Source organism: Gymnogyps californianus, chromosome Z (assembly GCF_018139145.2).
Source record: "Gymnogyps californianus isolate 813 chromosome Z, ASM1813914v2, whole genome shotgun sequence".
Taxonomy (NCBI): domain Eukaryota; kingdom Metazoa; phylum Chordata; class Aves; order Accipitriformes; family Cathartidae; genus Gymnogyps; species Gymnogyps californianus.
This window is the reverse complement of record NC_059500.1, coordinates 53925212-54069390: the sequence shown is the minus strand read 5'-3', so window position 1 is coordinate 54069390 and position 144179 is coordinate 53925212. Positions and strand designations below refer to the sequence as shown.

Sequence of the window (144179 nt, the reverse complement as noted above, 5' to 3'; positions counted from 1 at the left end):
CAGTCCCCAGCTATGTTGGTGGCCTCTGCTGTGAACTTGTTCCTGTTTGTCAGTGTTTTTTCTGTATTGGGGGATGGGATAGGGCCTGGACACAAAATTTTAAATTCAAATAAGATCTGAGTATTGGCAAAGTTCTAAAAAAAAAAGCCAGGACAGTAGGCGGTCAGAGACTTTTCAACAACCAAACTGGGAACATTTTCCTCTCCCAGTTTGTGTATAAAAATAACCATAAGATGATGAGATACATTGGTTTTAAGCCCTTGAAGGACATTGGGACCAGAAACAATCTGTTCAGTTCATACAATTATAGTGCTTCCCTTCTTTAATGAACTGCGCAGTTTCAAATGTAAATTGTGTTTTGATACATTTATTGGTTATGTAGCATTTCCTTAGAAGTGTTGTATTTAATAATGTCAAGTGTAGATTTTTTCTTTTGTTTTGTATATGTTTTCGTTACATTTCAATTTTCTAAATGTAGCATGCCAGAAATACGTTAAAAATTACTGTCTTGAAAACCATAGCCAGCATGCTTGTTAGCATAATGTAATTAATTAACACTCAAAGTCTAGATAGAACACATTAAGTTCTGTCACTTTTTACATAAAAATGCAACATAATGTGTCTTGTTTAATTTAAAAAAATTTAGTACAAAGAACTGTTGACAGCTTCAGTGATTAAATGTGTGGAACAACAGCTTAAAAAATAAATGTGCAAAACAAGTGATTTATATTAAATGTTCTATTCAATGTCAATCATAACTTAAAGAAGCTATTTTAAATTAATTTGAATAAATCAATGTCTTGCCCTCAGATTGCTGAGTACTTAATTATACATAGTTGATAGGCATGTGATACATGTATTTATTTCTGGTTTGGGGGTTTTTTTTCTTAATTCCCTTTGGTTCTGCAAGATTCATGGCCTGTTAAACCAACTGCAACTTTTGGAGTATTATGGCCTTTTGTTTTTGTCAAGTCATTAAACTTCAACCAGTTGAAACCAATGCATTCTGTTTTGCTGGAATGTCTTCTAGAGCTAGTTACAAGGGGATGCTGGTGCAATTTGGTTCTTCTGTCAAGCTGGATTCTTGAGTATGAGTTCATAAGTCAAGTTAGTTTTAATATTTGCCTTTCTTAACAGTTGCTCTGTAACGTCTTTGCTTACTAATAAAGTTAGTTGTGGAATGTAAGTTTCTCTGTTGAGGAACATAAATGTATGATGAATCAGTATGCCCTTTTTGCATCATTTAATGCTATCTAAATTTGATTAATAAGAGCTTGTATTATTGATATTATTTATTCCTAAAATTCTTTTATTTCTTAATGAGATTTACTCTTGTACTTGAGAAGCTGTATTACGTGTGTAGTGTTAGAACACTTGCCTTCTGTTTCCACTTCTTGGTTTTTTATATTGCTTTTTAAATTTCATGTTGCTGCATCGATTACCAAATTAAGATGAGTTATAATATTAGGCTGTTTTCTTGATTATTTAAGATTAGTTCAAAAGGGGAAAGAAGAAATTTTAAGAAATCCCAAATTGTTAAGCAAAAAATCTTTGCCTTAATTGTTTTCCTCTATTTGAGAAATATATCTGTTTGGAGGCAGTAAGCATGCATGTATTACCTCTATGGTGTTGAAACTATCTTTGCTTATTTCTGGTTCAAAAGCAAATATAAATTGTCATCTAATAGTTAATTTGTTATAATCCATTACAATGAATTTAGAATACTTACCTATTGTTTGGTGCAGTATCTTTCTCATCTATGCATAATTTCCAGTTACTCACTGAGCCTTTAGAGAAAGAAACAAAGTAAACAAAACTGATGGACATCCTTTTGCTGTCAGGTAAATAAGACACGAAATCATCCTCCTTGATAACACATTGAGGAGAAGAAAGAGAGACTAAGGGAACAAGAACAATATAAAAGCCTCCCTGGCAAAAACATACAAGATGCAGCAACAGAGTTAAATGGACTTGTAGACTCATTTGGTAAGCTTGCACAGCAGATGGTAGAAAAAATAAAAGTTTTTTAAAGTTGTAAAAGTGGGCTTTCTAATATGAATGATACTGCACTACACGCAGGATAACTATTTTGAACCTACAAATAAAAAAAAGACAGTCAAAGACACTGTGGTGTTAATATATCACTGTGGTGATAATACATCCTTACTGCTTCTGAATGGCTATGTTTCCTGTGCTGTAAGAAAAGGAATTTTCTTCTTTTCCCACAACAGTAAAAATATTGTTGCCTGCCTTCCTTGCAGTAGTGAAGCAGGAGGTGAGTTTACAAGCAGAAGCAGGAAATCAATAGGATTCTGGAAATAAAAAGGCTTAAAGTAAGGAGGGAGCAAGTATGTAAACAGCTTTCTCTCTTCGTCCCTCCAGATGCCTCTCTGTTCTTTACTTTCTTACCATCTCTTTACTCTTCTTTTTCAGAACTTTTCTGTCGTTTTCAGTCACATCTCTCCTATCGTGGCTTTGTTGCTTTCTTACATCCTTCCTCTAGTCCCATTAGTAAGAGCCATTAGCTGTGCTGCTGTTCTCAAAGTCAAGGAGGTTTTAAGATCACTTTCATCTTGACAGGAGTCAAGGTCTGACCTACTTGGAACCAAACTTCAGAGCCCAGATCCAGCCAAGTATTTTGTCTTTCAGTTTACATTGGTGAAACAACCTTTTGTCTTTCTGGATCCATTGTTGTCCTCAAATTTGCTAGAGCAAACTCCCCAGTCAAGCTTTGAGCGCCTCTGGATGGGAAAATGGGAAGAAAATAAAATAACCAAAAAGCACATTACATAAAAGAAATATTAAGATCAGAAACAATATGCCAAACATAGTTATATTTGCACACTGGGCTAAACTGTATTAAAATTGTCTGGGAGGTTGGAAAATTGATTTTCAATTGGAGGAAAACTGTTGCTGGTTTTGAAGAGGAAATTGGTTTTGATTTGTTAGTGGAAGGAACAAACTGCTTGTGAAAAACAGATTGTGAGAAGACTCGGTTCTGTTAGCCTCAGTGGGCAAGGGTGTGGTATTGTGATTAGAATTTATTTTGAAGTGTGGGGAATGAGAAGAAACTATTTGTCTGGAAGGAAAAGAGACTGGCAGGTGGCTGGGCAGTAGACTGGACGAGAACTGATGTTTAGTCTGAAATACAGGGATAATGGGAGGAAGTAAAAATATTATGAATGAGGGAAAAAAACAGATGACAGAGATGGGTAAAAAGGTGCAGGAAAGTGTGGGTAGATGAGTGGTTCTGTACTGGAAATGCAGACAGTGTAAGTCCTTGTATGTGTCTTTTTAACCTTAACTATTAATGTACGTGTTTAATTATTCCAGCAGTTATAGCTGTTGGAAAGTACTGTATAATTTTAAATTTCAGTGAGGCTGATGTGTTGGGAACGGAGAAGTCCTTTCTTGTGATAAGACTTTGGAAATGTTCTTTTGTAACCTCAGTATAGACAATTGATCTAGAAAAAGATTGATGCTGGTAGGCTTTTGGGGCTGCAATTCATGCTGTGTTTGAGTGTCTTGCTCACTTTTGATTCACCATGGTTGAGGGCCAGACACTCTGGCTATATATGAGCATTACAGAATTCATAATTTGAACTAAAATTATGTCTAAAATAAACTAGAATTTATTTCCCCAGCAAATGCTGCATCTAACACACATGCATGCACACATTCCTTCCTTACTTTTCACCAATAGCTTTTTAGTGTCTTAATGGTGGAGGGAGCAGAAATGTTTTTCAGATTGTGGTCCTTTCCTTATTTAGACCATGTGGTGGAATAAAGTAGCAGTTTAACAAACCTTTTTGTTTTATCACATCTCTGTTTTACTGTCACAGATGCTGTACAGGATTAGCTTTGCAATCGTAATTTGTGATCTCTCCTTTCCTGTTTGTTCCTACATACTTTTATTTCCTTTTCTTTTATCTGTGTAATGGGTGAGGTCCTTTTGAAGGCATAATTAAAATATCAGATCACAGTACTAATGATAAGTAGTGAATTGCTATATAAGACTAGAACCGTTTAAGTTACTGAAACAATTTTATACTCAAATACATAATTGTACATGCAATGTTTACAATAAAATGTTACATAATTCTGATGTTTTTTATGAGGGCGAATCTTTAGTAGAGTATCATTGCATGCATAAATACACATTTATCACTCTCTAGTTAAAATTATAGCATACCTCTTATGGAACATGGGAGTTAATCTAGGTCATGATTAGAAAATTTCACATGCTTTCAAAATGCGATTAGAGCATTGCAAATGTATTATTACTAATACTGCTGTTTCTGCTAGTTTCAAAACATTTGAAAAGTATTCTCGGTGTTTAGCAAGTAGATCATCAAAATGCTACTGTTGGACTAGTTCACACAAAGTCTGGCTTTAGCAAATCTCATTATGTGATTACAGCCATACTTAAAGTGTTAAATGGTGTGTACAAGTAATGAAAGAAATGGCACGTCAGCTGTGGATTACACAGACTGTATGTGGGAGTGTCAGTTTGTTAATTTGTCTATCTTCTTGTTTTTGCCCTTGTGACCTGGCTGAGTAAAGAACATCATGTTTACTGTCAGGACTACTATGATAATTAGAGTATTTATTTGCAACAAATGCATGATATCTAGACTCAATAACAGTAACACATCATTTAACATTGACAATTGTGTGTTTCTTTCACACAAAAAAACCCTTACACGATTTTTAGCTCACTAATAGTGCTGGAACTAATGAAAGTAACACTGTAATCTAAACTTGATCATGGTTTGGTAGAAATGATTTGCAGCGCAGGAGCAAGAAAAATTGGCAACACTACCCTTAAAGGTAGCATAAAAATGAATTTTCTAGAACCTTTTTCTAGATATATGTTCTATGTATATTTCTAGGGTTTATATAAATTTCTAAGGTAACTTGTTTCCCCATTAGAAGTCAGTCTCTGAGGGCAGCCTGTTTGCAGATAATCCTGTCTTGTAAAGTTCAGTGGTCACGTAAATAGCCTGATCAATAATTTATACTTTTAATGGATTATTTCTAATTACTGACTTGACAGCTGTTACACAAGAAGACATTGCAGATTATCAACTCCAAAAACAACTTGTATGCTCTTGAGTGATAAGGAAACGGAATACTAGGGAGAGCTGGCTTTTTTGTCTTCTACAGAAAGGAAAAAAAACCCAAACTTCTTGAAGGGGCAGAATGAGTTCCTTTCAGGAGTTCTGCTGCTAGGAAGGGAAGGAGGAAATGGGAAATGGAGAATGCCCAAAATAAACAAAGGAAAAGGAATTTAAAGTGGGGAACTTTTACAAAATACAAAATAGAGCAGGCGTATGGATTAAAGTGGAAAGAACAGAAGAGGGTGTGGGGTTTCTTTTCCCCCCCTCTTTTTTCCCTCCTTTTTTTCCTTTTGTCTTTTTGATGGCGGGGAAGGGATTATGATGTCTAAAAGAGAAGGGAAGAACATAAAACCAGAGGAAAAAGTTGAAGGGGATTTAGCTGCCAGCATAGTTATAGTACTGGTGGACTCGAGGCTCAGCTTGAGAAGTATTTTGAGGCTTTGGAGGCCCAGTATAGGCAATATATTTGCGGTAAAGGGAGAAATATTTAGTCACTTGTCTGAGTCATGCTACCACATTGGAAAAGCTCGTGAAGTGAAGGGCCGGTAAAGGGAGTCCTCAGCAGCTGAGCAAAGGCAATACAGAAAGGACTGATTTGAGAGGAACTGCAGCTCTAGGAGCTGAACTATGTATGGGGCAGCTTTGGATTTGTAAAAGGAAAAAGATGTAATGACATTTCAGCTGTTGGAGCTGTAGTGGAAAATACACTTGTTTCAATGAGCATGTTGTCCATTCACCAGGATGTGGGCACTGGCATGTGAAGCCTTTGACTGTCTGGCTGTCCCTCCCATATTAGTGATGTGACAGAAGTTTCCCATCCAATATGTCAGTTACTCACAAACACATAAAAGCAGAGTGTAAATGAGAACAGCAGCATCAAATGTTTACTATTTTTGTTTGCTTATAGAGTGGAATTGCTAATAAAGTGAGGTAGACAGTGTTAAGGGGAAGAGGTTTGGCAAGGCTGGGATGAGAAGGTATGTGGAAGCTTAGTGTCACTGTTATCAACACTTCCTACAAACAAACCTGATAAACAAGAGGAACGAGGTCTTCAAGCAGAAAGCACCGAGAAGAGAGAGGGATAAATAAAGAGAAAGGGTTAAAAGTTTTGAGATGTCGGGGCCTAGCAGACAGGTAAGGCCTTGCTACTGCAGCTGTTCCTGAAGAGCTCCACAAGATGGGGTTTTGAGTGCTGCAAGGATCCTCTGTTGATTAGAGTCAAAGGACAACTGAATTAGCTGGAGTTGAGTAACATAGATGGAGAAGGCTAGTAGGTTTGTATTCGTCACTGTGTTATTTCTGGTGCTGGTGCTGCAGTGATAAGGGGGGCATTAAGCTGACAAAATTCTTGCACCTAGATATACAATATTATTATAGTAGTTGAAGGAATTCAAGGAAATACTGTTTTAGACATCCACGTAGATGGCTTTCATCAAAGCACTGATTCTGTTACGTGATTGTGTTCAGTATAAAATAAAGTCCACAAAATCTTAACAACAAAAGAACAATCATAACTACAGATATGATTACAACTCTGAAGCAGACAAATTTCAAGTGCCTTTAAAGAGGATCTGCAGCTGGATCATATTTTTTTGTTCCTGTATATTTAAAAATAACCAAACACCTCTATTCAAAAGATTCAGTATTATCACTAGAAACCTAGCTTCTGATATTTGCCTAATTTAAAGTACCCAGCTCTTTTGGGACTCAAATTGAAAAATACATTAGATTAATATGCAAAAAGCAAGTCAACAATCAAACATGTTAGACTCTTTAATCTGACTGAGTTGCAGCTTGTTTAATTTGATATCTGATTTTTTTGCTGTCAGGATTCAAATATTGTTTCACTGCTTGGACTTTCAGTCAAAGCCTTATGAAATCAACAAAATTAATTTGAATGCTTCTCCATTTTCATTTTGAGCTATGTGGACATGATAAACAAAAATATTTGTATAATATCTGACTCAGCTAGTAGCTGAATAAAACTAAGCAAGTTTTATGTAGCAAGAGTTTATTTTTTAATTAAGGTTGATTTCCGAGTTATTGCTGAGGTATTTGAGAGGTTCTTCTAGATAGAAGAGAAGATACAGCCTTTTGGAGGGAACCGCCAGTACATTTAGCACCCACTGGACTTCTTACTTTGAGAACATTTCTGTGTAGCAGGTCCTGTTTATAATTAAAGCTGTGAAGTTCTTGGTATAAGTTTAAGAAGCTTCCATGTCCCAGATCTTTCTTGCAATGTAAGCTAAGTGTTGAGAAGAGGTATGAGAAAACTCCCATACCAATTTCCACTTGACTTGAACCTTTTAAAGGTAACAGAGGGCTAGGGGATAGGAGGGCAGAGAGTGGACAGCACAAAGCAGGTTATAGTCCTTGCCTGTGTTTTTTGGCAGACCAGATTGCAGAGATAGACAAATACTTTATTGTAGTTGCAAAGGGACGAAAATCCTTTAATCTCCAAACATTTTGCAATTAGGAACATCTCTTCCTCACTAAAATGGTTCTTCTCTGAAATTATTTCATTTTATTGTCAAATTGAGAGTACTTACTTGCTGGCTGATGTAACCATCCCACGACCTGTCCTGGTGAAAAGAGTGTTTTTGAATCCTCTTCTACCTTTACGTAGAATCCAGAAAGGTACTGTGCATTTTCAGGAATCAGTCTGTGTCTCTATGTTAACTTTTTTTCCATCTACAGATTGAATTTGCTGGTCATTGATGCTATGTGGAGTAAAATACTGGTTTCTCTCATGTAGTCTAGCAAAGTGTATTGTAGAGTACTATGAAACATCCTTCAAGTTTGAGGAAAGGGATTGTGTTATTGTAAAGTTTGGTCTGGACTGCTTGGAAAAAAAAAATTAAATCATCTTAGCCCAAAGAAAGTTTAAAACTGAACCAGCCACTTTGTGTTTGTTTTTGCATAGCGAAGTTCCTACGTAACAGTAGAATTTTGGGTTACTGTTCCTTCTTTCTCATGCAGGTCTTGCAATTGTTTCACAGACTTTTGCAAGTCAGAAGCTGCTCCAGCAAGTTCAGTGATTGTGTCAAATATGTACAACTTCAACGGTGACAACAAATGCTTATAAATGACAGTTTTATTCTTTGATTTAGTCTTGAATTTTTGCATTTATTAAGCATTTTAATATTTGTAATTTATTGTCTAGATAGTCTTCAAACTAGAGTAATCTTAAATAAGTGTCACTCCTGCAGCAACTGTAGAACTGTATTCCTGTTTTGGATTTCAGCTAGGTGGTATGTAAAGGTAAAATTGTCTCCACCTTTGATGACTAAGTCCCTTGATTTATATATATACATTTTTATATATGAAGTATATAAGTAAAATTGAATGTGCATGATGTTATATGTGTGTACATATAAAGAAGACATAATCTGATCCATATGTATGGTTGGTGCTTGTAAGATACGTTTACTGCTGAATTATATTGCAAATTTGTATTGAATTCATTCTCAATATGCCAGTAGTGACTGTAACTACTACTTTTCAGGGCATACTCGGTTGTTTCCTACGTGTAGCCTGCATTTTTCTTGGGTATCTAACTTTACGTTTGTATCATTAAAAGGTATTTCTTTTGAAAGAACGTTTTATTTGAAAGGGCAGTCATTTTGTCTGTGCTGTTTCAGTTCAGAGCTTCTTAATACTAAATCGACCTTGGCATGCTGGAATGAGTTCAGTGAAGGACCATTGATGGTGAATTAGGGGTGGAGTGCGTGATATACGAGAGGTTGAGAGAACTGTGTGTTTCCATTTGGAGAAGTCTGAGGAGACATCTGTTTGTCTTCAGCTACCTGATAGGAGGCTATAAAGAATATGGAGCTGGACTTTTTTTTTTGAAGGTACATGGTGTTTGGATGAGAGACAACAGGCGCAAGTGAAAACATGGGAAATTTTTGTTAGGTGTTAAGGAACGTTTTTTTCTGCAGGAGGGCAGTCCAACACTGGAACAAGCTGTTCAGAGGGTTTGTGAAATATCCATCTTTGAAGATGATAAAAACTTCACTAGACAGGCTTTGAGCCTGGTGTAATTTGACCCTGCTTTGAGCAGAGGTATTGGACCAAATGACCACCATAGGTCCCTTCCAACTATATTAGTTTATGATTTCTTATTATTAATTATAATTTATATCAGCCTTTGTCATTTTCACATGTAATAGTTGTGACTTTTGGTTTTGTTGCTATATGAAAACAGTGTATTGTCTCACACCAAAGAAAATCTTTGCTTGAATTGCACCTGTGTATGAATAATCATGACCCTAGGGTAAACAACCCTGCTTGGTTTTGATTGCCTGCTGATAATTACTTTGAGACTCTAACGAGTATGTAGAACAACCTCTCTAAAGTGTGTTTTTCACTTGTTTCTTGAAGTGGAACATAGTGGGATACTAAGTTGAAATCCTTGCAAAAGCCTGGTGAACCTGTACAGATATTTTTGGTTAATTGAAGTGTCTTACTGTGAAAAAAGTATGCTCATGGCCTTTTTCCTGTATGAAATCTTTTATTTTCAGATTTTCGTTGAGTCTCTTTCTAAGAGAGTGTAAGTTTTCAGCTATGAACCAGCTTTTTCTTAACTCTGCTGGTTTTCCCCATAGATTTAGAGAAACTTTGATTTTCAGTCATGCATTCATTGAGGATGCATTTCCATGTCAGGGTATGTCAGTGTTAGACTGGGGCATGTTCCCACACATTTCTCTGCACCTGTGCTAGCAATCCTGTGTCTATGGAGTCAGAAAATGCAGAGAACTGATCCTGCTGAAAACTTTAAAATAGTCCTAACTGAAATTGGCTTACTGAAAGTTGTCACAATACAAATACAAGTGCTGACATAAGGGAGCAAGTAGGAATACCAGGTGAAAGTGAGAGTGGACTTCAGCATTCTAGATTTTCACAGGTTTAAATTAGTGTGAAACCGCTCTCCTCCAAGGAGAAATTAGGCTGCATTAACCTTCGTATTTATGACTTTTTTTTTTAATAAATTTGGTACTAGATTTAGTTAATAGTTGAATAACGAGAGTAATCTTAAGTTTTGGTGATGATAAAATAGTAGTGTGGCTGTTTTCATAGGCATTAAAAATTAGATGAGCTGGTTGTTCAACTCAAAATGTAGCTGTCTCTTGCAGGTAAATTTCCAAGTAAATGCACTTGGTTCACTGGATTTTTATTTCTGTGGCATATTTATACAATAGGTATCTCTCAGAGGAATCTATAGCTTTATTAAACCCTTTAAACTGGGAGAAAAAGCAGCCTAGTACGGCTCTTGCTGCCATTTGTAATTTTGTTTGTGTTGGTCTGTGATTAATGTCAGCTGTTGTCTGCTGCTGTTCTAGATAGTTCTGTAATTTGAGATGGAAATCTTGGTATCCAAAGCCAACATACACAATTCTCTTAGTGTGTCTCTCTCTTAAAATCCTCATATTTAAGTATACTGGCTTCTATTTATTTAAAAGTTTCTCTGCTTTTCCATGGGGTTTAAATGGATCTGTTTATGTACTGAAAAGCTAGCATGTGGAAGAGTTAATCAGGAACGCATCCTGAAAGATAAAGAATATAAGGTAAGGTTCCTTTGGACTTCATAAATTACACATTGATCACCCATGCGTTCAAAAGATTTCGTTTGAAGTTGCAGTAATGGTAACACTCACCTTCCATGCTCCCATGGCTTTGCCAACAGCTCACTTATTTCAGTACTGTAAATTGTCTTGATGATTTCAAGAACGCCACTTTTATATAAGAGCTTCTTCAGTGAAGAACTCCAGCTCTTCAGAACTGTCTGCATTCTTCTCAGATGTTAGCAAGATGCCTAGCATTTGTATATGAGAATTGAATGAATGTGTTTGTGTGGGTTCAGTTTTCTTGTGGTCTGTCAATTTGTGTATGTACCACATATGCATACCTGATATCCTTATCTTACATTATTAATTAAATGCTGCCCCTACTGCTGTTCCAGATAGTTTATGCTGTGTTGACTAGTGCCCGATTTGAGATGCAGGCTTTCCAGTTCATGCGGCGCTCTCTGCTGGTCAACCTGTATAATCAGATATGCCTTAATAAAAGCACAACCAGGATTTTTCCTTCAGTATATGCCTGTCTTTTCCTACTTAAGGGTCAGGAGGCGTCACTGGAGATCAGTTGCCTTCCTCTTCAAGTCCTTTCAAGATCTCTGAATACTTAAGTTGTATAATTCTGCCTCACCCCATGTTGTGTTCCAGTGTGAGTCATTGCCCTTGCCAAATGGAGTTGCAGTCCTGCCTAATCTTACTGCCATGTTCTGTGTGTTCCCTTGAGAGGGAAATGGCCTGCTTGCTTTCTTTTCCTTTCTTGCCCTGTTTACCCAGTTATTTTAGTATGGAGTTGTTATTTTATAATGGCTTGTCTGTTCTGTGTGATGCAAGGACTGCTCATGGTAGATATTTTCTTCATGCCCAAAAATATCTGTCAGATGTGCTGCTTTGAGTTTGATTTCATTAGCTGGAAGTTGACTTATTGAGTGGCTCATAATGATTCTGTGTCTTCTAAGTTAGCTAAGCTACTATGATTCTCTTTCCCTTTTGGGTCACAGAAAAAGCAGATTGCCCAGTCAGTAGGATGGGAGGAAAAAATGGAGAAAGGAAACATTAGAAGAGAAAGAGGAAATTATATGGAAATTAGGAATGATGTGGGATCTTAAGGTTAATCATTGGAGGGGGCGGGAGGGGAAGAAAAGTATCTCTGACTTAATGCTGGAACTCAAATATCTTCCGGTCTGATGATTTTCACGTTTGAAGGCCAGAGGGATTTTCAGAACTGTCAGACGTGCCTAACGCCCATCAAAATCAATTAATCTTTTGAGTGATTTTTATATTGTAAGTCAGCTTAGTGCATTCTTGTAAACCTCTGAAAACATGGTAGAAGTTGGCCACAACATTAAGCAGCCCAGATCCGTGCCATACAATTGACAAGATAGATGAATATCCATCTGGAATATTAGTCTAGCAGATAACATTGCCTGTCTGCATATTCCTACAACGCATGTTACTGAGATATTTTTGTTCCCACCAACCTACCCCAGTGATGATTTCAATACAAAGTCATCTTTATCCTGAGTCTAATACTAGTTTCGGGTGAGAAATGAACACTGAATTAATCTGATAGTGGTGACAGAGGCCTGGAGTCTGGCAGGTGTAAAAAACCTGTAATACTCACTATGTTTTTCTCTGTTAGTATAATACCACATGTGATTTCTAAGAATCTGTTCTGTTTTATATGTCATCATTATTAGAAAGAGAGAGAATCAAAATCAGTTCAGTTCTATCCCACGTACTTCATTGTGTATGTTTTGTATATTTTAGTTACTTTTATTTGAGTTGTAAGCTTAATTCGCCAAATGCTGTAATTCTTCTGTATCAGGAAAATGGATGAAAAAGTTGAATCTAGTTTGCAAATTAGAAGTATCCCAATAGGAGTGTGTTAGCTCTGATTTTTCCCTGTCTTCATTCTTTGTAAGCAGGAAAACAGGTACATTTTGGAAACTTAGTAGTGCTCAGATTTGTATTACTCGTCTCAAAAGGCCAATAATCATCATCTGCCTTAGAAATTAAACTGAATGTTTCACGCAGTTGAAACTTTCTTGTTTCAACTGCATGAAAGAAAAAAAAAAAGAAGAAAAGAGCATGGTTGGTAGGAAACTGAAATATTGTCAAGGTGCTGTAGAAGTAAATGATGTGGCAATTCATATGTGTTTGGAACAAAAATAAGTGTTACTCATCTTAAATGTTCACATACAAATGTCCAGTTTATCTTGGTGTTAGCATTTATCACTTAGCAGGAAAGCATCTTTGTAAAGTCAAATAATTAAGAGAATGGATCATTTTCTATGTGATTCATCCACCAATTTGTTGTGACACACAAACCTAAGACTTAAATATACTTACCTAGGAGAAAACAGTAACTCTCAAGTTACTGCTCTCAAGCAGTTGTATCTGTCCTACAAGACTTCCCTGAGCCTATTAGGTAGCTTTAATTGTGCAGTATTTTCTTTATAATGTATTTTCCTAGGTAGAATCAATGTTTGTCCAACTTCTCAGAAGCTCTAAACTTGGCTGAGGACTCTGCTGCATAGGCGATATACAAATGCAGAACAGAAAAATTGGCCTGAACTCTACACACAAGGCAGTATACAGCAAATACAGCCGGATGAGGAGGAAGGGCATGGGGCCAATAATGGTCAAGTTGGCAGGCAGCACTTCAACATCTTTTTAGTTTTTTTCTTCTACTTTTTGGGGGGGGTAAGTGTCAGAATCTTAGGATGGAAACTGAATGCAAGTGCATCACTGGTATGATGGATGTTTTATGGAGAGCGCCTCTTGGCAAGAGAAGCAGTATCGAAGAGGTTTATTTCAAACAATAATTGGGACAGGGAGACTGGGGTTTTGCATCGGTCTCGTGGGGAATGAATGGGAAACAGAAAATGCCTGTGAAGATGAAAGGAGAACAAGAGGAAAGAATGAGCAAGGTCAGAAAAGGGAATGGAGTTAGTGGAAATACAGAGATCAAAGGATGGGATCATGTCAATTTGTGACATCACCAAGTAGAGGAAAAGTAGTGGAAGGAAAAAAACAGCAAGAAGGGTACAGAGGTAAGACCATTTAGCAGTTTGTTCACCCTGGGAAGAAATTGGGACAGGAAGAAGCAGAGGCAGGAGAATGGAGTCTGAAGTGCAAGTTAAGCAGCATGGAGTTCAGTTATGCTGGAGAGAACATCCCTTTCCTAGTAAAATCACGATGTTAGAGAAGAATCATATGTAATGTAAGTTCAGCTGATCAGTTGCAAGGTGGTCCTCAGCTGGTCCTGAGCTTGAGTGGAAACAGAAGCTGAAGTGATGTGAGAGAAAGACAGAGTGAGAGCAGATGTGAGGATGGGCAGAATGGAGGGGGCAGAAATAAAGGGGTAAGCGGAGAGATTCAATAATCATGTGAGTAGACCGAGAAAAGAACAGAAAGGAAATCAAATGAGAAGTGGTCAGTGCTGATGGAGAGAAGTTGTGGAATGGGTGGCAGGTAGAATTGTGGGGTTGAATGCACAGGAACGCAACAAAAGCTAGCCAAGGGTCAGAACTTGAATTTTTCTAGGCTGTGAGGAGAGCTAGAGAGACCTGTTTGTTTAGGGATGAGGATGTTATGGTAAGGAATTGAAATGAGTGGAAGCTGAGTAGGAGGAAGGATGTGTATTGTGATAGGTGCTAAGAGTAGGGCATAGGGCATTGTACAGAAGTGTAAGAATCTCTTCTCTCTACAGTAATGAGCCCAACATAATGTTAATTTGGTTTGTTTGTATTCATAGTTAGAGATGATTGTATTAACAATTTTGCATAAACATTGGAATTGGGAACGTTTAGACACTCACTGTAGTGATGGTGTGATTAGGCAATACAAATTAATTTAATCTGTCATCTGACAATGTGAAAATGCATTAACTTCTTTGACTTCGTTTCAAAAATACAATGAAGGTTTTTTCTTCTTTTAAAAGATTTTATATTTTATAACCAGATGATGTATAATAGTGCCAGTCAGTCACTTTTCACTCAGAACTGACTTAGGAAAATGAAATGTGGTGGTGGCTTTCTTCCCTTGTGCACTATGCCAACTCTTTTTTACTTACCAGTTGCCAATATCTTTCTTCTGCCAAGCAGTTAAAGCTCTTTCCTTGTTACACGTTACTGGTCTTAATCAGTGCTCAAAACACTGCAGTAGGCTTTCGGCAGTGACATGGGAATGACGCTGCTGGGAAAAGGATTAAAGATACAAGGTAATGTGGTGGTAGAGTAAAAGATATGGGGAAAGAATAATGAGAGAAACCCTCAAATAAAATGCCTTTGTTGTAGAAAGTCTGACTGTTGTAAAATTGGGAAAGAAGGAAAGGAGTAGAATGTGTGAAGGCAATCCCTGCAAATGATTAAATACCATTCTGTCTTAATCACAGGTAAGAGATTTTCTGAAGATACAGGAATACGAGGAAGTCTTGAATGTGATATTAACAAGGACTGCAATAGTTGTACTGTAGAGAGCCTGATCAACAAACAAGCACTTGTTCTACCTCTTTTCAGGTGGTGTTTGTAAAGAACACAAAGATGATTTTGTGTTCATCCTGGCTTAAGATGTTTGTGAATCTTAGATCACTGTGAAACTACACTGGGAAAGTACTGTTGTAGGCTTGTCCTGTTCCTAAGCTCTTTCTTGGGCACTCATTCTTGGCCACTGTTAGAAGAAGAGCTAGATGTGCCTTTGGTCTGATCCTGTATGCCTGTTCTGAAGCAAGTGAATAAGCAAATGGCTTGGAAAAAACCATACTGGAAGAGAATTAACTCTCAAAATCATGTTCTCCTATTGCAGTTTAGGTGCAGAATAAATACAAGTAAACAGAATTGTTCCATGGGCACTTAAAAAGCAAAACTCATCTGAAGTCACACAATGTGCTAAACATTGAGGCTGGGTGAGGAAAGACTTCTACCTTTTGGTCTTATGGGTGACTCCAAAACATGCTCGCTTGGATCCCTGCCAGTAAGCAAAAAGCATGTTTAGAGCAAAACGCTCAGAGAAGCAAAAGATGACTAAGTATATAGAGTAAACTTTGTGTGCATTAAGTCAAAATCACTCCAAAACTGCTCTAAACGTATATTCATAAAGAAATAAAAGAGCCTTAGTTGCTGTAGCTAAATTCTCTAGAGAGGTTTCAAAATGGGTTGGATTTACAGGTGTCAGAGTGGTTGTTATATAGCAGTTTGAGGAAAAGGAGGAATGAATGCTTCATATAGCTGAAAGAAATGGAAGTGATAGGCTAATGAAGAACTGTTTCATAACTAGTGAGTGTTAAGAATTGAGCCTTTCTTTCATTGTTCATTAGTTACCACAGAGTGTAGGTGTTCCAGAAATATTCATTGATATTCCTTCATTGTAGGAGTAAAAGTAGCACCTCAGACTACGAGGATCAAGAGACATTAAAGACCAGAGAATGGGGCTCATTTGGAAGGAAGCAAATATTTAGGACTTCAGCTTTTGAATTGAGAAAGATACCTGTTCTGAGTCTTCAATGAAAAAGAATGAAAGAAACGCAGTTAGGCAGTGGCTGTAGTGCAAAATGCATGCAACAAGATAGCTTTTTGATGTGTCTGTCCAAAAAAATATGGCCTGTGTTTGTTGTCTTTGTTGGTAAGTTCGTATACTTGAAAATTACATGGCCATAAGCACTAATTAATTTTTCTCATACTGTCTATGCTAGTAGAGAATATCAGTCTATTAGAGGTTTTGTCAAAAGCTGTTATATTGTCTGGTATGTCTACAGTGGCCGCTGGGCTTCAGGCAACCACTGTGAGCAACATCCGAAGAAGTATTAAGTAGTAATAATCAGGAACTTGCTAGGCATCACTCTGCCAGTTTCTTTTCCTGTACAGTAGACAGTTGAGTCTGGGCAGTAGTCATTAAGAAATTCACATCACGTACTGATGATGGAAGGGAAATTAAATTTTTCAAGCTCATCACATTGGTAGTCTAGGGAAACTGTTAATCATCAGAAAATCATTTGTGATGAACTGTCTCCTGCTGTGATACCTACTGATCGTAAAACTGATACTTTACTGATTGTAAAAACTACATACTATTAATTAAAAAAACCCACACTAGTCTTGCAATTTAGGCAAGTGCTTAAAGTAAAAAAGCAGTTATCTTTAATTTGAATTCTTTCCAAAGGCTGAAAAAAAGAACTACTTGAAAGGCAGGTCGCTGTCTCTAATTTTCCATAAATCCATCATATATATTATGATAATGGTATGTAAAGCAGCTGAGCGAAGGAGATGTACCACAAGTGCATTTAATTAACTTTGACAGCCGCTTCAGTGAATAGATAAAACATACACCATCCATTATGGGATGGTTTGCTGCATGTTGGATGTCATACAGCCCCCCTCAAACCTAAATGAACAGGGCGGCTGAGCAATCAGTCTGTAGAAGGACCAATGTTAACTTAGCATCAGCAGGTGAGGATCAGCTAATTGTGTTGCCCTTGCTTTTAGTGCTTCTGAACATCCAGATTTCTTTCTTCTCAGTCTGTGCTTGGACCTCTTCAACTTCTGTATGGTTGCTAAAGCCTTCAGACTCGTATTACAAAAACAAGGTGTGTTGGGGGGGAAGGAAGCCTTGTGGCAAGAAACCAGGAAATGACAAGCTGCTTCAAAAGCTGTCTAGGAGCTGGTTGTCCATCAAGACCACCAGTGAGTAGAGCACTGAAACTTACAGTACTGACTGCATGTCTGTTTGGCTAGAGAAGAAATTGGTGACATCAGTGTATTTTATACACCTTTTCAAAGATTTATGTACAATCACTGGAATAGTTGGCACACCTTGCTGAAGCCTGTTCGTATTTAGGCTGGGTGTTTTAAAAGCTCTGTGGAAACCTACATAATTTCTTGTGTCCAGGAAGAAGTAAAACTGATTTATCTGAGCAGGTGTTTGCATAGACTGCCCAAGAAAAATCTGAACAGCTGTGAAGTCCACACATGTGAGCTGGTCGACTGTGCAGAACCATTTCTTCAGTTCTATTCTGTATGCACTTGGGAGACAGCCAGATGCTTATAATCATTTGTAGTTTGGCTCATTGTATGTTCCAGGTGATAAGAAAATAACACAGTTACTTCCCTATCTCTCCTTTCTGCTTGAGAGTGGCAGATCACAGAGTACCTGGCTGGAACCACAGGGATTAGAGCTGCTTTGTTCTTCTGGAGAAGCATGTTGCTACAAGTATTAACTGTTCTGGTTTCTTTCAGTAAGAGTAGCTGGCTCTGCAACACGTAACATTTGTCAATAGTTGGGACTCTAAACATTCTTTATTCTGTCATTGGGAACATGCGTAGCATGTCCTCTTGTGCCATGCTGGCTCAAGTTTATTGAGGAATAACAGTCACTTTTACTGGTATTTTTACACACTGCACAAACAATAAGAAGGTTCAAAAGATGATTTGGACATCTCTGTTAACTTGGTCTTGCTCAGGTACTCTGAAAGACTCCTTAAGCCTTGTCTTTTTTTTTTTTTTTCCCCTCCCATGAATCACCCCGATGGTCTTTTTTTCTCCATAAAAATATTTTCTCCCACTTCTTCTCATTTTCTGTCTGTTTAAAATATGATTTTATAGGTTTCATTTATTCTGCCTTCATAAGAAAAAAGGTTTGCAAATGTCAGCAACAGCAGGGTGGCACTTGTAATTTTAATACTTAAAGGCATTAGCTACACTTGTAATACTCAAAGGCATTAGCTGCCTTTGAGACGTCTCCCATTTACCCCCCATGTTTAAAGAGGAAGAAATGACTGAAATACTTGACTTAAGAGATCCGAATTGCCACCCCCCAAGGCTTGGCAATGTGATCAAATCCTCCTCCATGAACTTTTTCCAGCACTCTAAGGGAATAAGTAAATGTTGTTTGGAGAGTGATGGAAGAACCAAGGAAATATTTGATAAGGATTAAAATAATAATTTCCCCTTCCCTCCAAAAAGGGTGTGTGGGGGAGATACATGGACCCACCCAACCACCTGTGGTATATTTTTAACAGAAGCTATTCCTGCTTCTTATTTCTGTTTAGATGTAGCTATGATTTGGACACCATGAGAATGGAAAATTAATGAGTATGTTACCCTGTGGTATGGGATGTGATCCTTACCGTCTGATTTGGTAGCCTGGGGATGCTGGGCAAACTCACAGAACCTAAGGGAACTGGGAAAGGAGAGTCCTTGGTGGGGGGGTCACACAAAAAAACCTTGGTGGGTTTACTTGGGTGAGTTTGGGACCTGATTAGGAGAGACTGTATCTGCCAGAATGGGAGGGGAATGAAAGAGTCCTAGATACTCTTTCTTACAAGACAAATATCTACCCTTTTCCTAGTTTTCTTGATTTCTGTCCCACATATGACTCAGTGTGCTGTCTCCATCTTCCACTTGAACTGAGGCTCCTGCTTTTACTTCACTCCTTTCCCATCATGGAGTATCTCATCCCTCTGGTGCTTGTCACTGCCTCCCAGCAAATAATCGCTGTGAGAAGGTATTTTCTTCTCAGGAGTAGTTTAAACTTCTTCCCAAGTTTTCATTTGTATTCAATTATGTTTCCAAAGGTTAAAACAAAACAGAATGCTTTGGCAGAAGTTGATTGTGGCAGGATGCCTTAATTTCCTTCCTCTTTTCGGATTTTTCTAGGAATCAAGTGGAGTCCAGACTTTTGGTCATGTTCAGTAGTTACTATGTATTTTTCGGTATGTACTGAGATCAAGCAGGTTCCAGCCTGCTAGTTTTTTTCATTTGCCTGTGCACAATCATCCGTTTCACCTTGCATGTATTAAGGTTATGTCTGCCTAGCAATCCACTAACTTTTAATTAGTTTTAAACAATTTTAATTAGTTTTTAATTAGTTTTAGACAAGGTGGAGTAAATGCTAAGTGACTGAGGTTATTTCAGTTAAAATTCGAACCTGGTTCTGTACCCAGTTGTGGGTGTGAGGTGAGAGAGAAAAGGAGAATTTCTCTCTATTAGAGAAGCTTGGTGAGGAGGAGGAATGGGGATGGGGAAAGAGGAAAAGCAGCTGTCTTTTGAGATGTTTGGGCTCAGACTTGGCGTACTAATCTGTGCCTTTGACCTAATAATGCATTCCAAACTTGAGGACTATTCAGGCAACATCAGGTTTTAGAGTAAGGGATTTGCAAATCTTTGTAGAAGATATCATGATCTGCTGTAACTGTCAGTTTCTGATATCTGTCATCCTGTCCTCTTTTCTCTCTTGATTCTTTCATTCTTTTGCCCAAGGATTTGCTTGTTTTTCCTGTTGCCCACTCTTTTTCTTCTTTCTGGCAGAGACTGTGCACAACACGTAAAATGGGCTGAAGTCTTCAGGTGTGACTCAGCTGCTGTGCATACATTGCTTAACAGGACATAGTCTGACAGAGGAATAATTTGACTTTAGGAAGTGTCCACATCAGATAAGATGGAATCCTTCCGTTACACTGTCTTGCTGTCAACAAAAGCATGTGGCTGGTAAAAGGAAGTGCAAAGGAACACTCTGTTATGCTCTACCACTTCTTGCATTATTTTGTTTTTTGGGGGTCTCTAACATCCTTTATCAATTATGAGAGTCATCAAACTACCTTAACTTCTTTTCTCAAAAAGAAACTGCTGTACCACTTCTTGCAATTCTGAGTGTGTCTGTCTGAAGTGACTGGCAGGATCTGTCCCAGCTTATACTATCCTTACATGTGGTCATGGTGACATGCTGCTTATGCCAGTAGGCTGATGAGATCAAGAGTTAAATGGTGATATTGTCTGTGAACAGTTTTTTCAGGGGAGTGGAAGGGGAAGCATCTGCTAAATGAGATAAATTTCACTTCTTTTAGAACCCATCAGTCCTGAATGGGGATGGAAGAATAAAAAGAGCCCATTTGTGTGAACTTGTTTTATTTACTGCTTGCAATAATGCAGAGGCATTAAGTCTACATAGTAATGGCATTTAGACTGGATCAGTACCACAGAGCCACTAAGAATCCTGTTTCTGTTGAAGGCATGAGGGATATCTTGGTCACCTATGAGGTACTGAACAGTACACCCACAGGCTTTGATAGAGGTGTTCACCGTAGTGTCACATGTGTCACCTAATTCTCTTTCTACTGAATTCTGAAGATTAATTGAGAATGGAAATCTTAAACAGTTTGCAGAATCATCGTGTTGTGTTACTTTGAGATGTGTTAAATATATTGCACCTATGTCTTTCCCTCTTAATGCTTTTTTTTTTCCCCTTGGTATGGTTTGTTTTTTTTCTTACACGTGCCCTTTGTATTGAACTCTGTGTGTTCAGGAGAGTTTCTTTTTCTTTCCCCTACCTGAGGTTTCCTCTATATACTAAAACTGAAAAATGAAACTGAGACACTGTGTGTGGGGAGAGTTCTGGTAAGGGTCGAATTCTAAAATGGATTTCCTTTTGCAGTGTTTAAGCAGTTTGGAGATTTCAACAGCACTTCCTTTATGGTGTTACTTAATTTTTCAACTATTTACATTCCTTGAAAGGAATTATGAGGTAGTTTGTTGTTTACAATGAAATTTGTTCTATTAATTATTTTGTGAAACAAAGAATTGTGTTTATATCTGATCTACCAGTGGCTCACAGCATGAGCTTAGGCAAATAGTTTAGACCCTTGTACTTGTGTTAGGTCTGGAAAATAAGAAAGGTGGCAATGTTTTATGTGAAGCACCCTAGTACTGAAGTGCAATGCAAACTGAAAATATGAAAGTTACGGAGTTGTGCAAATAGGTAAAGATTGCCTAGAACAGTGGAAGTAATCTGATGGCAGTGAGGCTAAGTTTGTCACTGACAGAAGCATAGTCTGTCTTCTACAGCAAAGTTGCATTGTGGGGTTTTGTTTTTAAATAGATTTGATACCAAAGAATGCTATCAGTGATTTAAAAAATTATGGCTTTGGTCTGGCTTCTCCCATTATTTGGGTGGGGTTTTTTACATTTTCTTTTTGTCTGTGTGCCAGTCAGCGGGATGTAATTGCACTGTGACCTTATTTGCTTTAAAAAAATGAAACTCAATTCAGTTATTTGATGAAGTGGCGGACAAATATCGTGATGTTTAGTTTGGATCCAGGTGTGGGTGGACTGTTTCTTGCATGTACTAGTGGTCAAAGTCCTTACTATGTACCAATTAAGAAAAAAAAAAATCTATTTAAAAGATCGTTTAGTGGTAGGTGAGCAGATGTGGCAAATGCTTAAGGGCAGGAGGGACTAGAGGGATATCCATTTATAGATACTGGAATGCCTGGTCAGAAGTGGTCCATTCAGACATTTTTAATTCCTGCTTAGGATTTTTAATTGGATTTAGTTTGCTAATTGGAATATACATTTAAAAAATCCAATAACTAATAGTATTTATAGTAATGTGTAGTTTGTTAGGGTATGTCTTCAGGAGCTCAAAGAATGCTTAAAGAGAAGAGAGACCATGGTTGGTTTTAAACTTCTAGTTGATTTCAGTGGGTCTCACCAATTTGTCTTATACCTGAAAATGTATGCGCAAAAGCCTCATAGAGTGACTAGTTCAGCTGGAGATGTGTCTTATTCAGTGTAGTTTGCAAGTTACAAAAAAACTTGGCTGTAATACACTGTATTTCACTTGTATTCTAGACTTAGCTCCAGCTTATCTAATTAAAAGTAATTGTATTCAATGAAATAAAACGTGTCAAAGAGTCTGCAGTATCTTTAACAGGCCTTTTTGGGGGGCTAGCTGAGTTTTTCGTTGCATTACCGTCATAGTTTGGTTTTGTCATCTCTTCATTAGCCATGTGTTAAGTAGTGTGGAATATTTAATCTTTTTCTGTTTTGCCTTGGAAAGTAGTTCTTGACGTCCATGGAAGTCTACTCTTTTGCAGCAGCTTGTTCCAAACCCTGGCAGAGAGATCTGAAATTCTTAGTTTGGCAGACCTGAGGGGAAGCTGCAGATAGGTATGTATAATATGCTGAAAAGTTCTGTAGAAAACTGAAGTGGTTTGTGAGTGAGAGATTGATCTAGGAAAAAGCCCATCTTGTTCTGTTATTTAGAGAATAGAGTATCCTAAATTTTGAACAGATCACCTTAGGTAGACTTGAATTTTCCATCCAAAAGTGGGTGGGAAAATACCACCTTTAGGCAAGATTGAAACAGTGTAATTTCTGACTTGGAGTGCAGTCTAGCAGGAAGAACTGATGTGTCTTGGTTCACATTACTGAGTGGGTACACCTGCAGAACTTTCTTTAGAGTAGTGGGAACTCATCCAAGACTGAAATGTAGATGAGAGCCCTAGACTTGAGGGCTCAGAGGCAAAGCTTGTGTTGGAATTCAGCTTATGTACTAAGAGACTTGAGTGTGTTAAGTTTTTTCTAGTTTTCTGTCATCAGACTTTTAAGAATAGTTGAATAATTGTTCAGTGGGAATTTTGTAATGTAACTTTTCTATAAACAACTTATCAGTTTGAAAATACTGTCATGCTATAAATGTTTCATCTCTATTTTATAATACCTTCTCATAAAGGAACTGATAATAGCACAATCTATAGCAGCACATTTTGAAATCCAGAAAAGAACACTGTATCATCTTACCTGATCTTCTGTATATCATAGACCAGTTACATTTTGGCTTTCCTCTTCCACCAAGTTCAGTAACACGCGTTTATCTAAAGCCTATTCTGCAACAGTGCATCTACTCTTGATGTTTTTAAATCAAGAAATACAGGATCTACTTCTTTCTTGACTGTTTGTTCCAATAGTTTGATATTCTTGTTTCTGAGAGAGAGAAAAAATGTTGTATTTCGAATAGGTATTTGTTCTACAGCCATTGTATCCCCTATTTAAATCATTATTTCCTTTTCCATTATGTTTTTTTCTTGAATCCATGTCAGATAGTCTCCTGGAGCTTTTTGATCTCTTGGGGCACAATTCTCACGCTCTTGCTTTCTGCAATTTCCTTATGCTTTTTCAGGATATAATACCAAGAATCATGAAAAAAGTTTTGTGTGATTCTTATTTCAGAACTTGGGGAAATATGCAATATGAATATAGGGAGCCCTTTGTAAGTGTATCTTAATTGGAAATATTTTCTTTTTAAAAGTAAAGTGTACAATTGAATTGCATAATCATACTCCAAACAGAGTTTTGTAAGTACTGGACACATAGGATGATAATTTGACCCTTCTCTGGCAGCGGGGGAGGTGGGCGGCGGGGAAGCACCAGTCTCTTTTTTCTTTTTTCTTTTTCCCCCCATGTGCAAGAGAACACAGAATATTTGAAATGTTACACTGTGAAGATATGGTTGTCTTAACTAAACTTTTCTTTTTCCCTGTTGTTTTCATTAGAGTTTTGCAGAATCTCCGCTAATGGTACATTTTATGATGAACTTTTGTTTACTTTCAGAGCCCTGGGTTTTTTGGCTTCAATTTTTTTCTGACAATCTGTCTTTATAGAGATAACGTGATCTTGGCAAAGCATGTAGTGCTGTATCTTTGCAAAAGCTGGCTGGTATTTCAGATAGGGAACAAGTGGAGAGCTCTCAGGCCATTGATGATTAAGGAAGCATTAAGTAAACTATCAAGCAAGTACATTTTCCTGAATTATAAAGATAAAATGTCAACATTGCTATCGTAAATTTTTCAACAATATGAAGCATTAAAATAGGGTTTAAAAAAAGAATGTATTCCTTTTTTAAAAATACTTCAAGCCTTCTATCAAAGAATAACAGAAACTGCAATATTTATATATATATGGTAGTTGAACTCTAAGTCATTATTTGATAGGCTTGTGAATGCATTTTATATAGTTTTGGTTTTTAGAGTATTGGTATTTTAATTAAACTTTCATTTACAGAAATCACTTGATTTCAAATATTTCTGTGGCACTGTCTCACAAGATTGTTGCTTGGATGTCTCAGAGGGTCTTTTTCGTGTTTTGTATCACATTATATGACCAGGCTCGGATTCTGTAAGGATTTATAAATGTGATTTAGTTCATGCACAATGCCCATTTGTAGCCTTGTTGAATCTGTATAGGATCTAAGTTGGGGGGCAAGGAGAAAGTGTTGTGGGTTTTGGGGGGATGTGTGTTTGGTTTTTGTTGTTGGGTTTTTGGTTTGTTTTGGGTTTTTTTGAGGCAGGTTTTTTAATAGCTGGTTTAGAGCTTCAGGCTCTAATCTTGCCTAGGTTTTTAGCAGCTCCTGCAATACCAAAGAAAACTTAAATAAAAATGCAAGACATCTTACACAGATTGCATTGTATGGAATTACATTTTCTACAAACAAAGGTAATTCGAAGTTAAGCACTTCTAAATAATATTAGTGTTCCAGGTTTCTGTAACTGATGTGTCATTGTAAAGAGCTAGCTTTGTTTCCTCTACAAAACTTTAAGCACTTTTCCAAGGGGGGGGGGCACGGAGGCGGGGGGACAACACCAAAATCACCTAGAAACCCCCACATCTTGAGGAGGGAATTCATACATGAAATTTGCATCAGGTCTGGCCTACTGATATATGATTTCTAAACTGAAGGTGAAAAAGCAGGGTAGGCTGAAGATGAAGAGAGTCTTTCTGGAGAGTCCAAAGGAGACACTGGCATCTGTTACTCTTTGCTGTTCGGTAGAGATTGCTGATTCACTCTGACTTAAATGTTATCCTGTTTACATGCTGACAGTTATTTCTGCAAAGCGCTAATTTGTTGAAGCGCATGTTTTCGGATTCTCTTCAGATAATGTAAAAGCTGGGATAGAAGTAAGGGGATCCGTTCATCCAGATGTTTTCACATTTTTGATGACTGTCTCAGATTTACTAGTCTTTCCCTCCCCCACATTTTTCACTGAAAAATGTTACAGGAAACAAGGTCATGCATGTTTTATCATGCAGCAAATTATGCAATGTTCTTGTCCAAGACCACTTTACCCTTTGCTTTTGTCAGGTGGTGAAAACTGGGAAAGGAAAGAAACCAAAGAACCCACAAAAGTAGGAGCAGCAGGGGGGGACATCTTACAATATTGTGAAGAACGGAGTGGATCTCTCTTTGTTTTCTCTTTTTGTAGGCAGAAAAGGTGGCTGGGGCTGTGATTGTATTATCCATGGTACTTTACCCTGTATGTTGAAGTGTAACAGTGTACCTTTAATCTCTAAAGGTAGAGATTTAGAAGTTTGACAGAGAAGAGTAGTCTCAGTCATGATATTCTGGTTGTTGAAACTGGAGATGCCTTTTCATCTAGAACAATATAGCAAAGAGGCATAGCAATACTGTTCTGTGCAATTATTTCTCACTATACATAAGGTGACTGCAAATTTCCTTAATCCATCTTTGAGGTTTGAGTAACAGTTTTTTCTTAAGCTGTTCTGATACTTGGCCAGTAATCAGGATCTTTCTATACTTCATTCATTTTTCCCCTGTTTTTTTGATGCTACTAAATTCAAGCTGTGTTGGAAGAGAATAAGCCACAAAGTAAAACTAAGTGGCTTAACCCGTGGAGAGGAAAGAAGGTTTTTAAACGTTGTTTTGACACTTTTTGTCTTTACTTTGGCTCTTCCTCCTCCTGTGTACCTCCTGCTTGCCTACACGAGACTAGTGGTGTCGCTGCCCTTCCCCCCCCCCCCATAATCTGCTGCTCCTGGTTCACAGGAAGAGAATTCTAGCTCTTCAGCCCTGGTGAGTTTCTGCACACAGTGTAAACACATATGACAGTTACTGTAGAGGCAGTAGTTTTACTAACCTCTGAGGAGGGAAGTTTCCAGACTGGGGAAGTGAGATAAGACAGCAAGAAAACGGAGATGACAGAATTCAGAAGGAAAGTCCAAAAGGGTTTAACTTGTTAAAATCCAAGTCTTGGGAAAAGCTTCCTGAACAACCGCAAGCCGGGCAATTTATCCTAGTAGCCAATGGTAACTGGAAAGAGTTATGACTGGTTTTCCTCATAGAAATGTTTGCTGTGAGAAACCTTTATCTTCTGTGAAGGAAGAGAACCTTTTATTTTCTACCAGGATGTAACTCCGCTTGATGAAACTGTTGTGTTGTTATTTGTCTAGAAGATACCTTTTTTATAGACTCGGAGCTCCAGAGCACTCCCGTAGTCGGAGAGGATAAAGAACTTTGTCGAAGGTCTGGTGCCCTTCAGAAGTACCAAACTACGGCAAGTGGTGGGTCTTGCCTGTTCTCTTTCTTCCACAGTTAAGCTCTTGAGGGCAGACATTTACCTGAGAAATCCCTGCCTGCCACAGGAAAAAGGACAGGTCTTTGGAGGCTGAGAGGAGAGTAACAGTGTTGAAACCTTTTCCATTGTGATATGGCTGGTGTCTATGATACGGCTGGTGTCTGCTGTGCCACTGTTCAGCACTCTCAGACTGCAACATGAAATGTGTATGACTTCCGATAGCTTAGTGTAGCCTGCTTGGTTCTTGACAGCATCTGCTAAACTGGCATCTGTTTTGCAACTGTTGATGCTATTCTTTGGCCGTGCAGTACTGTAGCGACAGCTGTTGGTTTGTGTTTTGACAAATCCCTCTTCAATTATGACACTGGAATTGCATTTGGAAAAGGATAGCTTGCTTTCTTCAGAAGTGTCTTCCAGCATCACCTCCCCTCTATCTCAATCTTGCAATGTTTAAGAAAGCCAAGCAATTTGACAGACTACTTTGCTGCTGTTGCTGTTGTACTTTTTGCTTTTGTTTGCACTTTCAGTATTTGTTTTAACTTGTGAGCATAGCTGTAACTGTCATATGTATGCTCTAGAGGTCTTTGAAGAGTTTTTCCCCTAGATGGTGTTTTCAACAAAAATGCCTTTTAATAGAAGAATACTTTTTTCTGTTTCAGTGGTGAGTTGGAATATTTTTTCTACTTTGAAATGTTTTGGGGTTTTTTTTTAACCTGTTTTTATTGTCTCCTAATTTCTTGGTAATGTACTGCTAGTTGTTTTTACATAGAAGCCAGTGCTTTGATTCAATGTAGGACAGTGGTTCTCCATTTTTTTGTAACCAAAAGCCACCAGGCAGAATGAGACTAGTAGTGAGCAATCCTCCGAAACACTTTTTACTTTGATTTAGTTTGCTCCGTGCACACAGGAGCGTTGGCAGTTCCTTTTTGATGTCTTTTTGAAAGAAATCAAAGAATCAATTAAGGAAGACCTATGCTGTACTAATTAACCCTTATTTCATGGTCTGAGCTATTAAACAGAATTCATTTTTCAGTACAGTTCACAAAAAGTCTAGTATGATGTGGCATACTTGTGAAAATATCACTTAGTCCTAATTTTGCTGTTGTAGTCTTTTACTGCATCACTTTAGAAGAACTTGAGATATGTGTAATGGGAAATTAGTGACATTTTTCACATACTTCATGCAAAAGGTCTTTCTGACCTATTGTGGTTACTTTCGTATGTCCTCTGTGCATATAAAGTTGTGCAGATAGTGGTGGCTCTGAATGGACTAAGGATCCTCAGATGCCACTGTCTCAAGAGATAATCTTTGCCAAAACAATTGGGCAACCATTTGAATTGCTTGGAAATTTTCTGATGAAATAGTCTTTTGCTGAAATTTATCAGCATGGTGAAATTGAAATGTTTTGCAGATACAGACCGACTTTTGCCAAAGTTCTGATGGAACCTAAGCAGAGCTGTTGCTTGTGGGCAGGTCTTTGATTTGATTGCTTTTCTGGTAACTCACCTACTTGGCAGGTTACTGTGATGCTGAGGCTTCTAGGATGTATTGTTTATTCTGCTTTTCCGACAGCACCCCCAGGTAGCTTTCTTGCTGGGATAAACTAGAGCAAGGGCTTCATTCTGTTGTGAAGAACTTAAAAATCACGTTTGGGGTTTTTTTTTATTATTATTCCTAATCAGAGTGAAACGATTAAAATCCTCATACTAACAGGATCTGCAAGCAGATCAAGCCAGGATCGTTACTCTTTCCTTGTGCGAAAGTTCATGGACTCTTGCTGAATTGCTGATACAGGCAGTGGTTTGCCAAGTGAAAACTGTAAGCAAATGTTATCTTTGCTTCTCCACTTTTTTTAGCATATGTTTTGTCATTGATATGTTAGTCTGTCATCTTCCTTCTGTATCTGCTTGCTACCATGTGCATTCAAATTTTGATATATTAAAAATCCTTGTGTGATGTTAATATACAGCTGATAAAACAGGAAAATTCCTTTGGAGTCACTTAACTTTTTGCAGTTTCTTGTATGAGCAGTTGTTTTTTTGTGTCAGTGGCTTTACCTCGTGGCAGGGCAACTTTTAGATCCCCCAATAAGCAGAGCATGTTAGAAAAAGACCATGAAATGTGAAGACATACTCTTTCTCTACATCTTTAAAACGTTTTAAGACAATATTTTATATTTTTGTGAAAGCTATTTTTAAAGTCAGAACAAATATTACCTGGGAAAAGACAACAGAGGTTTTTTTTAATGCGGAAGATGATGCCTTTAAAGCACAGATTAACTTTATGTGTAAACTTGGCATCTGTTGTCTAAGCAATGGAAAAAATTTCCATATTTTCCAGATTGCTTAGTATTTTTAAAGGTATTGTTGAGTACTTTGATAAAGTTAGTCAGAAGAATGTTTTCTCATGAATATGTGATGGAAAGATGTGAATCTGTTGCTGTGAATTTTTTGTGAAATGCTAGCTGATGTAGTGTGTTCTGACTGAATAAAGACTTCAGAATCTCTTGTTGGTTCATTAAGGAGCAGTGGCATTTCTGCACATGCTGATGTTCTAAAAATACAATATTTTATTGCCTGTCAAAGTAGCATATGCATTTGATTCCTTGAACTTAGTATATTTTTGTGTTTAAAAAAACCCCACCAAAACAAACCTGCCTATGCACAGCCACTCAGACCAGATATGCAAGGAATACTGCATGTTGTATGCAGAACATGAATACTATTGTTATCTTTTTAAGATTTTAAAGTTTTCATAGCATAACAGGCCATGCTGGGTGCATGTTTTGGGAAAGTTTAGTTGTGCTCCATCTGTCTGTATATTCAAACTGAACTGTGAAGACTATAAGTAAGTATTAAGTATATATATTAAGTGTAAACCAAACAAACTAACCAAAACAATTACAAGTGGGAAACTGACTTTTCTTCTTAGTCTAATCTTGGGTTTAGAGGTAAAAAATTTGTTTTGGTGGTCTTGTAACAAGACACATAATACTCTTTAGAACTTACTGATGTTCTCCCATTACTGCTGACTAATGTAAGACCTGTTAGCACTTTTTGTGAGACTTTTCTAGTCTGCTACCTACAATCTTAACCACCTACCTACCATTACTTGGAAAGGATTTTGTGGTTGATGTTTACAATGTTCATTCAAATTCCTTGAAAGAAGGATGTGTGTATAAGCAGGTGGAAAGCGTGCGTATTTTTGTGATCTTCGGTTTACACAAGATGTCCTAGTCTACTGGCAATAAATATGTTGAGTTCTTGGGAGACAACCTGTGTCTTCAAGGCCTTACTTGTCAACAGAAAATGCGATTTTGATCTTTGTCCTCTCGTTAGTAAATTGAGTATTCAAGGCACTCAGTGAAACAGGCACAATAAACACTAACTGTATTTATAGGAATTCTGAAGGCTTGCTGAGAAGTGACTGTTTCAGGTTGTAGAACCTCCTCTGCATAACAAATTCTGTATTGTGTTCTTTGCAGATAATGGCAACTTGAAGATGATGGACTAATTTATTTTGACTGAGTTTCATTAGACTCTAAGTTCATTTTGGAATTGGGCATTTAAGTCCTTGCAGCTGCCAGAAATGTAAGCTGGTGTAGACTTGAACAAATTGGAGGGAAAGAGGAAATGGGGGAGCTAGGTCACCGGCAATATGGTGCACTGTCAGATTGGTACAGCCAGGAATGTAGGTGTAACATTCTATGCCACTCTGCTGCTAAAAGAACAAGTTGTGTCAGATGAGACTTAGTCAGCCTGAAAGTAGGTAAACTGAATAGTTTTATAAAGTCTTGATGCAGAGCCTATAAATAGGTATGTCTGTAAATGTGTGCAGAAGAAAAAGTGGTTGACTCAAAAAAAAAAAAAAAAAAAAAAAAAAAAAAAAAAGGAGAGAGAGAGAGAGAAATATGTTACTATAAGCACCATGAGCCTGTTCAGCTTGGAGTTTTTCATCTCCAGATTTCCTTGCTTTTTGTCCAGACCTATGAGCTGCTCTTTAATAAGCAAGCGATCATTTTTCTGTTTGTCATGTGAAGAAGGATAGACTTGGTATTAGGCTGCTTTATCCAGTTTTTGCCTTTGAAATGCAAGATGCAATGTCACTGAGCTTATTCAGAATGTTGCAACGCTTATTCCAGTGGGCTCTGCCAGGCAGAGAGAAGTGGCTCGAGTTCTTAGCTTAACCCGGTTCGTCCCATCAGTTCAGCAGCAGCTGTCTCATATAGCTAATGATGTTACGCAATTGATCTGGAGTTTATGGAAAAACTATGTAATTAACTACAGTCAGCTCAATCTTCATGCAGTTTTGCTCAAAGTCAAGAGCGTGATTGGGAATGATGAATGCAAGGCAGTTCTGAGCACGGAACAGTACTTTTAAAATAGAAAATAATTTAGAATACCCAGCAATGCCCCTCGATCTGAAACCTGCATGAGCAGGTGATGGTTCTGTGCTTCGTTTGAAGCTGGTGCTCTCAGATCAGTGTGCATGGAATGTGTGCTCAGTAGGTCAGTGATAGACTGCTCTGCCCCAAACAGCCCCCCCGTCCTCCTCCAGCACTTTAATACAAGTCTGGAAAACTTGCATTGACTGTACTGGACTTTGGATCAGATCTTAATTGGCTGGCTAGACAGCATTTGAAGAAGAATCCCTGGATGTGCATGCAAAATACACAGCTATCCAAACAAGGCAAAACTGCTTATCTCTAAAGCCAGTATTGCAAGGGGAGAAACGCTAATCGTTGCCATAACAGTCTGACTTCTGTGGGAAGAGAAGCTGAATTTACTGCTCATTGAGACACATTGCTTTTTCTTGGGGTATTGATGATAGACTCAGTAGACACAGCACATGGTGCTGAGGAAATTGTGTTGATTTCCTTCTCTCCTGTCCAGGGAGATTTCTGTCTGACGTCTGATTTTCTGTCTGAGTCATCAAATACAAAACTTGCAGAGTTCTCCCATTCTGAATTCTTCCCCCTTTGAACTTCCATTGTAGTTTTTTTTCCCTCTACTCAGTTTTAAAATTCATTTTTGCTTCTCTGTCAGGCCCTTTCCTATGTTGGGAGGGTCACAACAGGGAATTTCTAATTTTTTCACTGGTGCAGGAAGCTGCTGTTGTGCTTAAGTTCTTTCAAATGGTGTTTCTTGCAACCACAGAAGTGTTGTGCAAAGAGAGCAATGGTGGGTGTGCCCTAGTCCTTCCTGCTACAAGACACTTGGTGTTAACTTCCACATGAATTGAAATGAGTGGCTGTTGTCAGATAGAATTAATTGTTATGGCTAAAGGGAGTGTTACTACATGAAGTGAACATACCATATCTCTTTTTGTAATTACTTTTCCTTTTTCATTTCTTTTCTTCGTGTATTGCCATCAACAGTTTTCTTAAACTGATGCTGTATTCACAGAAAAGAAAAACATAGTGAGTGCAAAAAAAAAAATTGGTAATCGTATTTCAAGTCAGGTGTCTGTTTCACACACCAATTTCTTCCTAGAACTGAGGAGCAGTCTCAGTAGCAAAACTGTGTTTTTAAAAATGGGTTTTTTTTTAAACTTAGTATTTAAAAAAACCCCTAAATTTAAAAAGTTCTTGGCAAAGAAGACAGGAGTTTGGGCACATGAGATAGGAGTGGATCATTCTATCTGTACCTAAACACAGATTTGACTTCTTAAATAATGATGCATTATGTATTGTTCACAGCCATTAACTTTGTTTTAATATTAAGTGTTTTTATTGCAGGTACATTATGTTCCACCACCGCTTGTGTGCCTGCTTTGTCTGACCTCCTGTGGATGCCAGCAGCAAGTTGGGTGACTTGTGACGTGCTTATTTAAAGGGCTTCATCACTCTCATGTTTCATACAGAGATTTCTCAAGTGATAAAAGGTAATTAACAGTCAGGGATTTATCTGTAGTGAAAGAAAGCTCTGATTTTTGAACCTCCAAAGTTGTGTGTTTGAAGTGGTATGGCTTAAGATCTTAGCCCTGGAGGTTTCCCTAGAAACCTCAAAAAAAAAAAAAAGACATAAACTGAAGGTGGGAAAGGATTGTTTTCAAGAAGGGAATTTAGATTTCGCAAAACTGGTAGAGCCCATAGCTCAAATTGTCCATAAGAAGAAAAAAATGTTGTTCTGAATGGGGCTGTGAATGCTGCATATTATTAAATCATGAGGATTTTTATGTCCTTCATATTTTAATGAAATTTCTTGCATAAGTGGTGGTTTTCAATCTCATTAACTAATTTCTTCCTGGTTGACTTAAAAAGAACCATATGAATTAGTGCATCCCAGTGTAACTGGTAAAATTAATTTGCAGTTAGGTGCATTGGAGGTAGAGGCAGCAACAGAGAATTGCATGTAAACATGTTGCATTGTAGATGCTGGTGATTGTGGTTAGAGCATATATATGAGGAATGATTAATCTCATCCTTTAGCAGCTGTGACTTGGAATATTATCCAGATTAGGAACATTAAAATAATTCTATTGGATCAAATCCTCTGTTCATCAGTACCAGAACCGGATCTTTTATAGTTAATAGCTTTGATCTCCAAATCAAGATGTTTATATTCCATCCAGATTTTGTTACACATTCTTGTTACGTGGATAAATGGACAGGCCATTTTTCACTTTCCCTGAGTCTTGGTTATGTCAGACATCCACTTTCAGATGTGTGTGGACCTGGTACATAGCTCCTTTTTGGCAAACAAATACCTCTGTGGTACTGTGAGTAACTTTCCTACAAAAGTCCCATTCTGGGTATATTAAATCCTTTTATACAGCTGTGGGCATTCTTTACATGAACATTTACATTCTTTACACAAACACAGAAATTCTTTTGAATTACAGTATGATAACAAATCTCTTCTGTATACCCTAGAAAATGATACTCGAATATGTTTTGCAGTTAGATTAATGTCTCCCAGTATATTTAGTCTCAAATGGCTCAACTTTTACAATGGTCAGAGTAATAGGTCGTATTTTAAATATTCTGGATGAACAGCAACTAAATTTTTTTGCCATGTTTAATGTTTCTGTTGCGCTGATGCAGTGGTTTCTCGATGGAGCAAAGAAGGGGAAACCAAGTGTGTCCAATTGGAGATTTGTCTGTTAAGCAATACAGGTGAAAGCAATTTTGTTCATGATGAGCTCTTTCACACCACTGGTGAGTGGTGACCATGTATTTCAATTATGGCACATGTGAAACTCCATCATAGAACTGGTTTACTTGGATTTATAGGACAAAGGCCAAGACAATGTGTTTTCTGTTTTTCAGTGAAGAAACTGATTTAGGGATATTTCTTGCTTTCACCTGTCTGTTTCATCAGCACTTCAACATAAGAGACAAACTTGAAACTTGAAAATTATTTGAATTGAAGTGGTGACACAATTATACAAATAGTATCTCTGGAGATTTTTCACATTGTGTCATGGAACCTTTGAAATTAGTGAAACAAAGAGAGTGGAGTAAAGTATTCTGTTACAGTATTTACTTTGCATTTTTTACTGCACTTTATTGGTATTTCACATTCTTGGGTATGATTAAGCAAGGTTCCCTTCTTGGTTTGTGGAGTTTTTTATGTAGAAACGAGGGAATTATGAGGGGGTTTTGAAATGGCAAATATGTTTGTAAATACACAAACTTTATGAAGGAGCACTAGGCACAAGCATGTCTGTTCAGTTCACTTCTGAAATTGGCCAGGTTTTCAGTTAGTTCTATAAACAAAATTGCCATTCAGTGTTGGACAGACATAATAGCAAGTGACTGAGATGAAAGGATCTGTCAGTTCAGGTGAAGGTTTGTATTCAACACAGGGTTAATATTAGAGTATTTTAGAAAAACTACTGCGGTAATTAAAGAAGGCTTCCTCTGGAGATTAAAGCTGTGAATGTTTTGTATAAGCAAGTGGTAAAGCACGAACTTTACATCTTACATATTGTTGACAGAGGTAGTGAGAACTCTTTTAAATATGATGTTTCTAGTGATGTGGTGGTTATTTTCTTCTAAGAAACATGAATTCCTTGATGGGTTAAGAGAAATGCATTTTTTTTCTGTACTTGAACACTTGTTACCTGTGTGCTGCCTTTGCAGCTGAGAGCACAAATCTTCTCATTTAAAGGTGGTTGGCTCTGTGAATAAGGCATAGGGAATCCATATGCCCCCTAGATCAGGGCCCAAGGAATGTAGTGAGTGATACTTGCACCTAGAAATTCAGATTTGTATGTCTGTGATACACTAGCTCTGTGTGTTGCTTAGTTTGGGAAATAAAATTATGCCCTTTTCTCTTGGTGATGGTGTCTTTTTTTTCTTTTTTTTTTCTTTTCCCCAGAATTACCATCATGATAGCATAGTTTTATCCTCCTGTATGTGTAATTGAATATTTTTGTATGTCACATGGCTCATGAAGTTAATGTTTTCCTCCTTTAATGTGTTTAGCCTTTTTTTCTGCTGATTTAACTGTTGTGATCCACTTCTGTAGCACAAGTCATCTTTAGCCCACTTAAATGTGTAGTCATACACTCATCCTTTCCTCAGTAATTGTAGTTAGGAGCAGAAAATTTAAAAAAATCATGTTCGAAACAGCTCTTTTATGATAAGGCAACATAGTTCAATATAAACAAAAGCTGTTGAAAATTGCACTTTAAGAATGTAACACACATCTGCCTGTGCAAAACAATAAACATATTTTTAAGTTAAACAGTAACATTTTCATGTTCAATATCTTTATTAACTGTTCAGTGTCTTCATCAATGACATACAGTGGGATTGAGTGCACCCTCAGCAAGTTTGGGGATGACACCAAGCTGAGTAGTGCAGCTCATGGGCTTGAGCGAAGGGATGCTATCCAGAGGGACCTTGACAGGCTTGAGAAGTGGGCCCATGTGAACCTCATGAAGTTCAACAAGGCCAAGTGCAAGGTCTGCACCTGGGTTGGGGCAATCCCCAGTATCAATATAGACTGGGAGATGAATGGATTGAGAGCAGCCCTGCAGAGCAGGACCTGGGGATATGGGCAGACAAAAAATGAGACCTGAGCTGGCAATGTGTGCTTGCAGCCCAGAAAGCCAATTGTATCATATAAAAAGAAGCATGGGCAGCAGGTCTAGGGAGGTAATTCTCCTCCTCTGCTCTGCTCTTGTGAGACCCCTCTTGGAGTCCTGCGTCCAGCTCTGGGGTCCCCAGCACAAGGAAGACGTGGACCGGTTAGAACAAGTCCAGAGGAGGGCCACAAAAATGATCAGAGGGCTGGAACAGCTCTCCTATGAAGAAAGGCTGAGAGAGTTGAATTTGTTCAGCCTGGAGAAAAGAAGGCCCTGGGGAGACCTCATTGTGGCCCAAACCATTCCGTGATTCTAAAAAATCAAATCTTTATAACTGATGTCTTGTTTAGACCTATTCTGCATTTTCAGAATATGAAATGTGGAATTCCAGGTGGTAGTTACTTGGAATCAGTTTTAATAAAAGCAAGCCTTATAGACTGTGGTCAAAGCTTTTATCATAAGCATGGATTATACTGATTAAAATTATGATGGAGTCACAGAAGAGCAAAAACATTCTTCAACTGACTTTTGGAATATGCTGTCAATCTTGGGGTTTGTGGGGGTTTTTTTAACTTTTTTTTTTTTTTTTGCAGTATCAAATGTACCTGTGGTTACATGTTGAGTTATTAGTCTCTTCTTTTCTTTGATTACAGTTATCAGAGAGGATTTTTAGCTTGAGTTCTTTATGAATAGACTGAAATGATTAATCTGAAAGGAGGTGGTCTTGGAAGTCCTGGCATTCGTAGATACAAAACAAGTCTAGTTACTTAGAGTCTCACCTCAGTTAGCACATTTTCTTTTAAGTGTCTGCTTAAGACTAAAACTCAGCTGAAAGGTGCTATTCCTACCCTTCTCTTCAACAGTGCCAGTTTGTGACCTAGCTGGTTGTTTTGTCTTGTAAATTCTCAGTGCAATCTTTGCTTTTAAACTGGGAATATAATGAGTTGCACAGATGTCATTAGAGGGATTATTTTGGCTTTCGGGTTTAACTAGCATGTTTCAAATGGACAGGTGAGCACACACTGTCTAAAATCCGGTGAGAGGTAATAAATCCTCTAGTTGGACTCGCAATTAATATCTTTGTTTTTCCTGTCATAGTGTCTGTTATTTTTCAGATTAGGGCTATGTAGTAAATCAAGAAGACACTCAACTTTTAGTAAACCTTCTAAGCCATTCTCTTGTCCTGAGCTGTTAATGTTTTTCCTGTGTCAGAACAGTACTGTCATTAAACAGGAGTATTACAAGCAAAATCAAATACAGTTAGTCAAGAAGTACTCCTTACATTTCTTTTAGGCAAATGCTCTGAACAGAACCAAAACGAACAATGGCCTGTCTTACAATGACAAATATGGAAGGTACAGCAACTTCTACTGTCCACCAGAATGGTGACATCCATGGCAATACCAGTGCACCGAAGCAGACAGAACCATTGCTTCAAGTATACCTTTATCATTCACCTGGGAAGACAGGAGGAGATTACCTTCAATTTCCAGCTGGAGATTATGTTGCAGAAGAGATTTGTGCTGTTGCCTGTAAAGCATGTGGTAAGTATATACATAACAGTTTTCCTAATGAAGGAGTGAAATTCAACTTAATGCAAGAAAGTTTTTAATAATCCAGAGCTCATCAAAATGGTGGCATTTTAACTGAAATGCTAATCTCTCTGTTCTTTCAGAAGTAATTAGCACCGGGCTGCAAAACTATTCCTGTAGGAATGGTTGTGAAACTGAGATTATAATCGGGTGACTGCCATCTTTTTTCAAATAATTTGAGGGTATACTATCCTCTACCTGGAATTCTACTTTCATTGAGCTGAGATGTAGTTTGGATAGTTCAATCACAGCAGGAGCTGGAAATAGCTTGAATTACTTTCTGATGCAACCCTGCAAAACAGATTGGTCCTGGAAGTTATGTATATATTGTACATTATACATGCTTAATCACTTTGCAGATGGAAACTGTTCTGTTAGATATAACATGACTGCTTGTGTGTGTGTGGTTAATGATTTTCATCATCATTTAGGTAATAAAGTGAGTAAATGACACAGTAGTATATTTGAAATAAATAAATACACCAAACATGTTTATATCTAAGAATGCCTTTGAATTGTTACATTTACCCAGAGTGTAACATGAACAGGTGCTGAGACCTGTAGTTAAATAATTCAAGCATGCATTTTTTGCGTGCGTCTTTCTTTCACTGCAAAAGTACGCTAAATTTACGAATTTGTGAATTAAATTAGTTCCAATAAACTTCGGATATTAAAGCGACTGTCTTTTTGTTGCTCGTGCACATGTGCACACACACATATGTACACAGCGTCTCTCCATATCTTCTTTTGGGCTGTCAGTGGTGCAAGGCTGGATTTGTCTTTTAGCTTTCCAAGTGCCGCATTTCAGGTGCAGTTGAATTTAAAAGAAAGGCTCGTAATTCCAAATCTTTCTTTTCCAGTGGGTCGCAAATATGAGGCTGCTGACTCTGACTGTAAATTTTATTATGTCCAAACATCTTTTGTGATTTTTTTGTCTTTTGATTGCTATACTGGTTTTAAATACAGTTTTAATGACTTTACTTTTGGGAGGGATCTGTCATTTTTTTCTGTGCTGTTGAATGTCTTGTACTGACTGAGTTGCATGCTGTGAGTTGGTAATTTGCTTGTATATGCTAGTTTCACAAAGATTCTTCTGGGTGTAAGCCCCATTGTTCCTTGGAGTTCTTCAGGCGTGGCAGAGTCTGACTAAGATCCGAGTTTGTAGAGTTGCTCTTCATGTAATATGAGAACTTTAGGCAGATAAGTATATATCATGAGTTCAGCAGGAGCACTGCCTGGGATTCATACTGGGAGACCATGAGGAAGTAATATGGTATTCAGAGGTTTGCAGAGTTTTAGCTGTGTGAGATTCCACTGCTCTAATGACACAGATTTTTCAGTTACTGTTCTAATGAGTCAGTTAGTTAAAGCTCATCTTCCAGAAAATCTCCCAACCGAGTCTGAATTCACTGAAATAGTAACTACCTTGGTAGTTTGATTAGCCGTTTCTACACTGTTATTGCTGGTCTGTCCACTTTTTTCTTCCTTTTTCTCTGGTTTGAATTTTCCTTGCTTTAGTTTTCAAGTGTTTGTTCAAGGTATGTTTTGCTTCTCCTTTCCCCATCACCAACCCTAGGGAGATACTTACGTGCCATAATCAAATTATCTTTAGGTCTTGTTTCTGATAAAACTTAAATTGACTGATTTCTTCAACTTGAATGTTGTAACTGTTTTAATTTTTTGGCTGTCTTCTGCACTATCTCCAATTTCCCAGGAAAATGTGCAGCACAGGCCATGTATGATATTATTCTTACCCACATCACAAACGTACAAAATCCGGTTCCTGCTAATCCACAAACCAGTTAGTCTTGTTTCCCATGACATCATCTGAAGACTTCATACTCATACTGAGGTTTTGTTGGACCTCACCGATCCTTCTCAAGGCTTCTAGCTTTCTGGGGTACCAGTTTCTGTTTTGCTCGTATGGCTAGTACCTAGCTCCTAGATGTATCCTTTTATACTTGACTGTTTTAAAAATAATTTTGTATGAATAGTACTCCTTATCAAGTTTTTTTTATATTTTTCTATTGTTTCAGCATTCTTCACCAGGGTTTCTAAAGTATATCAGTAGTGATTTATACTTACTTGTATAAATAAAATGTTTTATCATGTTGAGCCTTTATCCTTGTAGAGCTGAGGTAGACAAAGTCCTCTGAAGAGTGACTTCTGCCTGGCAGCTACTATGGCAGTATTATGCAGCCTTTTTCTCAAAGGAATTTATAACTTCATTTCTTTCTAAATTGGTGGAAAAGACTGAAATGGCAGCAGGTTTTTGTTCTCTTTCATAACGTTTGTTAGTGTTTAAATCACAAGGTACCACTTCTTATTATTTTCTGTTTTTTCTAGGAGGTTTTGTGGTTGTATGGCAGAACATGTAGGTCTGCAAAGCCTATACAGTCAAATAATGTTTATGTTGGCAAGACTAGTCTTTTGGGCGTTAGCTATGAATCAGAATACTTCATAAAGAAGAGAGTGATTCAGGTAGTAAGCATGTCCGAAATATAACAAACTTGGTAATTGTTGATGAACTTTCTCTGTGTTTTGAGCAATTGTTACATCTCTTGATAGCAGAGCTGGTTACATCAAAGTATGACTGTTATTGGTGGCAAGCAGGACCGGATCTAGGCAAACGTCAGCAGTCACAGAGACAGTCTTGTTATGTACCTTTTACACAGTTCAAACAATTGAAGGTTTTCTAGTCTGTGCTGACTTGACTTTAGATCTGTTGTATATGGCATGTATTGAGTATATAAATAGTAGTCTGTCTAAATATTATTCTGTGGTTGCATGCCAGTTTGAAGCATGCATGCAGAAGCTAAGCCTTTTCTTATTTTATTTAAAAACAACTTTCCATTTTGGAAAAATATAGTAAATAATGAAACTTTTTGTGGGTTCATATTTTTATATGGAAAACTGTCTGAACATGAAACTGAATATCACATTTTCTAACCAGAAATGCAAGAATAAGTGAAGTGTCTTGAAATTAAATTGACTAGTCAGTGTTGTAGTTCAGCTCTGGTATGTTAACTAGTGTGTTAATTGCCATGTAAAAAATTATAAATGCCACACCAAAAACAAGGGAAGTCTTTGCTCTCAGCCTAAGAGAGAAAGTGGTATTAGAGGAACTAACTGATGGTGGAAATGAAATATGATGGAGAAATTGTTCTTGAGGTTACAGAATCGTTGTGTTAGAGTGTCTTCTAAATTCAGTATCAGAGACTTGTTTTCCCAAATCATGATTTTAAACCCATTCATTTTCTCCACTCTCTCAAATAATCTTAAATGAAATTTCTCTTTTAAGCTGTTTTTAATGTGCTTACAATCAGTTTATAAAACTGTCGAGCAGTCAAGGCCATTTGAACACAAGTTGTAGTAATGGTTCAGGAAAGCCACCAGAGTTGGTGCAAGAGTGTGATAATACGAGCTTGATGAGATATTTTACAGAATAAATAAATGTGATTGTTTACAGAATAATTATAAACTTTGTTCATAATTTTTGTTTTACTCAAAGTGTAAATTATGAAAAAAACCCCTAGAAATCTGTGTTTAAAAATTAGCAGATGTAATCGAAAATAACATGAACTGCATTTTCTTGTGGTGTAGGTAAATCAGATACAGACTGCTAGGAAGATCTGAAGTCTTTGAATTTGAATCTTGGATGTATTTATTTATATACAGAAAGAAGGATGTTTTGTATACTATATTAGTGTAACTACACTATACCAATAATTTTGCAGTAAGATAATGCCCAGTCTCTTGTAAGTGAATTTAAGAGTTTTTATCATCAGATAAAGTAATTTAAAAAAAAAAAAGAAAGAAAAAAACAACCAACCAAAAAACCCAAAGAAACCCCAAAAAACCAAACAACTGTGTACTGTACACTGCAAGTTACAAGAATAATACTTTATACACAAGACCAATATTACATGGAAAAATAATTTAATTTTTAAACTAACGATTTGTTGATTTATTCCATTAGCTGAATAATCTGAGTAAAAAATATATGCATCACTTGTATGTGTAATCCAAATTGTTACTGAATTAAAGTTAACAAAGTGAAGATATTTTTATATTACACTAGATAAGTGAGTTTGTAAATCACAGTTAAAACAGTTAGAATTATAAGCAAAGCATTACTTAGGTGTTAGCTAAATAAATTTGTGCCATGTTCTTGAAAATCTTAATAAACTAGTAGCAAAATATGCAGAGCTAGTGACTTTAAATGTCACTATAACATTTAAATAGCACACTGAAAAATGTTTTGGCAAAGTCAACCAAGGACCATACTTTTGTTTAGCATCTTGCATTTCTTTCATGGCTTGTGCCCCTGGTGTATATGAACCCTAAATTTCTGTAGGACATAGCTGACTCTATCTACTTTCTGACAGGCTTTTGTTCTGATTTCCCCCCTCCCCTTCTGTTAGGATCGTTAAACCCTGAAATCTTAAGTTTTTAATGGAACTAGAGTCCCAAGAGGGAGCCAGTTTGATAATCCTGACTGGGTTGCTGAGTTACAGACAGCTAACAGTTAACAAAAGACCTTGAATTTGTTGGCTTCTGTGTTCACCCCAGCCGCCCAGCACCACCACCACCCCACCCCCCCCAAGGTGAGGAATGAATTAGTCAGAACTCTGGGAAAATCTGTTTTGCCAAGAAAGGAAACATGTGCTTTGATTAACTACTCAGAAAACATTTTGTTGTCAGGATAGTGACGTTGAATGTGGTGTCAGAGTTCGGTATGCCTGCAGTTTGTATGAAAGATGAGGGTAAGATATTATTTTTATGTAAGAAAAGCCAAGCAATTTTCCATCTGGTATGTGCAAGACTTCGTAAGTTTTAGATAGTTTACTTGACAGTTGTGTGTGAGAACTGACTAATGATTGTATTGGACTGTGAAAATTCGAGATTTTTAAATTGTTTTTAATCATTAACTCCATGCAACTAATTGCTTTCATCTGTATATGTCAAGTGACTTATTTATATGCTTGAATTGACAGTGTCATAAGACATTATTTCTACTGTAGACTACGCATGGCTTCTACATTTCATAGTGGTGTCATGGCTTTTTGTGTTTTACAGTTTCTGGTTTTTATTTTTTCTTTACAGAGGGACATTACCTAATGAAAACATACTGTATGGGTGAAAGGGTACCTAATGCCGACAAGGAGGAAATATAGAAAAACTGTGTTTCCTTAGCTGCTTCAGGGTAAATGAAGTAGTGTGACTTGTCTGGATGTGGAGCTCTAAAATTGTAATGAGGAAAGGAAGAAACTACTCTGTAAATCATTCTTTTTTTAGACTTGAGGTAGAAGTTTGAGGAATGAACTTCTTCTGTGTTACAGTCTTTCATGATGTTACTTGACAGTCTAGCCTTATTTAGCCTTATGTACTAAATAAAATACTTGCCAAGAGATAGTAATGTCTTTATCTTTGTAATAGTCCAGAAAATTTATTTAATAACCCTTGATGGAGAAGCAAAGTGGAGAACAATTCTGCTTCATTATGTCTGAGTCACTGTCTCCTCTCCTAATTAATCATTGATTGATTTGATAGCATGGTTAGTGCAGTGCAGAAATCCAGGGGAGGTTTTTTAGTACCTGTTGTGAACAGCTTTTCTGATTTTACTTGTGTTGAAAATACATTTCTCAAGTTCTCACTATTGTTGACATGTCTAGGCTTCATCAGAAGACTTTGATTCCCCACCCCCCCACACCTCCACCGCCACCCCCAGTCTTTTGGTTTTCATTGTTTCTGGAGAAAACACTTAAATACTGCAGTTATCATTCACTTGAAAAGTCCCTGCAATTAATAATGCTGGTAAGAATTACATGAAAAGAGACGTTTATGGCCTCTCCACTTTTGTGGTCAATTTTCAAGACTCTAATAAGGGGATTTGCTCTATTTGTATAATCGTTGAACTTCTTCAAGTGTAGCAATATTCTGGCACAAATGCATAATTCTTAAGGGGCAGAAAAAAGGAAAAAGACAAAAACTGTAACTCCTTTTCTTGAAAAACATGTATGATCTATATCTCATTGAGCACTGGCAGTGAATGCTAAAGTATGAGGGACGGATGAGTGCACAGTTTACTTTTCATACATAGGAAGACAGCTAAGAGGATTTTTTGGATTTTTTTTTTTTGTTAATGCCAACATTTCTGATTTGTAGGGGGAATTCCAAAGTCATATTCCTTGCTTAGTTAAAGTGTCAGAATCGCAATGATATGATCTGGATTGAAATATCTGTGGGGTTTTTGGTTTGGTTTGGTTTTTTTGAGAGGCGGGGGGTGGTGGTGGTGATGTCTGTAATGTATTTGGTGAAATACAGCAGCTTAAGATTTGAATGCAAGAATGTGACTTGGGAATTTTTTCTTGTTCAGTGTGCTTACGTGGGATTGTTAGTAGTTAAGGGAAATGTATTAGTGAGACTAGGTAAACATTCAGCATTGCCTTGAATGGTGTTTAGCATCTGGCTAGAATCCTGAAATAGGCTGGTGATTCACATGCATTACACTGTAATTGATCTGAAATTATTTGGATACAGACACCACACAGCCTTAAAACTGCTAAGTCAGTTGTTACTGCTTTATAGACAACTGATCTGTAATGTAATCTATTTGATCCCACTTCATACATGAAATGAGAACCATGTTTGGTTGCATGGGATAGATTTCTTTTTAACTCCATAAAATGGAGTTGGTTTGATATTTCTCAGAACTCTGATGAATCAAATATGTCTTACTGCACCATAAATTTGCAGCATGTAGATTTACAGCCAGTCCTTCAGTTACTAATCCCTTCAGGGTTATTCCTTTGAGGGTTTTGTTTAGTTTTGGTTTCTCTTTGGTTACTTTGTGTAATGCTTTCCATTTCTGTAGTTTCCTGTAAGTCTATGACTCCTTTTCAGAGAAAATCATGTGTTAGGACCTGTAGTTCTGGTATATTTTGGTGAGCTTTAGTTTAAAGAAGTGTCAGATGATTAGCCTATAGATTTCAGCAGTTTAATCTGACATCTGCACAACAGACCTCTTGTTCTTAGCCCTCTTACTGGCTCCCTACAGAGACAAACCCCATTTTGTAGTGAATTTAAGCTAGTTGTTATTTAGGACTGAATTACTTTTTGTTCCACATGCTTATGCAGTTTTATATGTGGATTTGATTAGTTGTTTCTAACTGATTGTCTTACATGCACTTTAGATGTGATGAAAGAAATTTGAGTCTGCCCCCTTCAGTAGTTACCTAGATGTTATTCAGAACAGAAAGAAAGAAAGAAGGGATTTTTTTTTTTCTCCTGGTTTCTTGTGTGAATTTCAATGATTTCATTCTAAGTCTTTGGGCAGGGTTGTGGGTACTTTGCCTTTTGCCAGAATTCTTTTGTCTCTTAACATCATTTTAAGTTACTTTTGTTGTCTTTATCTGTCATTTTTTCAATATTTTTTGCCTTCTTCCCCCAAAGTGTCTTGCTTTAATGTAAACATAGTTTTCTTTCATTATGAGCTACTGTGACTTTCACACTGTAATTTTCATCCTACGCCCTGACCTCTAGACCTGTATCTCTTCATGTCTTCAAAATATGTTTGTCAGTGGTTGAAGTTCATCCTTTTGTGCTGTCAATTCTCAGGCATTTAACCTGTTTTCCGAATTGTAGCACTGGCATTGCATGGATGCATAACACTACAGTATAGTACAATGCTGTGGCATCTGTCTTATGTGTACTTTCAGCTGGGAGCCCCAAAGCCAAATTGAAATTCTGGTGCTGCTGAAGAGTCAGTGCTCAGCTGATTTCCGTAGTTTGTGATTAAGTAGGATTGCTTGTCAGTTCTCATTAAAACAAACCTGAATTGTTGAGGGGAAAAAAATATTTTCCAATTTTGTTTAATTAACAATATATGTTTGGTTCTGTTCTTAACTGAGCTATTAAAATGTAAATGGCAGGTGGTTGTCCTAGTCACGATGACTTCCTTTGTATTGCTTTACTTCTAATTTTTCATTGGTGTAAAATCTTAAGATCAATGCCTAGATCTGTTTTTGGAAAAGGTAAGGAAAAAGGTAATGTACTGTTGTTAGCTGTTACTAAACTGAGGCTAAGAAGACATTGTATTAAATGCCATACAGAGAAAATCTTGTAATCTAACACTGAAGTATAAGATAACAGGTGAACACAGTCTGCAGTCAGAGAACATAAAGGAAGAATGAGAAAATAAACCAGCAAAAATAGTCTGCAGGTTATGGGGTGATGATTGCAATGCTGTTGACAGTGATAGAGCAGTGCAATGAATAGTTGGAGAACATGTGCCAATCTGCTACTTGTAACCGACAATATTTTTTTTTAATAAGGTTGATTCTTTGTGAAAACAATTTCCTATAAATGTTTGCTTCTCTGTTCTTTGCTTAGGTATCATGCCAGTGTATCATAACATGTTTGCACTCATGAGTGAAACAGAGAGAATGTGGTATCCCCCAAATCACATCTTCCATGTAGATGAAGCAACCAGACTCATCCTAATTTACCGGATAAGGTAATCTAAATCAAATGTTACGCATTTTTCATGGTAAAACAAAACTATGTGAGAAAACACAACCAAAACAAGATACTTAGTTGAACCATAGTTTCTCTAAGAAGTTATGGACAGATTGTTGGTGATATCTGGATAAGAGCTAGATAAAAGAATCAAAATTACTGGAGCAGGTTTGAATAACATATTTTATCGATTGTCTATATAACATATGTTTGCCATGTCAGATTGAAGAAACAAACAATAAAAAAATATAGCAGAAGTAAAAATAGTATTTTTCTTAATAATGATACATTTCATCTCCTCTGTGCTTGCTTGTTTGAATTAGTGGCAGTTCTGAAATGCAGAGTAATTATCCTGTGTAGTCAGGCAAATGTCTGCAACAGAACCATTTTTCTCTAACCTGATTTTTGAATGTGGACATCTAAAGCTACAGTCACAGTTTTCCTTGTTTATTTACATTGCATAATGTGGCCTGAGTGTTTCTTTGGGAACTGTTTCAAAGGAAACTGGAAAACAGTAACACAAAATTCTCTATATTCTGATTAGTGAGGATAACTTTGCAGTGCTCCTCATTGTTACCAGTACAGCTTATCACCCTCCTTAAATGTTGTAGCACTTTAAGACACCAAGAACTGGATCCAAAGCCTTCCATTGACTAACTGGGGCTTCATATTGGTCCTCCAAACCAGCCAGCACTAATTACATGTTCATGAAAGCAATGATGTCTGGCGTTGGTAAGCGAAAGTATCTATTTATTGGTGTTTGCTTAACTATTTCCTAACAGGTTTTATTTTCCCCACTGGTATTGCAATGGCACCAACAGAGCATATCGGTATGGCATTCTTCGAGGTGCAGAAAGCCCTGTTCTTGATGATCTTGTCATGTCTTACCTATTTGCACAGGTATGCTTTGCTTGATTATTTTTTAATGCAGATTGGTAAAGATTGTTAGTATTTATTCCCTTTCACGTCTTCTGATGGTAACTGTGTAGGCTCCTTTGACAGCTTGAAGCCCACTCAAGATGAAAGTTAAATTCCATGTCATGTTGTGTATTTGGAGAGATGAAGCTCAAATGGCAGTTGTGGGGAGAGCAGTGAGAGTGTGTAGCTCCTTTCTTGTGCCACTACCATGTGGAAGTCTTTCAGTGTGACTTTCATTTTGGACTGACACAATGTAGAACGACAGCCTTCCCATATAGACCTTTTTGAGTTTTGAAATGAAAACATTTTGAAAACCGTGTTTCTAAGCATAATGGTAGCTGGTATCCATTATGAACATGTGCAGCTTTTTGTGGATGAAGGGTTCATTCAGAAGAATGCAGTCTTTAAAAAAAAAACAAACAAAAACCAAACAAACAAAAAAACCCCAAACAAAAAAAAAATGCCCACACCCCAAAAAACTTTTATTGATGAGCAGCAGTGCTATGGTTTTAATTTGCTTTCTTGCATTCTTCTTTCTCAGTGGCGAGATGATTTTTTGGATGGATGGGTACAGATGCCTGTTACTCATGAAACGCAAGAAGAATGCCTTGGAATGGCTGTTCTGGATATGATGAGAGTGGCCAAAGAAAAGGACCAAACCCCACTGGCTATTTACAATTCAGTCAGGTGACTCCATACTTCATAACTCTATCACACCTATCTGATATCCAAAACCAGTATTTTTGCACATTAGCATCTGGGAGGAGATGTTCAGCTGTTGGCAATTGATTTATTCTAGCATAATGATTCCATAAACTTACCTATAGTGTAAACTAGAAATTAATAGAAAGCTTGTATCATGATGGCCATTCATGTTTTTGGGTACATGGATTTGGTTCTCTTAATCAGAGGTAAGGCAACAGCTACTGATGTGGGAAAAGATGTAACCAATAATTTGAGTTAGGAGAGACCTCTGGAATTCATCAGATCTAAGCCCCTGTTCAGATCAGGGCCAACTTCAAAGTTTAGATGAAGTTACTTAGGGCCTCGTCCAGTCAAGTTCTGAAAACATCCAGGGATGGAGATTCCACCATATCTCTGGGCAGTTTTGTCCTGTGTATGATCACCCTCATTGAGGAAGATTTTCTCCATATCTAATCAGTCTCCTCTGTGACACTGATTATCCTCTGTTGCCTCTTGTCCTTTCACTGTGCATGTCTGAGAAGAGTGTAATTCAGTCTTCTCCATAACGATCTGTTACTTGAAGACAATTAGTAGAACACCCTACTTGAGCCTTCTTTTCTCCAGGCTGAACAAATCTTGCTCCCTTATGCCTCTTCTGTTGTGTTATGTGCTCCAGGCTCCTAACTGTCTTCAGCAGAATCTCTGCTAAACTTGCTTGAGTTTATCAGTTCACTTTGGTTTATCAACCTAATCAGTTTCCACTCCAGCTGAGTTAATTCTGTCCCTGCTTAGTACTTAATGCTTGATATTTGTCTTTTAATGAAACCTAGCAGGAGGAGTAAAAAACAGAATGAGACAACAAATTGGCCAGCTCATTGCAGGTGACAAACTACTCTTTTGCCCCTTGATATAGAATATGGACTGTGATACAGTAACTTCAGTGAGAACCAACCACAGTGTTGTATTCTACCACCTATATTTTCAGCCAGGAAATCTGTCTTCCATCTGTGTAGTTGCCTCTATCCATGCAGTATCCTCTTTCCAACTTCCACACCAAACAAAGCAATGGTGTAACTTCTGCTGCCTTACCTCAAAACTTCAGGAATGACTAGAACAGACATGTCTGGATTTATGGAAAATACATTATGTAATATATGTTGAAACTGAGTGAGGGGGAAAAAAGGAAAATGGAAGAAGAGACAGGGCTGTATTTGAAAGAACATACTACAGATGGAAGAAAGGATCCTTGTTATCCTACAGTTTAAAGAATAAGGTTACATTTAGAGGAAAACATATTTTCGTGTTGACTTGTCTAGCACAGAACTAATTATCTTTGCTGGATTTAATGGATAAAATTAGCTTTTTTTTTTTTTTTGCTGGTTATGTATTCACAGCTACAAAATGTTTTTGCCTAAATGTGTGCGAGCAAAAATCCAAGACTACCACATTTTGACACGAAAAAGAATAAGGTACAGGTTCCGCAAATTTATACAACAGTTTGGCCAATGCAAAGCTACTGCCAGAAACTTGAAACTTAAGTATCTCATAAATCTGGAAACCCTTCAGTCTGCCTTCTATTCAGAGGTTTTTGAAGTAAAAGAACCTGGTGGAGATCCTTCTGGAGAGGAAAGTTTTGCAACCATTGTAATAACTGGAAATGGTGGAATTCAGTGCTCAAGAGGAAAACTTAAAGACTGTGAGACACTGGCAGAGCAGGTAATTTCTTTTATTATTTTAGTAATTGTGCAGTTTGTCATGTAACAGAGTGATTAGCTTATGTTAGAAGTTCTGATTTACCCCAGGTGAATTTGGTAGGTAAATTTTACTTCACAGTGATGATACAATTTCTGTATTGCTGAGGCTCACAGAAACGTACTGACTTAAACAGTGCAGGATTTTAAAATTAGTTTTTTATTGAAGTATTAGAAGAAAGTCAGTACTCAAACATGTAATACTTCTGTGCTTGACAAATGAAAAATTCAGTGTTGGGCCTTCATTACTGTAAAAAAAAATCAATGTGGAAAAGTAATGACCCTGCCCCCAGGTATAGGTAAAATGCACAAATTCCTCAAATTCTCTTTGAAAGCAGGGTTTTAAGGACTCCAGAAACCAGGTAAATTTCCCTATCCCTCTTTCATGCTGCAGTTAGACTCCTACCTAGTGTCTGAGCTAGCAAATTTAAAGTAACATTTCTGTAACTGCGGAGTCCATATACTCTTTGTTCAGGAATTAGATGCTAAATGGTTCCACTAAGTGGTAGTAATCATGTGCTGTTGCATTTTTATTTATCCACATTATTTCTTTTGTGTGTGATTTCCGAGCATGATCATTCATTTTGCCGAATTTACCAGTCTGATACAAACTCATAGCAGTATACATTGAGAGTGTGGGAATTTTCCAAAGGTAAAATTAAAGGCAAAGTGAAGCACATGTCAGTTTTCCAAAATAATTGCATCCGTTAGTTTGGTAGTTTTGATGCATAATATGTAGCAGTCAAGACCACACTACAAAAGGTGGTATTTTTACAGTGTGCTGTAATAATTTGTAAAAATGCTATTTTTTTGGTAATAGTTACCAAAAAAAAATAATGATTACATACCCAGATTTTTTAAGTGTGGTGTTCTTAGAATATTTGTAGATTGACATTAGCACATTCATAGTTGCTATGTATCAGCCCTCTGCCTTAAGTTGCCTGTAAGTGCCAGTTGCTCTGGCAGCAGCTAACATAAATGTCAGGTTTTGCAATTTCTAGTTTCAGGTGTACAGAATTTATGCCTACTATGCTGTTCGGGCCTGGCAACCAAGCCTTTAGTAAGAGTAGTGTTAAAACTGATCATATTTCCTATGGAGATTGCAAATTATTTTTTCATAGTTAATGATGTTGTCCTCCCACTTATTGACAGAGACACAGTGTAGGCTGCGTGTATTTTCACTGGTACAGAAACTGTTTATGAAATCGGTTATGAAAACTTAGTAAATTAATCAGGCTGCTTGTAAATGTGATCATAACTCTTGTTTCAGCAAACTATACTGATGAATTTTTATTAAGATACTGAATTGAAACAAATTTTTATTTTTTTGAAGGCAGGAATGATGTATGTGGGGTAGATTGTGAAGAAATTTGTTTTGCCAGTTCACATTTCCAACAACCAGATGAACAAATAGAGCTTCAGGGACTTCAGTGCATTTGGGCTGATTTATTCTAGCTGATACCCACTGAGTCTTACAGCCTTGATTATTACACCTGTTTATGTATTAGGATATGCTTGCAGCCATATAAATGGGGTATTCTGACTTGAATAAAATCTATTTGTTTTGGAAGAATAATTTTAGGTATAATCTACCTTTATTTAAGGATTTTACTTAGCATCTGGAGTTCTACTGAAAACAAAACAAAGTGTGACTTATATGACATTGTAATTTGACTTGTGAAAGACTGAAGGAAGTGGTACAGAATATCATAGTATGAAAAACTACCTGAACTTGCTATCAAAGGAAAATGTGTCTTGGATTTCCCATGTAATTAGGATCAATGCTTCAAGTTACATAGTCAGTGATGACTGTGGCTGATGGGAGAACTTTCTTGTAGATGCTTTCTTCATTCACACTGCATCCATCTTTTTGGTAATAGATTTTGCAGCTTGTATTACTCTGAATGAAGCCATGACATTTTGGATTGTTAACAGGCTTTCTAAACCTCTTTAATCAGGACGCTAATAATAAGTTCTCAAAAAAAAAAAAAAAAGACCTCCCCCAAAGAGTAATCAAAATGTTCCATTGTTAATCCTCACAAAATACTACAGAGCAAAGAAATATCTACAATAAAAAAACCCCAACCCCATATATGGATATTTCTATTCACGGTTCCTGGATCTTTGTGCATTTTTAATTGATGCTCCTAGTGATGGTCCTGTAAATACAAAACTCCTTTCTTTATTTTTAATGGCATATTTAAGGTTATATGATCCTCTTTGTTAGCTTACAAGTTCAGAGTTGTAGGAATTCTAAAGCTGCAAATACGTGGGGTTTTTTAGTTGCTATTTATGTTACTACTGACATAATATAACCAATATTTATTGCAGGATTTGCAAACATACTGTGATTTTCCTGATATCATTGATGTCAGCATCAAACAAGCAAGCCAAGAAGGCTCCAGTGAGAGAAGAATTGTCACCATTCACAAACAAGACAGCAAGAATCTGGTTTGTTTACTTTGCTTGCTGTTTTTTCAGATAGATGTTGCTTTGAGCAGGCTGTGTGATTGCTGTGGTATTTATAGTGTTGTATAACCAATTACCATGTTAATTAAGCATAAGGTAAAACTAAATGCATTTCAGCAGTATAAGCAGTGCATCGGAACACCAAAGGTCTTCTGCATTCAAAGCTATGTGCATGGACTGAAATAGAAATAGGAGTTTATAGCTGAGGGTAACTTCCAATACACAGATTGATTCTTTTCTTTATTGGAGTTTTAAACCTGAGTCTGTGGTTCTAGCTATTGAGCATACTGTTTCCATGCTGTTGTGGTAAGCTGTCTGCCAGTGACCAACACATTGAAAAAGGCTTCAAAATGCTCTGAAGGAATGATGATACACAGAAAATAAGTGTTTGGACAAAATTAATGTCATGCTTTTACTGTTTAAAATTCTTTGAAGAAGATCTTAAGAAACTATTTTATACATGAATGTAAAAAGTTGAGTTGTTTCAGTTTGAACTCCAGCATTTCACTTGAGTCAGGCTTTCCAGCAGGCATAACTGTCACATAGTTGTGTGGTGGATTGACCTTGGCTGGACACCAGGTGCCCACCAAGCTGCTCTATCACTCCCCCTCCTCAACTGGACAAGGGGAGAAAAAGATGACAAAAGGCTCGTGGGTCAAGGTAAGGACAGGGAGAGATCACTCACCAATTATCGACTCGGGGAAATTAATTTAATTTATTGCCAATCAAATCAGAGTAGGGTAATGAGAATCAAAACCAAATCTTAAAAACACCTTCCCCCCATTCCTCCCTTCTTTCCTGGCTCAACTTCACTCCTGAATTTCTCTAACTCCTCCCCCCAAGCAGTGCAGGGGGACAGGGAACAGGGGTTGCAGTGAGTTCATCGCACATTGTCTCTGCCACTCCTTCCTCCTCACACTCTTCCCCTGTTCCAGTGTAGGGTCCCTCCCATGGGAGACAGTCCTCCATGAACTTCTGCAACATGGGTCCTTCCCATGGGCTGCAGTTCTTCATTAACTGCTCCAGTGCGGGTCCTTCCCATGGGATGCAGTGCTTCAGGAACAGACTGCTTCAGTGTGGGTCCCCCATGGGGTTGCAAGTCCTGCCAGCGAACCTGCTCCAGCGCGGGCTTCCCACAGGGTCACAGCCTCCTTTGGGCATTGACCTGCTCTGGCCTGGGGTCCTTCATGGGCTGCAGGTGGATATCTGCTCCACCGTTAACCTCTGTGGGCTGCAGGGGGACAGCCTGCCTCACCATGGTCTTCACCACGGGCTGCAGGGGAATCTCTGCTCCTGTGCCTGGAGCACCTCCTCCCCCTCCTTCTTCGCTGACCTTGGTGTCTGCAGAGTTGTTTTCTCTCACATATTCTCACTCTGTCTGCTGTTGTGCAGCAACTTCTTCCCCTTCTTAAATATGTTATCCCAGAGGTGCTCCCACTGTTGCTGATGGGCTCGGCCTTGGCCAGTGGTGGGTCCGTCTTGGAGCCAGCTGGCTTTGGCTCTGTCAGACATAGGGGAAGCTTCTAGCAGCTTCTCACAGAAGCCACCCTTGTAGCCCCCCCACTACCAAAACCTCGCCATGCAAACCCAGTACGAGTTGTTTCTTCCTATATCTCCATCACTGATCTGTGGGCCTTCAGGGCTCCTCATCTCAGCGTTTGTGTGACTGGAGAGCTTCTTTCTGTGTGTGTGTGTGAAAAAGCTGTGTACGGCTTATGTACTTCTTTTCTGTAAAAATAATTTTTTTAAATTCCAAAAATATTTCACTAAACATAAACTAGTTTTATTATCTCTCTAATGATGCTTTTTCAAAAAAAGGCATATGATTTACTTTCATTTATAGCAGAATTGTGATTCACATTCATTTCCTGCATTAATGGCACAATTAATGACCTGTTAAGAATTTCAAATTTTTTCAAGGCTTTTTATTGAAACATAACAGTAGCTGGAATATCTGTGATGCGCATCCATGATGCTGAGAGCGTAATAATATTTCAGATTGGTGGAGGAGGCTTCCTTAATCTTAAGCCATTAAAATTCACTTTAAAAATTCTCAATAGCAGTAGTTAGGTACTTGACTGCATATGCTTCTGAGGGTAGAAGTGACTTTCTAAGAGCTTGTCTAAAAAAGCTACTGAAGAGTAAGACAGAGTAGGAAAAAGTGCAGTAGCTGCTGTTTTGCTTATGGTTTGTGCGTGGACACTTTACACACCTAAATTAGCTGATGTGTAAATTAGAATTTGTGATTTAGTTTAACCTGTTACACAGCTAGTAGAATTCATTATAGAAATGTACTTTACACAGTTTTAGGATACATGGATTGATTAAAATGGCTGGATTTCTGGGTCTGTTGTCTGTGTGGGTTTTCCAATTATGTTGAAACAACTGGAAAGATAGTTGTTTCCAGGTCCTCTTTTAATAAGGAGTTTGAAGACTCCAAACAACTTCTTGGCATGTGATCAAAAGCACCAGCTTTTTTATTGCTGTCTAGCAAAGAACTTGCCAAGGAATTGTGTTCAGCCACTGTCTCTGCAGTGTCATGGGCAAACTTGTGCAGCACGTACTAAAGCCTGTTCTGTTGAGCTACACTAGTGAATGAAATCTAGTGTAACTCTGTAGATGGTAGAGTAACACTTCTCTGTTGAAGTAAAGACAGCCTTTAATGCTCTGATACAACTGTCAAAATATTAAGAAACTATAGATAATTACATAAAAATGGACTCTATTTTCCTTTATTGGCAGTAATAAATATATTGTTACAGATGGCTGTAATTTTGCCCTGCTCTTACCTGTTCAATGTGTTCTGCATAGACCTTTTCCACACCCCGTTTTCCTTTTGACCACATTATTCTTCTCTCTGCTTCCATCCATTGCACCTCTCTTCATAGTAGTTAAAGGTCAGCTTCTGTCTATGATCCAATTCAGGATGCCAGTTTTTGCTGACTACTAGTTAAATTTTCAGGCAGGTACTTTTCTAGAGATTTTTCTTTGCTACTTGAAAGCAGCCCCATAAATCTTTGATAAGCGAAGGCTTTCCTTTAGGAAAAAAAATAACACTGTGTTGCCAGTGCAGTAGGTGTCTGCCATGCTGAGTTGTATCTACTCAGATTTTCCCTTTCAAATGTTCTCTCTTGTCAACATTCCTCTGTTGTTTCATCTATGTAGAATAAGGGGTTTTTTATGGCAGATTTGTTTGATTTGGGTTTAATTTTGAACATTGAAGATTGCTAACAAGTTTTGGGTGGCACCAGGAGGGTAGAACTATACAAACAGTAGCTAAAAACAATCGGGATATCTTTAATGTATGCGTATATTTATAGCTTTTATACCATTATCATATCCAGGAATTTTGTGTTGCCTATTAAAAAATTGAAATTCTCTCTCTCCCCCTCCCCCCCCCCCCCCCCCCGCCCCCCCCCCCCCCGGACAATTTAACAGGAGGCTGAATTTCAGTCATTAAGAGAAGCTCTCTCCTTTGTGTCATTAATTGATGGATATTACAGATTAACTGCGGATGCCCACCATTATCTCTGTAAAGAAGTAGCACCACCATCAGTCCTTGAAAATATCCAAAGCAACTGCCATGGACCAATTTTGTAAGCAATTTTTTAGCAATATAACAAGGTGATACTGTTTTTGAAAGATGAACTTTAGTTGACTGTGAACCATAATGGACATCTTGAAATGTGTATTTATTACATTTACGTAACATAAAATGCTTTACATTTTTCCTCTTATTTTCCGCTTTGCAAAATACAATGCCTTCTTGACGTATTATAAAAAATAAATGCAAAGATTGTGGTTTTAATTTTCTTCCCTTAGAATCTTCCCCCCCCCCCAAGTGAGACAGGCAGGAAATTCATGATGCTGATTATACGGAATTATAGTTACTACCGTAGTGGCAACATACAGTGTCATAGACAGAGGATCTCATGTTTACACTGCAGCCTCTGGCAGTTGTATTATCTGAGTTGCCAAGGGAAAAAAGGCAAATTCGGATAACACTCTCTTCAATATTTGAGCAAGGATTGCAGTAAACTGCTAGCCATATAAATTGGAAGGTTTGTTTGCTTTTAAGGAATGTTGTCTCCTTGTTTGCTTGCTTAGTTGTTGGGTTTTGTTTTTTTTTTTTTTTTTTAGAGGAAGAATTTAGTACCTTCATTGAATTTTTTAAAACTTTTTTTTTAATAGTTCGTATAGTATTATTTATTGTTTGCAGAAACACACGTGGGAACTTAGAAATGTTTTGTTAGGCTGAATAAAATGGGTATTTGCTTTAGCTATAGAAAGTTTGGAAGCTGATATATGCAAGATATGTTGCATGAAACTAGCACTGTCTACTCAGCTAACACAGAATAGTTCTGTAAATTTCCCAATGACAGAGAGAGGATAGGTGCTATAACATTGAGAAGAGATGAAGGAGGAGAGGGAGGGAGACCTATACAGTTCTAATCACATTTCTTGCACTAATGTCTAATGCTGTATATTAAGCGTTATTTAGGGCTGTTTAGAAGGATGTGCAATGAGTCTAGACCTTTCCAAGCCATTCTATTCCTCGTTCCCTGAGAAGGGTAGAAATAGTTAGTTAGCAAGGCTTGTTTAAGGGGAAATTGGTTCTTGTAGTAACAAGTGATGTTTTATTTCAACTCCTCCTTCTTGTTAGTCCTTTCCCAAGTTAAACCACCTTTTTCACCCACACAAATATTTTGCTAATTTTAGTTTATTTATTAGGCAGTTTTATTACAGCTTCTTCCATAATGGATGTTGAGTCATACCATAAGCCTGGGGGAATACACTTTTTTAGGCTGTAAGATTTCTCATCAAATAAGTAGTTGTGGTGTTTTCAGTGTTAAGAATTTTTAATATACTGCTCTTATACATAAGCAGCCACCTTGAATATTGGAAAATAAAGGGACAAAAAGATTAAGTTAAAGGAAGCTGTAAAAAATTGAGAGTTTGAATAATTGTTGTATTGGATATCTGATAATAGTGCTCATTGGCTAATCTCTGATGTTCCTGGATTTTGAAATGACGCAATATTACACATTTTGTTTTTACTATAGCATGGACTTCGCTATCAGTAAACTGAAGAAAGCGGGTAATCAGACTGGTTTCTACGTTCTTCGTTGCAGTCCTAAAGATTTTAAAAAATACTTCCTCACCTTTGCTATAGAGGTTTGTAGTCTGCCTTAGATAGTACCTGTATAATCTTTATTGTGTTATAATAATGAGCCTGGGATGTTCAGTAAATCATTCTGAATTTTCTCTTCAGAATGTTTGTCTGATGTGTGTATCTATAGCTACTTCTGTCAGATTGGCCAACTTTCAGGGTCTTGTGAAAAACGTCAAAATACTTGTATGGTAAAGAACCGCTAATAACACATACCATATGCCTAGGAGAACAAGACAGGTGGAGGGAAGAGAGCTTGGGACTTCTGAGGATGGTGACATGGCTCTTGGGACTGTAGTAAATGTTTGGGTGGTGGAGTGGTTTGGATTGGGGTTTTTTTTAGGGGGGGTGGTTTTTTTAAATTTTTTTAAGGGTTTTTTTTTGTTTTAGTTGGATTTTTTCCTGGGATTTCTGCCCACCTTCCCCCTCCCAAATAGCGCTTAGTTAGACTGAGTATACAGCTCTCAGTGATCTGAGAGTGTCTGTCCTTCACAGCTTCTTCTGGGTTTGGGTCCTGTCCCCATCTCCAGTGCCTGGCCAGCCAGATTATTTGGTAGCTATTACATCAACACAGATCTCCTGCTGGATATCTGGTGTTAGCTAGAGTGGGAGACACCCTTGAAATGCCTGCAGTTCTCATGCAGCTAAGAACCAGATGTACCTCTCCTCTGTGAGATTGCAGTTAGTGATAATACAGTACTTTAATATTGCTGTTACATAATTGCATGGTCTTGTTCCAAGGATGGGCTTCTCTTTAATTAAGTTAACAGAGCTACCTTTGGATTTTTAACTAGGGAAGGTAATACATGAGTTTTCCTGCTGGTTTGCAGCAAGCTAGCAAGTTTGCTAAATACTGTCAGAGATATGTACATCTCTGAAAATGACAAAATAATGTTGTGTGGATGGAGAAGTAAACAGCCATTTTAAGATCAGTTTCACAAAAATTTTATGTCCGGTCAGTGAAGTGAGTTTGATAGGGAATTTTTTAGACTAAAAGATGAGTCCCTGGGCAAGCATAGAGAGTTGAAGTCTGACAGTTAAGCATGTGAGTTAAGCCTGCCATTAAGTGACCTAGCCACATTTTTTTTTTTTTTCTTGTTCTGAGTCTTTCTGGGCAAACCGTTAGGCTTTTGAGATTCAGAATTTGTTGGAACATTTTCTGCAGTATTGATGTGAAGGACCATGAAAGCAGTATTAAGAGCTCCTGTTTAAAAATGTTTAATGGGATCTTTTCAAGACTCATTGTAAAAGTAATTCAGTGCATATTGAAAATCTGTGCTAGGAACTAATTGCTTAGAACTGTATTGTAGACAACAGAAACATAGAAATACAGCTGAGATCTCCAAATGCTTGCCAAAAGAACACGGAGCATGAGTGTTTGGGCTATTGCTTCCAACAGAATTTTGTTTTGATATTACCCCATGTAAGGGTGAAGAAGCTTTCATTACTACCTCTGAAGAATTTTTCCTAGGATCCATTTGTTTTCTCACCTCCATGTTTGCAGATTTTGTAACATTTGTTTTTCTTAGTATCAACATGCTAATTTCAGTGATGGGAGTAGAATCATGTTTTCTCAGAATCAATATTACATAGTGAGAACAAAATAACAAATTATGGTAATATTTTGCTGAAGCATTCTTTCTTTAATTAGTAGAGTGCTATACATTTAAATAAGCTTTGAAATACTAAACATTAATCAATTTTATTTTTAATGGAAAAAATCTCTGCAGCGTGAGAATACCATTGATTATAAGCACTGCTTAATTACGAAGAATGAGAATGGAGAATACAATCTTAGTGGAACCAAGAGAAGTTTTGGTAATCTTAAGGATCTCTTGACCTGTTACCAGACAGAAACTGTCCGTTCAGACAGCATAATTTTCCAGTTCATCAAATGCTGTCCTCCAAAACCAAAAGGTAAGAGAAAGATTATTTCTAAGCAGAAGGGTTTCCAACTTTCAGATTAAAGATTTAAAAATAAGTTAACATTAAATGACTGTCAGGTAGGTAGAGATATATGTTTGTGGGTGTTTTTTTAAATTTCGCTGACCTATTTGTTCATCTTAGTCATAGTTTTCAGTCCTAGCGTCTGCCAAATTTTACTTTGTATAAGATGGTCTTCCAGAAAGAATCGTGGTAGCCAGTTTCTGGTAGCCAGCAAAACTGATTTCTTAGTTGTAGAGGATTGTGTGGAGCAGCATGTCTTCTTCATGTGCTTCTTCAAGTGCTTTCATGTCTTGAGAAAGAAAGAGCTAGTAAATGTATCATTTCTCACTGAGGATAGTTCCATAAGCAGTGGAACGAACAATGCCAGTGAATTTCTTTCATTGTCTGTTGACATTGTTAGCTGAATTATGCCAATGCTGCAGTGTGATTTCGACTTCTTTTTAACACTGAAAAATACACATGGAATAGAGGTCCTGCCTGAGGAGTGGATTTTTATTTAATTTACGTTACAGGTTTTTGCCTAGCTTTGATATTCATAATATCTTTCTCCTTTATGAATTCTGATAATGTCTGCCCTTTTTGCTTATTATAAGTAGTACTACTTATGGTTAATATTAGTTAGTCTTTGTCTCTGTCCAAGTCCCTATTTAACCAAAAACTTGAGAGAACAAACTATTTGATATCACTTTTACCTCTCTCAAATTTGACTGAAGTTAGTCAATGGATTCAAAAGCTTAGAAAAGATTTGACAAGTAAATACATATGCACATTACAGAGAATAATTTTGTAATCTTATTTCCGTTGAAACCAAAAATGTGTATGCATTAGAATTGTAAATTATTGAATAAATATAATCACACATGCATGCACACATACACCCACAAATATGTACCTATATGTACCTGTTTTACTAACAGACCCTTTACTCTGGTAAACATAAGGCAATGAGGATTGCTAAAGTGCTGCCAGGGCAAAAATATGTAAACGCTTTAAAGAGGCATCAGAAAGATATGCATGTCTTCAACAGAATGACTTTGTAATATAAAAGAAGGTGACTTACATCCCCTTTTTCCATCCCTGATTGTTCTTACAAATACAGCAGAAGTTAAAATATGGAAGGAGGCAGGAGTATTTTCAGAACGTTTGTCAAAAGTAGGAGTACTTAAAATTGCTGAGGCAACCTAAATGTTTTTGCTGATTAGAAAAAATCAGACTTTGAATTTGTTTAATGAAATACTGTGTGGCTTTTTGAATAAACTGATCTCAATGTGATATCTTCTTTTTGTTGGATTAACAGCTTCTCATTAATAATCCTTCTGAAATAATATTGGTTTAGTTGTATATTTTACAAATTTACTTTGTTTTTCTTTTCCCCACCCTCTTTCTTCTCCCAGATAAATCAAATCTTCTAGTCTTCAGAAGCAATAGTGTTTCTGATGTACCTTCATCACCTACGCTACAGAGGCACAATAATGTCAACCAGATGGTCTTTCACAAAATCCGGAATGAGGACTTGATATTTGTAAGTCCATTAGTTGCTTCTTCCACTGCAGATGGCTGGTTTAATACACACTATGTTTTAAAAAACTTAGTATGTGTTAAAAGAGCCTTATCTGAGCTAGGAGATTTTGCTGTAATCTTTCCTTAGAGTTGTGAGAGAAAAGAATTTTTTTTAAATTTTCCATTAATACAAATAATTGTGGGGTTTTTTTTAAATAAGAAGTGTCCTCTTGACTGCAATAGCAGTTGTTTTCTTTACTTCTAGGGATGCCTAAATACATCTGTAGCAGCAATTCCTTCCTTTCTGGTTCTTGCAGAAAGTTATTTTCTGAGATCCTCGAGGAGTCGATAAAAAATAAGCAAAGATTTAAGCTGTATATGATATAGTTGCTTCCTTGTCCCCTCAGTCTGACTCTAGAGGTGTGCTAGCTGTAAAGATTGGCATATGCATTACTTAGGGTGGTTGTTTAAGAGAGATATTGCAAAACAGGCAGAGATTTCTGATTTTTTCCCCTCTGTATCCTTCCCGTCTTTTAGGAGGAGAGTCTTGGACAGGGCACATTTACTAAGATTTTCAAAGGTGTAAGGAAAGAAGTGGGAGACTATGGCCAGCTCCATCAAACTGAAGTTCTTTTAAAGGTGCTGGATAAAGTCCATAGAAACTACTCTGAGGTTGGTGTGATTGTTCACTGCTATGTAACGTTTGTCCGTGCTATGTTGAGCATTACTTTTCTTACAATAAACGAGTATTTGTTATATGGTAGAGGGCTGTATGTTGAACCAAGCTCATTCTTGGCCTTGTGACACTTGGAGGATGGATTTGAGACTGGCTTTGGGAAGTACACCTAGGTACTTTACTTCCCCTCTCCCCACCATCCATCAGAGAATTCAGAGCTACCCACTGAGAGCCAGAGAACAGTTTCCTTGTACGATACAAGTACCACAGGAGAGGTGGTATGGCCACAGAATTGCCTTTACCAGTAAATTTGTTATGTACAGATGCGGGACCAACATTAATGGAAAATTGCTTTCTTTTGGTAGACTATCATCAGTGTTTTGGAGTCATACTGATTCTCCAGTAAAATCAACATTTCACATAAAGTCATAAAAAATCAGAAGTATTTATGTATGAGAAACACTTGCCATATATAGAATTATCCGTATTCATTTAGACTTTTCACTGTTTGAGTGAAGCTGTGAGCAAACCTGAAATGCCTTTGTACAAAAACTAATACACTGATAATGTAATTGAGCCCAAGATTGCGTATGTGAGAATTTAATTTTAAAGACTTTAACAAGATGTGGTAGTGTTTAATATATTAATGTAACTTTATAAGGCTCTTTATTGTTTATTTTGATTATATACTTATATCAAATCCCTAATTAATCTAGCTGTATTTACAGCAAGCTAAAAGAACCCGTCCATTGTTTACTGAACTTTACTTAAGACAAATCTATACGAAAATGTAAGCAAAAAAGGAAAAGACATTTCAGATAGCTAATATTCATAAGCAATGTAGGCATACACTTTGGACAATTGAAAACAATAAAGAAACTATAACCCATATTTTAATCTTAATAAGCTGGGTAATATACTTACATTCTAAAGTTAAGTGAAAATCAGTTGTTAAAAGGGCTAAGAGTACAGAAATACAAATATAGTCACCTGAAGGAGAATGTGCTAATTTTGACCTTGTTTTGTTGGGTGAATAATCAGTACACAAACAAGTGTAGTTGGAGATGCCACTGAAGAGAATAAAAAAAAAGACTAAAGAAATAAAAGCATCTGAAACCTTCCTGACAAGGTTAGGTAAGGTCTCGCAGTAGTGGATGAGTGATACAGTACTTCTTGTCTTTTAACGTAATAATGTGCGATGAAGAAATAAATTGGAAACTGAATAGTGTGTTATGAAAGAATAAACTGGAAACTGAATAGTGCATCATGAATTTGTCTGCCGTTTACTTTACTTAGTTAACTGACATGGAAGAAAAGATTCTTTTTAAAATGTTGCGATACACCTGCCTGCAGAAAAAGAGATTGCTAACCTCTCTGAAATGTGGATTATCAGTTATTTAAAAAAAAAACAAACCCTAAAACAACCACAAACAATATAAAATGTTACACAAAGTCTTTGCAATGAGATGGAAGTTGAAATATTTTTAAAAATGCACATGGCTTTAATAAATTTATTAGAAATCATGTAATGTTTGGGGGTTTTGTTTTCACTGATATTTATTCTCTCTCAATGCCTCTCTCTCCTTCCTCAAAGTCCTTCTTTGAGGCAGCAAGTATGATGAGCCAGCTTTCTTACAAACATTTGGTGTTAAATTATGGAGTCTGCGTATGTGGAGAGGAGAGTAAGTAGAAATTAATTATCTCTTTGTACTAATTTTATACAGCTGTCCTAGGAGTTTGCCATAGGTTCTGGGTAAAAGCAGGGGTAAAAAACAAAACAAAACAACCTGTCACACCAGGTGGACACCCAATACATGTTCACATTGCTGTAGTATTAGTCTTGGTGTCTGAGAACTAGTTAATACAGTGATAACAAAGAAAATGGAAAAATTGTGTGAATACAGTCAGTGTGAATACACTCAGTGTGAATAGTAACCTCTGTAAATGACTCAGTCATGTCTGTTCTACCTGAAAATCTGACTTCTGAAAAGTTCTGCTGAACTTCTGAAACGAGCTTTTGAAATGCCAGAAAAATTGCACTCCTACATTCTATCACCTGTGTTTAGCTAGAAAGGGAAGTGCTTGTCTACACAAGAAAATTTTCGTGTACTGTGATCAGGAACACAGAAACTGCCACCCTTTCCCACCTATGTGCTGACTTTGTGAGCACAAATATAGCTTTGGGAAGTTTGGTTTAGAGATCCCATTCTGAAAATACGAGGTCCCATTATTTCAACAAAACCACTACAAAATGTTAACAAAGGTAAAATCTTTGCATGGTCTACGGAAGTAGAATGTGTTTTCAGTTTAGCTTACTGTGTTGTGAGTATGTATTAATAAGGTTTTTTTAAGAACACCTGAAATGCATTTATAACATCTTGTAATGAAATCTTAATTTTGGATGGTTGTTATATGCTTATGTGTGCTATCTTCAAATATGCGCTGGTGGGTCTCACTTTGGCAGTTTTTCCTCTTCATTGAGCCTTTGGGCAGAAATGTCAGTTTGCCCTAAGACCATTTTTTTTTCTGTGATTAGAAATTTGTAACAAAAGGAAGCATTTTATAATAACTGTATAAGCACATTATGTAGATGGTTGCCTGCGTTAAGAGAGAAGGAATTTGCAAAAGGGAGGGTGGATGCTGTATCAGGAGTTCCTTCTCTTAGGAGGCTGGAAAAGGCACAGCACCATGTTTGGCCAAGAACTTGTTATGCTAGTTTCTTCGCAAAAATGCCCACGAGTGTTTTTTCTAGTTTATTCATTGCACCATGCACAGGGACTATATATAAAATTTCAGGAAGATCAAGTGTATAATTAAAAAAAAAAAAATTAGGTAAAGATGTATATGGTTACTTATTTCTCCTTTAGATCACAGTTGTCCTCTATAGGCAGTTCTATTTCTGAAGGCAAGAGACCTATTACAATTTAGTAAGAGGCAGTTACTAAGAAATAGGAGGAGAGACTGTTATTTTTTCTGTGGGTTACACACTTGATGTACAGATTTGATGAAAATTGCTTCACATAATTGTAAAAAAAAAAAAAGTTTGCTGTCTATAAAATGAATTTGTTGTGAAAATCAGTTTATTTGTTATAACCAAATATAATACCAGGAGTTTCCACTGTCTTTAGAGTCTAAATGAGAAGCACTGCAATGTGAGCATCTTGCAGCTGAAGGCAAGAGTTCAGTCACGCAATTTGAAATTGTAGTATTGAAACTGATAAAGACTGCAGTACTATGAAATGGATCTTGTTTCTTAGGTTATTTGCTGGATGACTGCATGGAGGCATATGTCATATACACAAATTTTTTTTAGTGCAAATATTAGTCTGTTTTCAAGAAGAGCGTCTTTTGTCAGCAAAGCATTGTATTTTTCACTAAGAATATAGATTGTAAACAACTATGAAGTGAATGACTTGAATGTTATTCAACTCATTACATTGATATTGCTGTACACTACTATGCTTTATCAGAAGTTATATTATTTATTGTGCCTTTCAAATAAGGGTGGAAGGGTGGTCACTGGATTTGTTAAGGTGGAAACCTATTCTGTGAAAAAACTATTAAATCTAGTAATGTAGCATTTGAGAATAAATTAGGTGAATTTCCACACCCTGAAGAAGTATAAAGAACATAGAATATTTGTGGCAATACTCAGATGTCATATAGCGTCAGATTTATAGTTAGTTCACCAACAAGGTATCAAAGAAAGAGATGGATAGTACTAGAGTAATGAATCTGTCTTGAATTCCATTATTTGTTGTTGGTTTTAATTGTTACTCTTTTTACTATTTTAAATCAGACATCCTTGTACAAGAATATGTAAAATTTGGATCCTTGGACACATATTTGAAAAAGAACAAAAATGTTATCAATATCTTGTGGAAGCTGGAAGTAGCCAAACAGTTGGCATTAGCCATGCATTTTCTGGTAAGTAGTTTATTCTTCAGTATTGTTAATGGCTGAATTCAAGTGTTTCAGGCTAATACATGTAGAATGGCTGAACTATTACCCTACTTCTTGAAACTCTGGAGGGTATTTCAAAATAGGCTGGGCATATACCAGATAGGTAGTGGATAGCCAATGACAGAGCTTTGTATCTTGCACAAAATGTAATTGAATTTCCCATTGTTTTTTAATGCTTTATGTTTTAGCATGAAATAAAAACACACTTCCAGGAAAGTTGTTGGGGTTTTTTTTTTTCCCTCCCTCCCCAGGAATCAGTCCTTCCTGGTTTTCCCACCTCAGCTCATGATGCTGAACATAAACTATTTCCTGGTAGTGTTAGTAGTTAACCACTGGAAGGGGAAAACATTGTACTGTTCAACTGCTAGTACGTTCTTTTTGTGCATTAGGTCCTAACCTTACAGTCTGTTTAATTCAACATAAAGGCCGTTATTTGAGACAGGATATGTGATTAGATCGATCTTCCCTTTGATGGAGTTTAAATGTTCTTATATTCATTTTAAATAGATCATACTGATGGATCAGTATTCTTCTGAGTTAACATACATCAAATAGTTTTGAACTCGAAACTTTAGGAAGATAATTAATGAAGACTGGCTAGAAACTATGAGAGGAACTGATAAAATGTCTGAGATTTGATCAACTTAATCTATGATCATTATTTTCTTGGCTGATGTTTCCCTCATGCTGTAAAGTATTGTTTTTTAAGTACCTCTTCAACCAGAAGATTTTTTTGTCAGTATGTAAAAGACGCATTTCTGTTCATAGGAGGATAAAGGCCTTGTTCATGGGAATGTCTGTGCAAAAAACATCTTGCTTATCAGAGAGGAAGACAGAAAGTCTGGAAACCTTCCGTTTATAAAACTAAGTGATCCTGGCATCAGTATTACAGTTTTGCCAAGAGATAGTAAGTCTTTGTGTCAGCTTTCTTGTTTAATGCTTCTGACTTGAAAAATAAGTTCGGGTTTGTTTTTTTTTTCTGACCACCATCTAAGGTACTTCTGTTATAGTAAGTTCCTTCATCCATCTATCACTTTAAAATAATCTCTGCAGTCCTGGTCAGCAGTTTTGAGTGTATCTTCTTTATCAGCAAATAGCTACAGGAAATAAAGCCACAATTCTCCATTGTGTGAGGGTTTTTTTCCCTGCTGTTCTCATTTTCAACTTTTTTTTCACTGGTAGTACTATTAGTATGCTATAATGTACTATGAGTAATTCTGTTGCATCTGCAGGTAGCTGCTGGACTTAATATCCTATTATTGATCAAGATTAAATTGTTGTGTTTTATAGCATGGAGAAGCTTTCAGAGCTGAAAGTAAATGCACTTTTGAAAATACTGCCTGGCAGTGGAAAACCATCTTCAGTGCATTTCTTGGTGAATACCTGAAGCCACTTGATCATGCTAAAAATACTATATTATCATCTGCCATTGAGGCTGTTCTAATGCTTTATAAACAGCAAAATTAATTAAATGGAAAGAAGTGAAAAGTGTGTGCAAGATTGTTATGCTAATGAAACTGAAGTAGCCTTACTGTTCTTTATCTAGTCTTTTTAATCATTTTGGAAAAATGAACACACTTTATACTTGGTGATTTTATACATGCCAAAAGAAATAGCGCGTCTGCAAGACTAAGCAATGCAGTGTCATTATTTTCCAATAAACTGTTTAAACTCTCCCTTTTTAAATGAGAAGCCTACATTAGTCTTACAAGATCTCATTTTAAGGAGGTCTAAATCTACATCAGTAAAATACCATCTTTTAACTTGTTACTACAATCAGTATCAAAAGTTTAAAAATCAAATAGTATGAAGTTCCTTGTTGTGGTGCCTTTTACCGTGCCATAATGTGCCAAGCACTAGCAAAGTACATTTAGTCTTTGCCATGTAGTTCCTTTATGGTAGCTACTAAATCTTGGTAACATTGCAGGAAATACAGAAGTTGGAGCAAAAATATAATGTGGAAATGATGTTAACGCAGTTTTATAACATGAGGCTTATTTTACAATAAAACTAATGGTCCTCCACTCTGATTCATAAATACTGGTTTTGTGCATATTCTGTAGCTTTTTTTAGGCAGCAACAAAAACTTGGAAAGGTATTAAAAGCACATTACAGAATGAAATACCTATGTATACTAAAGTAATTTTTACTAAATCAAATATGCTATAGAATTTTCTGGGTTTATTATTCATCTTAACATGATGTTTCCTTTGTGTGATTGCATAGTTCTTCTTGAAAGAATACCGTGGGTTCCACCTGAATGTATTGAGAACCCCAAACAATTAAGCCTGGCCACAGACAAATGGAGTTTTGGTACTACTTTGTGGGAAATCTGCAGTGGAGGAGACAAACCTCTGAGTGCACTGGATTCTTCAAGAGTAAGTATTACTGGGTCTGCAGTCATAACAGTGCTTTGGACACTTCTAATTTAAAACATCTTCTGTTGTAACTATATCAGCATCTAAAGTGGTGTGGCCCATGACCACTGTAGGAAAAGGACACTTTTACTGGTAGATAACGATCAGAAGTGATGATTTGAGGTTTGGTTTTATGTTGTTTGTTTTGATTTTTATGGGGACAAAGTACAGTGTTGCCCATATTATCTTGTTCATGTTTCTGTTGCTTTGTTGCAACAGTGTATCGCTTTAAACAAAAAGTATTCCTAACAATGTACATGGATTTTAACTGGCATTATTCTAGTAATTGAACATACTAAATACTGTAAGACTTTGTGTGTTGCAGACAATACTACCATTTTAGCTAAATCAGAAATGTTAACTTTGTCTCAACTAGGGGCAGGGGTTGGAGGGGAAACACATTCCGTAAAAATATTATTTCTTATGTATTTGCTTCCTTAGTTAGAAGCAAAAAGATTATTTCCTTTACTATGCTACAGAAAGATTTGTGGTATTATTTTTGTAAGTGGACTGTTACCTTCTCACAAAGCCTGATCTGATTTCTCAGGTGTTGTAATCGGCTCTTACAATACACTCCAAGGTCTACCTAGACCTAGCTTATAGATATCTGAGTATCTCAGAAGTTGCCCTCCTCTCCTGTACTAATCCACATTCTTTCATAACACTCATGAAGCTTTTTACAACTGGAGGAGCTCAGCCAGCTCACAGGTGGATAGAATTTTCTACTGGACCCATCCAGTTGAGGTTTTATGAAACTACCAATAAAGGAGACACCATCTTTCTCATTATCTTTCTCTATTTTCTTATCTTCCACCAGTAACTGACTGGGAATTTCTGAACTGATTACTCTAAATTATGCTAGTCTTGCTACATTGTCAGCCTTGGTTTTTGATGTAAATTAGTCAAATGTACATTTGGTGAGATAACAAGTCTAGGTTGCGAGCTGTATTTTTTGGCTGCTCTGGTGAGAATGCTAAGGCTTCTGCAACTCTTCATGGTTGTATATTAAAATGCCTTTTATCTATTTAATTCCAGAAACTACAGTTTTATGAAGACAGGCACCAGCTTCCTGCCCCCAACTGGACAGAACTAGCAAACCTTATAAACAACTGTATGGATTATGAGCCAGATTTCAGGCCTTCATTTAGAGCAATTATACGTGACTTGAATAGTTTGTTCACTCCGGGTGAGTCTGTGATACAACAAGAACACACTAGACAAAAAGAACCTTGATTCCTATTGGTTCATGTCCTTTTTGGTATGTTGACCCACAACCACTCTCCAAAGCAGCCCCGGAAATCTTAAGTTTGTAACGACACTATGTTACTGCTTTTTAGTTTGTTCTAAAAGAGAACACGTTAAAAGTTAGCATTATCATTCAAAGCAGTTTTCTGGTTTGATTAATGTCTTTCCCAAACATTCAAGTCTCTTAACCAACTATGTTATGTTTGTGACTGTCTTTCTTTTGTCTCTCAGTAAAATAAATAGGTGTCTTTCTTTTTTCCAAGTGGAAGACGCATGTTATCACAAGCCCTTGTAAAGTTTATGTTTCTCCCCTCTGCAGTAGTGGAGTTGTTGCACAATAGTTGCTAAATTTGAAGTACAATAGGCCTGCAAAAAAGAAAATTGGGAAATTAAAGCAAGACTTGCTATGAGTCAAGACAAGTCATTTGGCTTTGTTGTAATACATCTTTGTCTTTGACTGCAAATTACTATATAGAAATTAAGGTGGTTGTTAATATTCTACTGAGCTAGGGGTATGCCAAGCAAAGGTAGAACACGCCATGATTGTAATAAGTTTCCTCGTTCTCCTATTCACTTCTTTGTGCCTCCTGTTCCCTTTTTCTGCTCCCTTCTTCCTCCTACCCCTCAGATTACGAGCTATTGACAGAAAGTGATATGTTGCCAAATATGAGAATTGGAGCACTTGGGTTCTCTGGCGCTTTTGAAGATCGGGACCCAACACAATTTGAAGAAAGACATCTTAAGTTTTTACAGCAACTTGGCAAGGTAGGGTGTTTCGAAATTCTCTAATTGCCTAGGAAAGAACTATCTTTTTCAGTTATTTTCCGATGACCCCATATACGTTATTTACATTGAAACTTCTGTTACAGATATTAGTAATTTCAGCCGTATCTGACCACAACGTGCAGTTTCTTTTAGATCTTTTTTCAGTTTCACAATATCATTAGATAGAAGAAAGATAGCTGACCTCTACAATGAATCGAGTCACACCAAAAGACTAAAATCTTTTTCAGTAATGGGGAGCTGCATCTGACTTTTTTTTTTTTTTTAAATACTTGGTATTCATTTAAAAATGCTCCAGAGCAGTCTTGCATGGAACTAGTGGGGTTGGGGGTGTTTTGTGCATGCATATTCTGAGAAGTCTGAATATACAGTCCCTAAATTCAGTAGTGTCTTTCAGATATATGCAGGCCTTGAACTTCTTAGGCTTTAGAAATCAGCATTTGGTTACTAGTTTTGCAAGTCACTGCAGCCTGACTGTGAAAGCATGCCTAGACAGATGAGCAAGTGCAGCTGGCAGATCTTCACCAAGTACCGTTTTTCCAGAATGGTTCCTTGCTCTTTTATGGTTTTTATTGACATGATAGCTATATATTCCTTTGACACTGAGTACTGGTGAAAGCAAGCCTGGAAGTGAAGTAGCAGAACTACTTCTATTTGCAGGTGGTTGGTTGTTGACTGTAAATGGTAGCATAGCGTAGGGAGAGGAACAGAGTGGTAAGTGATGACTGCATAAAGGAAGATAAAATATAAAGGGAGAAAGGAAAGAAGGTAGAACATTGAAACAAATGGGGGAAGAACCACCAAGAAACAGGAGAATTAAGAGCCAAGAAGAACCTAAACGAAGGGGTTTTTGCAAGTGCACGAAAAGGAGTATGCCAACTGACAGTCTGGAAGTGCAAGTGGAAATTTGAGAAGGGGGAGAAAATGAATGGAGATCACCCCCTCTCTTTGGCCTTGTTTCCTCCCATGCTGTTTGCTTCCTTTCATAGAACATGTTTCTTATTCTTATAGAACTGTTACCTGTGATCCTGCACTCTTTTTCTCTCAGGGAGGTTTTGTGACATTTCACTTAAATAGTTAATTGTGGTCACCTTAATGCTAATGCAGTGAGCACTGAGGCACTATAAACAAGCAGTAAGAAAGAGACAGTGATGTGGACTTGTTTTTAATTCACATATTTCCATTTGTGATCTAGGGAAATTTTGGCAGTGTTGAGATGTGCCGGTATGACCCACTGCAAGATAATACTGGGGAGGTGGTGGCTGTGAAAAAGCTGCAACATAGCACAGAAGAGCACCTGAGGGACTTTGAAAGAGAAATTGAAATACTTAAATCTCTGCAGCATGATAACATCGTTAAATACAAAGGAGTATGCTACAGCGCAGGTATGTGCTATGCTGAATACACATTCAGGTGTACAACTAAGTGTCCATACTGAGAAATTCAGAGAGGTAAGTGTTTATGAAAGTCACTGACTTGTCCTAACTTCACCGGGACTTAGAGAGTACAAAGCAAAGGAAGTAGTGTCTGTCGTATACTACTACTCAGTACAAGGTGGACATTTTATTTAGTCATTGCATAATTTGGTTGACTTAGAGAAAGTACCATTTTGACTACTTACCCAGTTTCTTTATCTTAAAGCATAAAAGTCTTCCTAGAGAAGAATTTAGGGTTAAGTGGGAAAATGCAACCATTTTGTAAGCATTGTTGGGTTTTGCTCAATATAATGTCCCAGAGTGGATATTACCAATTCTTGTACAGCCTATACAGTAAAAGACTAGACAGGAAAAAGTTTCAGAAATGGGTGTGTTTGAGTGAATTGTTGATGCTGTTGAAGTTGATGAATGAAAGCATGGGTTCTGCCCAGGATCTTCCCGTAACAAGAAAAATCTTAGGTTCAAAATTAGACTAAGTTTTTAAAGATGGTAGAATTGCTGACCAGTTGATGTCAGTTGCCATTCTGAGTTTCATCTCAGCAATGAGGAGGAATTACATAAACACAGATATACACATGTGGCACTTTTGCTTTGCTTTAGCAATAGTAGCTAAAGTATTGATGAGATGATCCTGATTAGTGATGCTCTGTATATCAAGCATATCCACATAATCGTTGTTTAAATAAATGGCATTTCCTGAACAAATGCAGTTAACTAATATATGAAAAATTGCATAGTGATGTACATATAAATCAGTTTTTTTATATTAAGGCTATTTTCCATTGCTTTTATTCATATTTTTATGAATTCACATTATTTATATTTCAAAACTTGTCATTGGAAAATGACAGAAAAATTAAGTGTATTTTGTTGTTGTTGTAAAAGGTCGTAGAAATCTAAGATTAATTATGGAATATTTACCATATGGAAGTTTACGAGATTATCTGCAGAAACACAAGGAGAGGCTGGACCACAAGAAGCTTTTGCTGTATGCATCTCAGATATGCAAGGTAGGAAATTTCAGATGATTGATATTTTTCAACAAATTTTTGTCTCTTTGGTCTCGTCTCATTTGTCTCAAAACAACCATCATTGGTTGTTTTGGTGTGTCTTTTATAATACTGTTGGGCTGGTAGCACCACATAATCCTAAAAAAAGTAGCAATACATATTCATGTACTCAAGAATTGGACAAACTTCTGAGTATCTCAGTACAGGCTGCTGAGACTGGCCTATCTGCTGACTGAGGCAGAATATATTCCGTTTACTTTTGTTTATGTTATAGTTTGCTTAGCTTATATTTCGTTCAGAAGAACTAAAACCTCTTTTCTCCCTAATGAGACCTGAAATAAAATTTTGCAGGAGTTAATATACTCACCCAGGCACTCTGTTTGTGACATACTATAGCTGATTTTTCAGAACTTGGACATTCATCTATAAAACCACTATAACAGCAGTATATGTTTAAGAAATTTACTTCAAAATGTAAATAATATTAGCTTATTTAGCAGAAAGAGCAAAGATATATGATTTCTGTATGAAGAACTAGAGGCCATAGAAGTGCCCAAAGTGGTAATAAATTATTTGCTATTCTCAGTGGTTGGTACTGAACATCCTTCATAAAATTCTGAAAAGGGGGGCAAACATCGGATCTTTATTGTGATACCTCGTTTCCTCAGAAAGAGGGCTTATGCCTACCCTAGTTTTATTCTGTTGTTATGTTTTAGGTACAGGAAACTACAGACACTTTAGATTTCATTGCATGTTCAGTAGTTTGGGGAAAGAAAAAAGGGGGGGGGGGCACGGGGAAGAGAGAAAAGGACGGGGAAAGACACCCCCACGTATACCCCCCTCCTCAAGGCACGTACCAGAAATCTTTTTAAATTCCTTTCCCCAATACCCACATCAAAGACATGGAAACAGTAGGTTACTTCATGAGTATTCTTCAGGGTAAGTAGCCCACAGATATTCGTATGTCTGGTAATTGTGCCCTGCCACATTCAGAGCACAAGGCTTTCCTTCTGCAATACACACAGAAAAGGCCTGACAAGAATCAGGCAGGAGAGTCTCTGCCAGAGCCGAGATCTCCAGGCATTCAAACTCGCACCTGGTGAACAGAGCTTGATAGTTCCCTGCTTGAAACTGGACTGACTCAGTAAACCTTTTAGCTACTGAACCTGGGGTGTGTACAGAACGATGCTGCCTGCACCTTTAGCAGCCGATCTCACCTGTTCACATGCTTCACTGAAGCAAGGCTAGTTGGGTGGTCTCCAGCAAAAACTCCTTGATGGGCAAGCAATGTGCAATGAGATTGGAAAACACAAAATGTTCACAAGTCTGTGGCAAGTGTCAGTCTTTTCACAGAGAGGAAGGATTGAACATGGGACCACCTACTCAGAGGGTTAAAAAGCCCTCTGATCTGTGGCTCCAAACAAGAAGTCATTCTCCAGTAACAGGCATAAGAAACTCTCTCAGTATTTTTTCTGCAACAAAATAACTATCAGTGCTAGTAAGTCACTGAAAACAATCTTCCTTCAAGCAAAGAGCTGGAAGAGTCTAACACTCAGGACCACCTAGGAGGACGGTGACAGTGAATCTTTCATAGAACAAAGATGCAACAGGGATTTTTGAACACACAAAGGCTGCAGCCACTTACCTGTTTTATTTTGTAGCCATCTCAGCCAGTGACCTGAAGGGTCGTAAGGTGCCTGCCCTGTTCACTCTCGTAAGAAGCTGTGAAGCTTGCATATGTAAGTCTTCAGGCCTTATCCAAAGCTTTATCCAAAGCCTGAAGGAACAACAGTGGCAACATATCTCAGGACCCTGGTCTCTGAGACAGAGGTATCTGATAGGAGGACTGGAAGGTGGATTTTGGCCTTTGCAGGCAGTGCAAGTATGGCAGAAAACTTTGGGAAAGAAACTGTATTCGGAAGGTACAAAGAAAAGGATTCTTAATGTGTGTATGTACATACACATGTATAAAAGAAGCATCAAAATACTAGAAGTCTTCAGGATAGTGATGAAAAATCAAAATAGCAGATGAAATGACTGCTTCCTAAGTACCAAACATCAACCAAGAGGAAGGGAGCTAGAATATGCCTTCTGCATATACTTAAGTGGGAAAACATCCTGCTTTCATGTGACAAAGCATGGGTACACACAGTATGAGAATGTGGGAAGTCTGCATATAGGGCTTGCTCTTAAAGAAGTATCTTTTCTTCACTTCTAAGGGAAGCAAAGTCGAAGAATTACAGTGTATGTGCCTTGCTTTGCACTGTTGTTGCTGTACGACCTGCAAAGCAGAGGTTATACTGAGCGCTTTAAGATTTCACTCTAATCTGCAGTATTCTGTTACGTCAAAACAACTTAATTAAAAACATAGTGTGAGTACCTAATATTACAAAAAATAGAATCTGAATGCTTTTCCTTCTTTTAGCTGATCACATTCCCCCCCTTTCCTTTAGCTGTTTTTGCTTCTCTTGCAGTGTTTGCTCTTTCAGCATCTCACATCTCTTCATTCTGCTGTGCATTTCTGTCACTCTGTTATTTTGGGGTTTTTAATCAAAAATCTTTCTCCCTCTGTCTTGCTGCTCTTCTCTCAAATGTATGAGAGAAATGAAGGTATGCCCATACCTGGGGGTTAAGATGAGTGTGTTTGCTATGTTTTGGTTCCTTGCTACTATACTGGGAAAGGGTTCCTGACTTAAAGGTGATATTTTGTTTATGCATATCTCATACTGTGAAAAGCAGCATTTTCAGAGATGGCATTTGCTAGTGGTGATGTTTCTGTAGATGCAAATTAGTGCAGCTGTCATCTGGTGCAGCGTGTGCCATTAGTACAGTTTGGTGGCAAGCAATAGGACTCTATATTCAACTTTAAAGAATCCTGACAGTAGAATGGCAAATAAGGAAGTTAACTTCTCCATGCATCTGATTTTTGGGATGTTCTTTTGTGCTCTTTTGGCCCTGCGTTTTGTTAATGCAGGCTTATAGGAGAAGAGGCTAAGAATAAATTTATTTTTCCATCTCTTAATGCTTAAAGTGCTTCAGGTGTCCTTGCTGGAGAGCCCAACTTTAGTGATAGAAACATTTGAAATCACATAATTAAACTCAACTCTATTGTGAGAGTAGTGCCACAGGATTATGATTTCCACTTAGAATTTGCATGATTTCAATTAAGTGTCTCTCTTAGAATATTTTAGTATTTTCCAGGCTAACAGAAAAATTACTATCATCAGAGAAACTTTAGGACTGTTTTCAGTGCAATATGTAGTAGTAATAAAAAGTTCCAGCATCTACCTAGACTGATTGTATCAGAAACCCAGAAGTCTCACTTTGAAAAAGCTAGGTTTGGCATTTTTCAGGATAGCGGTGGGTGAGCGGGCACTGAAGAATAGGGCGGTTTTGAACGGTTTTGGAACGGGATGTGTGTAAACAGCGATGCCACCTAGCGGTGCGAGGAGGTAACGAGTCTGAGAGGAAGGTTAGACTTTGGAGTCAAACTATTTCTGAGGTTTCTCACTTAAAAAAATAAAAAAAGAGAAAGATATCTTTTGGCATTAATAATATAACGTTGATGTTCAAAACTTTTGAGTTCAGCGATGCTCTTAGCATAGTTTATTGCTTTTCAGTTGTGTTGAAGGAGTGAGATGCTTTCTTATGAAACTCTGAAACTGACAGCTTGCTTTGTGTTTCCTTTCACATATGAGTTGGGTATCTCTTGACATTCTGCAGTGTCAACTTCTGTCCACCATTTATTGCTGTGTAAGCAAGACCTTCTTTTTTTAGTAATGCCACTACATGCCCTGGCTTCTTCCACATTTCATTGTTAGCAAAAAGAATTACGTGCATTGGTAAGAAGGAGTCAGCAGCAGCAAAAGATGACATGGCTTTGGGCCAATGTTTTGTTACAGCAACCTATGGAAATATAACAATAAGCAGAACTGTGTTGGTGAATAATGGTCCATACAGAAGAGAAACAAGTGGGAATACAGTCAGAGAATAGTTGTCAAATTCAAGGAATCATAATGTAAAGTTTCATAAAGCAATCGGGAAAGCAGATGTACAAAGTAAAGAAAAAGGATTAAATGAAATGGGTAAATAGGACAGTCTTCTCATTTGCCCTGGATTGTGTAGCTTAGCCCAAGTTTTGTTTTCCTTCTGTCTATCACCAGCAAACTGCATTTGGCCACAGAAAGGAGCTGTAACAGCTATCCAGCTACATAATGAAAAACCACTTGGCTCTGACAGGTGCTCAATCTATCTCCCTTCAGTTAAGGGAAGTCCCTGCACTTGGAAACAGTAAATCCTCAGAGAAGACAAATGTTCAAGCACACTGATTTTGGTAACAATCTGTGTTTGGTTTTAACTTTGAGGTTAATTCATCCCTTTAGGGAAAGTGCAGCTACTTAATGGTAAAAGTAACTCTTTTCCTATTGTGTTTGTGAACTTTACGCCTAGGGCATGGAGTATCTGGGTACAAAAAGATATGTTCACCGGGATTTAGCAACAAGAAATATCTTAGTGGAGAATGAGAACAGAGTTAAAATTGGAGATTTTGGATTGACCAAAGTCTTGCCACAAGACAAAGAATACTACAAAGTAAAAGAACCTGGTGAAAGCCCTATATTTTGGTAAGTCATCTTTTAGTATATGAAATCATGGCATGCTTTCAGTTTTTGCAGTTTCAGCCAAATGTTTTGCATATTGTGGAATTTTTAAGTGCAAACTCCAAGTCAGTTGCCCAGCATTGTGAAGGTCACATGCAAGATGTTTGACTCTACAGAACAGCATGCAGGACTTTTCAACATATTTTCAAAAAAAAAAACCCCAACTAAAAATTACCAAAATATTTAAAAGAAATAATATGTAACAGGAAAGTTATTCAAAGGTAAAAGAAATCTAAAAGGGTCCATTCCCCAGGACGCTTTCAAAGTTTTGGACCTTTCGGTTCCCTGAACACTGATCATTCCTATCTTCTAGCTGAGATCTGTTGGATGGACCCTCTGTTGACCAAGTGGAGTTAAATCCCACAGAATGTAATTAGCAAGGATAAAGTGCTGGGTTGAATATTCAGGTAGATGTCTGTATTTGGGTATTGAGCTTCCAGAGAAGGTCTAAGTTACTCCAAAATAAAGTAATGCTCCAACGAGCTGCACTTAGCTTGGAAAGTAAAAGAACACTCTGTGTAGCCTGTGGGAGACTGAAGGATTATGAAATGGAAATTGGTAGACTGTATTCAGAATGCAAAATATATACTTCAGTTCTGTTCTATAAAGACATAGAAATATCTTGGAAAATACGCTGGCAGATAACTGTGATAAAAACCGTTTTATGTCCTCATAGCAAAAGAAAATGCCATTCTATACATGTGATTTTAGTCTATATTTTAGTCTGCCTTAGGCACTGTAAAAATGTCGTATCTAAAGGATAAATAATACAAAATGGCATCTTAGTAGATGTTATTGGGAGTTGTAAAATTTAAGTCCAGAAGTACCTGGAACACAGTTCAAGGCTCACTGAAAGTGATGGAATGATGCTTACTGGCTATAACTGTCTTTCTTTCCAGACCTTATCACATCAAAATCTTGTTTACTCGCACTACAGATACGAAAAGTGTCTACAACTTTGTTGGGAAAGAACCAAACTTGGATATAGTTATCACTAACTGTGTCTGTTTAAGGTGGTTTGTGTTTTCAATACCAATTAACTATTATTAAAAGAACAGTTACTAGTGAAGGTAGTGGAAGGAAATGAGAATGTGCTAACGCCTATGAACAAAAAACATTTATTAATGAAAAAAAAATCAGTCTTATTAAAAGAAGTATCTTCAAAACCAAAAAGACACTTGTCACACAGAGCAATACTCCTTTTACCATGTGTTGCAGGTATGCTCCAGAATCTCTGACAGAAAGCAAATTTTCTGTGGCCTCAGATGTGTGGAGTTTTGGTGTGGTCTTGTATGAACTCTTCACATATATAGACAAAAGCAAAAGCCCCCCAGCTGTAAGTACATGGTTAATGGTTCTCAGGTTTTTTGTTTGTTTATTTAAATTTTTGAAAAGATATAGATTGTTCCTGTACCTAAATAGGTTGACATTTGCTGATCCTTTCCTGGAGATACCTTTCTGTTTATGAGGCAGCATCCAATCAGAAGCAGCAACATGCTAAAAAGTGTTAGTATCAAGCCATAAGAAGGAAAGGAGATCTGAAAATTACCTGATAGTCTGTGCAGATCTTATCCATCCTGTAACTCCTAACTGTTTGAAAAAGATTTAAAAATTTCTCTGATTGTTCTTTCTCATCCTTCGTGGAGAGTAGTCCCAGGTGCAACTGTTTCATTGCAACATGACATGTATTTTTAATGCTATTCTAAATCTGAGGCTGAGCCAAACAAATACATAAATATTAAGTTGATTTAAAGAAGGTAGCTTAAAGTTATTTTGTTATGTTACCACAACCCAAGTTAGTAAGTTATTCAAGTTTGAGAAAGGGAGTGGCTTTTTGCAGACTGTTCACAGTCACCTTTAAAGACAAATTTACAGTGGAAGGAGAAAAACACTACTTGTACACTGAATAACAGTTCTCCAGTTGGAACTGAGATTCACGATCTTACTTATACCTAGCAGTCCTCTGCAGGCATAACAGAGGAGAGTGGAGCCTTACATATTTACTAGAGCTGTCGTCACCCTTGGCCAGTGTCTCAGTTCTGGCAAATGTAGTTTTGAGAGCTGAACAATGATGACAGGCAAAAATGCACTTGGAAGATCTCTGCATTGACCTCAGTGGGCCTCTTAGTAATTTGATACAATGACTAAATTATCAAGGAAGAACTCTCAAGGCAGGGGCAGCTCTTCCTGCATAACAACATAAACATTGCAGACACCTGGAGTTCTTAAGAAGGATTATGAAATGGAAAGTGGTAGAGTAAGTCATGGGCTCAGGTGGAATATACTTTGAATAAATCAACTCTACATGTGCATTCACCACTTCATCAGGTTGGTTATCCTATTGGTATGTATCAAGAAAAATTAATTTTACCAGTTAGCCAAAGCAGTCTGTTTAACTGTCATAGTCTTTATAATTATACATTGTTTACCCAACTTTGGCCATTTGCACATTCTACCAACAGTTGTTTCACATTTTCATGTCAAAGATCATTAAAGAAATTTATGTGGCATTGGAGGAAAAAATAATTCCATTATGTTGTGATTAGAAATTATTTTCAGTTAATAGTACTTCCTCATTTACTTTTGATCTCTGGCAATCTGAGTGAGACTTTAATCTGCTTTTTGGGTTATGTTGATTTTTGGATAGCAAGACTTATCTAAGCCATTTTTACTGACTTTAATTATGCTACTGTTTCTGGCCTGTAGTTACTGAGTAATCCTGTTAATTTTTTTATTTTTTTTTTTTAATACATCAGTATGATATCTGTTTTCTGTTTGACTGGGATTTTTCAAAGCATCAAGATCTTGTTTTAATGTTTCAGGGAGCTCTTTAGAATTAGCTGTGAGGTGTATCCTTTTAAAACTAGTTAATCATCAGATGATGATCAACATTTTTTAAGAAGATTTTTCACTTATTGCTTTAAATTGTGTATGTATCATCCTATTTTTATCCACACACAAAAAAAGTGGTAATTACTGATATATTCTCTGGACTTGTATTTTATATTTTTATCATTGTTATATACTATTCTATTCTTATTATTATTTATTCTTCTTATAAAGAATTTTCCCTTGGTGAGAATATTGCAGCATCTTTTTTTTTCCTTTAAAAATTATTTATGACAGTCGGCCTTCTGTTTCAGGAATTCATGCGCATGATTGGCAATGATAAACAAGGACAGATGATTGTATTTCATTTGATAGAGCTTTTGAAGAATAATGGACGACTACCGAGACCAGATGGATGCCCTGATGAGGTGAAGTATTTTATTAATATGTGACTGTAGTCTGAAAGGTGCTCAGTCAGGGCGAGTACCTGGTAAATGCAAACCTTGTGTTTTGTTCTGCTTGGATTACTGAAGTATTTATACAAGCGGAATAACTGTGCTCTTATTTTATCAGTTGCATGATGAGTATAACTACATTTCTTTTCTGATTCTTTAGATTGCATTCCCTCAGGAGTCTAGAATATAGTCTTTCTAAATATGTGAAGTAGGACTAGTATGACGGACTTCTGTACTGGGGCACTCAGGCTTCTATTTCAAAAATATAAATTTATTAAGGCAATGAGATTAGTATATAGAACTTGTTGCATGGAAGTCCCATATAGAGATTCTTGTTCAAAGCTGCGCACTGTGGATTCTTTTGAAGTCTGTAACATTTAGCAGAAGTCTGCATAAGGTTTTTCACGTTTAATTCCAAGATTTAAAGAACTCCTTGATTACTTTCATTCTCTTGCTCTTCCCCCTTCAAGCATAGGAATACCCATGTTAATCATGTGTATTATTCACTGTCAAACATTCTCAGCCAAGAGCTACCTGCAGACTGTAGGCACAGTTAAGTATATGAATCAGATTTTGTATGTTCAGGGCCTTCAGATTTGTATTCATATTCTTCATAGATACCGAAGTGTATATGTACGTAAAGCCATCCTCAGAGCACACGAACTAATTCAATGTTCTTTTGTTTTTGCTAATGCTCCAGATGTTTTAGAAGTAGTATGAAAGTATTCCTTCAGTTTTGTAGTTCTCTGTTCTTCAGAGCAGGGTGCACTTCAGCTTGAGTCAAACTGGTAGGGCTGGGTGGGTGAATCAGTAGGGAAAGAATGTAAGTAAAATAGTTACGCTTTTCAGCATGTATAACTTCCAGCTGAGATCAATTGCTCCCTCCCTTTAAAATCAAGCACACTTGGCAATAAGTCAAGAAGTAATCCATTCAAAACTGGAGACAGAGGAGAGATCAGGGTCAAGTGGTCTAGCAGAGAAGAGAAGAGAAAGAATGGTACAGGTGGGGCAGGGAAGCCATGGGGGAAGAAACAGTCTGTAGAGAATCAAAAGATAAGTCTCTGAAGTAACCTTTCTTGCGTTATATGTATGAGTACAGCAGTTGTTGAATTGCAAAGGTTTGGCTTTTTGTAGATAACTTGAATGTCATGTGTATAAGATAATACGTAATCTGTTTTACTGAAACTATCCAAACTAATGCAAAGGTTTCAATGCCTGACATTTCTTCAGATATCAAAGCAAGATGGAAATGTGTGTGTCTCTTTTGTCAGAAACTGCGCTCTTCCCGTTTTGATTCTGAAAGGCTAGTCATCACAGATATTAAATCTTCCAGATGTCTGTAGCTTACAAGCTGCTTGAGGCTTGGGTCTAAAGCAGCTTGGTCAATACAGGAGTTTCAGATTTGCTGAAAAATATGGAACTGATGCAACTTTTTTTTCCTGGGAGCTGTGCAGGTTGTTCTTAAGCAACATGTAAAAAATTGTTGGAAGTATGAGAAGTTGGTAATAGTGATATGGGTTAAACTAGTGAGAAGAGTACAGATGAAGAGCTTGGCAATTCGTTTTGTGACCAGGTATTGGGTATGTGTTTGGGAAAAGAGAAAACTGTTGCCCAATGCCTATTGTAATGGAAATCTCTTCCAAAAATCATTTAAATCTAGTTCTACAAGAAGTGGCTTCAATTTGCACAGTAACTTTTCTGGCTTATTTCTGATTATATATGAAGAATAATTAAGAATTTAATATACAAATGTGGAGAAGTGTATGTTAACATTGCAGGGGAAGCTTAATTTTAGAATTGCTGTCTTTGTAAATCTGATTTTTGGTCAGACTTGTAAAGCATTTGTAATTTTAAACATTTTTGAGCTTTCCCAAAAATAAGAGCAAGCAAGAAGATAAAAACTTCACAAAGTAACCTAAGTCTCTTAAAAGTTTCAAAAACTAGCTGAGTGAATTTCCATACTAACTTTAAAAAAAAAAAAACTCCTTTTATAATAAGGCGTCATGGTTTAACCCCAGTCAGCAACTAAGCACCGCGCAGCCGTTTCCCCCTTCCCCTCCCAGTGGGGTGGGGAGGAGGAAAGCAAAGGAAAAAAAAACAAAACTCGTGGGTTGAGATAAGAACAGCTTAATAACTAAAGTAAAATATAATACTAACAATAGTAATAATGAAATATAATAATAATAGTAATGAAAAGGAATGTAACAAAAAAAAGGAAGGGGAGGGGAAAGAAAAAAAACAGTGATGCACAATGCAATTGCTCACCACCCGCTGACCAATGCCCAGTTAGTTCCTGAGCTGCGATCCGCGCCTCCCGGCCAACTCCCCCCTGTTTATATACTGGGCATGATGTTCCATGGTATGGAATACCCCTTTGGCTAGTTCGGGTCAGCTGCCCCGGCTATGCTCCCTCCCAGCTTCTTGCACACCTGCTTGCTGGCAGAGCATGGGAAACTGAAAAGTCCTTGGCTTAAGATAAGCGCTACTTAGCAACAACTAAAACCTCAGCGTGTTATCAACATCATTCTCACACTAAATCCAAAACACAGCACTGCACCAGCTACTAAAAAGAAAGTTAACTCTATCCCAGCCAAAACCAGGACATAAGGGCTTTTGCAGAGCTAGCTATTCTCACTTCTCGCTGTCAATGGGATCAAGCAGATAAACTGATTGGTATAGCAAGACTTCAGGCACACTCTTGTGCCACTGTTGCTTGGAAGCATGAAGTTAAGTTGGATGTTCTTTGGACCAGTTCAAAGTAACTATTAACTATTTGTAGTATCTGTTTATGTACTACCGATTTTCTTTGTTTCTTCTCCAGATTTATGCTATCATGAAAGAATGCTGGAACAATAATGTTACCCAGCGCCCCACCTTTAGGGATCTTGCTCAGCGAGTGGATCATATAAGGGACAACATGGGTGGATGAGAAAACTGTCCCTCGTCCAGAGGATGTGTTGGAATGCAGAACAAAATTTACTTGGTCTGCTGTGTATAATTGACATATGTACACGTCTGCATCTTACCTTTGCTGGAAGTAAAATCTATGTGGCAAATATCCTATCTCAATCTGCATACTGAGGAATCCTGCTGGTTTTCTTTATCAGGATATATTTGTTACTATGAGAACATGTTGACATTCTCAATAGGGAGAGAAATTATTTTTCTAAATAAAATAATCTAATATATGGTCAGTCTACAACACCGTTATTTGCCTTACTTGGCAATACAAAAAAGAGGTGACTTAAAATGTGGTGAGATTAAGAGCTGAAAAGACAGTGTATTTCCTTGTTGAGATGGAGATGCACAGAAAAGACTTGTAGAAGTCTTCTACAAGTCTTTTCACACTGAGTATATAGTGACTTGGCACCTTGTTTTGTGTGTTGCACAAGGGCTTGTGTTTGTTAATGCAGTTTTATAATTTTTTCATTGTTGATGCAGAAATGGCTTCTCTGTATAACAAAATAGAAGTGGTTATGTAACCCAGAAACTCTCAATGTGCCTGTCTGAATTAGTTACCAGCCAGCAATATATGCAAAGAGAGATAATAGGTTGTGTGATGTACTGTATGTATTTTGAGGGAAAGGGAGCAAGTTGTTCTTAATTTGGAGAGCCAGAAAACCTACTCATCTATGTAAAAATTTTAATTTAAAATGAAAAAGCAAACATGTTATCCAGTTTTTCTTGCTCTTCTTTTCCTCTGTTGAGTAAGTATTAGATTCCCGTTATATGATTGAAGATACAGTGATAACAAGTAGAAATGAAGCCGTTTTATACAAGGCAGTGTCTTCAGTTTGTTTCTGAATATGAAAAAGCTAAACATACTGCTTTTAAATGCTGCTCTTTCATTCTTTCCATCTTTGTAATTTTCATGCAGTCATAAGTGTATCTTTGGGATAAATTGGGAACTTTTTAAAGCAGAATTAAAAATCTAGAAATGCCCTCCATTTCACAGTTCCTCACTTTGCTGTTAAGATGATCACCTTATACCTTCCTTCCAGTACACAAAAAAGGGTGCTTGTGGCCCAGTATCTGATACAGCCAGTCACAACCACATCAAGTCTATTTTGTAATGAAGTGCCCAAATTACCTCCTATTTCTTTCTGTGGTAATACCCAACGTAAGACTATTTGGAAGGAGGAATTACAAGTGCAATTGCTCTGCACTCAGCGGGGGGCAAGGATGTGATCCCAGTTACTGAGAACTGGAAGGAGATCAGAGATACCTGAACAGATTACTTATGCTGTATAATTCGGCTTTTGAAATAAGTCTAACAGAAGTTTATGGACAAGACAACTCTTCAGTTTTGCCTCCAGGCATAAAATTTGGGGATAATCTCATATCTCAAAGCAGTAAAGTTGCAGGTTTTGTTTATTTTTAGTTCAAATAATCTTTTTTGTTTTTACTTATTCTTAAGCATTATTGTTTGTGAAGTACAATGCTTGTTCTTCTTGGACTTTTGTTGAGAGAAGTTCAGTTAAGGGGATATACAACTTGGCAAACTGACCTGACATCCAGATTTGTATTTAAAATTAAGTGTATTTTTATTTAAAATTTGTGGCAGTGAGTCAGTGAAACAGAGGAGTTACTTTCACTGTGGGGCCGCCTTAAGATTTGTGGTTAACTACATCCATCTTATCAGAAGTTTAAGTACCTCAACTTTAAAAAATAAAAAAAATTAAAAAATGCTTACTTAGTGTAGCATAGTGCCAATATGGCAATGTTTTGTACCACTATGATGTTTCTCTTCCACAATCACTCATACAAAATTATGATTTTATACTACAGGAGATCGCTAAGTAGGGAGGGCAGCATCAGCCCTCTTTCTGCCCATTGCTTTTAATAATATTTCTATTGGTTTTCTTGCCACCAAGCACTTGCATATATAATTTTTAAAACTAATTTCACAATCAGTTTTTCAGCTGCAAAGACCTTTGAAGTGCTTTGTTCAACTTAACATGTTTTCTCCATTTCTATACATTGCTTTGAAGATTTAAAATTTTGTGCAAAAAATGTCTTTGCATTTGTAGTCTCAGTTGTGTGTACGTATTTTTTTGTAACAGAAGATAAAGCTTTAAAGCATTGAAATAGCATTTTAGCTGGATAACATATGCAGGAATTATGTAAAATTCGCAGTGTATGACACTCAGTAGCTAACTGATTTCCAACATGTAGTAGACTAAACATAATTTATGTAAAAATCTCAGGGAAGTTTGTGTAATGCAATGAAGAAATCTTCCGGTTTGCTATTTTTTCAAGTGAATAAAAAGTCTTTTTCTTGTTCTACTACAGTATGACTGATTACATAGTCTATTTGATGGCATAAATATAGTGTTGAACTCAAGGATAATTTTTAAAGTGTCTTGTGGAATTTTTTTTTTACTTCATAATTTTTAGAGAAAGCCATATCTTTACACTGCAGTGTAACTTTGTGGTGTTGGTCAGGAACATACAGTCTTTTGTAACGAGTCTGTGTGTGCAAAGGGCTTGATCATTTGGGATGAGTGTTCTTAACTGGGTGAATAGGACCAAGTAGTGCTTAGGACCCTCGGGGGATGTGTGATCATCTGCAGCATCAATGTTTAGGTCCTGGATCAGACCAAATGGTTTTCTCAAAAAGCTGTTGAGGATGTAAATGCAGTGATTTTCTGAATTTGCTACTGCCAATTGTAGTAACCTTTTTAAAAAACAAACAAAACCCGCTGCATTTCGAAAGCTCTCAGATCTACAGTAGCATTGTATAATGCCATATTTTTATCTAGCCTTTGTATTAACAGACTCAGTTCTTTGTTTTAGAAACTTTCTTCAGTTGGCATTGCATTTGTCATACTTTAGTGTAATCATTATGCTACCCAAAATGCTGATTTTTTTTTTTTTTTTTTTTTTAGAGAAAGTGCTGGTTTATGCATACATGACTGCTGCTATGATGTAGAATTAAAATATTAGCTACTGCTTTGCACTTGTATTTGAAGTGAAAGAATTTTTCTGTAAGTGCACAATATATCTTACAGAATCTCTGCAAACAAGTATTGTCTAGCATAATACTGGTTTGTTGCCTATCAGTATAAATATATTAAGTTTCAAAATCAATTTTTAAATATATTCCACAACCCTGCAACAGTCATGTAATAAGCCAGAGGAGGAAGGAATTTTCAGGAAAAGAAACCCATATTCTTGTGAAGTCCTAGTATTGATTAAAAGCTTCCATAGTTGAGGTAATTGTTACTAAACGTACAGATGAATATAACTGTAAAAAGATATGTAAATTTTTTTTTTTCTGGAAATTAAGTTTTTAGTTGTTGCATTTAGTTGAGATGTTGACCAACTGCCTTGAAATGTATGGGAAAAGATGTTACTGTATGAAGCTAGAAGAAATGTAACTCTTGCATAAAGAAAGCAAGCTTTTCAGGAATGTATGATCACAAACACCTGGAGGATAGAGTTCTGAGAGCAAAAGTAGAAGCATAGAACAACAACAAGACTGATGGAAGAAGGCTGCTGTTCAACACTGAAGAAACTTTCTGAAATGTGAAATGCACAATGATTTATGAAAAACTGATGTCTACTGAAAATGCCATACCATCACAAATATGTGCTAATATATTTCTAAACTGTGTATTGTCTGCCTTAAGTCTAAAATATTCAGAGACCTAACCTGACTGAAAAATACAAGAATTACTATACCAAAAGAAACTGCTTCAGGTTGTGTCGTGCCAGACAGCAATTTTGAAAAGGTGTTTAACTAAGAAGTTTTTTCTGAATTTTGCTTTTTGAATAAGAGGTTTACAATACTTTATATTAAAGTAGAAAAAGTCTCTTGGCGGGGGCAGGGGACGGGACACCTGCCACTTATGGTTGGACTGCAAACATTTGAACACATGGTTTATTGAAGAGAACATGAAGGGGATATTTTTTAGAAAACTGTGTATTGATACCTGAAACTTAACTGTGCGTTTCTTTTGAGTTTGGATAGTGAAAATAAAATAACTACATACAATGAATGGCACATGCCTGCCAAGATTTTCTTTTATATAATACCTAAAATTAGTTACTGGTGTTTAAATCACTACTGAAGAGAGCTGGTCTGTTTAAAAGGGTAGAATACAGCACATACAACTTTGTGGCCTTCCCAGAATAGCCAGATGTAGTGTTTATCTTTTGGAAGGAACTTAAATGTACCAAAGTAAAGGTGGTATATTGGGTGCTTCCTAACAATAAGACTGGGTTTTTTTGTTGTTTTTTTTTTTAAAAGTTTTCATTAAGCTAATTATTTTGGGATGAATAAGCACTTCCATTTACTCTCAGTATTTAGAGAGCAGCAAGTCTGTAAGATAGGGACCGCTAACAGATTGTCTGTTACCAGTCTACAGTTCTTTAGAATTTCGAACACAAACTCTTATGAAACCGCTTCTTGATTAGCATTACTTTGTCATCTTTTCATATGACTTTCCTGTAACTTTACATGAAAACTACCACCACTTAACCTTGAACAGAGTTGAATGCTATTGTTAAATTTTGAGAAGCACAATGGCAAAATGGAAAATATGCATATAAATACAAGCATGCAAATATATACTTAATTTTTACTTCCACCACAGTAGAGTAGCTTAAACTAGTTCAGTTACCCCTTCCCGGACATAAAAGGCATCTTATTCTCAGAGCAGATTGCCTGAAGGTTTTATTTTCTTTTATGTGACAAAATACCATCCCAATGAATTTTAAAGGTTATTATAGGTAGTGTTCCTGCTGTTCCTCGCAACACCTACTGACATAAATGGGGATCTTTAATTGTTCTAGAGAACAAATTTCTGGGAAAATGAAAAAGTTTGAAGAAGAAAATAGGAGATGTAATAACGTCATGAAGCATGTTGTCCCTGTGTCATAAAGTATGGGACAATGTAGCCTTCAATTCATTTTCATGTTATGCAATAGTGTGATGTTCTGCTTGTACTTTGTGATAAATATTCATAGTGGTTTTAATGAATTCTGAAATTCGGGTTTAGAAACCTGTCAAACTGCAGTCAGACTAAGTGAAACATTCTTTGAGGATAGTACTAAGAGAAGAAATAAGAATGCCCAGTATTCACAAAGATTACCCCAAAATATTATGTCATAATTTCAGGAAGGATTCTGGAAGGCATTTGAAAGAAAAAACAGGCAGAAACTAATTATGTTAATTGTATAAAGCAACCAAGGCAGCAGATACTAGTTCAGATATTTGTCTGTTACAGAGTACTGACACGGTTGAGTCTGCCCTGGAAATGCAGACAAATGAATAGATATAACGCCAATCACTAGGAGCAAGTGCAGAAACATTAAATATTAAGGTTATAGCTGAGTAATACTAATAAAAGCAGAAGAACAAGGTAAAGCTTAAAATGCTTCAAGTTTTATGTGACTGATTATTTTGAGCAATGCAGAAACATCCAGGAGTGGAAAGGATTCAAGAACTTCCAGCTAAATTAATACTGCAGCACAGCAAGTACTGAATTCTGATGAACTGTATTGTGTTGGGTTTGTTGGGGTTTTTTTTGTTTTGTGGGTTTTTTCCCAAGGAATGAGAAAGACTGAATAACATACTAAAATGAGTTATTACCTTAAACTTCTGCAAGACTGTGATAGCTAATTTGCTGTATATCTGTTTTTCTGTGTATTCAGTTGCATTTTCCACATGGAGCTGTGCCATAAAACTTCAGCTCATTGAAGAACATCAGTCAAAAAACCTGAAGCAACTTGTGTAAAAACAACTGTGCATCACTTATGTTTCCTCTTAAGTATTTTTCCCTTTCATGTTATAAAGACGTGAAACTTTTAGTGAACTTATAAAAAAAGAAGCTCACATCCTTGTAAGCTTACTAAGAAAAGTCAAATAGTGGTCTCTGCAACAAAGTAAGATCACTACTGAAGGTCTGGGTGGTAACAGAGCTGTTATTTTAGGATCCAATTTTGACATTTGCATTCTGCCCAAGTCAGTCTTGAGACTTTTTTTTTTTTTTTTTTTTTTTTTTTTTTTTTTTTTTTGATTAAGCAACCTAGCTCTCCTCTGAATTACATTGTTTCTGTAGAGGAAGATTTAAGTCCATGGAATTCTTCAGCCAATGCAACTTTATTCCATTTGTCAAGTTTATCCTGAGACCCTATGAAACAAAGCTGAGCACCCTGACAGGTTTGAAACTGTGTATGGTAGTATGTCCTATTCTGAAGTTAAAGCAGGTGAAGGTTTTGGTTTGAGAAGGTAAGTGCGTGCACACATTGAGTTGCGATATACTTGCCAGAGTTTCTCATCTGAAATGTATAAAGGGGCTGTGTAGCACATGAGTAATGAGGTTGGTGCTACAGGGGCAAGTGTGATTTCTGTTTGTGTTAGTTCCTGTGTTTGTACAGGAGGTAGCTGTGCTCAGAAAGCCATACAACCTGTTTGTGGCTGCACTGCACATCTGACTTGCACTTGTGTGAAGCATGTGATATGCTACACAGTATTAACTCTAGAAAATAGGAATTTGAAGGCTAACAGCAGCCTAGAAAGCAAAATCTCATATTAAAGCCAAACAAATCGGACTGAAAGGTAAAACTTGGGGAAATCCAGGTGGTTAATAACCCTATGCATGCAATTTACAGAACCAGATACTGCTGATGCGAACAGGTCAAAAGAAACAGGACTGGAAGAGTTAAGTCTGGAAGATGTTGCAATAAGCACTAAGATTTGAAAGACATGATCGAGTCATAAACCAGGTCATTTTTTTTAACTGCTCCTTCCTAGAGTATCAGTAAAACTGTAGTGCTACTTAAATACCTTCAAAAAAGTGTTTGAGCTGCATTTGAAGTAATGCTAACTCAGAAGCTTTTACAGCACTTAGGAAAAAACACGAAGTTGAACAAAGGAGGTCTGGGCAGTTCAGTACTTGCTGGTGCTGCCTTGTCATGCCCGAGCTGCTGGTGCAGCTAGGAGGCTGGCTCCCAGCATGGCAGGGATCTGCCTCCATGCCCTGTGCCACTGCACAGCATCCTCCTGCACTGCTGCACGAGAGCTGGCAGGATGCTCTGTGTGGGGAGTGCCTGTGATGGCAGAAATGCTGGTTGTCACAGCAGGCAAGACCAAGAGCTGCACACTTCAAGGCAGGTTCAGAAGGAGTTTGCATACCTAGTAATTCTGGTTCACAGCTGTTGCTGTCGGGTCAATGCACGCGCAGATCCCAAGGCACATACACTCTGGAGCTCTGGGAGCAAGGCTTGCTCGCTCTGTCAGGCACAACTGGAGCTACAAGGGGAGGAGGATCCCTGAGTCCCCAAGCAGCTGTGTGACAGCCAAGCATTTGCAAGGGCATTGTGTAGGGGACCTTTGAGGTCTTTGTGAGCCCTGGGCTCACCCTTCTGCACTGCATCCATTTGCACCACGGCTGTGGTGAAGATTGTGGCAGGTGGCACAGATAATTCATTTTTTGTAATGCTATCATTAAAAAAAAGATTAATCGAGTTAAATTGCAATTGCTAGGGAACATCAACAAAAGCTACAGAAAGCATATCTGACCTTCTAACCCAAAACTGTAGATTACTGGAGTGTGAACTAGAGTTCGGGAGCGTGAGGTGGTATTTAGAACACGAACACAGAGTTTGATGAATGGATAGCTGAAATTGAGCTTCCCTACTTTTTGCATGCATACTCTTGACTAATACTCTTTTCTTAGCAGAAGAAATTAATGATAAATGGAAAGCAGAATGGTATCCAATATTGAAAGGTCTTTATGAGATGCAACTTAAATTTCAAATCTGTGGAGAAGGTCTGAATAAAGAACACTCGCACACCAGCAAGGTGCTGGATATGCCCTTCATTTCTCAGGACTAAGCAAGATTTTATTACTTTGCTGTAAGGTGTGTAACTCAAAAGGCTACAAGGAAGTTGATAAGGGGATATCACGCCCTCTTTAAGAAGGCTTTTGGGACATCCGATGTTGCAAGTGTCTGGGCAACCATGCTGTTACAGGAACAATATGATATGGAAGAAAGAGGCTGCCCTAGAGGAGCTTTAGCCTCCTGTATTGGGACCATTCAGCCCTTGGGGACCTGTGGCTCCAGAGCTGGTCAATCAGCATCTCCCACTAGTGTGCTCAGTCGGTAAGCGTACAAAGATTCGGAGCAGGCCAACCAGGATTGTGACTGTGCTGGCAAAGGTGAAGCCTTGCTTTAGGATGGGAGGGGAGCAGTGCATGAGCACACTGTGCTGTGATCCAGCACAGAGGCATATGGAAGGGGATGTGGAAGTCCAGCGCTGCACAGAGGCAGGATGTGGCTGAGGTGGAGCTGCTCCGTGTTGGAACTGAGCTGCCACTGAAAAGCCCTACAGTGTGGCAGGTGGGAAGGAGTGAGGTGGTCCCCTGGGCTTAACTCTGCTGCCCTATGGGGGTGATAATTGGGGCTGGTCTCAGGTGATTGTATACAGGTGTGTGAGATGAGCGAGTGAAAAGCCTGTCCCATGCTTTGTTTGCTTAATATGTTAAGCTTAGCAATGTCCAATGGTTTGATGTTACCTACCCCCACCCGAATAGAAGTATACTGTTACTTCAGTGCGTGTTTTCCATTACCAACCTCATCCACCAGACTGAGGGCCTACTAAGGCAGACCCATCAGGTGCCACGTAGGAAAACAAACACTTTCCTGGCATTGAATTGCACTTTGCCATCTGAAATGGCCACCAAGCCACTCACTAATAAAAGTCTTTGGGGCGTCAACAAAAGCCACAGGAGTGCATAGGCACTTAAGAAATAGGAACGTCTATGAAACTGAGATGGCTTTAAAATTAAGATTCAACTAAGAATCAGTTTTAAGGATTTTAAGTTTAGAATGAAAACTCTAACAATCCTTTGTAAGTACCTTTCCCTTAGGCACCTAGGCAAAACTTTTGGACCTCTCCAAAACATCTTTTTATTCAAATTATCTTTACCTTGCTTTCTTTCAGATCTTCGAATTGCATGGTTAAACAGAGAGGAAGATGTCAAACATACTCTGCTTGCATCACAAATGATGGAATGGAAAACTTAAAATTTTCAGTCAATCTTGGGTCTTGAACTACTGCATCTGTGGTGATAAATCTGATTATACAGACAAAAGAGCACAAAGAATTTGTTTCTTCGTAATAATGAGCAATAATAAGAATGTAATTATGTCAGATGACTTCAATAAATTCATCTGCCACCTTGTAAAAGACTCTCAGAAGAACTGGAAATGTGAGGAGAACCGAAAGCTGGATTAAGTATGCCAGAAGAAAAAAGGATATCATTGCGGAGTTATATCAGAATTGCTGCAAGTCAGACTGCCTGAACAAGGACAGCAAAAAAATGCTGTTCGAGTTCAAAGTGTGTGATCAGTATATATTTTAGGTACATACAATCAATTTTAGCTAGGTGGTGTGTGATTGAATGCTGCATGGTGGGAGAAAATTAACATTGTATTTCATTCCTTCTGTAATACAGCTGCCATCATATTACTGATTTCTTAAAAAGAAAAAAAAAATCCTACGAATGCAATAGCTATTAGTGATCTTGCTTTGCCGCTATAATCTTGTCTAGTTTTACTGAACCTAGACAACTCATTTTAACTTTAGTCTTTACATATATATAACAATTTTTACAGAGCTTTTGTAAAACTTTATTAAGCAACTAAATACTAACAAATCAGATATTTAAATTAGTTAAGTATAACTGAGTATATAGCTCGTGTATTGCAATTCATTTAAAATTGCAGTAATTTCCCCCCAACAAGAACTCCAGTTAGCAATCATCTAGTGTATTATTGAGTACTTCTAACCTGAATGACGAAACAACAAAAGCTAAACAATTACATCAAGAGGAGTTGAAAAGAACAGCTATTAAATGTGGATGCTGGATGTGTTGCTTGAGCTGCAGCTGATTGAGCTCTAATCAGATCAATGGGCTTTACTAACTATGTCATTAAAAACTCTCAGTCAGATCACTCTTAGAAGTGGCTTCTCCTCAGAAATACTGATCTATCAATTAAAAAGGTAAATCAAACTTAACATCTAGTCCATGTACAGCAGCTTCTGTATGGGAAGTGTGGAGCTTACAAATAAGCACACACAGGTTCTTACCTCTTGCCTCTGAATGGACCTCCAAAAATACCTGGAATAAAATCTAAGGTTAAACCTAAGCTTGGCTTCAGCCTTCAACAGAAGAGCATCTGACATAAGGACATGAATCTCTCTATTCACTTAGCCAAAGAGACTGCTATTTAAAAGGATGTTTTGATAGCAAATGAAAAAAAAATGGTTTCTGAAGGCTGAAAGAACTTCTCCGTTAAGGGCCTAACAGGTTGGAATTCCACTGCAAATGAAATTCCTAAATGGGGAGAAGGAGAGAAAAGTTTGGCAAATCTTTCAGAAATCACAGGAGAGTTCCCAAGGTGAGAGAATACCAGTTCCTTAGATGTGAGGACTGTCAAGTGGATTTTAAAGGAACTGACATAAGTATCTTTTCAGTATAAATGTATAGTTTAGACTAACGGACAGGGAGATTGAATCAGGTGATCACAATCAAGTCCTTTTATCATACCACATACCGCTTACTAAGTACCCCAAATTGATAGTTTTCTGCTATTTATAATGAAGTCATAATTATGTGATCCTGTAAAATGGACTAGGGCTTTTTTACATCTTTGCAGATCTACCTCTCCTGCCATATTGAAGTTATTCTTGATAGATATTTGTCCAACATGCAGTGAGGATCCCATAACCTCTACGGGAAGTCTATTCCAGTGATTACTTTTCCTTGCTCTTAAAGTCTTTTTGGATTCTCAAATACATTTCTATAGTCTAAACACATTGCTTTTTGTCCTACACTGGTTGTGTAAAATTTTTCTCTCATCTTTATTGCTACCTTTACATATGCAAGTTCTTGCCTCAGTCTTCTTTGCTCTGTATAAAACAACTGCCATTTCTACATTCTTTCTTTATAAGCCATAATTTCTGTATCTTTGATAATTCTTGTTACTATTTTACAGAATTCCTCCTTCCTGAATTGTAGTGTCCAAAACTGGGCATGGTACTGTGGGCCTTATTTGTTCCCAGCAGAATAAATATTTCACATATCTTACAGTTAAAATTCTCATTTATATATCCCTGTATGATGTTTGCCTGTTTTTACAATATGATATTGTTATCTCATTTTGTGATCATCTACAATCACGGATTCTTCTGTATAGCCAGACATCCCTTGTATTTATGCTTTTGATTATTCCTAAATGTAGGAAATAATTTCCCTAATTTTTGAAAATCAGCCTGAACTCTTCCAACATAATTCCAGTCCCTTCCTCCTTAACGCCATCTGCAAATTCCTCTGCATATTTTCTCTAGTTCTTTCTGTGTCTTCATTGTCCCTCTTCCTTCATGCAAGAAATTAATGAAAATGTCAAATAGTACTAGACCAAAGAGAGAATGCTCTGAACTCAGTTTGGTCTGTCTCTCCTGCTTGACAGTACACCTTTGATAAATGACTTTCCAGTCATTTATCAAAATGATAAATTATCACCATTATCACCATACTAAGAGGTCTGACAGTACTCCTTTTATTAATAGTTTAGTTCAGTTTGTGTTACCCTGGATTATTTGCAAGCATTGTCAGTTTTGATGCCAAGATACAGAACATCTTACCTAACCACGAGATTTGATAATTTTTCTTTTTTTTTTTTTTTTTTTAATCCATAATGGTTGTTCATCATCATCTTCTAAGTACCTGCATGTTGTTTATTTGACTGTTTGCTACATTTCCTCTTGCCCCCTGAATTACAGTCAGACTGACTGATCTGTAATTCTCTGTCCACTTTTTAAACAGAGCTTATAGATTTTTCCCTACCACCTGGAAGCTCTCTTGCCCTCTTTCAATTCCCACAGGTAACTATTGATGATTCTGTGGTCTCAGCCTGGGGGATGCAAACACCCAGCTTAACAAGCCCGCTCTGAATCATTCTTTCCTTAGCTGTGGTGGATACACTTGACCCCTAGCCATACTTTGGTTCAGGCTCACTAAGGAGCAACAGGCCTTATGCCCTGTGGTGAACTGGCGAGCTGGGAAGCTCCTGGCTCACGTACAAGGGAGTGAAGGTGCCTTGGAAAAATATTTCAAAAGGTCGTTTCAAAACCCAAAAATGCAAGATAACCAACATACAGAGCAAGATACCAGAGCTAAAATGAAGACATCTATCTTGTCGATACTATTGACTGGCAGCCAACTACTTCACCCTATAAATATTACCATCAGGATGGGCCCAATTGGAGCTCTCCTTGAATTGCAAGTGGACTGCATGCCAAATGACTCTCCCCTTGAGCAGGGACGCCTCTCAAGGTTTGAGATTCCTTACCTGAGACTAAGAGATCCTTCCTTACCCAAGGCGGAGAGATCCCTTACCCGCAACAGATCCTCGGTAAGTGACTGATAGCATGCTGAATTAATACTAATGAAACATTTCTAATCCATGTAGCTACTCAATATTATTGTAAACATTGTATAGGTAATTCCATTAGGCATAAGCCGTTGTCCAAGTCTGAGACCAAGATTGGACCTAGCCACACCTAGGCTCCATAAGGAGTTTAGAAAGCAAGGGGGTCAACTCTGAACCTCGTGACTCAACAACAGGAGGGTCTTCCCTACTCTTTGCATCTCCTGTCTCTGTGTGAGTCATTCTAACTCAATTCTAACTCAATTTTCCTTTGTATGTTTCTTCCCTGCAGTAATTAATAAGGTGAACCTTGCCATCAAACTTACTGAACCTGGTCGAACCACTGTTAAACTTTGTTAAATTCCATTGAATTTGTTGAACTCTGTCAAATTATTATTCTACCTCAATAAAACATATTGCTGCTTCTCTCTTTTGAGTGAGGTGCATTCCACTCATCCGCAACATTAGTCTAGTCTCAATTTTCAGCCCTAGATCACTGGTGCAGTTGTGGTAGTTGATTGCACTTGGTAATTTCAGTAAACACTGGTGCATGGGGGGAGGCATTAGATGCTTTTTTTTTTTTCTTCTTTATGTCATGATTTGTTTTAATGTTCCTTTCTTTTCTAAAAATGATGACTATATCATGGTTGTTCTTTCTTATGATGCCCATCATGTCCACATTCTCAGCCAGATCTTTTGTAGTGGTTGTAATTAAGTAGCACATTCCCCTCCAGTTTTTTTCTCCATCTTCTGCAGAGTGCTTCAACACCTTTCCAGAATTTTCTGGGTAGTCTGTGTCCTTCTGTATCGCTTTCTCATCAAAATGATAATTGAAATTTCCCATTAGTATGAAGCTTTTGTGCTTTCAAGAAGTCCTTTGGTCACCCAGAGAAAGACTTATCTCCGTTATCTTCTTTATTTACAGCCTACTGTAGTCCCTTACCTGACAGCACTATTGCTTTTACTGAGAAATGTTTAGTCACTCTAGCTGCCAATAGCCCTTCTGGACTAAAGAATAAGCATACACATCCTTGAAACAGCCTTTTAGTCTTAGCTATCTTTACTGAACAGACCATACTTGTCTGTATGAACTAGCCAACCAAATCTCTATCATGCCAATTAAGATACTATTTTGAATATGATTTAAGACATCTAGCCATTTCTGTTTCCTATCCTCTTGCATTACTATGTAATAAACTAATTATAGTGCATATGTATATATATATTTGCCAGTTATCTATTAGTATATAATGAACAATAGCATATAATGAATATATATTTGTATATAATGAACTAAGATGTTTCTGCCTACCTCTCTCAATACCGTATCAGGAAAATACTTACTTCCACATCTAAGTCTTTAATACCGATTGATGTCTTGTATGTGACTCCTTGGTTCGTATCCTTTCTGCAGCCAGTCCTGCAGACGAAATCCCAGGGGAAGGCAGGTTGGTGGGACCTTGGCAGGGCTCCTGCCCCACACCCTGCCCACAGCAGGCTCAGCTGCGGAGTCAGACCAGGGTCCTCAAGGCGTTACCCAGCCAGGGCTTGAAAACTCCCCAAGGCTGGAGGCAGCACAACTTCCTTGCGTCCTGGCCCCGCTACCAGGCTGTCCTCGTGGGCAAAAGGCTTCTTCTTATCTCCTGCCTGAGCCTCTGGTGTTTCACTTTATCACCATCATCTCTCATCCTCTCGCCATGTACTGCTGTGAAAAGCCTGGCTCCTTGATGACCTCTTCATAAATAGCAGTGTGCTGTGTCATGGTGTTTTTTTGGGTCCTCCAATTACCTGTTCGGGTCAACTAATTTAGTTTAGCTGTAATCTAAGTTTATGGTTAAATTTAGGCTCAAAGGAAAAATTTAAGAGATTATTGGATGCTGCAAGTCTGAAAGAGAGAATGGTTAAGTCAAGTTAGGAACACCAGTGACAGTTCACTTACTTACATACCCTTCCATGAAAAAGGATTATACTATGAGCAGATCAGGTGCTTTTTTGAAGCCCAAGTCGCTGTCATTTAACAAGGCTTGAATTTAGAATAGGTACACAGCTCTGATCATCGCTGGAGTCTATTTTTTAACAGACTCTCTCCTAATTGATAATGATTTTTAGCTTCCAGTATGGCCTTTCTGTGTGGCCTGGGACCCTATGCAAGCTCAAACCCAGCTCACTGACAAATTTTGAGATGGACACTGTTGCCTGAGTAAACTTTTGGACAAGCTTGGAACCACAACAAGAGAAAAAGCTTGTGTGTGCTTGAAGGTGGATTGACAAAACTGTAATTACTGAGGGTCTGCCAAAAGGAGAGTCTGAGGGGGATAGCAAGAAATTGGAAGGTGTGCTTCCTCATATAAATTTTTGAAAGATTCCCAGGAATTGCAGGATAGTCTAAAAATCCTTGAAAAGAGGATGTGTGGACCTTAAAGGATGAGGTTCCAATGAATAAAAAGTCCTTTCCAAGATGAGTGTATCTCTTTGAAGATACCTGCACTCTGCACTTCTAAAAGGCAATGCAGACAAACAGCTGAGGGGATAGACAGGAAGGTGTATCTACACACTCTTCAGTGCCAGGCTGGAATTCACCTAAGTTTCCAGAAGCAAAGCTGAGAATGCTTCTCTTACGTCAGGTGGATGAGCCTGCAAAAGCTAAACCAAGGTTAAAAGTTAAACAAAATTAGACTCACATCTGGCAAACAGGGTCTGATTGGTTGCAGGACAACTGGAGCAATGCAGAAGACTATGCCTTCTTCCATGACCTATTCGGTTTCTGAGCCTTCTAATTTAGATACTTACACATGCACACATGGTTCTCTCTCTCATGCACCACTTAATGAGAGTGGAAGAGACCCAAGAGACCTAGTGCTGAGAGACTTAAGACGAATGTTCGTAATGTAGGAAATCTGACAAGGTGTGAAAAAAGTACCAGACCTTCCTCTGAAGTGCAAGTGCAGCAATACTGCTACAAGCCTTAAGAGGTTCTGAAAAGTTGCCTAGTTGTTCAGGTAACTTGGCCCACATCGTTCCTTGTATCAGGGCTGGAAGGATCTGCAGGATGAATCTTCCCGCCCCTCAAACCAGCAAGGTGTCGTAGCTGTCATCAGCCCACTGTAGAACACACCAGCCCCTTACTTATGTTACTGAAAGACTCCAAGACCAAGAGCTATCACATTTCAGCAGGACAGGAATGTTGACCTGCCTAGTGAAGGAGCTTTGCACAGAGGGCACAAGACTGCTGGGATCAACGTGGCCACTGCGCTGCCGCCCTCAGCCCAGTGTTGTGAGCTCAAATGAAAAAAGGGCAGGAGGAAAAAGCGTGTTGTCACACTGTGTTGCTGCACGGGAAACACCTCAGGAGATTCTCTTGGCACAGGGACAAAAAGATGCACAACCACAGAGACAGAGCAGCACTTCAACAGTGGCCTTTGGTGCCAAGACTAGTTGCTGCTGAGCTCAATAACTTCTGCAGTGCCAGAAGTATATCGTCACAGGCAAACTCTTTACACCAGGTTGCTAACACAGGGAACAACTTCATGCTAGCATTGAATAAGCCACTGAAGAATGACACCAGAAGAGCTGAAACCATGGTGATCCAGTTCTGGTGCAGAGGCAGAAAGTGTGATCTTACTGCACTTTGCTTTCAGCTTGTCTGGACAAAACAGTTCCTGACGAGGCACTCCTCAGTGCCAGGAGGGATGCATCACTTGCTGGCTGAGATGTCACAGAAACTGCAAGGACCTGGGGAGTCTCAGGTCAAACAGTATAATCCAGAGGAGGCGATCCAGACAAGGCAAGGAGGCACACCTTGCTGGGGCCTGTTTGGCTGGCCTACGGTGAAGGGCAGTACCCAGAAGTTTTCGAAGCACAAAGGCTGGAAGCTGCGTTTTGATTCTCATCTGAGTTTCTGTACGTGAGAGATATGCTACCTCACTCAGCTGTGTTAACAATGATATGCTCTTGAAGAGTCATAGATATACATCTGGCTTTACACACTCGAAGGTTAAAACATGAGAGCAGGCTGCAGTTGAGGAACTGTTAGCATTGCAAATCAAGTATAGGAAACTTCCAGGAAAAATGTAGATAGCGGGGAGGGTAGGTGGAGGAAAAGAAGCTGATGCACAAACTAGTGAATTTACTCTCCTTCCTATTAGTGCTGGTTCTCTAGAGTATATAGGTGAGAAAATAGTACTGGACAAGCACACTGTGATGGTGCAGTATTTGGTATCAAGACCTGACCACAAAGCAGGTGGCACAAAGCAGTCAGAGTAACAGTCAGGTAACTCTGTTGGAGCTAAAATCCAGAGAAAGGAGACAACAGCTCAGGTGTTTGTTCCCAAGACACAGAAAAGCTGTGTGATGAAAAAATCCATTCCACATGTGATGGCAATGTGGCACAAATGAGAAAAGGACCCTCTTCCAGCTACTTGCTGATACTGGTGAGTGACTGCAGAGCAGCAGGTGGGATACAAATTTATCCAGGTTCTGTTCTGCTGAGTAGGAAAGGAGTTTGCATTTTCTGTTGAGCCTCTGCTGCCTGCCGAGGAGGGAAGATGGTAGTCTCAGAAAGTCTTCCCAAAACTCAGGATGCTAACTCCAGGTCTGTCTCTGGCTTTGCCAGAATGTAGAAATAAAAGTTAACTAACTTTTTTCCTGCCTATCAGCAGAGGTAAAAAAAGAGAAGCTAGCACATCTGCTCCAATAACTCAGGAATCTAGATTTTTCCTGTACGGTTTAAAAACTGGCAAAGTAAGCAATGGGCCAAATGGGACAAGACATAGAAGGGAGCCGTGTCCTCTGGGTCTCTGGGATTTGTTACATAGCCCTCTGTAGCACATTTAGCATTCTATGTATGGACAAACTTACACCTTAACATCATCTGAGGTACTTAGGTCTAGCGGTGTCACAATCTTCACATTGCTTACTGCTTTACATGAAGAGTTCTGTCAGGTTTTAAACAGGGCAATAGCAGGGAATAGAGCTGGAAAACCTGCTGTACATACTGCTGTGGATTATTCCCATGTCTTTGGGTATTGTTCAAGGAGTTCATAGTCAGGCCTGAATCAGACTACATTCACACTGAAAAAAAATCCGCAAACCATCCAGAATAATAAAGTCTTGCAGGCACAAATAGCAGTGCTAATATGGGAACAGGCTGATGTATCATTTTCTGCTCACAAACTCAAAATAGCTGTTCAGAATATGGCTCATGCATCTTAATAGATTACCCAGAAATTGGACACTTCCTGTGGGCTAAGACTACATCAATGGGACTGCAATTTCTGCAAGTAGCTAAAACAATGCTTTTCTCCATAGCTGATTGCTCTGTGAATGAAATGGGTGAAAAAAAAGCTTATTTCTTGTGAAAAAGTGTATGTTTCTGAACAGTTGTGATGGTAAGCATGGTGTGTTGCTTTGAACTGCTGTGCTCATGTTTATGCTGCTATATACATATGGCAGTACTCCCAGGGAAGCTTTCAGCAGAGACAGTGTCCTTTTGGTCTGCTATATGGATCAATATGACAACTCAGTAATTATTTTACATTTTGAGCTGTCTGCTCCGAAACGTGTTTGCTTTCCCCGTGCAACCAGTCAGACAGCTCATTTTATGTAAAAGGTTTGCTTCTGGTCTTAAAGTGTGCTTGGACACTGAGTCATGTGAGCAGGAGCAGATGGCCTCCTCCAGACCTGTTGCAATCAAGTGACACATAATTGTCACCTATGGCTACATTGCAAAGAAATCATTACAAAATATGGCCTACCCCCACAGAAAACCTTAGAGGTCTTTGAAAACTCCATTTGCTTTAAAACAAAGAAAACCTTTGCACACTCTAGTGTATGCATAGAGTCAAATACTTCCTTACTCAAAAATACGGACTGAATTTCAGTCTGTGCCATGTATCTGTGTCATGGCTGACCTGCTAAAGCTGTTACGGACTACGATGAGGCCTATTAAGAAACCAGATGAAAACACAAATTTCACCATTTCTCTGGGTGATGCATACTGATGTATCTTGACTCATACCTCTGAAAAATGCCTGTTTATGTCAGATAAAGACTGATTTTTCTATTTATAATTCCATCTCAGCATGAAACAGTTCATCTTGAACACTAATTTCCACGTAAACTACTTAGAGTTTTACGAACGGGTTATGTCTAACCTGGCAAGTTAAACTCCAGATTGTTCTCTTCAAGACTTAAGCTCACAAATTTAAGGTTTTAACTACATCTTTGTTTCACTCAGGATATAAGAAACCCTGCTCACTATATATGCAAGCTGTGTAACTGGACAGACCAGTGCTACTGGAGTGAGCAAGCAAGCAGAATAAACACCATATTCACCTTTCCCAATATTCCTTTTTAAAAGCCTGGCAGAAAGTTTTCTAGCAAAATGAACAACGCATACAGGCTAATTTTCAGTTTCATCAAGCATGGCATTTTCACATTTCCCCTTTCCTTAGAGATTCTAAGTACTGTTTAGTCCTCACCTTACTAAGGAATCTTAACTCCCAAAGCCCTGGATCCTACTCACTGGATTCCTGTAAGGAACACTTCCCCTCAAACTCCTCCTGTATTCTTCTAGGAAATCCTGATCTCAACTAGGAGCCTCCAAATCCAAAACTATTTGTGAGGTGAAGTTGCTGGAAGTTAAGATATAGAAATCCAGCTAGCCTGTTGCAAAGAAAACTATAGCAGAACTCTACACAGTTACCTTCTCCACTCAGAGTGACAAAAAGCATCTTACAGTCACTGCAACAATGGTGTGGAAGTAGATAACTAATTTCTTGCTAAACGTTATTGTTACAACGACGGAAGAGATGGTGCTTTTCAGCTGGAAGATAACAGCATTCATAGTGAACACCCATTCTGCCAAGTCTCTACGGAATAAAATTGACATGGTTTAAAAAAAATAAAAAGGATTGATGGATGCTGAATTGCTGGAATAACAGCAATATCTTAGGAAAATGGATAAAGAAGTGATGCAATAATTTCACTAAGCAGTAGTTCAACAAAAGAACACTTTTCAAAAGACAATTTGAAGAAGGAAGCCAAAAGGTAACAAACTGCAGTCTAAGCTACAAAGTATACACTGAGTCAACTATTGCTACAAAGCGAAGTTACCATGAGAATCATAAAGGTCAGTAAAAACGAAAACCTCAAGTCATCAACAACATGGACAGAAATACGACTTGTTACAGCTGAGAAAAACATCCAGGAAGGCAAAAAGCTTAGAAACTACAAAGATTAAATCAGCTATTTATAAATACAGTAGCAATTCGCAACTTAGAAGTACATCTGAAGTTGTGTAGACCAGTATACCATAAGAACACAGTAAGATGTCTGAGTGTCTGCAGAATAAGTTACTTGAAGCACATCCAACACTCTCACTTAGCAGCAGTAGGAAAAAAATGGGGAAGTAAGGTAAACAAGGAATAATTCAAGTGTTAATGCTTCACTCGCTAACTATATAAGCCCACCCATGAATACAAAGAAATATTTAGGCTGCAAGTGTTGTAATTCTGCAATTACTAGGAAATGGGAAAAGTGTGTTCAAAATAATCGGCAAGCTGAGTCAGTGTTGAGTGGAGTTTCAAGTGTCAAAATATCCTTTCTGTACAGCTTTGTACCATGAATCTCATTTCAAGAACATCGCTGGATGTTCTTTCTGTCGACAGAGAAAGAACAATTCCGTAACACTTAGTATAATTACACTTTAATGAAACATTGAAGTTCTTCCTAAAGTGTTACAAAGATATAATACATTTGTAATATAAGTGTAAAGGCTCGACACTAAAATGAAAAGACTTAGTAAAAAATACAGATTAAAAGTTACTGCAGCAAAACAAAGTCATTACAATTACACTTGTGGATTTTTTTTTTTTTTTTTTAAAGAAAACCAGCAGTATTGACTGGCATATACAGACAAAATAAAATACAGTGAGAGTTTTCTTCCTCCATACTGTATTCAATCAAGTAGCACTGCAACAAACATTGATTTCATGCATAAGTGCAGAGAGGATTTTAAACTCTGCATATAGTACTAATTTCAGCTTTGGTACAGCCCCATTTGCAACACATTCCTGCCAAACCCAGAGATTCCCGTTTTCTTCTAGGATACCTGGCCCAAAGATAACTGTTTGATCCCATGGGGTCTGCAATTCTTGTTCCTCCCCTGTCCTTCTGAACAGCTTCCTCTACCTGGTGAACAAGTTCTTTGAAGTCGTCTGCCACAGGCGCATATTCATTATAGTCGTTTAAACTATACAAGTCCTTAAACGTCTCCCATCCAAGAAACGGGCTGCTTCTCTGCAGCTGCTCCACTTCAGGACCCAAAACTGATTGCAGCTTGAAGTTTCCCAGTAGTTTGTTACTTGCTGTTCGTGCAGAATCTGTTTAAAGAGAAGACTTTAAGTTCAGACTGTAGGAGTATCAAAAGGAGCACGTAGCTCTAAGAAACAGCAATAAAACCCGTTCAGTTAGTAATAAGCAAAGCACTGTTATCTAAAAGAACCGTCAGTACCGCAGAGTCTCCACTCCATGATTTACTTATAGCTTACTTTTAGGGGAATCTTTATGTTTTAAAGGCTATGCTGCCTGTTGGACATGGAGAGCACACAGCTACAACTGTGACTGAGGTATAGACATCCTATCACAACTGCAGTGTTACTGATATAGAAGTCTTGATATTTTTATAGAAACAAAATTTTGTTGTAAAGACACGTACACAGAAACCACACAGTGCTATGTCCTGTGGCTCATGAATTAAATTAGACCACTCCTCTCCCATGCACAATTACACAAACTAGCATCATATGAAGAACAAATGTAGGGAGGACTAAATATTGGACTCAATAAGCAAATACTGTAGGCAAACTGCTTCTTATAGATTGTATTTTTCTATAGCTATTTTCAGCTGATGCTTTCCACTCATTTCTTTCATTTCTCAAGGCACACCATAGGCTTGCAGAATTTACTTAGAAACACGCTTTGTCTCGCTGACTGAAGTGTTCCCCAAAATCCACGTCTGCTTCCTTTCACCTCTACTGTTTCTCTTGGTTTTACTTCTGCAAGGCAAGTGGCATTGCTTACTTCAGCTAATGTGAAGAAAAGCAGCTCCTTCAATTCTTAAGTTAAAAAAATCCAAAATAAATATTTGTCTTGTGATCTTAATGCTGTTAACATGTTTGTTTCAGAAAGCTGAAAGAACATTATAAGATCCAGTGAATGTTATATTTACTTTAATATGGCTAATTAATATATAGAAGCTAACTTTCAGATATAACAGCTGCCTGAATATGTACAAAACCAAAAGTGGTTGTAGCTACTTTACTAATTAGACAGTAACTGCTATTTAGTAGTCTTTTGGAGCAGGGAAGACTTTTAGTTAGACAGCTTGCAGCACAGTGGGGGCTCCTTAGTGACTGATGCTCTCAGAAGCTACCGTTAATAAAAAGGAAAACAAAGTTTGCCAGGAAAGAACACAATCCCAGCAGAGGCTGTACATATATAATTCGTTATAATTACAAAGGTAACTTTTGTCTTCTACTCAACCTGTCGGGAAAAAAAACAAGCAAAAAACTCCCAAGAAACCCAAAATACTGCCTTCATTAACTGCCTGAGGCCCAATGTTATTTCATTAACAGCATGTTTTAGCGAGAGAAAAGAAGGTCTTCCGTTGCACATTTTAGCCATAATTCCAACTTTTGCCGTTATTAAAAATGTTATTTTCACTATTCAAAATATCAACATAAATGAGAGTTATCACTTAAAATTACTGTTACATTACTGTAGTTTGAGAACACAGCCCAAAAAACATTTGCTTACACTTTCTTAATACATTGGACTTGGAACACACGACAGTTAAATTCTCTGAGGAATATTTTACCCATTAACTGTTTCACCAAAGATCCCTAAAACAGTTCTTGCTGTTTAAATTGTAACCGAAAGCACCAGAGAGTCGCACCTGTCCTCCAACGTGCCACTCTTTTGTACAGAGCAGCACAAGCGAGTGATAAAAACCTCAAACGATTCCACATCCAGTAATGCCCCTAGCACAGCCCAGGAAGACGAGGAGCCCGGCCTTAAAGCTCCTGGCAGAGAGGGAAAATTGAGCCACGTCTCCCCAGCCCGAAGAGTTACCGAGCTTTGGGAAGGGAGCGAAGCCATAGCGAGAGGCACTCCCTACCTCTTCCAAGGGAGCATCACACCTCCCTCCACGGCCGAGAAGAAAAAAATGTGATCTATTGTTTGTGGGTTTGTTTTTTTTTTTTTAATAAAAAGAGTTCAGTGAGCCTCGGCCGCCGGCAGGGCTGCTCAGCCCTGTGCAGAGCCGTGTCTCTGAACAGACCAAAAACTTTGCAGGTTATCCAGGCTAATAACGCCCCCGCGACTGCCGTGTCTCCTCTTCTAGATTTGCGGGTTTCCCTTCAGAAGTCACGGGAAATGCCGACCAGCGTCGGGAACGAGAGGGAAAGAGAGGGACGGGGACGCTCCCACCGCGGCTCAGGCCGGGAGGAGCGAGAAGCGCCGCGGGGCGCTCGCCCTTCCCCGCTCCCTCCCCTTTTCCCCCCATTTCTCCTCACAGGATCTCTCCCGAGCGAGGCGAGGCGCCCCGAGAGCCACCTCCGCCCGTGGGGCCGGGTACGCAGCGCCATCGCCCCGGGGCCCCCTGACAGGGGTGTCCCGTCCGGCGCGGCCGCTGGCCTCGCCCCGCCCAGCCCCGCCCGCTCCGCGGACACTCACCGGCCGCGGGCGCCGGCTCCATGGCCAGCACGGAGAGCCGCTTCCAGCGGGACCCGCCGCAGGTGAAGATGACGGCGCGGATGAACTCCCGGCCGCACAGCTTCACCCCGTAACCTTCGCCCTCGCCCGCGGGGAGCACGGCGGCCGCCGTGCCCCAGGCGCTGGGCTGCCCCGGCGGCGCCGCGCAGAGCAGCAGCGCCGCGGCGCAGAGGAGTCGCAGCTTGGCCCCCATGGCGCCGGCCGCCCTCCCCGTCCCCGTCCCGCTCCCGCGGGCGCCCTCCCGAGCGGACCCGCCGGCCGCCCAACCGCCTGCGCTCGCGGCCTCGAGCTCAACTGCCACTGCCACTGCCGCCACCGCCCCGCGTGCCGCGCGCGCCGCCGCCGCCTGCCCGCCCGCCTCCCGCCTTTTATGCGCTGAGGGCGGCGCTGAGTCACCGCCCCGGCCCCGGCCCCGGCCCCGGCCCCGCCGAGGGCGCCCCGCGCCGGGGAGAGCCCCCTCCCCGCCCCGGTCCCGCCGCTGCCGCCGGCAGCTCCCTCGCCGGGCGGTCCCTGTCCCTGAAACCGGCGTCGAGGCGCCCTCGGGCAGGACTCCTTCCTCTTTCTGCCCCTTGCTTGCTGTCGCGGCTCCTCACGCCTCGGTGAAGATGCACCCCACCTTCGGCCTCCCTCCTCGGGCTGCCGGCTCCCCACCGACCCGGAGACGTGCTCCATCCCCTCCGCCGGGCACTCCGTCTCGGCTTTTCCTGTTTGTGGTCAAGTACCAGTTGCCGATGCCCTCTCGAATGGCTCTTGAAGTGTGAAAAACTTCTGCTCATCTGTTTTCTCCCTTGCAGGTCTAGAATCTGCATAACTACTCCTACATCCTAAAAATGTTGGCTGAAGCAAAAAGGCAGAAGCAAGTAAAGTAAAATAAACGCCCTCCTGCAGAGCTACTTAAGCCGTGGACACTTGAGGTGGGATTTAAAAGCCCAAATTCCTCTCAAGTTTGTCATTCTCAAGACCCACGTTCAGTGGCAGCCGTAGGCACCCAAGCGTCAGAGACACCTCGGCTCTAACGTGTGCGTCCTGGGGATGTGGAGCTCCACACCTATGTGTTTCACCAGCAGCCCCAGCAGGCTCTCACCGACAAGGGTGGCGTTCTTCAGGCTCACCAAGCAGAATTATGTGCCCTGTGAAAGTAAAGGTTGCTTTTGTGGGTTTTTTCGGCACAATAGGACAAGAAGTGGCTGCTGTCCCCTTTTATAACCAGTCATACTGTGGAAAACCAGAAAAGTTCGTCTCTCTAAAAATACAATGAAGCTGTTGTCCTTTTGCATGAGGGCTATGCTTTCTATCCCAAAAACTCAACCTAGAACGAGAGCACAAAGAATACATGCATCCACAGCCTAGCGTACAAAGGTGAATGATTCACCTGTGCTGGCAGAGAAGACATAAGACTCCAATCACCTTTTCAAGGAGGACTTGGGTGTTTTGCACTGAGCTGGATCTAGAAAGAGGCCATGGAGGGCTAGAATAGTGAGCAACCTGCAAAGTTGTCTGTACTTGGACTTTCTTTTTGGTCCAGTCTTATATGTTTTAGACAGTGGTACCACTTCAACAGTAGATGCTAACTATCATCCAGGCTGTTACTAGGATGCAATCCGCAGAAGAGGAGGCTGCCAATCTGAAATTCCTGAAGAACAATACCTCGATCTGTTTCTCCCTCAAAGTCTTAACTGCTGTTCTGTTACAAGTTGTGCAGGGGTAATCACAACTTGCATTTTTAAAGAGAGCAGCAGCTTGATCTTGTGGTGTCATGGACTTTTTCTGAAAATACCCATCACATCAGGTGAACTTACTCGTGGACGGTAAGTAGTCTTTGAGGCAAGGGAATTGTTTTCAGTGACTGGAGAGCTGTAGTCGTGTGCAAGAGCACTATCAGAACTTTACGGGCAATAAGGAAGGTGCCTCCTGAGTCGGGCAGTGACTGACGTCGTGACTTACTTAGCTCGTAAACTAATATAATTTATTTTATACCCTACTTTGATGCCTATGCCCAATATTGGATCCAGTCTTGAAAAGCAGCAAAATGTTGGATATGTCTTTCTCAGTGTTTTTACCAGGGAATTTCGAGAGAGGTCCCCAAATAGCAGGCTGATTTGTCAGTCTAGCTGGAAAACTCCTGACTCTCTACATGCTTTAGTTTCAAATTTAACTGACCATCAGTCACTGTGGCACCATATCTAACTCTCCCTAAGCAAAGGCAGGCATTATGATGCCCACCTTTAGGGGTTTTTTTTGTAAGAACCTCATTTTTGCAACTGTCTGAAGCACGTAACCTCTGACTACAGCTGCTAAATGGAAGCGCTCAAGAAACTGGAAAACAAATAGTTCAAAACAGTTTTTCTGACCTCACCCGCTTCTTCATCAGGGCTACTGAATGTGAAAGACAATACTTCTGTGTGTTCTGTCGTGCTTGTTGGTAGGTGATAGAACACGAGTTGTCAGAAGCCTTGGAGGGAATGTCTTTTCAAGACATTCATAATTCCTCAGGGGGGCCCACACTGCAGCACTCTTCATCACTCTTCTTGTTGAAAAGCATAGGCTATGAATGCTCTCTTGCTAGGATTAAAGACTGCAACAACAGGCAGCGAGTTAATGAGTTTTATTAAGGATCATATCTGAATGAGCTGGCAGTAGTTTGACATTGTTTAATGTTACTATGCTTAATGCAGTTTCACTAGTAGGGTGTATTGCTCAGTATTTTTCCTCCAGCCATATTTTAGTAACATTGCCTTTGCATCTAGGGCTTTCAACTACATCTACTGTGATTTGAATAGTAGGTTATAAAGAAACTTACTATGTTAGTCATATAACTTTAAATCATACAGGATTTTATACAGAAGAGCCTAACTGGCAATCTCTCAGTAATTTGCCATGAATTTAAATCAAGTCAGAGGCTAGGTTTGTTTATCTGTTCATCATAGCTAGAAAAACTACTTCTATTCAAAACAATACATGCAGAAGAAAATAATTTGAATACAACTGATCCAAAGTAACTGTCCACCTTCTTACTGTATTATAAAGAAGAACAGACAACAGCAGAGCAAAGAAATGAAATTCCATTCGTGATCTGTAGGATCTTGCAAGACAAGTACATCAGCATCCTGTCTCAATGCAAGTATTTTGTATTTTTCAGTTTCCTAAAATAAGGTAAAGATGACTGTGCCATTTCTCTCCCTTGCACTAAATTTTGAATCTGTTGGCCCATAGCAATCAAAGTTTATAGAAGGTAGAGGATGTTTCATGAAAACGGGTGGCTAAGTAAAAAAGATACCCTTTAGCAATACCTTGATAGCCTTGAATACCTTGAATGAAAGGCTTATTCACATGTTAAATGTCAGACAATCTACACAGAAGGTAAGACATAGGACAGAAATGCACAGGCTTCATTCATCTTTTTTCAGAGACTTATTTCAAATTCATGCAATTCACCACTGCAAGAACTACTTAGTTTTTGAAAGCTACCCAAACATGAATTTAAAATATTTCTTAAGTTTGCTTAGTACCAGACAGGATTCTGCAAGAAATGTGAAATACCACTCCATGCGATTGGTGACTAAGAACCAGTGTTATCCAGCTATCTTCATCAGATGATCATGGGTTTTAGAAAGCAGTTCACATGTAAGAAAGCTAATTGTTAAAAAATGGAGAAATCCAAGCATTTTTATATAATGAATTCCAAGACTGATTAAGCAATTAAATAATAATGCAGAAATGATCTTTATTCTGTATGTCCATGTAACTGCTTTCCCCTTCTACTTCTAAGCGGTGATATGCAGTCATAGTCATAAAATAACTTCAAAATATTTAGGAAGGGGCTGTAAGAATCAACTTTCCCTATCGTAAGGAAGGGTTCAGAAAAGTTAAATCTTTCATCCAAGGAATGAAGGAAGGGGCCCAAACTGGACCCTTCAAAGTGACTTTGCTTGTTTCTCAACAATACTCATGTATCCTATCAAAACCAGATTAACAAGAGAAGTGTGGGGCAGGCAGTTGTGGCTCGCAAGTAGCGTGCACTTTCTTGGATTCTAAATAAGACATATCCATAATGAGAACACAAAGAGTTTAATTTTGACATCCTAATCATGACTTACTTCTCACTTTCACAGAAGAATCCTGCTCCGAGTGACACTGATTCAGGATACATGGCTATCAGACATTAGGACCAGAAAAACCAACAGGATTAAGGTGGTAAGAGTAGTGCCCTCAGGTCAGAACAAGCTCCCCCTGCAGTTATTCTTCTCTTCCCCAGTGATTCATGAAAACAAAGACAGTTGCTGTGATATATTAAAGTAAGTCTTACAGCTGAAGCGAGCTGAGCACCAATGACAGAAGGGAGCAGGATGTTCTAGGCGTTTCATTAATTTATTTCTATGAGTACAACTGGTATGATGATTAAAGGCAACTTATGCTTGTGCACGCCTTCCTAGACAATTAAAATCACTGCCTTAAATCCTAAACGGCCGAAGTGTAGACCAAGCTATTATAACCAAACAAGCTATTATAACCCATTTTATCACTCTGCACATTAAAAAGTATCACATTTTAAATCTGTTACAGATTGTATGCGTCATTAACATGCAGATGACAGAACCAATTACAGAAGTGATTGAATGCAGAAGTGAATGCACTTTCAGAAATCAATCTTACACAGCTACGGAAACTGTGCTATTAATTTCTTCTATGCTCAGAAGCTTTTGTTTTATTATATATTCACCTGTCCTACTGTAACAATATTCTAATTTTAGTCAAGTAGTCTTCAACAACAGATTCGGGGCATTATCTCCAGCTGGAATTTAATTTTTAACTCAACAAATTGTCAATGCAGACTTGGGCTTAATTCATTATTGGATGCTTTTTGAGCATTTGTTTTTCATTCCACGATTAGACTAATGCTAGGGGAACTTCCATCCAAAACAAAAAATAATCTGTTTTTAAACAAGATTTCCAATACAGAAAGATGAATTTTTTTGCCAAGTGTAACATCAGAACACTAAAATATACTAAAATTATATTCTCAGTATATACCATGCTAGAGTAAAGGCATGCAAAAAATCCCTCAGTTTTTCAGTACTTGTAAGGCCCCTTGGATCTACCCATTACAAAAACATGTATTAATAATTTTGCTTGCTGTTAGCCTAAGTTAATATTCATCTTAGTAGTGAAACTCTGATTTCATGTAAACAAATTATCCTGAGTTTCAGAATGTCAAACAAGCATGAAAAAGATTCAGGAAATAGCTACATAATTTGTTTTCTCTTTTTGAGAAATTATCTCTGCTCATACTTTAATACAGTTTTTCCTACGAGTAAAACACACAGTTAGCGAGTGACATGTTTACTTCTGAACCTAGTTCTGATAAAAGCTGTTTATTCCAGAATTTGAAGCAGAGATGGTGAGTTTACTGCCTAAAGAACAGCAAATAAGTGTCATATTTTTCAAAGAAGTTGACTGTCTATTTCTGACTTCAAATTGAGCTGTGCATCCTTAAATATATTTGCAAATTATGACCACATTTATACAAATTTGTAACTACCAATTAACTTATTTTTGTTGATTATAGTGAGTTTGGTCAGTACCAGGCATTTTTACTACAGATGAAAGTTATTTTCAGACTCTAAATAGACAGTGGAAATTCAATATTTCGTTCTAAACAAGAAAAATATACTACAGCAACAATGGATCTTTTCAAGAGATACATACAATATGAAAATCATTGCTTTAGAAAGTACTGATTTAAAAAATGAATTATATTTTGATTTTATAAAAGCTCATAATTTTCTCTAAATTTTCATAATTAATTTATGTCCAAAACCAGTATTACAATCAGATTTCAGATACTAAGCTTTAATACTATCTTCCTATTTTTCTATGAAGAACTTGCTCTGAGATCTTCTGATCTTCTCCAGATCTTCATAAGTGAGCGGTCCTTTCGGCAATTCTAGCAAAGTGCTCTGTGTGTCCAATATGTTCTCTGCTTCACCTGAAAAAAATAAAGAAATTAGATAAATTTCCTCACCCTTACTGTAAGAAAGCAAGGGAAGTAAAAAAAAAAAAAAAAAAATTAAGAAACTGATTTAGCTATTCTTGTTTGGGCCAGAACAACAAAATACCAGGTCACAGCTATGTATTTTACAAATGAGCTGATGCCAATATAGCATTAAAGTTGTCTTTAAGGAATTTTGGACTTGTGGGATAACTGCACACGTAAGTGTTTGTCTGAACTGAATACCTGCCTCAGGCTGCATTTGTTTCAAAGAACTTCAGCCAAAACAATCAATTGTGCTGTTGTTGCCATTTCTGTTAGCCCCTTTCTCCTAAAAACTACACTGCGTTATAGTAATGTTTCACTTAGAGATGTATTATACACATGCTTTGGAATGGAGGCATGAGATACAGCATGGACTTGGCATCACCATGTACTCTGTACCAACTCCATACTGTATTTGACCAATTAGGAGTCTGAGAAGAGGATGGATCAGACATACACATAAAAGTGTACATAAGCTTTAACAAGTAAATTCCCTGTACACAGTATCCTAGACATGCCATATTTGGGCACAATTCTTCTTCTTGTCTCAGGCCTAGGCTAAAAGATGTCAGGCTACAGGCAGAAAGTGGGTAGCACCAGGACTTGAAGAAGCATTGGTCAAAGCATACTGCTCACAAAAAGATTTGCTAAGACAGTTACCTAAACATGCAGTCTTAACAGCATAGCAGGGAAATGTTGTAGGGTGCAGAATGCTCTGGGTAGGGCTGGAATGAAAACATCTAGGACACAGAATCCAAAAAACAAAGATACAGACTGAACATCATACGCAAGTTGTGGTGGTCTGATTGTGATATAAGAAAGGATAAAGATTAGGTAAAGAATGTGTTTGTTTTGGCTGATGCCATTTGGTACAATGCCAACAATCTTGTTTACCTATGCCTTAACTCCTAGCTTGACACTCATTGTGGCAGTGATTTGAAGCTGTATTTACGTGCAATAAACCCGACTGAATATTGTAATGCAGTCAAGATTGTGGTCATTCTTTAAAACAGGCCTGAATGTTGAAATCTCCAACTGCAATTTTGGTAGTATTACAGTGCTTGGGATCTCCACACATCTGTAATATCCAACAGGACAACACTGGTTACCACTCCCAGTGGTAATAACACAATGTCAGTCAGTTGCATACAGCACCGTCACTCACATGCACTAGAGCAGATTGCCCAGTCACCATCCTTCTCACATGGCTCAGGACACAAGGAGCGAGCTACCTAAATCTTCGAAAAGGTAGCTGGAGTTTCATTGCTTAGTGGAGAAGTTCTGTGCAGTTTGAGGCTGGCTATACAATCCCTCCCCTCCTTTAATCATTTGTATGAAAAACACCAGCAATATGTACCTGGACTGGGAAGAAAAGCAGAACAGCAAGGCCAAGAACACAGCTAGCAGGTCCGTGACTGATTCTTAGTGTTCTCAGCCATTCAGAAAAGATAGTGCACCTGAGGGCTGTTTGGTAACCCTGCCATCCCCAAGAGATTCAGTTCTCATACATGGCCCTAGCACACTTACGGCTTTTCAACAGCACAAGCAGAACTCAAAACAGGTATTTCCCCCTATGCCCTCAGTTTTTGCTTTAATTAGTCCAAGCTATATAGGAGGAAAAAAACCCTCTGATTTCAATGTGGGAGAATAAGCAAATCATGAGAAAATGTTTGGCCAAGTAGGCTAGAGACAAAAGAAAAAATTAACTGTAAGCAAGATCAGAGACAAAATGCCTGGTGAAAGAGAAATAGAGAAACTTTCCAGGGGTATAAACTGATTCCAAAGAATGAAGGACAGCAGATGCAGGGCTATTTGATCAAGGTGGTTCAAATACAAGGAAGATTGTGCAGCACAGAAATAATTGCAGATTAGCTTAGGAGGGGGAATTGGCTGTGAAGTTGAAGATAGGCATACCCTGGAGGAAAGAGACCAGTTCAAGAGGGAACAATAAAGGCAATAGTGTATACATTCATTATTACACCACAGAGATGAAGCATGGCATGCACCAACAGAATACACGGGCAAGCAGGGAAGTGGTTGAGAAAGTAGTATGGGAGTGGACCCAGGGATCAGCTGAGTAATAAGATCAAGCATTGTGGCTGCAGGTCAATTGTGTCATAAAAACTTCTCTTCAACTACTTAATTTTAATCTTAAAATAAAAATAAACTCCTGAACCTGATTTCCACATAATTACGAACCTTTTCCTGATTTCCAGCCCAGATTCATTCAGGCTAGTCCACTTCCTTTTATTCTAGTGCTGATATTAGTAATTAGTTTAATTTCCTTCTCTTACTTTCCTTTATCCTATCCTCTAAGCAGGATCTGTAGACCCAAATCTCTCATGACTTTTTACAAGGCTAAACAAACTAATCACTTCATTTTCTCTTGTAAGGCAGCTAATAATTTTAATTCTTCAGTAATTCTAGATTCCTTATACAGAAGTGATCCAAATTATGTATAAATTTCCAAGGAAGGTATTACTGTTTTTCTGCATCAATACCTTCCTATCTGTACTCTCTATTTGTACTAAAGTTGTGGAATATCCAACCCTGGAGATACTCAAAAGCCATCTGGACATTTTCCTGGGCAATTGGCTCTAGGTGATCCTGCCTGAGCAGGTGGGTTGGACCAGACAACCTCCAGAGGTCCCTTCCAACCTCAACCATGCTGCGATACTAGGAAACCTCACTTGATGTTTCTAGACTTCGCTTGACTCTCGTGATTTCATCACAATACTGGATCAAACTCATTCTGTGATCACCTAATACATTCAGGTTTTACCCTTTTTCTATCATTTCCAGCTGGTGAGCTCTGATGGTAGAAATCCCTATTAGTCTCTAGCTTCTCGCTGACCTTCTTATCGAACTGAATCCTATTTTATTATCTCAGTTCTTCAGGTCATCAGTTCTTCTTGTACTACAGTTTATTTCTTCTCTGTTGATGACACCAATCAAGTTTGTCATCCACAGATTTGGTTAGTATAACCTACCCATAATTTCAAATACAAAACAAAAGCAGATCCAGACCAAATCTTGAGGAATATTGCTAATAACCCTGCTAAAGCCTAGCCTTCCTCTTTAAGCACAAATCTTTGACATCATCTCTACTCCAATGCCTATCTGTCTACTAATTTCCATGTCCTTCATGCTAACTTAATATTCATGTGATACCACACTAAATGCTTTCATGAATTTATAGTAGATCTACCACATTTCTTTTGGAAAAGAGAAAGTATTTTCCTGGAAATGACAGAGTTAGTTTGGCATGTTTCATTTTATCTTATTGTCCATTTGGTTCCACAGCTTCTTTTCTCCAAAACCTTTTCACAAGCCTTGCATATTGCTGAAGTTGCCCTAGTGGATCTGAAGTTATAAAGATGACTTTTCCTATTTGGAAAGCAATAGGATACCACATTGCCCCTCTTCAACCTACAGAGGACCACATGGTCCTCAGGAAACGTATTACATACTCTTGCAATGGGGTTTGCATTATGATGTGCTCACTCTTTCAAAATTCTGGAATGAAAATAACCTAATTTTAAAAAAAAAATTGTTAACAAATCCTAAATTCCAAGTGTTCCTTCTGCATTGTATGTACTAATCTCCTTTTCAACACACCGATTTCCAAGAGCGACCCAGTTTTTCTTCCTGTGCTTAGCTGCCTCTTCATATTAAAATCCAAAGAAACGTATTCAGTGGGGTTTAGGAAATGGTCGCAGATATATATTGCTGCATCACCTAAATACATTTGCACCTGTATGCAGCAGGAAATATCTCAGAGTTTGTCTAATTAATCCAGCATTATTTTCAATGAAGTACAATGTCTCCTTCACTAGGAATCAGAGCTAACAAATGCACCTCCGTAATCCTCAACACCCATCACTTAATCAGATCTACCACTGGCAACTATGAGGCAAGACCCCACTTTCTGGGACTCACCTTTCTTCTTCCGTCTTAGCAGGGCACTGTGGCAAGATGATCAGCTGACAACTGTGTTTGGTCGTGAAGGTATAAGAGCATGATTCCTGTCTGTATTCCTTTATCTGCTCTTATCATCCCTACCCCTTGCCGAAACAGCAGCATCGGAGTGCAATATGGAAGGAAATCACTAGATCTGTCATTTCTCCCAAATATGCAATGCTTACTTCAGCTGTATTTACAGCCTTAGAATTCACATTTTTTGAAACAAGATAGGAGAAATTAACAAACAGTCATAACTGGAGGGAAAGGCTGTAAAAGTAGAGTGAGTACTCTTGACTGGGGAAGTATCTGATTGTAACACAGAAGAAAAGAAATGAAAGAGTAAGACTTTTGTCCAAAAAAAAAAGAGAAAATCTATTGAAAGTTTTCTTCCAGCCATTCTAAAAAGAGGTTATCTGAAATACTAAGCTTGGTTCTATGGGTGAACCCAACAGACTTATATACACATACCTTTTATCCTTTGCAACAGTGTCCCATAGCCCATATCATATTGATAGGCAAATATAAAGCTTAAGGGAACTATTGGCAGTAAAACTCCTGGGTTCTTCTTTTTTATTGCTCTGTTTAAAAAAAAAAAAAAAAAAAAAAAGAAGGAAAAAATAAGATTATTTAGGACATTCAGCATATCAGCACTGTTAGTTTAGGTTGACCTTGACTGTCTAGGACTTGTGTATCCTTCTACAATCTCTAATCAAAGAAGAACAAGTCTTAATTTCCTCAGAAGCATTCGTCTTCTGGTTGCCTTCTTGCTCAACTATCAACCCCAGGGTATTTAAAAAAATGCTTCAAGTGAGTTTTGAACGTACCTAACAAAAATGGGATTATCAAACTCATCATGCTTATATCCATCCAGCCACATGCAACACGTACCGATCAAGATACTACGTTCAGTTCCAAATGCATCTGAGTCCACAGAGAATGCATAATGCATAAGGTGCATTTAATCTGTACTATGTACACAAACCCACAAATATTTCCTACAGTCCCTCTAATCATGCTATAGCACAAGAAAAACATATTACCAAACAAAAGCCCTATAAGGCAAGTGCTTCCCCATGCCCTACAGCTTTATTAGCCAAGGTTTCTTCCCCTTGGGTGAGTTTCTTGATTCAGATTTTAAGTGAACAGATTTCAGAATATGTCCACTTGTTCACTGACATATTAAAAAACCCAGATGACGGAGGATTTGTTGCTCATTAATAGTTCATTAAATCACAATACAGACAAGAAAACAGCATGGCTTTTAAACAATCCCTCCTGTTCCACACACAACTTCTATTTTATACTGAACTTTTGGTACCTCAGCTGTTATCATTTTATTGTCAGCTCACATCTCTGCTTTTATATAAGTCTGCAGTACAGACATAAGCAAAACCCATCCGGAAGCAGACAGAAATTAGAGTCACTTTGTCCTTTGATCAACCTCTGAGCAGTTACTGGATAAAAATAACTACCTGCTATAATGCAAAAGGGAGATCCAGCAATATAGAAATATAAATGTAATACATTTATATTTTCTGTTAGGAAATAAACTTCATACCCAGCTGTTAAACCTACAGCAGCAAGTCCAAAAAATGTCCCAAAATATTTGAGAAATTCGCGTGTCCAAGCAATCTGCATGGCTGTTTGTCTCTCTCTCATCTGGTTCTGCATCAGTAGTTGCCTTTCCAGCTAAAGAAGGGAGAGAGGTTAAACAAAATTAAGTCATCCATTTATTTTAAAGACTGAGTCAATCTCTCATTGGCCTATAAATCCAAAACACTAACTGAGAAGGTTTCTTTTTTGTTCTTTTACTTCAGTCATTCATAGCTTTTGATTGAGAATGGTCTTCTTCAGTAACAACTCAGAATAGTTTATACCAAGAAAGCATTTATGTCAATTAGCAAATGCTTTAATGCAGAATCTTTCTAATGCTACTTCTCAAGGTCAAGAAATCCAACATACCAGTGTTAGGTTTTGAGAGCTCCCCAAGTCCCAGCAGCACTCCCTAGGTTAAGGTTCTCTGATCTTTGCATTTCCATGGTGATCCAAAGAGTACCATCTAGCTGCTTTCCAATTTATTCTGCTTGATTTTAATTTAGCTGATACTACCTTTAGAGTCAGTCTTGACAGCTCTTTGCCCTTTAAGGATTTCTCTTCTTTGTGATGCATCATAAAGCTAATAACTCTTTTGAAACACCATAGCTCACAAATATAGAAAAAACGCTGTGAAGATACCAGATATTTTAAAGATACTGGAATACATATCAAAAGTACATGAGAAAATACTTCTGTAAAGTTAAAAACAATAATGCAAGAAGTACAATCTAGACAGTATATTCACACATCAAAGTACAACTTTCTATCATGCATAGGAATAAAAAAGCACACTATTTGATTTTTTTTTTTAAATTACAAGCCCTATCTAAGCATACTTGTACATTTCCATTAAATAAGTGTAAATTTAGTATTTCTTAAAATTTCCTCTCTACTGTACCAAACACCAAAAAGAACAATGGTCTTTCCTCCTTAGAGTGATGCAAAAAATAAGAATTGTGCCAAAAATAAGCAGTCTGAAAACAGACTGCAGAAGTTAGTTAACACAATAAGAAGTTTGCTTCTTCCCATTAATGTTTGTAACTCATTTTTTGGGAAAAAACAGAATACCTGAGTTGGTATGTCTAGCCTAGCTGACTTGCGTAAAAAGTCCAACAAGGTACAGGAAACAGAATACTAGCTGCCTAAAAAAGTGTATTCTAGAAAAGAAAGAACAAAGAGCGAATTCAGAAAGTTCTCTCCTCATGCATCTGTAAAAGAAATTAAATCTGTTCTTTTCTCCTGCTTTCTAATTCAAGAATAATTTAAAGGATTTGTAATTACTTACGGTTTCCACCCATTTATTCATCTCCATTACTATTGATTTAGCCTGAACAGAACAATTTCTGTTAAATTGTTACTAATTATTTCTTCAGACTATGTTGATCTTGTTATCTTATTTACAAGCTCATTTAGTACCTAGATAGGTAGAATTAATTTTTTAGACAGCATAATAAAAAAAGGACAGATCTAATTACATATAATTGTACACAGTAGGAAAAACAACATTCACTGTAGTCATAATACTGTTTCATCTGCTTGTCTTTCCTCAAGACTTATATTGCAATTGTTGTTCTCAAAAAATATCAACAGGCTCTACCTTCCTGATATCCATAATTTTCAGATCGCTTTTTTCAGAAGAAGTAATTATGTAATGGCTGACAAACCACTTAATAAAATATCAAAATAATTACATTTTATTTTGTCACCTATGAGACACTTGGAAATTCTAAAGTAAACAAGCATGCTGCCTGTTAATTAGCCCCATTGCGGTCCCCAATACCCTAAGCCTGGTAAATTGCTGAGGGTTGACGTGACAAGATAAAATAATGACATGTAATATCAATTTAATGACCTCTATTTTCCCCTTCAATTTGATTATGTGTGTAGTTTGCACACATGTGAAAAGTATTAAGGGATCCTTTGTTTGTCTGTCAGCACAGATAAGGAGCCTACGCTTCCAAGATGCACAGTATTACCCTAATGAGCTTCAATTTGAAGAAGTACATGGGGAGGAAGTGGGACAAGGATATGCTGACGAAATATAGGTCTTGCTAAAAGGAAACTTAATGGAGAAGAAGAAAAACAGACAGTTTAATGTGCACAGAGCGTAGAAAGAAGTAAGCATGGAATAAAAAGAAAGCTGTAAGTTTAAATCTACAAGAGTAAACTAAAGGATCCTAACAAGATTTCTTTAAAAACAAACAAAAAAAAAACCAAAAAACCCACTCACACAAGTTATACTTTGATAGCTCTTTAAAACCCAAGGACTGAAAGAAAAAGATATTACTAAGTCACAGACACTAAGGTCAAACAAACACCTTTCTGTAGGAGCCTGTCGTATCAAATTTCAGAAGCCCAAGGATACTTTCATGTATACCTACAAGTAATTTATATAAATACCTTAGTATAAATGAAAACATGTTTTGTATATTATAAACAACAGCCAGATAACATAATAAAAATTTTTTTCATATTCTTTTCTAACTAGAAGGACCCTTTTTTTTTTTTCACTTAAAAAAAAACAGTCCTCAACTTTCTACATGGTACCCCATCCAAAAATAAGGGCGGGAAAAAACACATAGAAAAATGCTCACAATTCCTTTCCTTTGAGCCAACTTCTTCAATGTGGATGTAAAATCTTACCTAGATGAAACACAATACTGTATTTAAATTAATTTCTTAAAAAAAGATGTGCTGGAGGGAAGCTTTAGACTGATGAATCTTAGAGATGAGCATTTTATGTGTACTGGGGGAAATGTGGCATAGCCAAGAAAAGGTTTCAGAGGAATCTTAATGTACAGAAAGCAGTGAAAAGTAGATCTAGTGATATTTAGCTAAATTAATAATTTAATTCTTGCTACTACTGAAGTTGCATGATGTTACAATGAACAGTTTACTATACAAGATCTATTTTGTCCATAAACTTACAATGTAGCACCAAGAAAGCACTGAGATGTTTTTAGGGATGCTAAGTAATCTACAGTACTGCTGCAGAGGTTTGTTTTTAAATCGATTTTTATTTAGTCATAAGTTATAAGGAGAAAATCTGATGACAACACACAAACATCACTAAACGTGCTCCAAAATCTCTCTGAACCTATGCAATCTTATGCCAAACCCAGCAATATCTCTCCCAAATGACAGAAATGCCCTTTGTTCTGTCCTCCTTGATTCTGAAAAAAACTTCATTCTTGTTTTCTATTTCCAAGATCAGTTCTGTCACTTGGCATAGTTTCATCTTGCCAAAACAAAAGACTATAGTGCTGTAGCTGTAGGACTGCAATGGGAATCTGGATAACAAAGAGATTTAGTCAAAGCTTTCCAGGCCAATTCCACACTGACTTCACTAGATTTCAAGCTTTCCTTAAAGAAAAGGAAAGGGAAAACTGAGCAACACTTATGGCCAAAGTTGTCCCAGAACATACTGTTGCATCACACAACTTAAACTTACTGGAATAATTCTAGAAAAAACAGGTTGGAGTATGCCTGAGCTCTTTTCAGAGAGCACTGTAGCCACTGCGCTGCTGAATGACGTGGGTCAATGCTGCCATCACATTCCATGTCTGGGCTCCAGCAAGGCATGTTCAGTACAGCAGGGAACACCCCTCTGGCAGACTCTGACAGAGCACACATAAGGCAGGGCACCGACCTACCCTGTGTCATCAAAGACTGCTTTTACATGTCCAGACTCGACATCTGATCAGCTAAATAGGTTTATGAGCAATGTTTGACAGTAAAAGAGTATACGCATTTAAAGGAATTTTGGATGCTCTAAATTGCAAAATTAAGCACCTACATGGGCACTCAAGCAACTCCTATGTACCTCAATCTTTCAAAATTTCAAAAAATTCAGGGGCAATATCCTTGTGCTTACCCATTTATCATGCCAATCTGAATTGAGTATCTTCAGCTCCGACAGTTTTGAACAACCAGGATACCCTGATACGCTGACTTTACACTGGCAAACAACTATTGGCAGATCATAAGGCAAACTATTACATTAAGATTATGTTAACCTTAAGCAAGTCAGGATTTGAAAGCAGACCTATATAAGGAAAGACTCAGGAGTCCACCACAAAAGATGATCCCAGATTAGATGAAAGATAGAAAACCAAATCATGTTTGACTGCAGTTCAAATCAATATCCCATTTTCAGCTGTTCATTTCTTAGTAATTGTGTCTTATTTTCCTCCACATGTGTTCTGTTGAAAATGCCAGCCACACTGGGGTAGTGAAAGGGTGGAGAAGACTTTTGACCTATTAACATGCAGATTTTATGACAAAGGCCAAGTCCTACTCCCTTAGGACTCACTTTGCAATGACATTTAAGATCACTTCTTTTCCCATTATGGCAGACCAGAAGCAAGAAGAACAGCAGGTATTCGTTTTACTGCAAACCATAACTTCACACATAGAACTTTATAGGTGATAAGATAAAAAAAGATGTGTATCATTCAAACTTAGCAGAGGTGTGCTGTAGTTTATTTAGAATAATCTCACTGATGGGAGAAGTTGATTATTGAGGAAACAAGCCACAGGTGCACATCATACACATCAGGTGAACAACAGTTCACCATCCAAGTGGTAATTTTAAATACATACACCTCCCATCTAAATAGCCATAAAAACTTCAATAGGGACTATTTACATGACTATGCTTGCATAAAAACTATAGGTAAGGGGTCTCAGGTGCAGATTTACCACGGGAGGAAGGGAGATGCTGTCGTTTTCCCAGCCAGGTTGCTGTGCATGGCACAAGAGAGCTGAAGCTGTGATGTGGATGCATGGGTACACATCCAAGCATGCTTTTCTATTACTGTTAAGAAATTACGTCCTATAACAATCAGACCATGTTTTAGAGACACATATACAAGTACAGTTAATATCATAATCTAAAAAAAAAAAACTATATAAATTTCTGCAAGTTTAATTCCATAACGAACAGATTTTCTTAAATGACAGTAGCAACTTCTTTACTGGTAATAAATATTGATTATGTAATTTTAAAATTTAAGTTTAGTATTTCAAAATAAAAGGGGTACTAGAAGCACGTAACATTCTATATTTTATAACACTCTCAGGAGGACCCGATTAGAAATAACTTTCCCATTTTTCTTTAAATACAGCTAGTAGGTTCTCAACACCGTGTGAGAAACTGTAAGGGCTGATTAGCATTTGAAGTCTGCCACATATCAACTGTTATAGTAAAAGGAAATCAATCTGACAAAATGAAACATGACAGATGAAGAGAAGTGAGGCGGAGAGCGAAAAGGTCAGTTACTGTGAAACTGATAATGCTAATAAACTAGTCAGTGGTAACCATGCTTATCATTTCTATTGATTATTCTTCAGACTGTCACAATGATGTCAAACCACAGAAAAGAGCATTTATACCATCATTTCATTGATTAAAATCCAGTGGGAGAAAATTCTCATCTGAAATAATTTAATCAACTTTGACAACTTGCAAAAAAATAAACAGTCCTCTCTGGATTACAAGCCACATCAGCACTGGTAGACAGATTGGAAATTTCTGATACTTTAGACTCTTAGCTTGTTTTCTCTCTCTCTTTCTGCCTTTCTGTTTCATGTTCAGATGCTGTGGGAAAGAACAGATACTACTTTGGTTTTGTATTAAGGTGATGCACAAAGCAAAGCAAACGGGATGCAAGGTGGCGTACAAAGTCTCAACAGAAATGGAAAGCAGAGTCAGTGCAAAATGCTCTCTCCTCACTGTCCATGTGTATTAAATAAAATTTCTTTGATGTATTTTGTGCAGGTCAAGATGTATTTGGAGAGGGGAAGACATAGTAACCACACTTGGATAAAGCCTCTATTTGCAACCTGATATATTTAATGGCTCTCCTGGCAGATACCCTGTTTTCCCCAATCCCTCTAAAATAGTGGGCAGGACAAACACTTGGCTTGAGAGTGGTTGTGGCAGTAAACCTATTCAGGGAACTATATTTCATGTCACTATAATTAATACATAATTATGCTGACAGCCTGGTAAACGGATATTCAGACAGAAAAGGAATTAATCTACCTTAGAAGGAATTATCAGGAGGATAAATGTACACCATCTCTGCTTAACTTCTGAAACTCACTATCTAAATCTAAGAAAAGAGAAACATGACGAAACTGTTGGAATATCCTTACACTCATGTTAAAAGAACCTCCAGTTTTGTCACAGGCTAATCTCTTGCACATCTGTTATAGGCCACGGCTACTGTGCCTATAATAGGTTATTTTCACTTACAGTTTTTCAATGATCAGAGAATCTGAAAGCGTTCTTTAAACAACTAGTAACTTCTAACTTCTGAGTACTCAGAGGCACAATGAAAATAAAGCTTAGTTTTTCAAAAATGTGACAGTCACATATACAAAAACGATCTGCAAATCAATTACAATTACACACATACAAAAGTTGGTGTGTAGGTAGTATAGCTAAGTAACTGCACAAACCCCTTGCAGTAGCAATGCACCTGGCATTTCATAAGCAGACAAAAGATTAAAGGCTTATGTGACTTGTCCTAAGTGTCATTCTTCCTAATTAATGTGCAAGACCAGAAGCTGCTGCAAACGGTTGTTTAGCAAAAATAAGTGGAAAATAGAATAGTGATACTTATGTTTACACCTCCATTGTAAGCCACCGGAGTGCAATACAGAGATGGTAACTTGTAATAACACACAGTGTCTGCTTGGTTCTATGACCAGCATGCACACAGAAGCATCAGGAAATGGGCCTCTAGATCAAACAGTTAAAATAAATCAGACTTAAATGTTTTATCCTGCTGCTTCAAAGCTTGTTTGCAAATATTTTCACATCAAGTACACAGAGCAATTAAAATTATTAGTACTGCAAGAAACTACTCCCAAAAAAGAAAACTCAATTTTTAAAGCTTCCAAGTGCAAACACACACCACAAAATATTTACAAGCCAAGAGCTATCATAAAAAGAAAGGGGTCTCACAATATTAGCCACAAGCCAGAATGAAAACTGCACTGAAAAAAAATCCTTTATATTCCTGTTAGTTGTCAGTAAGTTACTGAAATTACATGCCATATAAAAAGAAAATAACATCAAAAGCACCTAAATCCATTTGACTTTTAAGCTGTGCAAAGGAGAGGCTGAATCCAATGGACTGTGCCACGAAAGTAAGATTTCTTTGCAGTAACCTAGCATTTCCATGCTTCTGCTGTGTGGCCTTTGAGCAACAAACATGCAGCAGAGTGAAGAAGGGTGTCCTCCACCTGCATTTAATAATCTTATCTACAGAGTAAACAAACTTTTAAGGTACTGTTATCAGTGTTCAGAATTCTCAGGAGTTTTATACAAGCTCTATAAAGGCAAACCAAAGTCACTGGATAGCCAGTTATGAAAAAAACAGGTATCCATGCCGTAGGAATAGTAAAATAGATCAAGCAGTGTAAGACAAAGAGTTAACATTACAATATCAAGTCATTTCGAAATCTGACTAATAACTGAGTAAGAACTATTCAATTTATTTCCGTCCCTCAATAATGCCTCTAGGTATGTTCCTTGTGTGCCTCCTAAACCTGTTTTTTAAAAAAGAAATAAAGACTCAGAGCATTGAATCAAAAAAGAAAACCAGAAGAAATGGCTGTAAAATTATACTGCGGTATGAAAGGGTGTTATAATACCAACAAAACTTGCAAATATGATGTTTCTTCCTATCCATTTCAGATTCTGACTTGCAAAATTACTGTGGCTCTCTTTACACATTTTTTTGTTATGGAATTAAAATAGGTATAAGATCGCTTTACTTATCCATTGTACCTCCTGGGCTTTTATGAGTTCTGCTCAATATAGGGTGTCGTGTCGTCCCCCGTCCCCCGTCCCCCCCCCCTTTTTTTTTTAAACTTAGCATTCAAGAAATAGTATTTCATAGCAAAGCAAGTAAATAGCCAGATTCGACCTAACAGCAGAAGACTAAAATGGTAGGGTTGCTCTACTAAGAAGGAAGGAATTATGGAAAATTCATAGCATTAAAGGAGGCAGCTTCAGAAGGCTTTTTTTTTTTTTTTTGAAGTCAGTTAAATCCCCCCAACAAACTAAGCCTACACGTGTAAGGGTTAGCTGCAGGTGCACCTCCAAGCAAGACTGAAGTTTTACCTAAGCAAGCTGCATTCACAACGATATGTACTAGTCACAGATATTCCCCAGCAAAAAGACTGGTAGAACTGATTCCTGTTCACTGAACAGATTTAATAAATATTTGTCTCATTACTGGTGGAGCAATCAGTCTGTTTTGCATCTTTTGCTGGTAGTGCTTGCATGTTAGAAATAGCTATTAAAATCTGCTCTTTGTAAACCACTGCATTTATTTCTTTACAGTGATCAGGCAGAGTATACAATCTCCCAGCTAATACCGACCAAACTGGCTTTTTTCCTGTGAGATAGATTGTTCTAATCTTCCTCAGTACAGATATCATTCATCTTGTTCTGTTCCATTTGATGCACGCAAACTAATAAGGATACAGAATTGTTACCAGAGAGCATTTATTTCCTGAATTAAGCCCACATCACCTAAGGGGCAAACCAATTTTTCTAATGCTTCAAGACAAATGCATTAGAGATGCCATAAGTGCTACTAGTATCTTGTCAATAGAAAACAAATCTAGCTATTTCCCACCCTAAAGGGAAAAGGATGGTAGTAGTCAGGAAAGGAAAAGCTTGCTTACATTTTACTTCACATGGAAGAAAGGGAACAATTGTTTTCATTGTAATAGAACTTTAAAAAAGCCCTTTTGACTAATTCTCAGTGAAAACTTCAGAGGGGAAAAGGTTAGGGACTTACAAAACCCTGCAGAAAATTGCTCAGTGTCTAAGACATTAGGAAAAATTAAATTTTTCAGGTATCATCAGGGAGGTGGCTGATCTTTTACTAACAAAGATAAGTTGGCAAATCTGTAGATGGAAAGAATGTCATCACACAAAGTTTTATTAGGTACAGGAAGGACTCCATAGAAAGCAGCCTATGCAGAAGCATGTCAGTTCTCTTTTTTTTTATCAATGAAAGTGATAAAGCATTAAAAGAAGTTTTATTGTTCAGAAACTCATTGGCATTCTAACATCAGCCATTCTTCTTCCTGCCAAGAGTCAAAACATAGCACACGTATGCCTTTCAACAGCCACCTCATTTTATGATCAACTGATAAATCATCAATAGTATGTTGACTGAGTAATGGGTTAATTGAATTTATTAAGAAAAAACCCAACAGAATCCCACAACACTCTTTACAAATATACTCCATCTTCAAATAAAACAGGCAGCATCTCCCCCTGCCCTTAGTCATACTTTCTTATACTCTCTTTTCCATTCCTACTTATAGCTCATTACTCAAAAAGCATCCTAGGATAAGGACAGGAAAGCATAAAAGATACGGGTCCCTACCAAGAACAAAATGACAGGCTTATTAGGTCAATTCGTCTTACCTGTCTAAGATGGAGTACTCTTAGTCTACTACATATCGAACAGACATATTTTCCCTTTTCAAAAGTTTTGTTTTCTTTTCTTCTGGTTTTCATTAACATTTAGTGTTTGTCTTTAAGTTGAATTACTAAAATAGAAGTGGCCCAATGTCTAGTTTCTCATAAAACTCATACTGACCTATCTTGTAATAGCATCTTCACATTCTTAATACATTTTTAATTTAACCGAAATAAAAATTATGGATATAAAACCTTCACCTCAAATACAAATTCTGTCCCAGTTTAAAAATAACTGGGGAAAGGAGGGCAGAGGAGATCTTCAAGCTGCCTGATAAATAAGTCAGGTTTTCTTCATCTCTCCCTCACAAAATTCTCAGTATCTGCAGTAGTAAAGGAAGTTCAGCAAAGTGTTACGTATTAATATATCCTAAGGACAGCAGAATCCATTATTCAATTCAAATCTCACAAAACCAGTAACTTAAGGAAGGTGTACATATTTGTATAAAAAACATTTATCTTTTTAATCCTGCAGGTACAAATACTGCTTGTACTTTATCTATGCTAAATGAGTAATCTCATTTTTCACTTGAACAAATGTTTAAAATGCTTCAGCTGTCTCTTTCACTATATCCTGTCACATATGTTACCATAGAAACTTCTGTTTCTTAAAAAGTAAGAACTTCAAAAATCACTAGGAGATAACTAGATTATCAGATACTTCCCAATAAGAAACAAACTTAAAACTCCTGTTGAAAGGTTTAAACTTATTTCTTACTGGGCATATATAATCCTTACAATTGTTCTGTACATTTTCAAAAAGACATTGAGATGAAAACCAAACATCAATAACAAACAGCTGTGTAACTGAAGTTACAACATCTTGTAATCCTTGCTAGATAAAAATCTCACTGGTAATATAACAGCATTCACACAGAAATCAGTGTTAAGTCCTGAAAAACAGGTATTTTCTGTATTTAAAAAAAAAGTTATCACATTTACTTATGTGTTTGAGCTGGTTAGAAACTGTAAGATTGGAAAAGAGATGTTGCTAAGGAAGAAACAGTATTAAATGCAAAATAAATCTTGAAGAAAGAGTCGTTACATATTAGCCAGCCCTCTGTTAAACGGACCTGCTATCTGTTCAGGTACTTCAGCTTCTGCATTTGCAAAGTCATGAGGATAAGGCTAGAAAGCATATTTGGAGGTCCTTTAAAGTTAGCCTGAAAGCAGGTAGCTGAAATAGACATTTATTTATCCCAATCAAGACCACCAGTGACAGATTTCACTGCCTTTCTTAGTAACCCATATAATGACAGTTAAGCACTCAAAGTCTCCTTAATATTTATCCCAATTCCTGCTTGCTTGCTTGCTTTTGCAATGGAAAAGACTGAATATCTCTACAAGGACGTATGAGAAAAATGAGTGGATTAAAAAAACACCACCAACACACACAAACTTAAAATTCATAACAGATGTGTTTACAGCATCAGAAAAATATGATTTTTTCATCCTTTCCTCATAGGTTCTAATGCATTTATTATTCTTATTACCATCCTCTGAATTTTTCACAGCTTGTCTGCTCATTAAAAGAAGTATCAAAATCTTCTTCCCAGCAAAGTCATCAGTAGTGCAAATTGAGTAATTTTATCCCCTGGTTAATAAATTCACAATTACATTCGCTTTTTACCAGAATCTGTGCTGCTGACCCAGCTTATATATCAGTATATAAATATATATATATATATATATATAAAATACACTGATATTTATGCACAAGTATATAAAACCTAGGTCTTTTTTAAGCTCCTGAAGTCTAATCACTTGTACTCGGTTAAACTATTTAACTTTTCCTTCTTGGATATAATGCTCTGGACTGGTGTTTATATTCTATTACCTATTACCATTGCCTATTATTTCAGGCATTTTCCAATTCATCAAGACGATCAGAATACTAAACCAATCCTCCAATCTAAAATTTTATACAAACAACATTTCACTGAATTATGGCCAGATTTTATTTTGAGAAACTGCTGAGTGTCTGGATATAAATTGAAATGTTCTGGTCCTTTTCCATCACTTATAATAGGTCTGACTTTATTTTTTTACTATTATCATTACTTTAATTCAGAAAAAAATCCAATATAATTTGGTCATAAGACATGATCTATTAAGAAGCTTGCTACAGGGTACTTCTATACTTTCATTTCAGATTTAAGGACAAATTGTTGAACATGAAGAGAAAACTGCCTCATTCCTTTCATTTATTGCCATTCAATGCAAACTTCTTAAGGCAATATAACCCTGGCAGGTAAGTAATGCAATAATGCTATGTTTTGCCTCTAACCAAGTGCTGACAGTGTAGAGGAAAGAAAAAGTATGATATTAAGTTGCATTTATCTATGCTTTCATTGAGTTTCTGATAGTTTTTCCAAATACAAATACTTTTGTCATACATCTTTTATAACATCAAACTACAGTCCAGTGAAATTAACAGTTACACATTAACATTATGATGAAATAATGTTCCAAAGCATATTCTTATGAGACATGGAAAACACTCAACAGTAGTTTCACTTCAAGCTGAATCATGAATGCATATGCCGTAGCTTGTACGTACAGTGTAGAATGCATACATCTTTCTCCATAGGCAAGAGCTGAAGAACAGATGAAAGCACAGAAGACTTGAGAGTCATTTTCACAAGTAGAAATCTTGTGATTTATAATTTGAATGAATTAAGTTATTTCTACAGGTACAGCATCTGCAAAAGTCAACTATGTTTTTGACATTTCTGTGCTGTGTCCAAAAGAACGTTTCACTTACAGAAGAAAATGCTATATTCTTTTTCATCTTTAAAAAGCCAGTCTATGCATTATTGCACTGGAGGACGAGTTTCCCCAGCAATGTTTTACACTATCTGCCCAGCTATTCAACTTAACAATTTTTACTAACTGGGGAAAAAATGCCTCTAGTTTTTATTTCCCTTATTATTTTGCTTCACTGCCAAAGCTTCAAAACGAGCTGTTAAAACAAAGCAGGAAACCCCACCACCACCACCACTAAGGGAAAAAAAACAGAGAAGGGAGCATAAATGTATCCAATTAGGTGCACAACTGCAGAGGAGCTTCAATACCACCAGCTGGCCCTCATTAAAATAGGTTAATGTAGTCTTCCCATGGCTCAAAATGAACCTATATGACGTTGGGGACCCCAAAAGAGGGAAAAGATTTGAAAAACAAGGAGAAGCTGGCATGGATTTTCAGAAAAGAAGATGTAATTGCACTGCATTGTCAAAATAGAAAAATCAATCCCTTACTTTTCCAGCCTTACTTGATATCGGCATTTTCTTCACCAAGGAGTATGGAACCTTTCCCATGCCCACACAGGGAGCATACAGGGACCACGTCTATAAGCTCCCAAAGACTTACTGCTGTGAAAGCAGATCTATGGCTGTTTCCTGGCTATCCAACATTACCTGGGGAGAAGAATGCACTTTACAGTCTGACATAATAAAATAGGGAGAGAGGAGGGATGGCAGGAGAAGGGGAGTGAGACTATCCAGAGATTCATATTGCAGACAGGAGGTTATAATCAAACATTTTTATTATGGGTAAATACAAGATTTGTCAAAAGTATATTATTTCCTAGCCTGTTTCTTTTCTCAAAGGTTATGTGGCTCCCATCAAAGATTAATTTGTAGGATTATCTCTGACTCCTGAATGCAATTATGCTTTCCCACAGAGAAGATTATCCTTTTGTCTGATAAGAAATTATCTTCCTGGGAAAAAAACCCCAAAACTCAACCAAACAAAACTCCAAATCACTCTGAACTGCTATCCCAAAACAACAACAACAAAAAAATCTGTTAGCCACAGAAACGATGGTATGTCCTAAGCACTAACTAGTCTCTTTCCAGCACTTTCAGTGATTTTTGGCTCCTCCTGTATTACTTTCTCCTAAAACTTACATTTTTCAGGAATTCCAGTCCTCCAGTCTTCCACTCTTACCAGTTTGATCTGCCCCTGAAAGTCTGGCAGAGCCAACCTGCTGTAATCTTAACGCAAGACTTTTGTAACAAGTTTTGCTTAAAGAATGGTTATAGCTTTTTACTGGAATTGCTGATTTTGACCGATTTATGTATGTGCTGCTGCTAGATATGTAATATTAACTAGTGTTCGGGAAACTTACCTGTGATTACAGCAATATATATTATAAAACTTTCAAAATATACAGGAGATTGTACTATTCTTTTTCAAATAAATTATTCCCCCAGACAACCAGATTTTTGCTTAGTTTTTGCAATCTGACATGCAGGGCACACTGAGGCTTTAATTCTGAATTCCCTTCCTTGTGATGTTACTTCTGTATCAGTATCACAGTCTGATACTGATAGTCTGAAGTCTATCTAACAACTGTCAGTTAAAAGTTAGACCAAGTCACAGCTTGTTTCAACAGATTGCTGCTGTGCATGTGGTGCTCAACAGGAGTGCAGACTCGTGGTAACTCATCATAATTCTCAATCTGGGAAGAAGCAGATGTGAGGAAGTCCTAGCTCACAGCATCCACAAAATACAGTGGGCCACAGTCTGTGCTTGCTTCCATGGTGGTCAGAGCATCGTAGAATAACTCAGGTTTGATGGGACCTCAGCAGGTCCTGCTCAGAACAGGGTCAGCTGTGTGATCAGACCAGGTTGCTGAAGGCTTTATGCAGTCATGTCTCGAAAACCTCCAAGGACGGAGCTTGCACAGCTTCACTGGGCCTCTGCTCCAGTGCTGGGTTGTCCTGGAGGGGGAAAAGGTTTCCCTTATATTCAGTCTGAACTGCTCCCCCGATTGTTTCAATGTATACCCACTACCTCTCACCCTCCTGTAATCCACCACTGTGAACACCCTGGCTCTGCTTTCTTGATAAACCTCCTCACAGTTGCTGGGGGGCTGCTGTTGGATCCTGCACCCCAGAAAGCATCCCTCTCCAGGCCAAGTAAGTCCAGCTACTTGGCCTCCTCTCAAGAAGAGCTCCAGCTCTTGACCATCTTGATGATCCGCTGCTAAACTTGCTCCCTTTCATCTACATTTTTCTGGTATTGGGGGAGGAGAAGGGGGGCAAAAACTGGATGCAGTATTTAAATGCATTTAACAAAGCACTGAACAGAAGGCAACAGTCATTTTCCTCAACCTACTGGCTGCACTACTGCTTCTAAAGCCCTCATTGTCGGTCCTTTTGACTCTCTTTGCTGCCAGGGCACACTGCTGGCTTATGCTCTGGTTGCTGTCTGCCAGTGTCCATCTCTACAGAGTTGCTCCCCAGTTACCAGCTCTGAGCCTGTATTGTTGCCAGGGGCTCTGTCTTGCCAGGGACACTAGGAGGAGGTTGTCCTTCAACATGTCAGCTTTCCTGAACTCCTTTATCCTCCCGAGCTGCCTCCTATGGCATCTCACCCATAAATAGTTCCCCAAATAAGACAAAATCTGCTCTCCCAATGTCCAGCACCCGTGCTGTGCTACCTGACTTCCTCAGTCCCCTCGGGACCCTGATCTCACCACCACAACCAAGACTGCCTTTGACATTATATCCCCAAATCAGTTCTTCCCTATTTCTGAGTAACAAATCCAGCTGTGCATGAGCCCTGGATGGCCCATCCAGTACCTACCCGTATCAAATAGTTATCCCTCACATTTTCCAGAAATGTACTCAATTGCTTATGTCCTGCTTTACGCTCCTTCCAGCAGATGTTAGGGAGACTGAAGTCTCATGAGAACCAGTCAGTAATCCAGAGGCTTTCTTCAGTCGTTTAAAGGCTTCATGTACTTCGTCACCCTGATCGGTAGTCTGCAGCACACTCCCACCACCGTGTCATATTTTGTGGGCTCTCCTCTGACCTTAACACACAAGCTACTCCTTCACATCATGGGCAGCTCTTCTCCTTGTCTTCCCTACCTGTCTTTCCTGAAGAGCTTGTATCTGTCCATTACAGATTTCCAGTTGCATGAGCTGTCCTACCACATCTCAGTTATTCCCATGACGTTGCAGTTTTGTGACCAGAAACAGCTCTTGTTCTTCCTGCTTGTTTCTGAGGCTGTGTACACGTGTACTTCTGCATGTACAGGCCTCCTTTCTCCTCAACCATCAACACTGCAGAAACTCCAGCATGTTGTCACTCATAAAAGCTTCTGCAAGGACCAGATATATTCTAGACTTGTTTACTTAACATCTGCCGCGACAGCAAAATACTCCTACTGTGCTGCTATACTAGGAACAATTTTTTAGGATGGGGGAATGTGATTTATTGCTTCATTTGGAGAAAACACAGAGGTTTTTCATTTTCTGTTTTGGGGTTTTTTTAAAAACAGAGTAAAAATGCTCTGCAATAGTTTACAGAATTCCTTGTGCTCTAAATTATTGGAGAAAGTAGTTCATTGTTTAGAACCTGATCAGTATCACATTTAGCAATTCAACAAAGCTAGGAATTAATCTTTTCCACATGGCTTAAACTCCAGCTATGCAATTCTTGCTTTTTGAGCTGACCTGCCCTCATTTACTTCACTTCACTAGGCAGTCCCCTATACAACAGATTTTTCTCTTCCATTCTCTGACCAAAATCAGTGTTTCTCTTTCTCCTCATTGCTTTTTTGTAGTGTTTTCCCACAACAGTATCTAGGTGAACTTCAATAGCTAGACAACATCAAGAGAGTGCTTAATCCCTTAGGTATGATTGTTATACATGAAGATATCACAAACAAATCACTGCCTTCCCATTTTGGTCACCTCACTTTAAAAAAAAGAGTGATATAAGAAAACCATGAACTAGTCATCAATTCAAATCTCATTATTAATGATGTTGCAAGCTAATATATGAAAGAGTAAAAAGGCTAGTCATGAAAGGACTCAGTGTACCACCAATTCTTTGTGAGTTCCAATGAAAAATTTCTTCTCATTAAGTAAGAAAACATCTCATACATTGAGATATAATTGAAAACAGTTACCAAGGATTTCAAATGCTGCAAGGACTTAATTTTTTTAATTTCTTACACTAAACCCCATTGTTTACTATGCAGTATTATTCCCACACACATCAAGATATCCTCATGTCATTCAACTCTCATAATACCACTGGAAAAATAACCCGAAAAACCCCTTATAAAACAAAATCTCAGACTCCTCCTCTGAAGGGTTACCTTTCATGTAGTTCACTGAGTAGTTGCACACTATATACAGGAAACCTCGGAACTGACTTGGTTTCCCCTGTGTAGAGCTTCCCAAGCAAAGCAAGGAAAAGCAGCCTTTTAGACCCAAAAGTTGTATTACCTCTATAAAAATAACACCAGGGCATAAACTAAAATCCAGCCTGGGGGAGGCGGGGGAGGAGGGAGGCGAGGAGGGAGTGGCATAGTACTGAGTTGGTGGGGTTCCATTCAAAACAAAGTGGTTTTGATTCCTCTACATACATGAGAAAGCTTGGCAAAAATTTCACAGGCGAGCTTAGGCTTTTTTATGTCTATACCCTGAAGTATAAGTCTGTAAGTTGCACTTAGAACGTCTTTTACACACCAGCACAGAAATATTCTTCCGTAGTGCAAGGTTAATTTAGTAAGCTTTGCTCTATGTAGTCCTAGAGTCAAATTCATTAACAGTAAGAAATTAAATTTAAAATTTTAATCTGTACTGTGCCATGACCTTCTACCACGATTTTGCTTCTTATCACTCTAAATAACACTACATATAGAGTGTACAAGGTTGTTTTAATATTTTTTTTATTATTTGAAGACAATGCACTTATATTATGCATTAATCATATTTAAGCCTGTCTCATCACAATAAAGTCTTTAGCAAGCTTCAAAGTATGTGAATTCAGCCAATTTCCTATGAAGAGACCCACCTGTTGGTCAAGGAATGTCACTGTCTAGAAATATCAAATAAAAAAAGTTATGTTTAAAATGTTCTGATCCATACTGAGTAAAGAACGATCAGCCACAAATACTGCTGCATTCTTCATTGCTAGTTTCAAAATGTGTATCTTCTTCCAGGTTGCCTTGTACATCTTAAAATGGCTTTCTTAGTAAATGGTTATTGAAATAGCTTTTTCAAAGTATATATTCGGGTGGTTGAAAAAAATGGCAAGGAATAAAAGTCTCACCAGAACAGAAAGTACAGACCATAGCACTTCAACAACAGAAATACATTAAATTCCTGCTTTTAATTGTGTTACAAGCACCCACGTATCTCATGAAAACAAATGATCTGCTATAAATGCTCTGAGGCCTGGAACCTCCTCTTACCCATTCAGCCACGCTAAAAGCACTTAGCAAGGCCATATGCTAGCCTTGAGCTGTAGATCTGATACATTAAGTGTTTGGAAAGAATTTTGCAAGTTACACTTTAAGGAGCAGGCTCATGATAAAAATGAAGCCTCAACAAACTTCTACTATAAACAGTGTCCACTTGATACAGACTGGTATTTCATTCTGGAGCCATACCAAGACAATACAAACAACTGGCAAGTCCTTCAACGTCAAGGCAAACTAACAGTTGAGTTTTTATTATTCTTCCAAAAAGCATTAAGATACAATTTACAAGGCCACAATCCCTTCTCTTCAGAGTTATCCCAAGAAGCGTATAAAGAAAAAAATACGCACACAACTTTACAACATCTTTTAACATTCTCTTATTCTGAAGTAGTCGAGCTGGTTTGGGTGTCCAGCACACATCAGAGCGACTCTAAAACTCACTGAGCTTTACCATGCACTAAGGCTTGGGATTTGGAGGGGTCTTCATCAACTTCTGTCATGTTACTCGCCTTCCTATTTTTGCAACAGTCTCCTTCCAACCTACAATCCTCCACAGAGGATAAGTCAATGACTGAACAGCTTTGTATCTTCTCTCCGCTCAGAGGACAGCATATACCTAATTTTTTTTGCTTAAAAAAAAAAAAAAAGGAAAAAAATTTATTCTGTCATGGAAACTGACAGCACAACAATCCTGTTCCAAACAATTTACAGTAACTTTATGACTCCTCCTCATCTACAAGGAACAGGAAAGGCCTTCACAGATTCTGACTGTGTCACCAACACCTGCTGTGTTTTGTTCCAGGTCAAGCCAAAGACTTACTAGTTCATTTCTGAGCAGTGTCACACCATCATTGCTAGTAGGGAGGGCATTCTAGGAGAAACAATTTTGATGACTTCTTGATCCATACTAATTGACTTGGAGTAACAATAGCACCCTATTCCCTCAATATTGTAATCATGGGGCACTCCAAAGTACATTCAGAAGCTATGAAAAGCTCCAAGAGGTTTCAATCCCACATGTTGTTTTGAGATAGATTTACGTTTAAAACAAATCAGTATTTTTGAACCTCTCATAGCAAATACATCATATTGCTTGAAGTGGAAGCATCTATTTTATTAATAAATACGATGGTTTTCAGAGGAAGATGGGAGAACTGATAGCATCCAAATCCCAGTATTTCACCATAAGAGAATATCTAATGCTTTAAGTTAAGCTATTTCATTCTGGTCCTAGCACGACCTAACTTCTCCAGGCATTTCTAGTTACAATTTATGTCTAAAAGCAAATAAATCAGGCTATACTATTTGCCACAAATAGCCTGGAAGTAGTTTGTCTAACATGAGACTCCAGACACATGACAGGTTTTACTCACATGTGGAAAAGACAACTGGCAGTCTTTTCCTCCTCCCTACGCTCTCCCTAAGCTCAGAGCAGAGCTATTTTCCTCCGTCCCCTTATGACACAAAATTTAGTCCTCCCCTTGCCCCCACTGCATCTTTCACACCTGACATAACTGCCTACTTCACACATTTTTAAAAGATGCAGGTTTTCTAACATGGCCGGTATGTCTGCAAACATAGTACAAATCAGATATGATCAGGCATTTGCAGTGTTAGAGAGAAATCTACTATGTTGACTACTACTATTGTCAAAAAGAAGAAATACAATACAGTGAGAGTTCCTGAAGAGCAACTTGCAAAAATTTTGTATGCAATCTTGAAAGGGCTTTTTTGTAACTGTCCTCAAAGGAGTTTACTTTTCACATTAGCCTGAGCATGTGGGCTAGAACTAGAGTTGTTAGGCATCTGGGGTCAAGAGGCCAAAGACTGTTTGCCGTTCAAAGCCTGCAGCACCCTACAAATGCTAGCCTGAATTCAAGCTGTTTCCTCAACTCTGTCTTTCATCCTGCACAGCAGAGAAGCAGATCATAAAGCAAGCCTCCACTTTAATTTCATCATCATTCTCTCAAACTGAAAACCTTCCCGTCATCTGGATTTCCAAAAACTTTGGGGGTGGGAGGAGCCCCTCTGTATAGGGAAAAAAATAAATATAAATTGTACACAAAACTTGTGATTGCATCTGAGAAACATATAACCCAGCACAGACAGAAAATTATGTTTACAAACCTTGCAAAAAGTTGATTTTCTTTAAACAGTTAAGGGCTATCCAGTATTTTATTATACCCTCTTTCCTTATGCTTTCTCCTTCCCAGCCACATTTCCAGGGTCACCTCCAGAGCTCAGTTTACATGTGATCCTACAAAACCTACTATCTGCACACTGCTTTGAAAACTAGAATATGCCATCTACTGGCAACTTAATAAATTCGAAATTCATCCATCACTACTTTAATAATTTTAAATTTATCTGTATTCAATTTAAATGCAAAACTAAAGGGACAAACTCCAGCTAAGTTCTTCAGATTGCATGCTAGCATTTAGTATATAAACAAGTTACGGATCATAAGATACCTAACACAAATCAGAAAGCTATAACTAGTGCTACACTGTAAGTTCTGTCCAGCACAACTTCCTGAACCTTAGTCCAACTGGTTTTCCTTCTCTTTCTCTGCTGCTATTTTATTATTTTATGACAGGGAATAAACAATCCCCTATTTAGTCTGAGGTTTCTAGAACAACGAACAGCTGCGTAGTGCCTTCCTAGTAATGTGAAATAACTGCAGTTACCTAACTGAACCTAAAGAAAGAGTTGTTTGAAAGATTTTGTATAGTGGAAGAGTTGAAACATATTTAACTCATATATTTTAAGAGAAGAGTATCCATGTTGTAGTAACCATGCTGTTACTGATTCACTTTAACATATACATGTTGATTAACACTGCAGTAGCCCAGCTGTGCTTCAGTTGTGTTCAAGGTAGGTTTCCAAAACTGTATTTTTAGGCTCTGGCTACCGTAAGGATAGTTTCCACCTTTACAACTTGTTAACAAAGACTTCCGAGGAAGTGGTTAGATCCAGAGAATAGGTGCTTTACACATCTGAACCTGCTGTGTTAGGTGACCACACCGGAACTGGCAGAGTGTGTAAACGGAGCACCTTTAACCCTGGGAGGAGAGCAAACCTCAGCAGGTGAAGCCGCAAGCCCAGCTCTGTGCAGACAGCGGGCCGCGGGTGACCTTCCTCCACACCGCCGCCGGCATATGCGTTACCTGAAGCCGTGAGTTCATGAGCATAAACTCCTGCTGAGCTTTCAGGCTGTCGTTCATGGACTTCGAGAAGACGAACCCCATCGTGCCCTGTGCCGCAGAAAGGACGAGGCAGGCGAGCCCGGCGCGGCGGGAAACGCGGGCGGCACCCCGGGCGGCTCTCCTCGGACTCGCCCGCCCTCGGGAGGAGCCTGCCCCGGGGCGCGGGGGCGGGCAGGCCGCGGGGCAGCGCGGCAGGCGGGTCGAACCGCCCCGCGGAGGACCGACCGCTCCCCCGGGCCCTCGGCGCCCGCCTCGGCTGCGCGGGCCGCCCCTTCACTCCCGCCGGGCCTGCGCCAGCCGCGCCCGCCTCCCTGCCAGCGGGCGGCCCCCGCCCCGCTCCGGCGGCCTGGCGGAGGCCGCCGACCAGGGCAGGCCCGGCGCGGCGCGGCCCAGCCCCACCTCCGGGAAAGCCGCCGATCGGCCACGCTCAGGGCGCAACAGCTGCGGCCGGCTCCGGGACAGGTCACCGGCCGCCCCGCCCGCGCTGCCTGCGGCCGGCGATTGGCCGGCGCCGGCGGAGCCGGGCGGAGTTTAAAGGGCCGGCGCCGGGCTGCGCGGGAGGGCCGCCGCGCCTCGCCCCGCGCCTGGCGGCCGCCCCGCCCCCCCCCCCCCGCCCCCGCGGCTGGTGCCGTTGGCGGCCCCCTGCTCCGCGGCCTCGTGCGGCGGGAGAGCGGGGCAGGGCGCGGCCCGCCGGCGCTCCCTGAGGGAGCGCAGCGGCTGCCCGCCATTTGAAACGGCTGGGGGGGAACGACACCGCTTGTATGTGCCTGGGCCGTTGGTTTCCGTAACCAGGTTCCACTTTGCCTTTTTTTTATTTTATTTTTAAGCTGAATCCTCCAGCAGTCTGAAAAAAATGCGGTTCCATTCAAGTGGGACTGGTACCACATACAGTTTTAACCGAGGAGTATCGTGGCATTGAAATGACGTTACAGGTTTCAGGCAACCTCAGAACGTAAACGTGCGAGGAAGCGGTGGGTTTCATGGTAGTTCTTCCAGCTTGGGCGGGCATTAAAAGTGTGTTGGATGGGAAGTGCCAGTCATGCAGTGGGCTGCATGTCATTTTTCTCTTGTTTGTTTGTTTGTTTTTTGGTCTATAGAAACTGTCCCAAGAAACTTCCAGGAACACTTCTCCATGTTAAATGTGTGCACAGGCCCTGGCCGGTTCACAACTCTGGCATGATGGAACCGGGTACTAAGTATAAGTTAGCAAAGAAAGGAATTAAATGTCTTTGACACTTAGGCTTCTTGTCTTACTCTGCCTTTCATCATGTGTCAGAATGTTTTCATGGCATCATTGTCCATAATTAAAGGCTGACTTTGAAATGCAAAGAAATTAAATTTTCATAATTAAAAAAGTGTTGAGACAAAAATTGTGCTCTTGTCAGTTGGCTTTTTAAACAGTGATACAAATATTGGATAGGATTCCCAGGACTCTTTTGGCACTGAAGAGTATCATTAGTTTCCAACACCAGTCTGTGAGACTATATGGCACCTCAAACACCACCTCATAGTGGAATTTGACATCTCACCTTGCAACAAGAATTAATCATCTTTTTCCAGAAAGAGTCTTCTAGTTCAAGATTCAGATGTAGTGAGTGTCATTTTCAAATACTTACATCTGCTAATGTCTTGACCTGCAAGTGATTCTTGTTGTTAATTCATTTTCTAAATGCATACATTTTTGCAGAGGTTGTGTTTTTGAAAAAAAAGTCTGAGAAGACCGCTATCTTCCCATTTTTCTTCCTTCCCCCTTTTTTAATGGCACAGCAAAAATAGAAGAAAAGTAAGGAAAAAACAATTTTTTTCTTCTGTTGTGGAAAATTGCTTAATGCTTTTACTTCAAGTCTTTCCAAGAACTTGAATTTTTTTGGTGATGTTTTGAAAATGCCTGTGACTTTTAAAAGTATTTAATCTCTTGACCACACATAGTTTTAGTCTGTAAGGAGATACAAACTTTAAAAATATGATGGTAGGATGTATTTTCAGCTCCAGAGGTTTGAGAGACTGGTCCATGTCAAACTTCTGCTGTCAATTTACAATATAGAGTAAGTGTTGATTTAACTGCTTATAGATGTAAGCACTTGCAAGGATGAAGGCATCCACCCCAAGATTCTGCATACACCTTTGAAAGCAAGGGGTTTGCCCACAGTTAATAGTTTTACTGCACGTATTATATTGCTCACTTGAAAAACCAAGACTTATGCAAGGATTTTTAATCTAAAATAACTAGCTGCAAATCATAGGAAAGGAACGTTGAAAAGCCCTGTTCTGGCAAACTTCTCTGGGGTTTAATATGTGCATAAGGTTGTATCTAGAATCAAAACATTCTCTGTCATAAAGATACAGTGAATGACAGCAGCAACCAAGGGAGGGGGAAACAGGGAAGCTGACTCACAAAATGACAATCCTGTGCAGAGAACTGGAGGATGCATTGGACTACATGTACTTAATTCTAATTGCTTGTGATCCAAGAAGGTAGTAAGGTTTTGTGGAAGGATACATGGAAGTCTGTTAGATACATGAGTGATGGGTGGTTGTGTAAAACGTTATGAAAAATGGAGATTAGCATAATTATGGGAAGGAACTGAAAAAATTAATAAATGGTGGCATACTGAGAAGGAGGGAGAGAGAAATGCTATGAGAAAGCATCAGAGAGTGAGAAGGCAGAGGAGGACAGAAAAAATTGTAACTAATAGATGAAATTACGCACTGCTGATAACAGACCTGTCCATCCGTGAGTAGAAGAATCCATCTTCCAAGTGCGTTGGAGTAGTGGCTTTTGTGATGAACAGGAAGGTGGCACGCAACTCCCTGAGGTCTTGCCTGCTACTGGTGCAGCAGAGATCCAGGGGAGACATTTCCTGCTATACTCCAGCTCCGCGCAAGATGGCAGTACTGCACTGGCAGCCGCTGACACGTCTTTCTTTAATTAGGCTTCATCGGAGAAAACTGTGATTCATGGGTCTCTCACTGGTAAATTTGAGAGAACGTAATTTTCCTTCAAAGCAGGTTACCAAAGATATCATCCACCCCCACCCACCGAGCCCCTTGCAGCCAAGCAAACCATTTTGTGTCTTTCCAAATTTCTTCTTTTCTTGAGCAGAAAGGTATTTCAGAGTGCAGTAGACCTCCGTATTGCAGCTCTGGTAGACCTCTGTATTGCAGAGGTCTCGTTTCTGTGGAGGGGTTAGCATGATGGGGCAGCAGTTTTCAATAATATAAAAATAGAGAACAAGCGGGGAAACTGTGGCTGATTGCTAGGGAAATGGGGCTAGTTTCTGAAGAAAAGATTAAGGATTTAAGAAGTAGCAGAGAGAATGGAGACTAGTTTCGGATAGGGTATAAAGAGCCACTGTGGTTTATGCATGTGGAGGGGAGGTAGGTTTGAGCTACACCAGACTGCAGACACGGGGGAGGAACCCATCTGCAACAGGGGCTGCAGCTCTGGCCTCTCTTTGCTGATACCTGCTTGCTGCTCCAGACATGAGCTGAACAGTATGATTTCACTGATGCTGTGAATATTCATGGCACCACACTGGGGAACATTGCCTGTCCTGTTCCAGTTCTTACGCCCCAAGCCACGTCGCTGCTCTTCATTTGGGTGGCTGTCACAGGAAATTAGAAACACCTCTGAAGAGCCACAATCAAATCCAGAATCTCTGTCCTGCTTGGGTGATTGATACCTGTCTTACCCCTCCATCAGTGTCTTGTTACCACTGTGTTTCAAATACATAATGAAGAACAAGAGCTGGGCTAAGCAGTGCTGCCAAGTGTAGTTCGGTACAGTGCCTTATTCATGATGTGCTGGCACATCATCGGCTGGGAACCATTGTCCTGTGGAGTACAGCAGTATAAAACCTAGGATTAGGCACAGGCTCTCGTTCCAGTACTCCAGGCTATGGCCTGTTGACCACCGATCTGTCAGATATGATACGAATTCCACAAAAAAAAATCAGACAACATCACATGTTGTGTGGTGCAGTTGGGTTGTTGGCATTTCTGAAGGCAGGCAGTGTTCCATTAGTCCAGAAAGCTATAGGGATTGCTGCCATTGCAGAAGATCCACAGGCTGTCATAAAGACATTTTGTAGTAATGCAAAACTCACAGCCATTAGCCCGGCAGTCATGTCTCCTTCATTCTTATAATCTTTTTAAAAAGATTTAAATTATAAGATGTATTTTCTCCACAAATAGTTGGTCCAAAAATAATTAAATCTTAGAAATTTTGGTTGTGGTACTTAACCGAAAAAATTAAGTAACCTGAAAACGGAAATAACTATAACTTGTGCCAATACAGATGTTTATTGGATAAGTTAAATGTGAATTTTATATGACAAGAAAGAAAAACTAACATAGAAGAACAATCAAAAGAAATGTTTGAAAGAAAGCAAGTGTTCTTTCTCTTATCTTTATATGTAGTGCACTTGGATGAATCAGTTTGAATTTTGCCAGAATGATTCGGGTGTAAAACAATTCATTATCCACTTCAGTTTCATAATCCAGATTAAGAAGGAAGCAAATCATGCTGGAGGTAGCCTGTAGAATTAATATTTGGAAAGGAGGTTACATCTGTATCAGTCTGCCTGATTGATTCCATTGAATTGGAAAGATTATCTACAAAATTAGTTCCAAGATCTATCAACATTTTCCAAAATGGAACAGCGAATGCTTAATACCTTTACTACGTAACTTTAAAGCTGCTGGATCAAAATAGTTAAATAGTTTGAAAGAGATAAAAATCAATGCCCTAAGTTCATAGTCTTTAGCAAACTAATTTCCTTGTTTTACCATAGCTTATTTATCTGAGTACACTAGAAGAGTACTGACTGTAAACATGAATGACTGTAAGACTTTTTTAGCTTCATGATAATTAACTCTTTAACTTGTGATAATTGCTTATTTTTATTTTGGGAATGAGTGTTCAGCAAAAAATCCAGATTTCTACTATCTCATGTTAATGGCAAAAATGATTACATCCTTGAAGAGTTTGGGGTTTTGTTTTCCTGTTACTATTTGACTTTTGAAAAAAGGAAGTGCATGAATATATGTAGATACGTGAACTTTGAAAATCCAAGCACATACACAGAGTGAATATAAACCTTTAGCTTTGACACAGCATTTTTTGTTTGCAATGAGGGAAGTCCCAATGTTATCTAATCCTCTTAGTTAACTAAAGCATGTATCAGCTTAGTAAAGTTGCTCTTAAACTAGAAGCTTCCTCTTCATGCTGGTTAAGTTTTTATAGTCATTTGTTCTTACTGGAAAGAGACTTCTCAGACTGGTTTGTAACTGTTTTGTCTGGTTTTGTGACTGTTTTGTAGCTTTATTTTTATGTACACTACCTAGCTGTATAAGTAAATTTGCCATTTACAAAGGTCATGTTTATTACTAAACAATTTAAACCTTATTAAAATATGAGCTGAATTAGTTCTACTGGTTACCTTCATGTCTGGCACCCGTTCCCATGACCAGCGTGCCTCTTTTCTGAACTGCAGGAACAAAACTTGATAGATAATTTCGATTCC

The 144179-nt window shown here is 38.2% G+C and overlaps 3 protein-coding genes across 4 annotated transcripts; 1 reads left to right on the top strand and 2 right to left on the bottom strand.

The window, feature by feature from the left end:
• The first annotated feature begins 22615 nt into the window (after nt 1-22615).
• On the top strand, nt 22616-85188 carry JAK2 (Janus kinase 2). 2 transcript variants are annotated; one of them, XM_050913249.1, is made up of 25 exons: nt 22617-22635; nt 32576-32721; nt 37168-37418; nt 45861-45984; nt 46769-46886; nt 47446-47591; nt 48983-49304; nt 51671-51790; nt 55247-55404; nt 56872-56983; nt 58709-58895; nt 60320-60447; nt 60963-61097; nt 62696-62783; nt 64901-65028; nt 65833-65971; nt 67291-67442; nt 68517-68667; nt 69355-69491; nt 70705-70894; nt 71831-71955; nt 76405-76577; nt 77832-77949; nt 79757-79870; nt 82719-85188. In XM_050913249.1, the coding sequence occupies exons 3-25, from the start codon at nt 37199-37201 to the stop codon at nt 82824-82826; spliced, it is 3393 nt and encodes a 1130-aa protein (XP_050769206.1). In that variant the 5' UTR covers nt 22617-22635; nt 32576-32721; nt 37168-37198; the 3' UTR covers nt 82827-85188. The 2 variants fall into 2 exon arrangements, with proteins under 2 accessions (XP_050769207.1, XP_050769206.1); XM_050913250.1 differs by lacking the exons at nt 76405-76577; nt 77832-77949; nt 79757-79870; nt 82719-85188 and adding an exon at nt 76119-76283 and having other exon boundaries at nt 22616-22635.
• Nucleotides 85189-103191: 18003 nt separating this feature from the next.
• Nucleotides 103192-106307, bottom strand: LOC127027639 (relaxin-3-like). The gene is made up of 2 exons (XM_050913443.1): nt 106076-106307; nt 103192-103722 (listed from the first exon to the last, which is right to left on the bottom strand). The coding sequence occupies exons 1-2, from the start codon at nt 106305-106307 to the stop codon at nt 103355-103357; spliced, it is 600 nt and encodes a 199-aa protein (XP_050769400.1). The 3' UTR covers nt 103192-103354.
• Nucleotides 106308-110463: 4156 nt separating this feature from the next.
• On the bottom strand, nt 110464-138789 carry PLGRKT (plasminogen receptor with a C-terminal lysine). The gene is made up of 4 exons (XM_050913403.1): nt 138616-138789; nt 117670-117800; nt 116580-116689; nt 110464-112100 (listed from the first exon to the last, which is right to left on the bottom strand). Exons 1-4 carry the CDS (start codon nt 138694-138696, stop codon nt 111979-111981), a joined length of 444 nt encoding a protein of 147 aa, XP_050769360.1. The 5' UTR covers nt 138697-138789; the 3' UTR covers nt 110464-111978.
• Nucleotides 138790-144179: the final 5390 nt, after the last annotated feature.

What these genes read in the sequence shown, in the direction of transcription:
- LOC127027639 (XM_050913443.1), bottom strand. Translation starts at nt 106,307, where the DNA reads ATGGGGGCCAAGCTGCGACTCCTCTGCGCCGCGGCGCTGCTGCTCTGC. An exon ending in GGAGCCGGCGCCCGCGGCCG is followed by an intron (nt 103,723 to 106,075) that starts GTGAGTGTCCGC and finishes CTCTTTAAACAG; the next exon opens with ATTCTGCACGAACAGCAAGT.
- JAK2 (XM_050913249.1), top strand. Translation starts at nt 37,199, where the DNA reads ATGGCCTGTCTTACAATGACAAATATGGAAGGTACAGCAACTTCTACT. An exon ending in ATCCTAATTTACCGGATAAG is followed by an intron (nt 45,985 to 46,768) that starts GTAATCTAAATC and finishes ATTTCCTAACAG; the next exon opens with GTTTTATTTTCCCCACTGGT. An exon ending in GCTATTTACAATTCAGTCAG is followed by an intron (nt 47,592 to 48,982) that starts GTGACTCCATAC and finishes ATGTATTCACAG; the next exon opens with CTACAAAATGTTTTTGCCTA.
- PLGRKT (XM_050913403.1), bottom strand. Translation starts at nt 138,696, where the DNA reads ATGGGGTTCGTCTTCTCGAAGTCCATGAACGACAGCCTGAAAGCTCAG. An exon ending in TCATGAACTCACGGCTTCAG is followed by an intron (nt 117,801 to 138,615) that starts GTAACGCATATG and finishes TCCCTTCTTTAG; the next exon opens with CTGGAAAGGCAACTACTGAT. An exon ending in ACTGTTGCAAAGGATAAAAG is followed by an intron (nt 112,101 to 116,579) that starts GTATGTGTATAT and finishes TATTTTTTTCAG; the next exon opens with GTGAAGCAGAGAACATATTG.